The sequence below is a fragment of the Nicotiana tabacum genome, chromosome 12 (assembly GCF_000715075.1).
Source record: "Nicotiana tabacum cultivar K326 chromosome 12, ASM71507v2, whole genome shotgun sequence".
Classification (NCBI taxonomy): Eukaryota; Viridiplantae; Streptophyta; class Magnoliopsida; order Solanales; family Solanaceae; genus Nicotiana; species Nicotiana tabacum.
Genome location: NC_134091.1, coordinates 125,786,420 through 125,930,598, shown reverse-complemented (window position 1 = coordinate 125,930,598; position 144,179 = coordinate 125,786,420). Strand labels below are relative to the sequence as shown.

The following is a 144,179-nucleotide window of genomic DNA, read 5'->3' as shown; positions in this document are numbered from 1 at the left end:
TTATATTTTATGATTCCATACTCGTTTATATCATGAATCCGTGAATTTGTGGAAGAAAAATCAGATTTTTTTAAAATCTTCCAAAAATAAAAAATTTAGATTTGAAGGTCCATTTGATAGCGGAATTGGACAATTTTTGTATGGTTGAACTCGTATCGAAACAGGTGTTCGGATTTCGCGAGTTTTTTCGGAATTTGAGATGTGGGTCTCACTGTCGAATATTTAAATGAATTTCAGATTTTTATCCGAAAAATTTATAAATTCATATGGAATTAATTTCTATGATTAGTATTGAATATATCGAATTATTTGTGAATAGATTTAAAGCTTTCGAAGGAAAATTTAAAAGGAAAAGCCGTGGTTGAATAATTAATTGAAATTTACAAAGCGAGGTAAGTGTCGTGGTTAACCTTGACTTGAGGGAATAGAACCCTTAAATTATTTGTTATGTGAATTGCATGTGAACGATGTATAGGCGAGGTGACGAGTGTCTATACGTCGTCAAATTAATTGTTTGCCTGCTTACTTGAAAAATCATAAATTATTTTAAATCATAAATTAATTATTATAATAATTATTTCTCTCCTATTCTTTATCAAATATTAATTCTTGAATTCTTGTATTAATTGTTACATGCTATTTGAATTATGTGTTTTAATTGTTATTTGACATTTAGCATATTAAATATTAAACTGCCTATGTTCTCCCTGAGTTCTATAATAATTTGCTATTTGTCATTGTTTGTTTCATAATTAAATCAAAATTGTTGCATGCTTGTTGTCTTATAATTTTATATTAATGGTTACATTTATTGGGGAAATTTCTTCTATAAGAATTGATTGAAATTGATATATTAGAGGATCGGGTTGCACGCCGCAACAGATTTATTAAAAGTCAATATTGGAGGATCGGGTTGTACGCCACAACAGACTTATTAAAAAGTCCATATTGGAGGATCGGGTTGCACGCCGTAACAGACTTATTAAAAGTCAATATTGGGGGATCGTATTGCACGCCGCAACAGACTTATTTAAAAGTCTATATATATACTTGATTGAAATAAATATATGACAGACTTATTAAAAGTCAATATTGGAGGATCGGGTTGCACGCCGCAACAGACTTATTAAAAAGTCCATATTGGACGATCGAGTTGCACGCCGTAACAAACTTATTAAAAGTCAATATTGGGGGATCGGATTGCACGCCGCAACAGACTTATTTAAAAGTCTATATATATACTTGATTGAAATAAATATATGACAAACTTGATTAAAAGGAAAATATTGGGAGAGCGGGTTGTACGCTGAAACAGAATTGAATGTGAATATAATGTGTGAGCGGGTTGCACGCTGTAACAGAATTGGTTGAAATAATAATGAATTATGACTGCTGGGTTGGCTTCAATTATTATAAATGAGTTACCTGATTTATTTCTATTATTTGTTGTTGTTATTAATATTGCGTACATGTTAATGTAAGTGAACCGTCTTAGCCTCGTCACTACTTCGTCAAGGTTAGACTCAACACTTACCAGTACATGGGGTCGGTTGTACTGATACTACACTCTGCACTTCTTGTGCAGATTTTGGAGTTGGTCCCAGCGGCGTACAATAGACTTGCTCGGATTTCAGCTACCAGAGGAGACTTGAGGTATAACTGCATGGCGTCGGCAGTTCTGAAGTTTCCGTCTATTTTATTTTAGCTGTGTGTTTATTTCCAGACAGCTTTATTTTATTCAGACCTTTATTTTATTTATTCTAGAAGCTCGTGCACTTGTGACACCAATTATGAGATGGTATTTAGACACCGTTATTTTTATGGATTATTTCACTATGTTACAAACTTTGCTTCCTCTTTTGTTTCCTTGATTATTAATAATTTAAAAATAGTTTAAAAAATTATTAATATTATTCTAACATTGGCTTGCCTAGTAAGTGAAATGTTAGGCGCCATCACGGTCCGAAGGAGAGAATTTCGGGTCGTGACAATTTTCAACTCAAATACATAGATTATAAGATAAGGATATCTTAGAATATATATATATTTTTTTTACATTGTGTGTCGTTTTTAAAAAATCACTATTACTAACAAACTGATATGATATTCGTATTTGAATTTAAATGCAATTTGAGTAGTTTGCATTGAGGGTAAGCCAAGTATGGTGTCGAAACACTATAGACTACTTGGTAATTTTAAGACAATATATGCAATGTTATATAATAACAATCAACTAATTTAACATTTAATGATTCAAAGAACAAATTTTTTGTATATATAGGGTATTAAAAATTCAAAATTTGTGGCTAGATATATTGATAAACTTAAAATGGAGTCATACTGGAAAAATAAATTCCAACTAAAGAATCATTTAAATTTTTAGATAGCCGATTAAATTGAATTTTAAATTAAGGATAATATCTTCACCTGCATCATTATAAAGATACTGATTATTGAAATATATATAAATTTTTAGAAATTGGAATTTCAAAATAGAAATATTTTTTGAAAGATAATATCATACCAAATAAGAGTTCAAGTCGTAGTAAAAGAGTCACGTCATAATCAAAGTATCGTTTATATTGTGTCAGCCTTTGTGCTTTGCCATAAATAAGAGTTATTATTTCTCTTTGTGGCTATTTTTATGTTCCAATGACCCCAATGAGAATAGTACAAAAATAAAATTATCACTACGAGATTTGAGAAAATGTTAGTCTTTTTTCATGTAGTGTTTTTAATTAATATCTAACGATTATCTATAATTATTTAGAAGGTTTAAATTTTAAGTTTATTTACATATAATTCAAATAACTCAGATATTTTACATGATTAATGTCAAACATCAAAATGGAGTCATAGTGGAAAAAAACAAATTCACTGGCTAAAGAATTTTTTAAATTTTTAGATAGCCAACTAAAATGAGTTTTGAATTAATGATAATATTTTCACTTACATTATTATAAAAATAATAATTATTAAAAAATAAAATTTTAGAAACTGTAATTGTTTATAAAAATATATTTTTAAGAGATATCAACACACCAAATAAGAGTTCAAGTAGTAGTAAAAGAGGCAAGTCGTATCCAAAGAGTCATTCATAGTCTCAACATTTGATTGTTTTGCCATAAATATGAGTTATTATTTTGCTTCCTGACTGTTTTTAGGATTCAATGACACCTGCGAGAGTGATATCAAAAAGGAAAAATAGAAGAAATGGTTAATATTTTTCATGTAGTATTTTTTATTAATATCCAATGATTATCTATATTTACCGAGAAAGTTTAAATTTTAAGATTATTAACTTATAATCCAAATAACTTAAATATTTGACATGATTAGTGTTCGCGCATCCATACGGGTGCTAATACTAGTAATATAAATATGGAAAGTTTGAATTATCACCAAAAAACTAATCTCTCCCTCATGGACGAGATTTTATAGGTATGACCGTATGACTTACTTCATACGAAGAAATTTTCATAATTTGTACGTTAGTATATTCACATTCTCGAGGAGGAAATCAAATATAACCCCTCCACTTATCCGTGATAACATTTCTACTGCCAATTTGGTAATAGGAAAAAAATTAATGTTTAACAATTATGATGCTATTTCATATTGGATAATCTTGTAATTTTTTTTAATATTTAGGTTTTTAAAATATGATTATTAAACTTTTTTTATTTAAATTATGTAGAAAATACTAAAATTTAGGACTTTATAATCAATCAAATTTTACTTTATATAAATTTTTCTTTATTCCAACTACATAACATAATTATAACTAATTCATGTTACTTTTCCGAATATTTAGTGCCTTAAAATTAACTAAAGTTTATTTATAAAATTCTTCATTATTTATGTCACGACCCAAAATTCACTATAGGCCGTGATGACCCCATCGTCGCCGTTAGGCAAGCCAACGGTGAATCATCCAAATAATTATTCATTTTAGTACTTTTGAAATCATAAACTTGGTTAAATAAGGGATTTAATATAATTAAAATCGTGTACACATACAATATTAAAGCAAAACTATTAACGCCGACTAGCATATCCCAAAATCCGGTGTCACAAGTGCATGAACATCTACTAGGAATATAATAAAATATAACATCTGTCTGGAATACAAGTTAGACAGGAGAATGGAAATAACTCTGATGGAAACTCTGTATGCTGCGGATTGTAACAGGAAATGCAGCTCGCCGTAAAGTCCCCGCAACAGCCGCGCCTTTGCGCCCAAAAGACCATATATATATATATATATATATATATATATATATATATATATATATATATATATATATATATATATATATATATATATATATAAGTGCAGCAAGTGTAGCATGAGTACGTAAATCAATACGTACCCAGTAAGTATCTGGTCTAACCCCGGAGAAGTAGTGACAGGGGTTCGACATTGACACTTACTAGTAATTGTTAAAAAAACGGACATCTTTGCAGTTTGAGACGTGCTAAGGATTCATCTTAAGGATATTTATTTGGTATAGGCGTATTCCTCGAGATCCAAGAAACTGGAATTTAGACTGATTTTTAAATTTTCGTGTGCTATAGTGCACACCATATGCATGAATCCGAGCTATCGGATCCGAATTGCCTAAAGTTTTGCGAGGCCATCAAAAATCACCTAATGAACAATAGTCATGGTTTCAATATGACCGTACCTTTTTTTTGGCATTTTAGGGCCAAAAAATTAGAATTCAGGCCGATTTCTTAATTTTCGTGTGCTATAGTCCATGCCATCTGCATGAATCCGGACTACCTGATCGGAATCGCCTAAAATTTTGCGGGGCCATAAAAAATGACCTAATGAACAATAGTCATGGTTTCGGCATAAAGAGATAATAAATTGTGAATAGCAGAAGGAACATGCAAAATATTATCAAGATTGAACTTTTGATGGGAAACAAGAACAAAACTTTTACCAACATGAGATATAGGCAATTTGGAATCATTACCTAATGTCACTTCTTCGGGGCCTTGATACTCAGAGTGAATGCCTAGATTATCAAGTTTTGTTATGAGATAATGCGTGGTGCCACTATCCATTAACTAGGTTTGTGTAGGTGGATTGGGAGAACTCATAAGATTAGAAGTGGGTCGGCCAGACACCATGCTGATATTGTTAGCTCGTGGTGAAGGACATACACGTGCAATATGACCTTTTCCTTCATAATTATGGCAGATAAGTTCGGAGTAGTTAGAAGATTGTTGATTATCTTTAGTCGATTGATTGGATACCTGAAAGTTACGATTTTGGTTATTCTGTCTGAACCCCTGGATGGAGGAGCGTCCGCGACCACGCCCTCCTCGTCCTCTACCATGCCCTCGAGTGGTATAAATAGAACTCTGAGTGAACTGAGCGGTGGGTGCAATAACATTAATGGTCTCATCTCTTTTTAACTGTCTTTCTTCATTAAGGATAAGGCCATATAATGCATCAAACATAATATCTTCTTGACGTGATTCTAGTGACCTGGTGAAGGGACGATAGACAAGGCCTAGTCTAGCAAGAACAAATTCAACTAAATCATCATTGGAAATCGGATGTTGTAATGAAACTAATCTATCCGCGATTCCTTTGGCCTTTTGTACATAGGCCTCAATACTTGCATTGTCATGACGCAAGGTATGCAACTGCATCTTGAGTTCACGAATTAGTGCTTTGATCCTGAAGCATATGCAACAACAAGTTTATCCCACGTTGCACGAGCAATCTCTGTTCCAACTAATTGAGGCAGGATATTTTCAGAAACTGATGCAACAATCCAACTTAGCACAAGTTGGTCTTCTCGTACCCATACTTTGTAAGCTGGATTTAGAGTATTCTGATCAAGAAACCGTGTCGCAATTGGCTCGCTACCATCAATATAATGGTTGAGACCACAACCACACACCATTGGCATAAACTGTGTCTTCCACAACAGGAAGTTTGATGATGTGAGTTTTACCGGTAGTTGATGCGCAAGATTTGGTGATGGCATAAAAGGAGATGTGGGAAATTGAGCGTACGTGGTTGGTGTAGTAGAGGTCGACGAGGAGTTGATATCATCCCCCATATCAATAACGTCTTCGTTCTCTGTTACTGAAAAAACAATTGCCTTGGGTTGATTAAACCAGTTAAGGCTCCAATACCGCAAAGAGTTCTTTCATTCACTCCTTATCATGTGTGGTTACAACAAGAATATATATATATGGAGTTCCATGATGTATAAGACTCCTAAGTCTATAGACATACAGAGAGCAATATAATACAAGTTCGTATACTACAGGGAACCTAAATCCACAACAAATAGATAACTTTAACCAAGATTCTAGTTGGTCTAGGATTATCCTTTACACGGCATGGCCGTTCCTCGTTTTTAGTATTTTAGAGCCAAAAAACTAGAATTTGGGACGATTTTTAAATTTTTGTGTGCTATAGTCAACACCATCTGCATGAGTCCAGTCTACCGGATTCGAATTGCGTTCAAATTTTTGGGACCATAAAAATGACCTAACGAACAATTGTCATGACTTTGGCATGTCCGTTCTTCATTTTTGGGCTTTTAGGGCTAAAAAATAGAAATTCAGACTGATTTCTAAATTTTCGTGAGCTATTATAATCCACGCCATCTGCATGAATCCGGGCCACCAAATCTGAATCGCCTAAAAATATTAGGGGACATAAAAAATGACATAACAAATGGAAGTTATGGCTTCGGCATGACAGTTGTTCGATTTTTGACATATTAGGGCCAAAACACTGAAATTGAGATTTTCAAATTTTCGTGTGCGATAGTTCACGCCATCTGCATGAACGGGCTACCGGATCCGAATAGCCTTATATTTTGTAGGGCCATAAAAATGATCAAATGAAAAATAGTCATGACTTTGGCATGACCGTTCCTCGTTTATTTGGTATTGTAGGGCCAAAAAAGTAGAATTCAGGCTAATTTTTAAATTTTCGTGTGATATAATCCACGCCATCTTTATGAATGCAGTCTACTGGATTCAAATCCCCTCAAATTTTACGGGGCCATTAAAAATGACCTAATGAGCAAAAGTCGTGGTTCAACATGACCGTTCCTCTTTTTTAGTATTTTATGGCCAAAAAACTAAAATTCGGGCTTATTTTCAATTGTTCGTGTGATATAGTCCACGTCATCTGTATGAATCCAATTTACCATATCCAAATCGCCTAAAATTTTGCGGTACCATAAAAAATGACCTAATGAACAATAGTCATGGCTTCGGCATGACTGTTCCTCTTTTTTGGAATATTAGGGCCAAAAAATTGGAATTTAGATTTCCAAAATTTCGTGTGCTTTGTCCACGCCATCTGCATGAATCCGGACTACCAAATCCAAATTGCCTAATATTTTGCAGGGCCATAAAAAATGACCTAATGGACAATAGTCATGGCTTCGGCATAACCGTTCCTCATTTTTTGGTATTTTAGGACCAAAAAATAGAATTAGGGGCGATTTTCAAATTTTCGTGTGCTACTCCATGCCATATGTATGATTTTGGGCACCAGCCCGAATCTCCTAAAATTTTGCGGGCCCATAAAAAATGACCTAATGAACAGTAGTTATCGCTTTATCATGATTGTTCCTCGTTTTTCGGTGGTTTTGGAACACAACATAAGAATTCAGAACAATTACGAGATTTTCGTGTGGCATAGTCCACACCATCTGCATGAATTCGGGCACCAGCCCCGAATCTACGAAAATATTGCTAGCTCATAAAAATGAGCTAATGAATAAAAGTCATCGCTACGTCATGACCGTTCCTCATTATGGCATTTTAGGGCCATAAAATAGGAATTCAGGATGATTCCCAGATTTTCATGTGCGATACTCCATGCAATCTGCATGAATTCGGGCGACCGGTCTCGAATCTCCTAAAATTTTACAGGCCCATAAAAAATAACCTAATGAATAATACACATCTTTTCTCTATGACCGCTCCTCATTTTTGGCGTTTTAGGGCCATAAAACAGGAATTCAGGACAATTTCCAGATTTTCGTGCCCTATAGTCCACTCCATGACAATTTCTCATATTTTAGCATTTTAAGGCCATAAAACTGGAATTCTGGATGATTCCCAGATTTTTGTATGTTATACACCTCACCATTTGCATGAATTCGGGCACCAGCCCCGAATCTCTTAAAATTTTATGGGCCCGTGAAAAATGACCTAATGAACAATAGTCATCACTTCGCCATGATCGTTCCTCGTGTTTTGGCATTTTCGAGCCATAAAACAGAAATTTAGGACGATTCCTAGATTTTTGTGTGCTACATGCATAAATTAGGGCGATCAACCTTGAATCTACTAAAATTGTACGGGCCCATCAATAATGACCTAATGAACAAGAATTATCATTTTTCCATGACCGTTTTTCATTTTTAGATGTTTTAGGGCCATAAGACAGGAATTCAGGACTATTCCTAGATTTCTGTGCGCTATAGTCTACACCTTATGCATGAATTCAGGCGACCGGCCCCGAATCTACTAATATTTTGTGGGCTCATAAAAAATGGCCTAACGAACAATAGTCATAGCTTCTCCACGACCGTTACTTATTTTTTGGTGTTTTAGGGCCATAAAATAGGGATTAAGGAGATTCCTAATTTTTCTTGCGCTATAGTCCACGCCATCTGCATGAATTCGGGTGACCGGCCCCGAATCTCCTTAAAATTTTGCGAGCCCATACAAAATGACCTCATGAATAATAGTCATCGCTTCTTCATGACCGTTTCTCGTTTTTGGCATTTTAGAGCCATAAAATAGGAATTCAGGATGATTCCTAGATTTTCGTGTGCTATAATCCACGCCATCTGCATGAATCGACCCCGAATCTCCTAAAATTTTACAGTCCCATAAAAATGACCTAATGAATAGTATTCATCGCTTCGCCATTACCGTTTCTCATTTTTGGCATTTGAGGGCCATAAAATCAGAATTTAGGACTATTCCCAGATTTTCATGTACTGTCCATGCTGTGGATACCCAATTTTGCCCTCATATTTTTAAATAGTATATATATCTTTTTAACATGTCATTCTGCATCACTATTTAAGTTACAAGATTTATACAAGCATTTTGTTTTTAATTTTTTCACAATTCTTAGAGCCTAAAATTAATTTTCTTGCATTTAAATTACCTGAATGTTTACTAATTATTCCTTTAAATTATTCTTGTGATGATCTAATCATCTAAAATTATTATTTGCATCCATAATGCATGTTTCAAATATTTTTAATTTATTTTATATAATTATATTGGTATTCTTAGGCTATTTGCACAATCTTGCAATAATTGCCTATATTTTGTATTTTATTGCATTTGTCATTTTATTCAGGGTCAAAATGATATTTTTACATTTTTATAATCTTCTATCCTTGTTTAAAGTATTAATTTGCATAAATAGAATTCTTTATATATTTATTTAACTATTTTATTAAATTATTTCCTTTTTAATCTCTTATTTAAAAGCTGGCCCAATTTTTGAGTTATTTTTCAGACCAGACAGACCCAAATCCCTGACCCAATCCTCAAGCCCAACCCAAGAGACCTTGCCCTATCCAAAACCCGACCCATCTCGTTTTTAATCTCAACCGTTGATCAAAAGCGATCAACGGCCCACAACACCCCACTCCCTTTCCTTATATCCCCAAAACCTAACCCTAACCCCATTTCCTAAAGATAGCCGCCTCTATTCCCTCTGTCACTCATCTCCTCTTAACTAAACCCTAGCCGCCTCCCCTTAATCCCTCTCCTAATCCCACTGATAATGGGATTCGACTACTATTCTCTTGCTATAGTTGAAATCTTTTGGTACTGGTTGTCCGTTTGTGGTGTTACCTAGGTGCTTGCCTATACATGACAAGCAATACCTTCTAAAATCGAACATGATTCGAATCTTTGATTTTGAGCATTATTTCGTCTAGATACGTTCAATACCATATTATGTGAGTCCGATTTCATTTAGATCTCTGTTGATTTACACTTTCCCTAAAAAAACTAGGGTTTACCCGATTTTTCTCCTAAATTGATTTTGAAATGATTTTGCATGATTTCTTTCCTTATTTTTTGTTCGATTTACTCCGTTTCCTTGTGTAGTCGTTTAATTTTTACTGCTATATAAACCCCTCCCTATTCCCCTTCGAGACAGACTTTAATCGACATATTCTTCACTAAAATTAGGGCTTTTGCTATTCTCTTATTCTATATTCTGTTTTGGCCGGCTGAAAGCCAAGGCCACTAAGACCTTGTTACTCAACCTCCTCTTAGTGCGAGCATTGCCTGGAGTTCTTTCAAAGCTCTTGGGAACTTTGACGCATTGAGATTCTGGGTTCTTGTGGAATTTTGATTCTTTACTGTTATTCGTTTAACTGGTGAGTTACTGTACTTTTGTAATTTCAAATCTTATATATCTGGAATTCACATATGTTTTCACTTCTGAGGTTCATAGCTTAATGTGTTTTCTGGGTTATTCTTGTGTGCAATTCTGTTTGCTTTACTTCAATTTTAGGTCTCTTTAACTTTAACTTCATAATGTTGCTAGTCGAAACGTACCTAAGCCTGATTCAAGTAATTTAGATTCTCCTAAGTCAATATGTTCTGAACCACTATTGTGTGTGACCTTTGCCCTAGTTAGCATCTTTTTAGTGTTTAGTTCTTCTCAAAATGCCAATTCTGTTATTCGAACATGCTTCATCTGCATAATATGTACTCTCTTTAGTTTAACTAGTCGATTGTGTTCAAAACCTGAGTGTTTGCATTTGCTATATGGCACGAGTTTCTCTTCCTATTCTATTCTGAATTTCTGTAATGGTATCTTTGCCTATGTAGCATGTTTTAATCCTGTATCAAGATCTTTTTTTTAATCAACCATGACTAGTTCTTTGTTAATATGCCCTTTAGCATGTTTTTGGCTCCCTTGATTCACCAGTAATTGTCATAATCTGCTTCCCTATCATGTTTAAATTAACACGACTATTTTGTAACACTAGGACCTATACTTAGTATAATTTGGACCTTTTAGGTTTTCACTTATTTGGTATTATGAATCTGTGTATGATAATTTTTGCCAATCTTGCAAACTAGTTCTTTCCTTAACTCTGCTAATGTGTGACTGCCTATGCGCTAAGTGTTGAACTTATTTCTAAATCTTTACTAAGTTTGTTCTTAAATCCTGTGACCTGTTCGATTATCTGCTCTATATGCTCAACTTGAGTATGTCTGTGTCCCTCAATTCTTGTCTCTTAACCTTGGTTCACTCTTCTTCACTTGTCACCTGTGCTCTCTTAACTTCTTATTCTTAGTCGGCTGAAAGCCAAGGCTACCAAGGCTTTTACTACTGACCTCCATAGTGTGAGCACTGCTCGGGGTCCTTTTGAGGCCCTTATGAACTCTGACACACTAGGATTTGGGTCCCTAATCATTTCTCCTAATACTGGAACCTGAATTATCCCAGTTCCTTCTTCTTATTATCCTACGAACATGTAAGCTGGTTGGTTTAAGTAATTCAATACTTGGCAATATGATTGTGTGATTTGGCTTCGAGCTCTTCTATGGATTCTGTGTTGTGTTGATGAACATGGCTCTTTGTTGAAAGCCTGGGTATGCTGCTGAAGGCCCAGACAATGCTGGGTATTTCATTTGGGCCTGATGTGGGCCTATTTTCATTATTTGTATAACATTTTGTATCTTACTCATTATTGGGCCTGTAATAACTTTTGTATAAACGAATGGGATGTTAGTAAAAATAGGGAAGAAGTAGATTCTTAATGTTTGTGTAAAAGGGGGTAGACAACATGCCTATATGACTCATTGATTCACTTGCTATATGTGCCGTTCAATTTATATGTGCACTGTAGAAGCCATGTCATTAGGATAAACTCACACACACATACACACACACTGTCTGTTAGCAAACATGAATTCAAATGCTGCAATTATTCTTACTGCTATGTGTTACTAGAAAACCTGCCTATAGGAACAAATGTCAATGAACTTTCTTTCAATTCATTTCAGCATATTCACTAGAAATCATGCCTATAGGATTTTGATCACCTCATTTGCTATTATCTCGTACTGTTCGCTAGAAACCATGCCTATAGGATTTTAATCATCTCATTCATTACTGCATCGCACTGTTCACCTAGAAAACATGTCTATAGGGTTGAGTGTAATGATAAAATCAGCTCCAAGTGCTAAACATTAGAGATCATGTCTATAGGACAACACTGTTTTGTCTTAATAAGAGTCAATGTTGCACCTCTCACTATGGTTTATTATGCACTTCTGGGATCCTCCCAATGGTCCTTTCATTATTCCTTACTACATGAGTCACCTAGACACATCAGGCTTAATAACCGAAAATCTGCAATTTCATTAATCAACATGCAAATCGTATAATCATGTCTATGAGCAATGCTTGGCCTCTGAAATTGCTTGCAAGCCTTGATGCCTTGTCATATAGAAATCATGTCTATAGGGATTTAAGTTTCTTAATTCTGGATTGCTTAACATGAAGTTTGTCTTGCGTGCATTTGTTGCTTAAGTGTGGAGGCAAACTTGAGCCTTAACTGCCTATATGTGAAGTCCAATGTGTTTTTGTGTGTTGCCTGGTTTTGACATTTCTGAGCAGCCTAAGTGAGGTCTAGAAGCACCCAAATAGAGGTCCAATACCTCCTGGACCATAGGTATGGGACGGGTAGTGCACGCGTAGGGTACGACTTAGAATTGAATTAGAACGCTTTTAGGTAACAACTTTAACATAGTAATCTGGTAGCAGGAGATGATAGTCTGTGCCCGTTGAATATTATGAGTAACTCCATATTTCAAGGGAGTTACGAAGTATTATTTATGTTGCACGGGGTGATCAAAAACAACAATAACCCAGTGAGATCCCACAAGTGGGGTTTGGGGAGGGTAGTGTGTACGCAGACCTTACCCCTACTCCGGAGGAGTAGAGAGGCTATTTTCGGTAGACCCTCGGCACAAGAAGGAAAGAGACAGTATATCAGTAACAGCAACGGAATCCAGAAAGATAACACCAGCAACACAATAACCAGAAAATAGACAGCAAAGTAGTAACAGTAAGCAGTAGCAAAGGCACAATGATACAAACGCAAGGGAATAATATGTATACAAAGGGCCACTAAGCATACTACAGCCTAACTTACGACCCTAATGAAGTATTAATAACACAACTGGAGCCACTAGCAGCCTAAAACAAAACACTAACGTACTAGCCTCATATCTCCTAACCTACAACCCTAATGCTCGACCTCCATAACTTCCTGTCAAGGGCCATATCCTCGGAAATCTTTGTCCGCATCATGTCCTTCCTGATCACCTCTCCCCAATATTTCTTAGGTCGCCCTCTACCTTTTCTCATACCCGTCAAGGCCAGCCGTTCACACCTCCTTAATGGTGCATCCAGGCTTCTCCTCCTCACGTGCCCGAACCATCTAAGCCTAGCTGCCCGCATCTTGTCTTCCATGGGAGCCATGCCCACCTTCACCCGAATATCTTTATTCCTAATCTTATCTAGCTTAGTGTGTCCGCACATCCATTTCAGCATCCTCATCTCTGCAACTTTCATCTTTTGGGTATGAGAATTTTTGATTAGCCAACACTCTGCCCCATACATCATGGCCGGCCTAACCACCGCTCTATAAAACTTTCCTTTAAGTTCCGGAGGCACTTTGCTGTCACACAGGATACCAGACGCTAGCCTCCATTTCATCCACCCCACTCTTATACGGTGCGTAACATCCTCGTCAATATCCCCATCCCCCTGAATAATCGAACCTAGGTACTTGAAGCTCCCTTTCTTTGGGATAACTTGAGAGTCAAGCCTCACGTCCATGTCCGCTTCACCCGGCACACCACTGAACTTGAACTCCACGTATTCAGTCTTAGTCCTGCTCAGCTTGAATCCTTTAGAGTCAAGGGTCCGTCTCTAAACTTCCAACCTCTCGTTAACACCGCCTCGCATCTCATCAATCAGAACTATATCATCAGTGAATAACATACACCATGGCACCTCCCCTGGAATATGGTATGTCAGTACGTCCATCGTCAGAGCAAATAAGAACGGGCTGAGCGCAGATCCTTGGTGTAGCCCCATAACAACCGAGAAATGCTCTGAGTAGGCCCTCACTGTCCTAACCCGAGTCTTAGCTCCATCATACATATCCTTAATCACCATAATATAAGCCACCAGAACACGTTTCACCTCCAGGAATCTCCAAAGAACTTCCCTGGGTACCTTGTCATAAGCTTTTTCTAGGTCAATAAACACCATGTGCAAATCCTTCCTCCTATCCTTGTATAGTTCCACCAACCTCCGAATAAGATGGATCGCTTCTGTAGTGGAACGACCAGGCATGAACCCAAACTGGTTATCGAATATCGACACTAGCCTCCTCACCCTCACTTCCACTACCCCTCCCAAACTTTCATGGTATGACTTAGTAGCTTGATGCCCCTATAGTCGTTACAGTTCTGGATATCGCCTTTGTTCTTGTATAGCGGAAATATCGTACTCTACCTCCATTCCTCTGGCATCTCCTTCGTCTTGAAAATAACATTAAAAAGCCTAGTTAGCCACTCCAATGGGCTAGAAAAAACTTAGGACCCCCCCTTTTTCTTTATATGTGGTTATTAGATCTAAATAATTGTATCCCTATATTTGTACTAAGACTTATACTATCATGTTCTTTGACTTCTGAATTCCCTTTGTTTATTTGATCACCTAGTTTAAATGTAATCCACATAATCTTATGTTCGGCCGGGACCCATAGTTGTAGACCTCGAAGAGTGCCTAACACCTTCTCTTTGAGGTAATTTGAGCCCTTACCCGATCTTTGGTGGCGTTGACTAGTCAAACAGAGTTATTTGAAAATAGGTGCCCTAACGCACCTTAAAAATCGTTAGGTAGCGACTCTCCTCTTTTAATATCCATTTAAAAGAGTTGTCACAACGTCGAAACCCGCTTTCGCGAGAAAAAGGGGCACGACAGAATGTCGACTCTGCTGGGGAAACTTAGGCTCTTACCATAATGAAATTGGCTTATGTGGATTAGTTTTCTTTGTTATAAAACACACATTTCTTTTCCATCTTTATTTGTTAAATTTTTCTATTACATGCACATCCCTTTTCCATTCACCTTTACTTGTTTAAACCCGTTATAACATGCACATACCTTCCCTTCTCTACCTTTATTTGCTTAAATTTGTTATAACATGCACATCCCTTTCCTTATTCGCCCTTAGTTGCTCTAACTGCTCTTCATTTGTTTAAAGACTACTATATTGTTTGCTTTGTTACATTCTCACATATATTCCACGGACTAACTTCTTCCTTTGTCTTTCTTTTATGTTTTACCTTAATACTGTATTTACCGCTTTTTACATATTTATCATGAAAATACTTGGCAATGTGTTATTATCTCTGCATAAAGCATGTTCCACATAATACTCTACTCGTGCCAATTATCAACATATCGGCCCTTGATGAGTGTCCGCGCTCTTCCAAAATTACCCTTTTAAATCGAAAAGGCTTATTTGCGGTAGACTAGTCGATCAGCGGTGCAGTCGACGGTCCTGTGCCTTTCCCTCTCAAGTTTTCCACTTAAGAGTACCTGTCTAGGCCATTCTAGAAACCTTACTCCAATATCAAATATACATGCATCATGTTAAACCTAGTACGAGTTAGAACGTTCTCAACGTGATATCCTGGTAAGATAATCCTTGTCCAAAGTACGACGGGATTTCCACAATCCCAATGGACACCGTCACGTTATGCGCATTACTTGGAGAAAATATTCCAATATGTTGATCATTAGTGTGTAAATAGTCGAATCTGGAGGGGGAAGGGCTAACTCTATTTGTTTGCAGAAAATGAAGCACGAAGTCCCCAAGTTCGGCATGGTCCAAAACATTCCACCTCTGCTACTTGATTGGTGGAAAAATCTTGCGCCTGGCGACAAGAATCATGTGAGAAGGGTCCTTGGTAATTTGCCATCTTTGTTAGACATCCGACCGAATAGAGCATTGATTGAGGCCGCTACTATGTTTTAGGATGAGAAAAGGGCCGTCTTCCGCTTTGGTAACATAGAAATGACTCCTCTCTTAGAGGAAATAGGAGGTTTCGCTAAGCTGCCATGGGATAGTCCAGGGTTATTAGTGCCAGATAATCGCACCCCTCGCGGTTTTCTGAAAATGTTGGGTTTCAAGAAAAATGATGAGTTGCTTTGTTTGAAGAAGTCATACATCCCATTTGAATTCCTTTATGAGCGTTATGGGCACAGCAAGTCATATCGCATTCATCATGATGAACTTGCCATTACTTCCTTGGGTTGGACGGACCATCGGGTTTATGTGTTCATTGTCTACTTCTTGGGGTTATTGATATTTCCAATGAAAGGGGGAAGGATTCATACCTGTTTAGCCATGGTCGCCAGGACTTTGATGGAAGGCATCGAGGGATAGACTTATACCATCATCCCCATGATCCTAGCCGAGATGTACCACGCTCTAGATCGATGCAAGCAGGGGTTCGGGCACTTCGAGGGTTGTAATCTGTTACTGCAAGTTTGGTTATTAGAGCATTTTCAAAGAAGAGAATATCGCCAAGAGCTTCTGCATCGGCCATTGAATGACTACATAGCTTACCATCACCCAAAGAGAATGACATTTATCCCAGACAGGTTTGAACAACCTAGAAATGATATGAGCTGGGTGCGTTTCTTCAGCAGTCTGACGGACGAGCAGGTACATTGGATGTTTGAATGGTTTCCTAGCAGTGAGTTCATTATCAGGTCAAGAGAGACTACTTACCTAGTACTGATCGAGTTGAGGGGCATCTATCCTTATGCTCCTATAAGGGTAATGAGACAAGCGGGAAGAAAACAGGTTATACCTCGGATTTCCAACATGGTCCAGTACAAAGTAGATTTTAAAGGGGAGGTTATTCCATTCAAGTTCGAGGCATAACATATATGGAATCAGAAGGTCATTGTGGAAAAGGATACTATTGAGCCAGATAGGTATCATGCTGGCCATGTGTACTTCTACCCATCATGGTTAGTGGACGATATAGCAGGAGATGTCAAGCCGGGAATTAATCTGAAAAACAGGATCATAGATGACGCTGCTGAAGCACAAGTCAAGTATATGAGGTTACACAAAAGGGTCTTCGAGTCTGAAGCTAGGCATCTAGAACAACACAAAGTGGATATGGAAGCAATCAACGAATGGAGAAAAACCGTCACTAAATCAACAGAAAGATTAGAATATTTGGAGCAAGGGTTGATGGAGCTTGAGGGAAAGATGAGAAAGAGGCTTTCAGATTGTCAGAACATGGATGGCAATGAAGGGGGGTATCTAGCAAAGGCTTACCTATTGTTGGATATCCACGACCTGGGGAATCTGATTGATGGAGTCAAGAGAGCCAAGCATGGGGAAGGTCCTTCTGGGACCAAGTAGATTAGGAAATGATGTTCTTTACTGCTTTTTAGCTTAGTTTTAGATTTCGATTGTAATAAGGCAAATGCCATTAGTAACTTTCTTATTATTGTCGTTTTAGTAAGGATTTGATTCATTTTCGCATTAATGAAATGACACAATTATTGGCATCAATTTTCTCCAAGTCTATGTGTCGCTTAGGCCTACCTCGGGCACAACGAGGTCCCCCAAATTAGGACGCGAATCTATTACATGATTTTGCAAAGCATGTTCAATATTGCAAGCATTCTTTAAATATCCCTTACTGACTTGGTTACCTTTTATTTTTATTTCGTTTGATTATTCCCATTCCCCAAGGTCGGTTCGTGCATACTGGCATCATCCGCATATCATACTGGATCCAGAGGTCCTCCACCTCCTCCTCCACCAAGTGATCCTAAAGGAAAAATCAAAGGGAAAGGAAAAATGGACGATTTAAGCGGTATGAGAAAGGACAATGCAGAGAACATTGAAACTTCGGACGGTCGGAGTACTCCAGCACGGAATGAATTGGTCTTACGTCTGGAACAGAAAATACTGGAGTTACAAGGAGAACTTGAGAAGGTCCAAAACTTGGCAAACCTTTCCCTCACCCTAAATGCCCATGATATCAACCAACAAAACACAAACGCCCAAAACCCGACATTTCCCCAAAACACACAGAATCAAAATCTACCACCAAACCCTCCCGCACCACATCAATACACCACGCCGCCTCAGAACCAAAACCCTCCACCGGTACCTACTCCTCAACAACACCATCACCATCCAACTCAATACCCACAAACAACCACATACCACACCCCTCAGAATGCACCACAACCTACTCCTGATCCATGAAACTCAACCAATGACCACCATTACGCCCAAATTCCCGGAGTCCACCAAAACAACCCCATATATGTGAAAACTTTACCCCACACCCCCACAACAAACCCTATATATACTGGAATCCACCGAGAAAAACCTACTCATCAAGAACATGGCAGAAGAACTCAAAAATCTCACTGGAAGAGTTTAAAGTGTCGAAGGTGGCAAGGGCATTGAGGGTTTGAATTATGAGGACCTATGCATACAACCAGGTATAGAACTTCCAGAGGGTTACAAACCTCCCAAGTTCAAAATGTTCGACGGAACTGGTGATCCGAAAGTGCATCTAAGAACATACTGTGACAAGTTGGTAGGAGTTGGCAAAGATGAATGAATCCGTATGAAGCTGTTCACGAGGAGCCTCACTGGTGATGCTTTATCTTGGTACATCAGTCAGAACCCAAAGAAGTGGTTTAATTGGGTGAGCATGATGTCATATTTCATGGATCGATCCAAGTTCAACATAGAAAATGCACCAGACATTTTCTACATTCAAAAACTCAAGAAGAAACCAACAACAACCTTTCGCGAGTATGCTACTCGATGGAGGTCTGAAGCTGCGAAGGTAAGACCGGCACTTGAAGAAGAACAGATGAATAAGTTCTTCGTCAGAGCTCAAGACCCACAATACTATGAAAGGTTGATGGTTATTGAAAACCATAAGTTCTTTGACATCATCAAGCTGGGAGAGAGAATAGAAGAAGGGATCAAAAGCAGAATGGTAATGAATTTTGAAGTACTCCAAGCCACAAATAAAGCTTTGAAGTCGGGAGGTATCTCTAAGAAGAAAGAAGTGGGTGCAGTAATGGTAGCCCAAGGTCCGAAGTCTCCTTTCACATACCAAACACCTTCACCCGCATACCAGCCTTCACCCCCCAGATACCAACAACCTGCTGCCACCTACCACACTTATAAGACCCAACCCACATATTACCACTCACCACCACCAGCCCGCCAGAATTATCAAAAACCAAGGCCAAATTTTTGACCGCAGACCACCCAGACAATACACTCCGATTGCTGAACCCATAGACCAACTCTACGAGAGGCTGAAGGCTGCCGGTTATGTCACTCCCATTCTCACTGTTGCTATGGAAAACTCTTCTCAGTGGATTAACCCAAACAAGACATGTGTCTTTCACTCAGTCATGAAGGGTCACACCATTGAGGAATATCGCACTCTGAAGGACAAGATCCAGACATTAACTGACACTAAAGTCATATAGGCAAAAGAGACTACACCTAATGTTCATAACAATCCTCTCCCAGATCACAGAGCTGAGGGAGTAAATGTGATAGAGACCGATGAAGAACGAGATCCGGAAGGGTCAATTGGACTCATTCGGGAGGGGGATGATCCTAAAACATCTCCAATCACCCTCACACCCATTGTAGTGCAAACCCAGGCACCAATTGAAGTTGAAGTAGTCGCACCAATGCCATTTGAAGTTGAGGTAACCACACCCTTCACTGTGATGGTAGCACCTACTCCATCTTACCAGTCTAAAGCTATACCATAGGATTATGTTGCGGAGGAAAAAAGGAAAGAAAAAGCGAAAATGGAAGAAACAGGTGCAGCACAAGGCATGACTAGAACCGGTAGGGTTTATACACCCGAGTATTTGGGAGGAACAAGAAAATGAGCTGCGTCTAGGCCACTTGTCATCGAGACCGGCCCTGACGACCTTTGGAGGAAGGTGCAAGTAAGAGAATACTTTGTGGTTGACCATTTGAACAAAACTCCTGCTCAGATATCCATTTTATCATTGCTGCAAAATTCAGAGACACACATGAACGCCCTGATGAAGGTGTTGAGTGAAGCCTATGTACCCACCAACATCACCAGTGGGGAAATGGCCAACATGGTCAGGCAGGTGTTGGAAAGCCACAAAATTACTTTTCATGAAGACGAGCTGCCACCGGTAGGACTTAGTCATAATAGGGCACTACATATTACAGTGCAATTTGAGGACAAATTCATCGCCAAGGTCCTGATAGATGGGGGTTCAAGTCTCAACATATGTCCGCTGACTACTCTGAAGAGGCTGGGTAAAGGTCTGCATGAGATACGAGCAGTAAGTATGAATGTGAAGGCGTTTGATGGATCTCAGAGGGCCACAATTGGAGAACTCAACCTCAGCCTACAGATGGGCCCAACCTGATTTGATGTTGAGTTTCAAGTGCTGGATATATTTGCTACCTACAATCTACTATTTGGACGACCCTGGATATATGTCACTGGGGCCGTAGCTTCTACTCTACATCAGGTTGTGAAGTTTGAATGGAATCATCAAGAAGTGATCATCCATGGAGACAGGAGTAATCCCATCTTATTCCAATTAGACTGTTCCAGTCATCGAGAACAGAAGGAAGCTGGGTGGAGAAACATACCATCGCATTGAGCGCGTCAACGCAATTAAAAATGACAAATGGTGGAGCAACAAGATAGAAAGTATATTTCTATGGACAGAGTATGAGCCTGGCAAGGGTCTCGGCAAGAATTTCTAAGGGATCACCAAACCGGTACAGTTGAAGCGTCACGGTACAACTTTTGGGCTTGGGTATGAATACACTTGGCAAGAGTATCAGGATTGGTCGCAGCCATGGCGTGGTTCTTATTATCTGCTGGAACAACCGGTACCACATTTACACCAGACATTTCATCAAGCCGACATAATGTGGGGGTCTGAAGAAGATGAAGCTCTAGCTGGCATAAGGAAGCTATTTCTGGATGATGAAGACATGGACTACAGTATGATAGTTGAGGAGGAGCAGGAGGAAGATCTTACTATTCAGACCATGGAGAAAGGAACTGTTCTCAAGAACTGGACTGCTACATCATGCCGGGCCCGTCGAGTTCCTGGGTAGCCTGGCAATTAACATCAATTATTTTTAAAAGCAATTTTATGAGCATCTAAGACATTTTCAGTATTTTGTTCTGAACGTATTTTGTTTTGAAATAATTGCTCGAGTCATCGAGCCATACTTGTTTGGGATTTTCAAGATTTATTTAATGCATTGTTATTTTTAGTATTTATTATTATTCTTTACATTTTTCCTCTACATCATTATTATTACCTATCCCGACAAACCTATGACTATTACATGTAATGAGACAACGCAACATAAGGATAGTGATTCAGAGGATCTGGAAGAGGATGTAATATCTGAGGAAATTGTGAGAGAAGTGGAAAATTTTGAAAACAAGCCTAAGTCTAATTTGGACGAGACCGAGACGACTAACTTAGGGGATTCCGAAATAGTCAAGGAAACCCGTATAAGCATTCACCTACCATCGTCAGAGAAGGAAGAGTACATCCAGTTCCTAAAGGAGTATGAAGACATCTTTGCATGGTTTTATGATGATATGACTGGTCTGAGCACATCCATAGTGGCTCACAAGTTACCCACTGATCCCATATGTCCACCAGTGAAACAGAAGCTCAGAAAATTCAAGCCAGATATGAGTTTGAAGATAAAAGAGGAAGTCACTAAGCAAATCATAGCCAAAGTTCTCAGAGTAGTTGAATATCCGACTTGGTTATCCAACATTGTGCCGGTTCCGAAGAAGGATGTGAAGGTCAGAGTATGTGTCGATTATCGGGATCTAAACAGAGCAAGTCCCAAAGATGATTTTTCGTTGCCCAATATACACATACTAATCGACAACTGTGCCAAGCATGAACTCCAATCTTTTGTGGATTGCTTCGCGGGGTATCATCAGATCTGAATGGATGAAGAGGATGCCGAAAAGACAACCTTTATCATACCACGGGGGATGTACCGCTATAAAATGATGTCGTGTGGCCTAAAGAATGCTGGAGCCACTTACATGAGAGCCATGACAACCATTTTCCACGACATGATACACAGAGAAATAGAGGTGTACGTGGATGACGTCATCATCAAATCCAGGAGAAGCACAAATCATATAGCAGACTTGAGAAAATTCTTTAATCGGCTTCGAAAGTACAATATGAAACTGAATCCTGCAAAGTGTGCCTTCGGAGTCCCTGCCGGAAAATTGCTAGGATTCATCGTCAGCCACCGAGGGATTGAATTAGACCCGTCAAAGGTCAAAGCTATCCAGGACTTGCCACCTCCAAAGAACAAGAAAGATGTGATGAGTTTCTTAGGGCGTCTCAACTATATCAGCCATTTCATAGCACAATCAACTGTGATATGTGAACCAATTTTCAAAATGTTGAAGAAAGATGCCGCAACGAGCTAGACTGAAGAATGCCAGAAAGCCTTTGACAAAATCAAGGAGTATTTATCTAAACTACTTGTTCTGGTCCCACCGGAACCAGTGAGACCTTTGCTGCTTTATTTGTCCGTACTAGATGGGGCTTTTGGTTGTATTCTAGGACAACACGATGAGACGGGAAGAAAAGAGCAGGCCATATATTATGAAGCACGGTACTCTTTGCTGGAGCGTACCTGGTGCGCTTTGACATGGATAGCTCAAAAGTTGAGGCACTACTTCTATGCCTATACCACATATCTCATATCAAGAATGGACCCTTGAAATACATCTTCCAGAAACCCATGCCTACCGGAAAGTTGGTGAAATGGCAAATATTGCTGAGTGAGTTTGACATTATCTATGTAACTCAGAAGGAAGTCAAAGGGCAAGCATTGGCAGATCATTTGGCATAAAATCATGTAGACAGAGAATATGAACCATCGAAAACGTATTTGAGCGACGAGGAAGTATCATTTATGGGAGAAGACATCACTGAAGCATACGATGGTTGGAGGATGTTCTTCGATGGATCCACGAACTTCAAAGGAGTAGGTATTGGAGCTGTCTTAGTATCAAAAACTGGCCAACACTATCCGATATCCGCAAAACTCAGGTTTCCATGTACCAATAATATGGCAGAATATGAGGCTTGCATCTTGGGACTCAGGTTGGCCACTGACATGAACGTTCATGAGTTGCTGGTGATTGGAGATTCCGATCTATTGGTACATCAGTTTTCAGGAGAGTGGGCCACGAAGAACACTAAAATATTACCAAATATGTACTGTGTGAAAGAGCTGATCAAGAGGTTCACAAAGATAGAATTCAAACATGTTCCGAGGAATCAGAATGAGTTCGTCGATACATTGGCCACTCTATCTTCCATTATACAACACCCAGACAAGAATTTTATTGACCCTACCCCAATAGGAATTCATAAGCAACCAGCTTATTGTGCTCATGTTGAAGAAGAAAGTGATGGAAATCCATGGTTCCATGATATCAAAGAATACTTGGCAAAAGGAGAATATCCGGAGCACGCAACTCATACTCAGAAACGCACACTATGAAGGTTAGCCAACCACTTCTTTCAAAGCGGAGGGATTCTGTATAGAAGGACTCCTGACCTGGGGTTATTACGGTGTATCGATGCCAAGGAAGCATCCAGATTGCTCGAGGAAATACATGTCGGAACTTGCGGGCCGCACATGAACGGTTTTGTCTTAGCCAAGAAAATACTAAGAGCGGGGTATTTCTAGATAACCATGGAGATAGACTGCATCAAGTATGTCCAGAAGTGCCACCAATGCCAGATACATGCTGACATGATACGAGTGCCACCCAATGAACTCAATGCAACAAGTCCACTATGGCCTTTCTACGCTTGGGGTATGGATGTCATCGGTCTAATCGAACCCGCTGCTTCAAATGGGCATAGATTTATTCTAGTGGCTATAGATTATTTCACAAAATGGGTTGAAGTTGCATCTTACAAAGCTGTAACTAAGAAGGTCGTCGCAGACTTTGTTCGAGATCGCATTGTTTGTCGGTTCGGGGTTCCAGAGTCAATCATCACCGACAACGCCGCCAATCTTAACAGTAATTTAATGAAGGCTATGTGTGAAACTTTCAAGATCAAGCATAAGAATTCCACAGCATATATGTCACAAATGAATGGAGCTGTAGAAGCCGCCAAAAAGAACATCAAGAAGATATTGAGGAAAATGGTAGATAATTACAAACAATGGCATGAGAAGCTACCGTTTGCTTTGCTTGGATATCGTACCACAACTCGCACATCAACTGGGGTAACTCCTTATTTATTGGTTTACGGTACTGAAGCCGTTATTCCCGCCAAGTGGAAATTCCTTCTTTAAGAATCATACAAAAAGCTAAGCTCAGTGACGCAGAATGGGTACAAAGCCGCTATGAACAACTGGCCCTCATTGATGGAAAGAGAATGAATGCAGTATGTCACGGTCAACTCTATCAGAACAGAATAGCAAGAGCTTTCAATAAAAAGGTCAGACCAAGGCAAATCACACCGGGGAAATTAGTGCTAAAGCAAATTTTCCCGCATCAAGATGAAACTAAAGGGAAGTTTTCACCCAATTGGCAAGGTCCCTACATAGTTCATCGAGTACTAACCGGAGAAGCACTTATACTTGCAGAAATGGACGGAGAGATTTGTCCAAAACCTATCAACTCAGACGCAGTCAAGAGATACTATGTTTAGGATTGTTTACATTTCTTCATTTGATCTAACTGAACTACGCTTGACTTGATTCCCGTTTAAGAGGGGATACGTAGGCAGCCATGTGGGTTCGGTCACATCTTAATAAAATCTTCATTTTGCCATGATCAGAAAACTGGGGCAGAATTTTGAGGAGGACCCTCAAAATTCTAATGCAAGTTCAGCCGACATCGTCATACACGGAACAACCAAAGTATTGCATTTTAACTGGGGTAGAATTTTGAGGGGAACCCTCAAAATTCTAAAGCAAGGAGGCCACAATGTCTCTAAAATATGTCACAGTCACCGGTTCATCTAAATTATTTGAAATTGCATACTACTACATTTCAAATAACTATATTTATCAAATGCATGCATATTTTTCGAAAACTTTATTTCTATGACAGCCAGATGCTACCTAGGGTAACTCAAACAGGGCCTCAAGACAGGAGCAAAGGCAAAACAGAAGACAAAAGCACAAACCAACCTTTCCCCACAGAACTCACAATTTTTCTTTGGATGCAGGCACAATAAGACAACGATATCCGCAAACACATCAAGTCACTGCCTTCAAAACAACAAAATATCTAGCGCAAACATCTCCAGCTAGAAATACTTTACTTTCTCACTATCACTCATCATGAGGCTAAGCATTGCCTCCCTAATTGCATAAGGCTAAGCACTGCCTTACCCTGCATGAGACTAAGCATTGTCTCCCTGATTGCATGAGGCTAAGCATTGCCTCCCTAATTGCATAAGGCTAAGCACTGCCTTTCCTTATATGAGACTAAGCATTGTCTCCTCTTCATGCATGAGGCTAAGCATTGCCTCCCTCTTTGCATGAGGCTAAGCATTGCCTCCCTAATTGCATAAGGCTAAGCATTGCCTTTCCCTGTATGAGACTAAGCATTGTCTCCTGATTGCATGAGGCTAAGCATTGCCTCCCTAATTGCATAAGGCTAAAGCACTGCCTTTCCCTGCATGAGACTAAGCATTGTCTCCTCTTTGCATGAGGCTAAGAATTGCCTCCCTAATTGCATAAGGCTAAGCGTTGCCTTTCCCTGCATGAGACTAGGCATTGTCTCCTCTTCCTGCATGAGGCTAAGCACCGCCTCCCTTATTTGCATGAGACTAATCATTGTCTCTTCTTCCTGCATGAGGCTAAGCACTGCCTCCCTAATTCCATAAGGCTAAGCACTGTCTTTCCCTGCACAAGACTAATCATTGTCTTCCCTTTTGGCATAAGGCTAAGCACTGCCTTTTCCTTGCATAAGATTAAATACTATCTCCACTACGCCATCTAAGGCTTAGCACTATCCTCTATTCGCCTGGGGCTAAACACTGCCCTAATCTTACACAAGACTAAGCTTCGTCTTGCTTTATTTCCATATGACCAAGCATCATATCTTTGCATCTCATGTGTTGAAACATCGCCATTTTGTCCAAAGGTGTCATAGTCCGAAGGCATCATCCTCGTAGCCGAAAGACAGCATTCCATGGCCTGAGGATCTCTCAAAAGTGCACATCATTATTCAAAGGCATCATAGTCCAGAGGCACCATCCTCATAGCCCGAGGACATCATGTCATGGCATGCGAATCCCTTATAATACGATTCATGGTCCAGGACGTCATAGTCTAAGGACATCATCCTCACCGTCCAAAGACAACTTTCATGGTCCAAGGGGAATTTGCATCATGTTTAAATTTTTGCAATAATCCATATATACCTGCATGCATCATGTTTTAAGTTCTATAGATAATCCAGGGAGTAACCGTTCTTCAAACGGGAGCAATCTTCGCTCTGGTTTCCGTTCATAAAGTTCACATCCTGCACTCATTTCAACAAAACCAACCACCATCAATTACCCACCTTTTACTCTATAACCGTTCAGATACTGTTATTTTTGTGTTCTTGTGGCATTTTAATTCTTTACTGTTATTCGTTTAACTGGTGAGTTACTGTACTTTTGCCATTTCAATTCTTATATATCTAAAATTCACATATGTTTTCACTTCTGAGGTTCATAGCTTAATGTGTTTTCTGGGTTATTCTTGTGAGCAATTCTGTTTGCTTTACTTCAATTTTAGGTCTCTTTAACCTTTAACTTCATAATGTTGCTAGTCAAAACATGCCTAAGCCTTATTCAAGTAATTTAGATTCTCCTAAGTCAATATGTTCTGAACCACTACTGTGTGTGACCTTTGCCCTAGTTAGCATCTTTATAGTGTTTAGTTCTTCTCAAAAAGCCAATTTTGTTATTCGAACATGCTTCATCTGCATAATTTGTACTCTCTTTAGTTTAACTAGTTGATTGTGTTCAAAACCTGAGTGTTTGCATTTGCTATATGGCACGAGTTTCTCTTTCTATTCTATTCTGAATTTCTATAATGGTATCTTACCTATGTAGCATGTTTTAATCCTATATCAAGATCTTTTTTTTTATCAACCATGACTACTTCTCTGTTAATATGCCCTTTAGTATGTTTTTGGCTCCCTTGATTCACCAGTAATTGTCATAATCTGCTTCCCTATCATGTTTAAATTAACACGACTATTTTGTAACACTAGGAACTATACTTAGCATAATTTGGACCTTTTAGGTTTTCACTTATTTGGTATTATGAATCTGTGTATGATAATTTTTGCCAATCTTGCAAACTTGTTCTTTCCTTAACTCTGCTAATGTGTGACTGCCTATGCGCTAAGTGTTGAACTTGTTTCTAAATCTTTAGTAAGTTTGTTCTTAAATCCTGTGACCTGTTCGATTATCGACTCTATATGCTCAACTTGAATATGTCTGTGTCCCTCAATTCTTGTCTCTCAACCTTGATTCACTCTCCTTCATTTGTCACATGTGCTCTCTTAACTTGTTATTCTTAGTCGGCTGAAAGCCAAGGCTACCAAGGCTTTTACTACTGACCTCTTTAGTGTGAGCACTGCTCGGGGTCCTGTTGAGGCCCTTGTGAACTCTGACACACTAGGATTTGTGTCCCTAATCATTTCTCCTAATACTGGAACCTGAATTATCCCAGTTCCTTCTTCTTATTATCCCACGAACATGTAAGCTGGTTGGTTTAAGTAATTTAATACTTGGCAATATGATTGTGTGATTTGGCTTCGAGCTCTTCTATGGATTCTGCGTTGTGTTGATGAACATGGATCTTTGTTGAAAGCCTGGGTATGCTGCTGAAGGCCCAGACAGTGTTGGGTATTTCATTTGGGCCTGTTTTTGGCCTATTATCATTATTTGTATAACATTTTGTATCTTACTCATTATTGGGCCTGTAATAACTTTTGTATAAACGATTTGGGTGTTAGTAAAAATGGGAAGAGGTAGATTCTTAATGTTTGTGTAAAAGGGGGTAGACAACATGCCTATAGGATTCATTGATTCACTTGCTATATGTGTCGTTCAATTTATATGTGCACTGTAGAAACCATGTCATTAGGATACACACACACACACACACATACACACACACACTGTATGTTGGCAAACATTAATTCAAATGCCGCAATTATTCTTAATGCTAAGTGTTACTAGAAAACCTGCCTATAGGAACAAATGTCAATGAACTTTCTTTCAATTCATTTCAGCATATTCACTAAAAATCATGCATATAGGATTTTGATCACCTCATTTGTTATTATCTCATAATATTCATTAGAAACCAAGCCTATAGGATTTTAATCATCTCATTCATTACTGCATCACACTGTTCACCTAGAAAACGTGTCTATAGGGTTGAGTGTAATGATAAAATGAGCTCCAAGTGCTAAACATTAGAGATCCTGTCTATAGGACAACACTGTTTCGTCTTAATAAGAGTCAATGTTGCACCTCTCAATATGGTTTATTATGCACATCTGGGATCCTCCCAATGGTCCTTTCATTATTCCTTACTGCCCGAGTCACCTAGACATAGTAGGCTTAATAACCGGAAATCTGCAATTTCATTAATCAGCATGCAAATCGTATAATCCTGTCAATGAACAACGCTTGGCCTCTGAAATTGCTTGCAAGCCTTGATGCCTTGTCACATAGAAATAATATCTATAGGGACTTAGGTTTCTTATTTCTGGATTGCTTAACATGAAGTTTGTCTTACGTTCATTTGTTGCTTAAGTGTGGAGGCAAACTTGAGCCTTAACTGCCTATATGTGAAGTCCAATGTGTTTTTATGTCCTGGTTTTGACATTTCAGAGCAGCCTAAGTGAGGTCTAGAAGCACCCAAATAGAGGTCCAATACCTCCTGGACCATAGGTATGGGACGGGTAGTGCACGCGTAGGGTATGACTTAGAATTGAATTAGAACGCTTTTATGTAACAACTTTAACATAGTAATCAGGTAGCAGGAGATGATAGTCTGTGCCCACTGAATAATATGAGTAACTCCATATTCCAAGGGAGTTACGAAGTATTATTTATGTTGCACGGGGTGATCCTTTAGGCTAAAAAAACTTAGGACCCCCCACCCCCCCTTTTTCTTTATATGTGGTTATTAGATCTAAATAATTGTATCCCTATATTTGTACCAAGACTTGTATTATCATGTTCTTTGACTTCTGAATTCCCTGTATTTATTTGATCACCTAGTTTAAATTTAATCCACATAATCTTATGTTCGGCCGGGACCCATAGTTGTGGACCTCGAATAGTGCCTAACACATTCTCTTTGAGGTAATTTGAGACCTTACCCGATCTTTGGTGGCGTTGACTAGTCAAAAAGAGTTATTTGCAAATAGGTGCCCTAACGCACCTTAAAAAATTGTTAGGTGGCAAATCTTCTCTTTTAATACACATTTAAAAGAGTTGTCACAACGTCGAAACCCGCTTTCGCGAGAAAAAGGGGCGCGACACATGCCATCTACATGAATTCGGGCGACCGACCGTGAATCTGCTAAAATTTTGCCAGGCCATCAAAAATAACCTAATGAATAATAGCTATCAATTCACCATAATTGCTCCTCATGTTTAGGACCTAATGAACAATAGTCATCACTTCGCCATGACCGTTCCTCGTGTTTTGGCATTTTCGAGCCATAAAACAGAAATTTAGGACGATTCCTAGATTTTTGTGTGCTACATGCATAAATTAGGGCGATTCGCCTCGAATCTACTAAAATTGTACGGGCCCATCAACAATGACCTAATGAACAAGAATCATCATTTTGCCATGACTGTTTCTCGTTTTTAGGCGTTTTAGGGCCATAAGACAGGAATTCAGGACGATTCCTAGATTTCTATGCGCTATAGTCTACACCTTATGCTTGAATTCAGGCGACCGACCCCGAATCTACTAATATTTTGTGGGCTCATAAAAAATGGCCTAACAAACAATAGTTATAGCTTTGCCACGACCGTTACTCATTTTTGGTATTTTAGGGCCATAAAAGAGGAATTAAGGAGATTCCCAATTTTCTTGCGCTATAGTCCATGCCATCTACATGAATTCGGGTGGCCGACCCCGAATCTCTTTAAAATTTTGCGAGTTCATACAAAATGACCTCATGAATAATAGTCATCGCTTCTTCATGACCGTTTCTCGTTTTGACCTCATGAATAATAGTCATCGCTTCTTCATGACCGTTTCTCGTTTTTGGCATTTTAGAGCCATAAAACAGGAATTCAGGATGATTTCTAGATTTTCGTGTGCTATAATCCACGCCATCTGCATGAATCGACCCCGAATCTCCTAAAATTTTACAGTCCCATAAAAATGACCTAATGAATAGTAGTCATCGCTTCGCCATTACCGTTTCTCATTTTTGGCATTTGAGGGCCATAAAATCAGAATTTAGGACTATTCCCAGGTTTTCATGTACTGCCCATGTTGTTGATACCCAATTTTGCCCTCATATTTTTAAATAGTAAATATATCTTTTCAACATGTCATTCTGCATCACTATTTAAGTTACAATATTTATACAAGCATTTTTATTTAAATTTTTTCACAATTTTTAGAGCCTAAAATTAATTTTCTTGCATTTAAATTACATGAATGTTTACTAATTATTCCTTTAAATTATTCTTGTGATGATATAATCATCTAAAATTATTATTTGCATCCATAATGTATGTTTCAAATATTTTTACTTTATTTTATATAATTATATTGGTATTCTTAGGCTATTTGCACAATCTTGCAATAATAGCCTATATTTTGTATTTTATTGCATTTGTCATTTTATTCAGGGTCAAAATGATATTTTTACATTTTTTATAATCTTCTACCGTTGTTTAAAGTATTAATTTGCATAAATAGCATTCTTTATATATTTATTTAACTATTTTATTAAATTATTTCTTTTTTAATCTCTTATTTAAAAGCTGGCCCAATTTTTGAGTTATTTTTCGGACCACACAGACCCAAATCCCTGACCCAATCCTCAAGCCCAACCCAAGCGACCTTGACCTGTCCAAAACCCGACCCAGCTCGTTTTTAATCTCAACTGTTGATCAAAAGCGATCAACAGCCCACAACACCCCACTCCCTTTCCTTATATCCCCAAAACCTAACCCTAACCCCATTTCCTAAAGATAGCCGCCTCTATTCCCTCTGTCACTCATCTCCTCTTTACTAAACCCTAGCAGCTTCCCCTTAATCCCTCTCATAATCCCACTGATAATGGGATTCGACTACTATTCTCTTGCCATATTTGAAACCTTTTGGTACTGGTTGTCCGTTTGTGGTGTTACCTAGATGCTTGCCTAAACATGGCAAGCAATACCCTCTGAAATCGAACATGATTCGAATCTTTGATTTTGAGTATTATTTCATCTACATATGTTCAATACCATATTATGTGAGTCTGATTTCATTTAGATCTCTATTGATTTACACTTTCCCTAAAAAACTAGGGTTTACCTGATTTCTCTCCTAAATTGATTATGAAATGATTTTGCATGATTTCTTTCCTTATTTGTTGTTCGATTTACTTTGTTTCCTTGTGTGGTCGTTTAATTTTTACTGCTATATAAACCCCTCCCTATTCCCCTTTGAGACAGACTTTAATCGACATACTCTTCACTAAAATTAGGGCTTTTTCTATTCTCTTATTCTATATTCTGTTTTGGCCGGCTGAAAGCCAAGGCTACTAAGACCTTGTTACTCAACCTCCTCTTGGTGCGAGCATTGCCCGGAGTTCTTTCGAAGCTCTTGGGACCTATGACGCATTGAGATTTTGGGTTCTTGTGGAATTTTGATTCTTTACTGTTATTCGTTTAACTGGTGAGTTACTGTACTTTTGCAATTTCAATTCTTATATATCTGAAATTCACATATGTTTTTACTTCTGAGGTTCATAGCTTAATGTGTTTTCTGGGTTATTCTTGTGTGCAATTATGTTTGCTTTACTTCAATTTTAGGTCTCTTTAACCTTTAACTTCATAATGTTGCTAGTCGAAACGTGCCTAAGCCTGATTCAAGTAATTTAGATTCTCCTAAGTCAATATGTTCTAAACCACTACTGTGTGTGACCTTTGCCCTAGCTAGCATTTTTTTAGTGTTTAGTTCTTCTCAAAATGCCAATTATGTTATTCGAACATGCTTCATCTGCATAATTTGTACTCTCTTTAGTTTAACTAGTCGATTGTGTTTAAAACCTGAGTGTTTGCATTTGCTATATGGCACGAGTTTCTCTTCCTATTCTATTTTGAATTTCTGTAATGGTATCTTTACCTATGTAGCATGTTTTAATCCTATATCAAGATCTTTTTGATTTTATCAACCATGACTAGTTCTCTGTTAATATGCCAGTTAGCCTGTATTTGGCTCCTTTGATTCACCAGTAATTGTCATAATCTGCTTCCCTATCATGTTTAAATTAACATGACTATTTTGTAACACTAGGACCTATACTTAGCATAATTTGGACCTTTTAGGTTTTCACTTATTTGGTATTATGAATCTGTGTATGATAATTTTTGCCAATCTTGCAAACTTGTTCTTTTCTTAACTCTACTAATGTGTGACTGCCTATGCACTAAGTGTTGAACTTGTTTCTAAATCTTTACTAAGTTTGTTCTTAAATCCTGTGACCTGTTCGATTATCTGCTCTATATGCTCAACTTGAGTATGTCTGTGTCCCTCAATTCTTGTCTCTCAACCTTGGTTCACTCTCCTTCACTTGTCACCTGTGCTCTCTTAACTTCTTATTCTTAGCCGGCAGAAAGCCAAGGCTACCAAGGCTTTTGCTACTGACCTCCCTAGTGTGAGCACTGCTCGGGGTCTTTTTGAGGCCCTTGTGAACTCTGACACACTAGGATTTGGGTCCCTAATCATTTTTCCTAATACTGGAACCTGAATTATCCCAGTTCCTTCTTCTTATTGTCCCACGAACATGTAAGCTGGTTGGTTTAAGTAATTCAATGCTTGGCAATATGATTGTGTGATTTGGCTTCGAGCTCTTCTATGGATTCTGGGTTGTGTTGATGAACATGGCTCTTTGTTGAAAGTCTGGGTATGCTGCTGAAGGCCCAGACAGTGCTGGGTATTTCATTTGGGCCTGATGTGGGCCTATTGTCATTATTTGTATAACATTTTATATCTTACTCATTATTGGGCCTGTAATAACTTTTGTATAAACAATTGGGGTGTTAGTAAAAATGGGAAAGAGGTAGATTCTTAATGTTTGTGTAAAAGGGGGTAGACAACATGCCTATAGGACTCATTGATTCTCTTACTATATGTGTCGTTCAATTTATATGTGCACTGTAGAAACCATGTCATTAGGATAAACACACACACACACTGTCTGTTGGCAAACATGAATTCAAATGCTGCAATTATTCTTACTGCTACGTGTTACTAGAAAACCTGCCTATAGGAACAAATGTCAATGAACTTTCTTTCAATTCATTTCAGCATATTCACTAGAAATCATGCCTATAGGATTTTGATCACCTCATTTGCTATTATCTCGTACTGTTCACTAGAAACCATGCCTATAGGATTTTAATCATCTCATTCGTTACTGCATCGCACTGTTCACCTAGAAAACATGTCTATAGGGTTGAGTGTAATGATAAAATCAGCTCCAAGTGCTAATTATTAGAGATCCTGTCTATAGGACAACACTGTTTTATCTTAATAAGAGTCAATGTTGCACCCCTCAATATGGTTTATTATGCACTTATGGGATCCTCCCAATGGTCCTTTCATTATTCCTTACTACACGAGTCACCTAGACACATCAGGCTTAATAACCGAAAATCTGCAATTTCATTAATCAACATGCAAATCGTATAATCATGTCGATGAGCAACGCTTGGCCTCTGAAATTGCTTGCAAACCTTGATGCCTTGTCACATAGAAATCATGTCTATAGGGATTTAAGTTTCTTAATTATGGATTGCTTAACATGAAATTTGTCTTGCGTGCATTTGTTGCTTAAGTGTGGAGGCAAATTTGAGCCTTAACTGCCTATATGTGAAGTCCAATGTGTTTTTGTGTGTCGCCTGGTTTTGACATTTCTGAGCAGCCTAAGTGAGGTCTAGAAGCACCCAAATAGAGGTTCAATACCTCCTGGACCATAGGTATGGGACGGGTAGTGTACGCGTAGGGTACGACTTAGAATTGAATTAGAATGCTTTTAGGTAACAACTTTAACATAGTTTGTGCCCGCTGAATAATATGAGTAACTTCATATTCCAAGGGAGTTACGAAGTATTATTTATGTTGCACGGGGTGATCCTTAAGGCTAAAAAAACTTAGGACCCCCTCCCCCCTTTTTTTCTTCATATGTGGTTATTAGATCTAAATAATTGTATCCCTTTATTTGTACTAAAACTTGTACTATCATGTTCTTTGACTTCTGAATTCCCTTTGTTTATTTGATCACCTAGTTTAAATATAATCCACATAATCTTATGTTCGGCCGGGACCCATAGTTGTGGACCTTGAAAAGTGTCTAACACCTTCTCTTTGAGGTAATTTGAGCTCTTACCCGATCTTTGGTGGCGTTAACTAGTCAAACAGAGTTATTTGCAAATAGGTGCCCTAACACACCTTAAAAAATCGTTAGGTGGCGACTCTCCTCTTTTAATACCCATTTAAAAGAGCTATCACAACGTCGAAATGCGTTTTCGAGAGAAAAAGGGGCTGCCATCTATATAAATTCGGGCGACCGGCCGTGAATCTGCTAAAATTTTGCAGGCCCATAAAAAATAACCTAATGAACAATAGCCATCAATTCACCATAATTGTTCCTTATGTTTAGGCGTTTTAGGGCCATAAAATAGAAATTCAAAACAATTCTCAAATTTTCGTGTGCTATAGTCCATACCATCTGTATGAATTCGAGCGACCGGTTTTGATTCTCCTAAAATTTTGCGGGCCCATAAATACGACCTAATGAACAATAGTCATCTCTTCACCATGACCGCTCCACACTGTTTTGGCATTTTAGGGCTATAAAATACTAATTCGGGACGATTTCAAGATTTTCGTCTGCTATAATCCACGACATCTTCATAAATACGGGCGATCGACCCCGAACCTTCTAAAATTTTCTGGGCCCATAAAGAATGGCCTAATGAACAATAGTCATCGTTTCGCCATGACCGTTCCTCATCTTTTGACGTTTTTGGTCCATAAAACGGGAATTCAAGACGATTCTCAGATTTTTGTGTGCTATAGTCCACGCCACTGCATGAATTCAGACGACCAGTTTCGAATCTCTTAAAATTTTGCGGGCCCATTAAAACGACATAATTAACAATAGTTATCACTTCGACATGCTCGTTCCTTATTTTTTGGCATTTAGGACCATAAAACAGGATTTCAAGACGATTCTCAAATTTTTGTGTGCTATAGTACACGCCATCTGTATGAATTCGGATGATGGGTTTCGAAACGCCTAAATTTTTTTGAGCCCATCAGAAATGACATAATGAACTATAGTCATTTCTTCGCCATGATTGTTCCTCATTTTTGTCGTTTTAGGGCCTTGTGAGCAATACTCATTATGAATAACGTTATTCTAGTGTCATGAAACAAGAACTAATGATTATTTTTATTTTTCATGCGTTTATGTACATGATGATTTTCCTGAATTTGGTTGACGTACTCTGATTGGCCTAAAATTTGTGGATTCATCAGATACGGCCTTGTGAGTAATACTCATCATGACTAACTTTATTTTTGGCATTTCAGGGTCATTAAACATAAATTAATGATTACTTCCATTATTTAGTGTGTTTATATACATAATTATTTTCCTAAATTTGATTGAAGGACTCCGATTGGCCAAAATATTAGTGGATCCATTAGATATGTCCTTGTGAGCAAAACTCACCGTGATTTTTCAGAATTTGATAGACAGATTCCGATTGACCTAAAAATCCTTAGATCTATGGGATACGGTCTTATAAGCAATACTTACCATCACTAACAGTATTTTTTTGGTGTTTCGGGTCCTGAAACAGGAATTAATATTTATTCTATTTTTTCATGTGTTTATATACATCATGATTTTCCTGAATTTGATTAACGGACTCTGATTGGCCTAAAAATTGGTGGATCCATCAAATACTACCTTGTGAGCAATATTCATCACGACTAACATCATTTTTGCGCTTTAGGGACATGAAACATGAGTTGATAAATTATTTTTGTTTTTCGTGTGCTTATATACATGATGATTTTCCTGAATTTTGTTGACGGACTCAGATTGGCCTAAAATTTGATGGATTCATGTGGTACGGCCATGCAAGCAATACTCACCACTACTAATTTAATTGTTTAGCGTTTCAGAATCATAAAATAGGAATTAATAATTATTTCTATTTTCTGTGTGTTTATATACATGATGATTTTCCTAAATATAATTGACAGGCTCCAATTAGCCTAAAAATCTTTGGATCCATGGGATACGATGTTATGCGCAATACTCACCATGATTAACATTAATTTTTGACGTTTCGGAGTCATGAAATAGAAATTAATGATTAATTCCATTATTTCATATGTTTATATATATGTTAGTTTCCCTAAATTTGGTTGACGGACTCCGATTGACCAAAATATTTATGGATCCATCTGATACGGCCCGTGGAGCTATAGTCACCAGGACTAATATTACTTTTTGGCATTTCGTGGTCATAAGAAAACTATGCACGGCCACTTGGATTCTACCGCTCAAAAAGTTGACGGACTCTGATTGCCTGAAATTTGATGGGTCCATCGAAAACGACTTTGTGATCAATACTCGCCATGACTAATATTGTATTATGGCATTTCGGGGTCATGCAACATGAATTAGTGAATATGTCTATTCTTTCGTGTGTTTATATACATGATTTACCTGAATTTTGTTGACGGATTCCGATTGACCCAAAAAATTGGTGGATTCATCAGATACGGCCTTAGGTTAACAATCAAATGTTTGCTACGTGCAAGAAATCATTCCGGTTGACAAAAAACTTTCATGATTACCGCTATATTTATCATAATTCCATTATTTTCTTTAATTCATTCGCCATTTTTAAGACTCTTTTCCTTATCATAATATTTTTCCTATCAGCTTACATGAAAGAATAACAAGTCACAACCAAGATAAATATGGCTCTCTACTCAGTAAATTCATATTATACAAGCTTTGGAAGAGTGTCTCTGTATACATCAACCGCTGAGGGCACATTTGCTACTAGGAAAAAACAATACATTTACATGATGTTAGTCCCAATATGGAACCAGAAAGAATGGCAATTTACATTTCTCTTGCTAAATCAAGCACAGTATACATAAGCAGCCACTGTCCCTTTGGCAGGGCCGAAAAATCCGAATATCAAACTTGTCAGTCTTCTTGGCCTGCAGCAAAATGGTTAAGTTCGTTGAGAAATCTCCGAAAGACAATCGGCGAATCCAGGATTTAGAATCGGTGGATTCAGAATCAGTATCATCAATGCATCTTATAGTGTGTTTTTTTGCATATATATACATAGTTCGAGGAGAAAGTAGTGTGTTCAGTTCAACCCACAGAACTCGTCCTAGATACGAAAGATAACCGCAAGGTTAAAGGAGGAGAGCAACAAAGGTTACTTACATGAGCTTCATGATTTAAGAATCATCTAGCAGTCTTTTCAGCTTAGCTACCTGTTGGTGTTGGCCGCCTGTTTTAACCAGCGTCAGTATTTGAAAGGTCATAACTTCTTGCAGAAATAATCTTGCATATATTGCTAACATATTTTGTAACATACTAATACTAATAAATGACGAATTTAAGTTATATACACCGTCAATGTGAGGAATGTTTACACCATCCGGTCATCTTTACCTACCGTAGCAAGTAACTTATCTTATTTTCAAGATTACAGACTTCACATTTTAAGGAGGCTTACCTGTTGATATCATTTGAGTGACCCGATAGAGCAAAAATATTCCTTACACTGATGGTGTATATAACTTAAACCCGCAAATGACAGTTTCTGATAAAATTTGTCTGCACCAAACTTTGCTGTGTTTTACTTTCCTATCACTGTTGTATGGACAATTTGCATGTAGCCATCAACAGGATTAAGAAATTACCTTTTTAAGATACTTCTTGTGAAGTTTCATTGCACCAGTGCAAGCCTTTTTAGCATCCAGGTTTCCATTAACATCATTCAGTATCTGCAAATAGAAAACAAATGACTAAAGTATGAATCCATATAAGAGGCAAGCAATGAACCTTCCTAAAAATCAGTATAAATACAAGTATGTATTACTCCTTGAGTTGGAAATCAGAATAACATTTAAGTTTATGTATGTGAAAACCTTAACAACGTCGTCTAGTCCTCTTGCTTCTGTCAGCAACTTATCGCTCTTGTCTTTCAGGACACTGGCTACTAGAAAAACAGATATCGGTAGGGGAGCTTCTGAAGCTTTGCCACCATTTTTCATGTTTTCTCGCTCGTATTTCCCAATATGGCGCGATTTTGATTTAGATTTAGATTCTTCAGATTTTTCAGCAACTAATTCAGGATCTTCATACAAAAGAAACAAGTCCGGATCAAATTCCAGTGCCCACATCATCTGTTCAAAAAAGGTTAAGACAGAGCCAAAAAATTTAGGAACAATAAAAGCATCAGTATTAGATCATTGAATAAATAGCTCTGAACTAAGAAGAGGTTTTTCAGTAGAAAAAACTTACCTCCCAAAGATATAATGAATCACAAAAGGAAAACTCTCGGCGAAACAAAACCATGAGCATCCGAACAGCAAACAGATAATCACCTCCACCTAATTTATCTGTAGGCCAAGATCAGAAGGAAAATACTATATTACTTTTTACGCGAAGGGAAATGAGGAAGTTAAATTGTTTGCTTATTGCTCAATATTTAAATGAAGAGGAGCCTTGGAACATCGGCAAAGTTGTCTCCGTGTGACTTATAGGTCACGGGTTCGAGCCGTGGAACCAGTCACTAGTGCTTGCATTAGGATAGGCTGTCTACATGTACACCCCTTGGGGTGCGGCCCTTAACAGCCGGAACAGTAACAATGAAAATGGCCCCCAGACCCTGCGTGAAAGCGGGATGCCCTGTGTACCGGACTGCCCTTTATTGCTCAAAATTTTAATATGAAAGTAAAGAGATTTACCTAAGTGTTGGTGAAGTTTGGGATCAATAACTTGAGTTACTGAAGCTAGTTTATTTAGCTGTGATTCTACGCCAACGGAACTCTCGGTGTATCTGAAATTGCCTCTCTTTGAAATTTGGCACAATAGTTGGTATCAGTCATAAGAATTGCAAAAACATAAAACATACAGTAATGCAAATAACTGAAGATGCTACTCAAAATGTAACATAGTATTCAGGAAAATTCGGGTAACAATGAGCATAAAAGTAATACTCGGAAAATACATATTTGATAAGTACTTTATATCATTAGATATAATGTAAGAATGCCGTTTGATCAAAGATTATAAGTATGTACCAGTCTCCTCATTAAACGTTCAAAGCACCAGAACGCATCTGCTTCATCGTCAAGAAGAATAATCATGGGCGAGCAAAGATCACTCATCCCTGTTCAGCAATGACAAGATCTTTATAGTTTTAGAACAAACAAGAAGTAATAAAACATTTTTTTTCAAGAAGATTTTGCGATAACACACCTTGACAATAATTAACATCTTTGTCAAACCAAGCATACACAGAAAGGATATCCCAAAGCTTTGATAGATTCTCTTGTTTCTCATAAAACACGAGTGACCTGTCTGTGCGAGCCACATCGAGTCCTAGCACAAGTACGAATCCAAGAATGAAAGGTTACAAGACATAAACAAAGAAATTTTCATTGTGAAGAGAAAGGAAACCGATAAACTATGTTGCTCAGACTCTTAAAAATGTTGCGGGGTACGTGTCAGAGACTTCAAAAGCAATGCATTTTTGGAGGATCCAACATGGGTGCCACAACGTTTTTGGAGAGTCCGAGCAACATAGCCGATAAGTATTCTCATATTGATAAGATACATCTGTAGTGCATCCCTCAAATCCTGATTTACCTAACTGAAAACTGTGTGCAGAGAAAGATTTTTGCAGATTGACTATGAAAAGTAAAGTGAAATCTATATAAATAACCAACCTATTTGGTGTAATGAGAGTTTCCACTCTATTACTCTTTTGTCATGTTCCTTTACCATTTCAAAACCACTGGAATCACCTGTTATTGCATGGTCAAACGACGATTAAATCTCAACACCATACGCGTCCAACAACCCTATAGCCATATATAGAAGAAAAACAGAGAAAAAGAGAAATGAAAAGACGAGTTGAGAACTCTACATCTTCAGGATTACCATTTGCTTGACCAGCTGAAGTCGCTTCTTTCGCTGCATTTGCCTCTTGAAGTACTAAAGGATCTAAAATGGGATCACCATCTTCTGTTATTACAGGTGCAGTAATAAATCTACCGCTTCCAATCGTCGGAAACATTGTGTGGCATTCTTCTTTTAATACAGCATATTGTGTCCTAATGATTAAGCATTATAAGGATTTTAGACAACATATAAGCATTCTATACTTTTGTTGAAAAGAAAGTAAAGTACCTCCGTAGCTTTCGTATATCCTCTCGTTCTGCATACGTGCTCTTTGGATCGTAGCAACCAAGTAAGAATTCCCAAACTTCACCTCTAATTGATGGATGAATTCCCTAAAATGTCACAGATACATGTAAAATATTCGTCTACTATTTTACCATAATAATCGTCTCGCCTTGTATTAGTTTAGGAAAGACTAAAATAATGTAAGACTAATTCATTTTGTTCCACAAAGAATCACAATAATTGTGCATCATATGCCACATAAAGCTTCAGAAAATTTAAGCTTACCCCACGATGGATTCGACCAAGTGTTTTGCCTATATCAAGATAACCTTCAGGGGAAAATGCAGCACGCCATTTTCTTGCGCTTAGAGTTTTTCCGTTCTGAATAAGTAGAATGTTAGATAGTAAAACATGAGTAGAACATATGAAAGCAAGGGGAGCAGGGATATGCAGTAAGGCATAAAACTTATAGCCAGGAAAATATCATCAGAAATTCTGACCAATCTTATAAAATTAGATTCAGAGTTGTAGCGGAAAACAGACAAATTAGATCAAGTTTTTGAGAGCTAAACAACAGCAGAGATAGTCAAAAGTAAAACACCTCCTCTGTGTCTTCAAATGCTTGTCCAGCCTTCGGAGCCAAAAATTTCATTAAGGGATATCAAAGGAGTAAACACATGAAGAAACTAAGAGGATTCAACATATAGTGTATATACATAAAAATAAACTTTTGACCTAGGTACACAGTGTAATTTTCCAACGAAGGGGTGCCAATTGACACCCCTTAACCTAAGGTGGCCCCGCCACTACTCCGGACAATATATAATGAGGACATACATACCTACAACCAGAATAAGAGGCCGTTCTTACCTCTTTCGCCCTAATATTAACCTGGATTAAGGTTCACTCTTGCTTCGCCCGCCCAACCTCCACAATGGACTTCTGGATGAAAGAACTTCATTTTGTCCCAAATTTGCAAATATGGACATTCAAAAATCATCCTGAGCCGAGGGTCTACCGGAAACAGCCTCTCTGCTTATTTAAAGGCAGAGGTAAGGTCCGTATACATTCTAGCCTCCCCAGACCCCACTTGTGGGACTACACTGGGTATGTTATTGTTGGACATTCAAAAATCACAATCTGCAGTCTAATAAGAGTGGCCACTGCTGTTCTGACTGAAGAGAAATTTCGAACAAGTTCACACCATCTGTGCCACACGTATTACAAATAACTACTGATCATTTCTTATTAGCATGTCAAGGTTACTAATCAAGTTTCGCTCTTTAGCTCCTTAAACTATGAAAGTATACATCCAATTTGTAATTTCTTGATCCCACCTCCACCCCCCTCCCAACCCCAACACAAAACTTGTAATTGAACATTATTTTCATATCCGTAATAGTGCGAAAAGAAGGCCTGGCTCCAAGTTGTTCCCTCAGATCAAGTTCAACTACGTTTACTAACTGCTACTCTGAATATAAACATAAAGATTTTACAAGCTGAAACATGCACGTGCACATCTCAACAAAAATAAGAGAAAAAAAGGAAAAAGGGGAGGAAACAAATAACACTCCATTCCCTATTTCCTTATTAGTCCGCTTAAAAAAAAAAGTAACATTTCTGTATTTGGAAATAATTGACCTTAAACTTTTTATTTTACTATTTTTTCCTAAAAAAAAAAAAGTTTTATAACCACGCAAATGTTACGACACCACAAGTTTCAAAAATTTTATAGTCACATATATCTTATGTCATATTCCTTCTTTTTTTTCTTAAATTCCGTGCCGATTCAAACTATGTGACCTAAATTGGAACAGAAAGAATATAGCAATGGTGATAATAGGTGTGCAGAAAATACAAACCTTGATTCTAAACTTGGACTTGGGAACATCTGTACATTCAGGGCGAACCTGATAAAATGAATCAGCCGGAGCACCAGGATCCCTCCACATTTTCGAAATATCTAAAGTTGTCATCTTTTTATATAATATTTCCTCAAATTAATCCCAAAAATAAAACCAGCACCCACCAGCTGCAGCTCCTCAAAAAAAAAATTCTTTGCTGGTGGAGTCGAAACAACAAAAACAAAACAAACAAAATTTGAAGAGAGAAAAAAAAAAGAAGCAAGAAAATGGTATTTTTTTTTCCTTTTCTTGCTTTTGTTTTTGCTGTTTTTGCTGGCGGTGGCGTTGTGGTTGGGGGGGATTTTTAAAGGTTTTCTTCTTGTTTGTAAATTTCTGTTGTTTTTCTTCTTTTTTGTCACAATTTTTTTGTCTGTTTAATGGCCCCCAACACATCCACACACAAACATTGGCCGTTTAATGCGTAAATAACTTATATAATGTGTTCTCTGGTCTTACGTTTTTTGTCTTCGTTTTCTACGTACCAGTCTTACCTTGTGTTTTTTTCCTCTAGAAAAGTTTATAGCGAGAAAGACGCGGGATCGAAGGACTTGTTAGTTGTTACCCATTTCCCCTCCCTACGCGGGTATTGAATAGTGGTACTTTTGAATGGTCGTTCATTGGTCAATTTGACTTGGAACGAATTGGAAATTGTCCATTCGTGTTTAGGTCGACTTACACGTACTTCGAATTCAAACCTATTATTTTTATATATGTATATATAATTCGAACTGAAATTTTTCCCGTTATTAGAACTAAAAAGAATCTTAGGATGTATGTTGATAAATGATGAAAAGTGTATATTTTTGAGTATATTTACATATTATTTCTTGTGTGAGTTGCGGGAGATTACGTAATTTTTGAATGAAGTAAAATATGCTCATTACGTGTTTCTTGTGTGTAGGAGTAAGTTTGGATGATAAGTGACCAAAAGATGTCAATATGTTGCAAAAAAGAGAGGAAGAAATAGGAGCTCGTCCATTCTCGCGCATGGCACGAAAACAGACGCGAAAAGAAGACAATTGAGTGCACAAAACAGTGAAGTGAAGCGAAGGTACGGATCGCTTCGCGAAATGAAAAAAAATTCAAAGGCTGAATCCGCGCTTATGGACGCGCAACGCGCGAGCGTGGACGCGGATTTCAGCTTTCCTATCCGAGATTGGATTGCATTGGACGACCCTCCGATCCACCCTACCTAGGTCATATAAATACACTCTAAACATGATTTTATAGAACTTTAGAGTGGGTGACACTACTTTAGGGTTAGAGAAGACTTTAGAGAGGAAGAACACCCTAGGAGCAAGGCAGAAGATTCAGCAACGAGTTTTTCCTTTCGTCTTCCAATTTTTCATTATTGGTTATAAATTTTAGTATTGTAGTTTTACATACTATTATAAATAGCTAATTTGCTATCTAGGATTTTGATGGAACCTTTGGTAGGATAAATTTTTGTTATGTCTTTATATAATTGAGTCGTTGGATTTCTCTACTTGTTCAACTACGTGTTTATTGTTGTTGATTATATGGTCATCAATTGACTGTGCCTATTTATTATGTATTGCTTGAGAAAGGGTACATATATAGGTGGTTGTGAATAACATCACTCCTAATATATGTAAGAAATCAATACGACGGTTTTAAAGGTGGGTTTAGAAATAACAAAGCCTTGACGTGGTCATAGTGAGGGAGATATAGCGGAAAGAATTCCGACAATTGGTAAAATCATAACTTTATGCCTCCTTAATATTGTCTCCAACTCTTAGTATCTTTAGTTGTTAATTTATTACTTTAATTTGTTAGTTAATTAGTTAGACATAGGAATCTTACTCCCTCCGTTTCAATTTAGATGAGGTAGTTTGACTCGGCACGGAGTTTAAGAAAAAAAAAGACTTTTGAAATTTGTTGTCTTAAAAGCTTAAGGGGTAAAAGTTTTGTGGGGTCATGAAATTTGTGTGGTTATAAAAGTTTCTCATTAAGGGTAAAATGGATAAAATAAAGAGTTCAAAGTTGAATTATTTTCAAATTTAGAAATGTGTCATTTATTTTGGAACAGACTAAAAAGGAAAGTACCTCATCTAATTTGAAACGGGGGAGTAATGAGAGTAATATTTATAACTTAAGAATTGTTCGAACTTGTCTTGTTAGTGATAGTGAACAATTATAACTAAATCTTAGTTCTCTGTGGGATTTGACTTCGGACTCTTAGACCGAATTATATTTGCAGCGACCGCTTATCCTTTTTAGGACTAAAGTTAAGTGTGATCATCTGCATTAAGGTTTATTAATTTAATAGTAGAGCCAATGTTTGAAAAAGTACAAAAAAAATGTTTGTATGGACTATTGTTTAACATCGAATTCATTTTTCACTTTTTTTTATCGATCAAGATTTGGTCTCCCAAAAACAGTCTTTCTACTTCTTTGGGGTAGGGGTAAGGTCTCCGTATACTCTATCTTCCACAAACCTCATTTGATGGGATTTTACTGTGTTGTTGTTGTGTTGTCATCGATCAAGACTTCATGCTACTTATATGTTTTAAAAGCTTTATTTTTTAATAACAAAAACAAACCTAGTATAATCTCACATGGTGGGGTCAGAAAAGGGTAGTGTGTACGCAACCTTACCCCTACGATGTGGAGATAGAGAGGTTATTTTCAATAGACCCTCGGCTCAGAGAAGTATAAGCACTATATTAAAGAAGAGGAAAACAAGTGCAACAGTGAGAGGCGATTTAAAAGCAGCATAACTAACAACCAAATAATCAGGAGACTGCAATGAAAGAAATGACAGGTAGTCATAGAAATCTAATCCCAGCAGAATACTAACGTACGTGCTAATACTACCGGTATGATAGGGAGAACACGAAACTAACTGCCCTACTACCCTGATCTTCAACCTCCACACCTTCCTATTAAAGGTCATGTCCTCGATCAGCTGAAGCTACGACATGTCTTGCCTAATCACCTCACCCCAATTCTTCTTCGGCTACCTCTACCTCTCCTTAGGCCTTCCAATGTCAACCTCTTACACCTCCTGAGCGGAGCGTCTGTGCTCCGCCTCCTTACATATCCAAACCATCTAAGTCTCGCTTCCCGCATCTTGTTCTCAATTGGGGCCACAACCACCTTGTCTCGAATAACATCATTCCTAATTCTATCTAACCTTGTGTGCCTGCATATCCATCTCAACATCCTCATCTCTGCTACTTTCATCTTTTGGACATGGGAGCTCTTGACTAGCCATCATTCGGCCCTATACAATATAGTCGGCCTGACTACCGTTCTGTAGAACTTACCTTTGAGTTTTTCTAGGGCCTTCTTATCACACCAGACACCGGAAGCAAGTCTCCATTTCATCCATCACGCTCGAATACGATGTGTGACATCTTCATCGATCTCCCCATCCCCTGTATAATAGACCCAATGTACTTAAAACTTATTCTCCTAGGGATGACTTGTGAATCATGTCTCACCTCCCCTTCCACTTCGTGAGTCATCCTACTGAACTTACACTCCAAATATTCCAACTTAGTTCTACTCAACTTAAAACCTTTAGACTCCAGGGTTTGCTTCCACATCTCTAACCTCGCGTTAACGCTGCCTCGTGTCTTGTCAATCAATACAATGTCATCAGCAAAAACTTTATTTTTTATTTTTAATATTTGAAATATTCACATATGATACATTTATGGGTCATTTGACAAAGATAAGTCATGCACAAATAGTAATACTTTAGTTTTGCTCAAAGTAACAAAGAAAAAAGAAACTTCTATTTATTTTGTGTATTCTTTACTCCTCAACTAAGTAACAGTAACTAATGAGGTCTTCCACACTCATAGTGCCTAGGAATAGGCAGCATCGAATTCGCGTTTTTATTGAGGGGTGTCAAAATTTAAAGAATAGCAAAGTAGCATTTTTATTGAGTGGTGTCAAAATTTAAAGAAGTAAATATACAAAAAAGTCAAGGAGAGTTAACACATACTCCCTCTGTTCCAGTTTATGTGAACTTATTTCCTTTTTTGGTCCGTTCAAAAAAGAATGACCCCTTTCTAAATTTGAAAATAATTTTGCTTAAACTTACAATTCTACCCTTAATGATAAGCTTTTATAACCACACAAATACTCTGGCCCTTTTTTGACTTGTTTAGGACCACAAATTCCAAAAGTTTTTATTTCTTCTTAAACTCTGTGCCCAGTCAAGCAGGTTCACATAAATTGGAACGGAGGGAGTAGTATATATATATAAAAAAAATTGTTACCTATCTAAACAATATAATTTTCCGACGAAGGAGTGTCAATTGACACCTCTTGAAGCTATGTAGCTCCGGCACTGGGAATAGGATATTATAGCACTTGAAAATACTATTATGTTTTCCAGGATCTTTAAATTATCAATTTTCCTAGTTTTATTCTTCTTTCAGGTTACAGATGGCTAGCTGCAGGCAGGGGAAGTGGGGTTGATATAATTTGCAGAGGATGAAATTCAGATTATTGCTCAAGAATAGTTTAATTTAGTAAATTATAACTGATCTAACTACAACATGGCATCACACATAATAAATTCGATCTTTCATATTGTTAGCACTAAACTCATTTTAACTTTAAAATTATGGGTTCACATAAAATTTTAATGCAGTTTCGCATATATATGATGCTCATGTCAAAATATTGGTTTCAAACGAACCCGTTGTCTAAAAGCTAGATCTTCCACCGGGAATGCTCTTTCCACAGCTCACTACATTGGTTCTAATCAGGGGCGGATGCAACATAGAGTTACAATTGAACCCAATACTTTTGGCGCGGAGCATAAATTTATATGTAAAAAATACTAAAATTGTATTAAATAGTATATATAAAGTCATAACTTTAAAAATATAATGAGTTCAATGCTAAAAACTTTAAATATCAAACTATAAAATTAAAATTTTAGACTCACCTCTGATTCCAACCCGTGCACGACCACACTAATATATTAGAGCTGCATCAATCCCTCTTAATTACGGAGGTGGATTTAAAGCAAGTTCAATAGGTACAACTTAATTCATTACTTTCAATTCATAATATATACATGTATGGGGAAAACATTCAAAAGGTGGTATACATATGATAAAGATTATACTCCCTCTTATTTAATTTATGTAATTTAATTTGAATTGACACGGAATTAGGAAAAAATAAAAACTCTTGAAATTTATGGCTTAAAACATATCACTACAGATCTGTGAATATTAAACTTTTGAAAACATGTGGTCATAAAGAGTTAATATCGTAAAATCTCCTTAAACTATTATATTTTTGTCAGTTTCCTATTTAAACTATTCGGTATCCCCAAAACCCTTCTAAACTATATTGTCGCTCGTATTAAACCCACCTCGTCGTTGATCTGGCATAACATGTGTAGATACTCGCTTGTGAGCGCGTGGTAGCTGAAAAAAGCCTTGAAAATGGCTCATCTAAGAGAAAATAATGGCTAATTAGCCTAACCCTCTTTCAAATTTAATTTTTTTTTAATAAATATTCTCCTTATTTCAGTTATATCCATCTTTCTTCCTCATTTTTCACCGTTCTTCCTTATTTTTTCACCTTTCTTCTTTGTTTTTCACCTTTTTCTTCATTTTTTAACCTTTTTTCTTCAGTTCTCTACATGGGTTTCCTCTGTAATATTTTCTCACTCTCTTGTTTCTTCTGAAATTATTTATTCTATTTCTTATTTTAGTCTTCTTTCATGTCTTACACATATTGTTGAAAGAATACCAATTTAAATCTTCTTATTAAACTCAACACCTTGTAAAGAATAAAGTTGAATCTCTTGAACCATCTTTATGTAATCTGGAATTAGAGAATGTAATTGCTGGGCAATTGATTTTTTATTTGCAAAATTTTATTTTGTGTAATCTTTTTTATGTAATATAAGATGACTTTTAAGAAATACAACACTATATGCCTTTATTTATATTTTAATTGTGCTACAGAGGTAAATATAAATAAAGACTTATCAATTGGAGTCTAGCATAAAGCAAAATCACAACTAAATTTAAAATTAATACAGTGCATTAGATATTATTTTGGTCAAAACTCCTAAAATTAATCAATCATTCGAGAGTAACACAACATGAGTAAACTATATAAAATTTTTGTACAAACCATAAGTTAATATAGATAGCCAGACGTACCTTTAAAAGTCTAATATGATATTTTAATATATAGGAGAATATAGTTCATGGGGGTTTTGGGGACACCAGATAGTTTAAGTAGATAACTGATAAAAAAGTGATAGTTTAGACGGGTTTTAGGTTGAGTTAAATAGCCACGTGTAGTGCTACATGGCACGTATTTTAGGCAATTAGGAGCGTGTACTAGACGCACCTCTAAGAATACAAGTAGAGGGTTTTAATATGAAGGGCAATATAGTTCAGGGGGGTTTTGGGGACACCGAATAGTTTAAGTAGGAAGCTGACAAAAACTTGATAGTTTAGGGAGATTTTAGGATATTAACTCGGTCATAAATTTCTCAAAATATTTGCGTGATTGTAACAACTTTTAATTAAGAGCAAAATAAGAAGTTTAAAATTAATTATTTTTAATTTTTAACGAACTAAAATAAAGTATGTTATATAAACTGGAGCGAATGAAAAACAGATTTTAAATTCATTAACTCTAAATTATAAATTCGCTTTTAACCAGAAAGCTACAATGTTGAGGTTGGCTTCTCAATATGTCATCTATGATCTAATCAAATACCAAATACGACATGTAGCACTCTGTACGTTATTTATGGACTATTTATTATCTAGCCAATACCACACACAGCCTTTAGAAATGCGTCGTTTCATTGCCTTAAAAGTTAAATGCATCGTTTTATGGAGTATTTATTGTCTAGCCAATACCACTCTAAATTATACTCTCTTCGGTCCACTTTAATTAATTTTTTTATTTTTTTTGTACTTCATAATATTTGATTTTTTCAAATATTAAGAAGGAATTAACTTTTTTTTTTCAAAGTTGTCCTTGAATTAAAGAGTCTGGAAATGCTTGTTATATTTCCAATGAACAAATTAAGGTTAATATAGTCAATTCATTATTAAGTAATGCTAAAACTTGAATTCCTTAATATATGTGAAAATAGCCAAAAATCAATTAAAGTAAACTTGGGAGAGTAATTATTTTTACTTATGATATTTGAATAGATTATATATACATATTAAATGAACTTTTAATGAACTATAAGATTTGAGTTATAGTTATTGGGTTCTGCCAAAGTCGTAACTACAACGGCGTGGCTCCATCCCTGTCAATTGGAATCCAAAATTTTGTAGAAAGTACTTTGGATAGCTCATGATCAGTTAGTGCATTTTTTGCGTTATGCTCAAAAAACTGGAATACTATACGGGAAGTTTCATTTGACACACTAACGTACTTTTGATATATAGTGGCAGAATCAAGATTTAAATATATGAGTTCGAGTTCAGAATTATAACACAGGACATTTGATTTATTGAATTCATAATCTATAATTTATACTTATTTAATAAAAAAAATTAAATACATATACAAGTTCGATCTAACTTCTACTAAGTTCCGACTTCGGCTGAACCCATAAGAAGTATGCTAAATCCTAGTGATTAATGTTAATGTTGCAAAACAAAAGGAGGTCTATGGATCGAGCCTTGTGTATGAAGTCGTCTTTGTTAAGGAGCCTTTATCCTCTAATATGGAATTTTCCGGTGTCCAGATTTAGTCGGGCTCTAACATGGCTATATGGGTACCGGACATAAACCAAAAAAAAGGGGTAGCTTGGGAAATTTGAAAGTTACATATATGGACTGCTAATTAAATTCCACCTAAAAGAAGATGACTTCACTAAACAAATTATTTATTAGACAATTAGTGGATTAGGACTTCTGGAGTCAGCTGCTAATATATCCATAATTTCTGATTTTCTTTATACCTAAGCAAATCTTAGGAGAATGTCAACTCTACCCTTTAAAAATAAAGGTCAAATACTTTATTCTTTCATGTCAGCATTATATTTTCTAAGCTCTAAATAACTAATTAATTAATGATATCTCCAACAATAATGATGAGTTAAACATATATTTATCTATCACTGAGAATTTTGTTGCTTATGTGGAAAAGATGAATTATCAAACGGTCCCTTAAGTTATCAGATAAACCCTTAAACTCTTAAGAGTGATTAAGTAAATAATCAAGGGAAAAAAAGTATTCTAAAAATGAATAAAAAGAAAAGGAAAAAAAGAGATTTTGTTTTGGGAGGAAAAATTATTTTCTCTTCATATGACATACTCCTATTTATCACTTTAAACAAGCATTATTGGTATTTCCCAGTAGAGCGGAGCTACAGTTTTACTTTTTTATAAATAATTTATTCAGAACGTAGTAAATTATTGTTTTTTAAATTTTAAATCCATAAACTTAAAATTTTAGCTTCCCAAAATACATAACAAGATCAACAGATCATTGCAGCTGATGAGAATTGATATAGGAGATATATATGGTACATCAGTTTATGTCCATGTATATAATATAGAATTAATAGAAAAATATGTACATTTATATAGGCCCCAACGTGTTTAGGATTGAGGCATAGTTGTTATTGTTTATGCGCGGCGCAGTACAAAAACTAATCCATGTTATACTTTGTGAACATGGATACAGGTACTAAACATAATCCTTTTTTCTTCAGTTCTGTACAGTCATTTTCCTTTGTAGAAACATTCAATCCACTAGTCATCATCTGGCCAGTGGCATTTCCCTTTCCCTGTTGAAACCAAAATTCCAAAACAAATTTCTTGAGTACAAATGACAAGTAACTATATAGCTACAGTGTTATAAACACACCTTTAATTTGAATTACTTTTTATTTTACCGTAAATAGCATGCTTTTATAGTAAATAACATAACATATTTAAGACGAGAAGTTTTTATTAGAGTACTTTCGATATGTTAGAAGAGGAGCCTTGGCGTAACTGGTAAAGTTGATGTCATGCATGTGACCAGGAGGTCACGGGTTCAAGCCGTGAAAACAACCTCTTGCAGAAATACAGGGTAAGACTGCGTACAATACACCCTTGTGGTCCAGCCCCTTCTCGGACCTCGCGCATAGCGGTTAGTGCATCAAACTAACTTTTTTTTACTTTTGAATGTTAGCAGGAAAATTCTTTACGAAATTTTGAGACCCGCGCGATAATATACTGTCATATAAAATGAAACAAAAGGAATAATAATTAAACAACTTTGATTTTTCATTTCCTTTTTTTTTTTTACCTCAAAAATACTTGCAGTGCTCTTCCCTTTCTGACTAATGCACAACTGATCCATATAAGAAACCTGTAAAATAAAAGAAATAGAAGAAGAGAAAAATGAGAGAGATAAATAAGAATAAGAGAACATGAACCTTAAAATAAAGTGAATTAAAAGAAGAAAACCAGCTAGTCATATAAATAAAATTTGTTTTATAGAAGTTATTATAATATAGGGTTGTGGTGGAGCGGTAACTACTCCTCTAGAGGCGGAATCATAATTTAAAGTTTACGGGTTCAGGATTATAATACGTTTAAGTTTTTGGGTTCTAAATTAATAATTTATACATATTCAATAGATTTCTTAAGGAAAATATAGGATTTCCATTAAAGCTATTGGGTTTGGCCGAATCCGTAACCAGTGTTCTAGCTAGCTCTGCCCTTGACTCATTCGTCTTTAACCAGAGGTTTCGGATTCGAATCTTGATTAAGGAAGTTACCTTTGTCAGGGAGCACTTTACTCTCTAACGTTGCACTTCTCGACATGAATCTGAATTTAATTTGGCCTAGTGCGCGAATACAGAACATCGGGTAAGAAATCAAGAAAAAATATTTGTCGTATTCTTGGACTGACCTTGGGGCTATTGACAGGTGAACTAGCTGTATCTTCAAGATCATCATCTACTGCTGCTACTGCTCTTTTCATCTTTCTCTTTTTGGAACCAAAATTCGTATTATTTTCAGTAATGTCTATAGCACCATTTCTATTATTGGTAAGTTCATAAGGTGCTAAAGAAGCAGCATCAGAGGAAAGGGAATTATTTTCAAAACCAGAATATGAAGAAGTAATTTGTTCATTATTGTTGGACATGAAATCTTGTAAGTAGAATGTCCAACTACTCTCCTCTGGATTTTCATCTGAGTAATTTGCACTATAAGATAACCCCTTATTACATGCAGAATAATTATCCATTTGTAATGAAGAGGAAATGGATAAAAAAGAATTACGAAAAAGGGCCAAAAATACTCGTGAATTATCGTAAATATAGCACTTTTGCCCTCAGTTATCTTTAGTTTTTCTTGTTAGTCTCACAGAAATTCAGAATGATTGGTGAGAATTTATATAGAGGAATAAGAATACCAGAAATCAGTTGAATTGGGGGGGGGGGGGGGTAATTGGAATCTTTGAGTGTGGGCCAGAGGAGAGTTGAAAAAGAGAAGTTTAGACGATGCAACAGAAAAAATAGATGAGAGAGAGAGAAGTTAGAAGGATTTGACATTTTATGATTTTAGGATTAAATTAGTGGAACAAAGATTTGCAGAATCTAATTTTCTATGGTGTTATTTCCTTTCAATTTAATATATTGAAATGGTCATTAGGTCATCAAATGACTTAAGACTTTTTCATTGGTCATTTTCTCCCTTCTTTTTTGAGCTTTCTTTTTAGTTTTTACAAACTTCTTAGAAACTCATTATTACTACTAATAGAATGCCATGATTATGATTATGATTACCTTGAGCCGAGGGTCGAGGCGGATCCAGCTTATTAGTAGCTTTTGCGCATACCTTGTATATATATTAAAAAATTTACTAAATATCCATAAATATTTGATTGTGAACTCATTATTTATTGTATATTTACTTAAGATTGTTATAGGAATCCATAAACTTTAAATCCTGGATCCGCCTCTGGCCGAAGGTATATCGGAAACAACTTCTCTAACTGCACAAGGTAGGGGTAAGATCCGCGTACACTTTATCCTTTTCAAACTCCACTTATGAAACTACACTAAATATATTAATGTTGTTGTTGTTTTTTGAAGCCAAAAAGAAAAGAAATAAAGTCATTATTTAGATAGAATTAGGGAAGGGGGTAGGAAAAGTACAAGAAAAATAAAAGAGAGGATAAGGCATAAGAAAGAAGAAGAATATTGGATTTTAAAAGGTACTATTTTCTTGCTAATTATTCATCTATTTAATGACAAATGATTTACTAATAAAAGTTAGTGATTGTCAACACATGAGACCTTATAATTGGATGTGAATTATGTCTTGACTTCAGAAATTAGAGGCAAGGGTATAATAACGGTTTGACAAAACAATTTTCTAAAGTATTTAAGGATCTTATGCTAAGAGATTTGATAATCGATCATCATTAATTTAGTATCCTCCCTGACATATCAACAACATTTTTCATTCTAATAATTGTCATTTGTTTTCTAAGCGTGCCATTATCTATGCATTTTTCGTACACACTTCTTTTCTCAATTATTATAGCATCCGTCTCAATTTATATGACATTATTTGATTGGATATAAATTTTAAAGAAAAAAAAAGTAAAACATTTAAAATTTATAATCTAAAACAAATCATATATATTTATGCTCTCGGGCTCAATGTATTTTCCGCTACATATACTTTAGATAGGGATATTGAAAAGGATAAAAGTTGGAACAAAAAATTAGTAAGACAAAGATAGACAAGTACAAACACGAATAGAGAGACAATTACATCTTAGTGCTCGGTTTGAGTTAAATTCTACAAAGTGCATTTCAGAGACCAAAAAAAAACAAGAAACTAAGTGGGCGTTTGCGCATAAGAATTGTAAAATTCTAAAATAGGGGGAAAAAAAATTTCAAGTGAAAATGGTATTTGAAATTTAGAGTTGTGTTTGGACATGAATATAATTTTAGGTTGTTTTTGAAGTTTTGTGAGTGAAAGTTTTTTGAAAAAAAGCTTTTTGTAGTTTTTCAAATTTTCGAAAATTTTCAAAATGCATTTTCAGGTGAAAATTGAAAATTTTATGAACAAACGCTGATTTCAAAAAAAAGTAAAATTATTTTGGAAAAAAGAGAAAAATTTCTTATGTCCAGACGGGCTATAAATTCTTGCTGACTAATTACAATCAAGATGGTTTTTCATTACCACTCTGTCAACGACCATCACCACCATCAACAATTACCATAACCAATAATCACCACTAGTCGCTACCATTATTAGCTATTATAAACGTCATTACCATCACCAACCACCACCAATCGCTATCATACCAACCACCACCATCACAACTATATATTACCACTGTCAAACCACCACTACCATCATCGTCAGTCACTATCATCAACCACCGCTAACGACCACCACCCCACTATTGCCAACCATCACCAACACCACCATATCCACTTCACGAACTTTCTTCACCATCACAACCACCACTACCAAACATTACTGCCCGCATAATTAACAATCACCGCCATCAGCTATCACTGTCGCATAATACCACCTTATGACATAATAATTTGTGAATTTAATATTTAAATTATTTTATTTGAACTTTATGTTTATTAAATTTTTTAATAAAAATAAATTGAAAACATACAAATATTGAGAAAAGGAACAATTTTAATCTTTTAGTATCAGATCTAAATACAATATCTACTAATATTTACATGTGTATTCAAATTCAAATATCTTAATTTTAGAAAAACAAACGGCCCTAAATCAACTATTTCTTTGTTTCAAAGAAAAAAAGTTTATATCGAGATTAGGCTCGCAAATGAGACTATCTACCAACCATTAGAGCACATCTCTGACCTCTTCAAAAGTATATCTCTATGGTGAATGAGAATATAACTATGTCGAGCTAAAAATGAAGAAAGATAAATTCTACAACCAAAAGTCCCGGTGAAACACGCACCTTAAATTAAATGAGTTAGGGTTTTTAATACATTTAACCGCTCGCTCAAAAATATTTACAGCCCTTAATAATAAATATTTGTTTTTGGGTGACGTCTATTTAAGTTAATTTTCAATGAGTTATTACGGGGATCTTCCTATAACGTTTTAGTTACCAAAAAAAGGTTTTTTTTTACTTAAAGCCCGCGCTAGAAATTATTTATATTCGATAGTCGAAAAAATATATAAAATTTGTCTCTCTCTCTCTCTCTCTCTCTCTCTCTCTCTCTCTCTCTCTCTCTCTCTCTCTCTCTATATATATATATATATATATATATATATATATATATATATATATATATATATATATATATATATATATTTTGAGAGCGACTAGATAAGACGCGCCTCAGGAGAATAAGGATATTGGATTTCAAAAGGTGCTATTTTCTTGCTGATTATCATCTTTTTGCTGATAAATGAAATTAGTTATAGTTAGTGATTGTCAACTCATGGGACCTTATAATTGGATGGAATTATGTCTTGACGTCAGCAAGAGAGACAAGTGTATAATAACGGTTTGACATAACAATTTTTCTTGTAATATTTAAGGAGCTTATGACTATAGGGAATTTATAATCACCATTAGTTTAGTATTCTCGCTGACGTATCAACAAAAAGTTTCATTCTAATTATTGCCATTTTTGTTTTCTGACCGTGCCATTATCTCTTTTTTTTCCCGTGCATTATTCTTTTTTAAGTAGTACTCGCTCCATCTCAATTTATGTGACAGTGTTTGATTGGGCACGAATTTAAAAAAAAAAAAAAAAATTTAAAATTTATAATCTAAAATAAATTATAAAAAATTAAATAAAGAAAATAGAAAAATTACATGCATTTAGTTTTGTAATGAGAAAATAAAGACTGAACCCATTAGTTTAGTACTATTAAAGTAGTGAATTAGAATTAATACTTGGTAGTTGTGTTAGTTAGTGAGGGGTATTTTAGTCTTTTTACCCTTATCACACACGTGACTCGTGTGAGGGGATTTGTATAAAGCAGATGTTCTGCACTATACTAGTTCAGTTGCTCGATAACAGATTTCATCTTCTTCTTCATTTCTCTCTTTCCTTCAGCTATGATCTTCTTCTTAGTTGCATGCAATTGTGAATCTTCTAGATCTCTAGTAAGATTTTATCATGGTATCAGAGCGGGTGATTTGAGATTAGATCAAGAATTTCAAAATTCCAATTGACAGCCATTGTTGAAGCTTGAGTTGGTCTGTCATGGCGGAAACTGGAAGTCTGCAAATTGATCATAATCACCAAGTGTTTTTACAATAAACCGACACTCCTGTAATAGCATTGATTGATATCAAGCTTACAGGACCTGAAAACTACACATTGTGGAGCAGATCGATGAGAATGGCATTGTTGGTGAAAAATAAGTTAGGGTTCATCGACGGAACCTATTTAAAAAGCTCTTACATAGGTGAATTAGGGCATCAATGGGAACGATGTAATGTTGTGGTACTTTCATGGATTGGTCGCACGGTATCTGCTGAATTGTAACCTAGCATTATCTACGCATCAAATGCGAGGAAGATATGGAATGAATTTAAGGAACGTTTTAACAAATCAAATCTTACTAGGTTTTATCACTTGTGGACAACAATAGGAACCCTAAGGCAAGGCACAGACTCTATAACAACCTATTACACTAAAATGAAGGATTTGTGGGATGAAATGGATCTAATGGTGTCAGGAGCAGGGTGTGATTGTGAGGAAACTAGACCTTTTCTAGATCAGCTCAAAAACCTACGCTCATTACAATTCCTTGTTGGGTTAAATGAAAGTTACAGTTATGTGAGAAGTCAGATCCTTCTGCAAACACCTGTATTAACTGTGAATCAAGTATATGCACTGGCAGTTCAGGAAGAGAGTCAACTTACACTAAGTGTAGCTAATTTGTACAAGGAACCTTTAACTATGCTAGCTGGAAGGGGACAGGGTTTCAAGGCTACAAGGAAACCAAGTCTCATATGTGATTACTGTGGTTACAAAGGTCATTTAAAAGAGAACTACTATAAGATCATAGGCTATCCAGCAGATTTTAAAAGCAAAAAGAGGCCTCAGAACACCGGAGTGAAAGGATATGCTAATGTATCAGCAGGAGAAGGAGGAAGTTCTGACACTACTTCCCAGATGCAGGGGCATTTCTTCACAAAAGATCAATACAAACAATTGCTGAGCCTGATAAACAAGCAAGATCCTGATCCAGGTGAATGTCATACCTTAATGACAGGTATAAGTTCTTTTTTGTCCAAGGCATTTAACTATGATTGGATAATAGATATCGGTGCCACCTAGTGCTCTGATACCAACTTGTCACGACCCCAAATTCCCTTCGTAGGATGTCGTGATGGCACCTAGTCTCTAAGACTAGGTAAGCCTATCAATGCGGAATAATAATAAATATCTGAAATAATTAAACTACAATTCAAACAATTTCAACTCCCAAAACCCGGTAGAAATAAGTCACAAGCTTCTAAGAATTTATCCTCGATGTCTCTATATAACAGAGTCTAAAGAAAATAAGGAAGCAACATAACAAGAATAGAAGGGGACTCCGGAGTCTGCGGGCGTTGGCAGATATACCTCGAAGTCTCCTCGTACAACTAGTTTACTGATGCGTGGTCTGATAAGATGTACCTGGATCTGCACAAAAAAATATACAAAAGCATAGTATGAGTACACCACAGCGGTACCCAGTAAGTGTCAAGCCTAACCTCGGTAGAGTAGTGACGAGGTCAGGTCATGCCCTACTGGAGATATTATAAGATAAAATGACAATGGAAATGAATCAAGTAGTATGTCACATTTAATTACGTCAAATAATGGCAAATAAATACCTCGTGGAAATAAAACAGAATTCTTTTTAACTTTAAGAAAATCACACAATAATCAAAGGCAACTGCAGCCATAAATCAATATCAACATGGGCACTCCCGAGGTACCGCCTCGTAGTCCCAAATCATAAACATATTCTTAATATCTCATTTTCTTATCTCACCGCGGGAACCTTCACAATTTATTTGAAAGAAAATATTTTTTTCCGAAATAGCATCCTGCGTTTTAGCCATCCTTATCACACCGCATGACTTCTAGTAGTTCCCCCTACTAGCCACGCGTATCAAGCCACCCTTATCTCACCGCATGCGTTTCAATACCCAGAACTTATACCACCGCATGCGTATCAATATCACAATATATCACAATTTCCACCTCAAGTGCTCAAATAATTTAACTTGCCAAAATAATTCAACAACAATATTTTTTCATAATAAAGAGCTCACGGCTCATGCCAAAATAAATCATCAATAATATTTTGCCACAATAAAGAGCTCACGGCTCATGTCAAAATAATTCAACAATAATATTTTTTCACAATAAAGAGCTCACTACACCATCACAATGAGTACGAAAATATTACAAAAATATTCAGGAGTAAATAATTCAGGAAAATAATATTTCAAAATCTTTAATATGTTGCTTCAATATCAAGTTTAAAAATATCAAATACTTCATATTAATAATATTTAATTTAAAGAAAATCAACCTTCAAATAATGCACGGAATAAAAAAAACCAAGTTTCAACTAAACAGATAAAATAATTAGCAGGAAAAGGTCAAGCAAATTTAAAAATATAAACATTAAATCAATAATGAAGAATATAACAAAATAAAATAATTTAATTAATGCGCAACAATGATCTACACAATTTAAAACATAATCTTTCATATTTAGCCCGTGTACACACTCGTCACCTCGTGTACACGACTTTCCACACATTATAATTATCAATCCTAGGGGAATTTCTCTCACACAAGGTTAGACGAGTCACTTACCTCGACTTGCTCAAATTTAACCAAGTATTATGCTTTTTTCTCGATTTTTCGACTCCGATCGACTCATATTTAGCCATAATTAATTCGATACAGTCAACAAAAAATATAGTAATCAATTTCATAAGAAAATATTATATTTTTTAATAAAATCCGAAATTAGCTCAAAATTTGCCTGTGGGGCCCACATCTCGGAATCCGGCGAAACTTAGAAAATTCGACAACCCATTCAATTACGAGTCCACCCTTACCAATTTTATCAAATTCCGATAACAACTCGACCTCCAAATCTTAAATTTTTGTTTTTGGAAGATTTTGCAAAAATCTTGATTTTTCTTCCATAAATTCACGGATTCATGATGTAAATGAGTATGGAATCATGGAATATAAATAATATAGGATAAGGAACACTTACCCCAATGTTTTTTCGTGAAAATCGCCCAAAAATCACCCAAGAACAGTGCTCCAAAAATCCAAAACGAAATGAAGGAAATGCCTATTTTTAGTCCTTAAGTTTCTGCCCATCCGTCACTAAAAGTACATTTTTCGTCACTAAAAGTCTACCAGAAACTTCTCTACCAATCTTTTTTTAATTGATCATAACTTTATGCACGAATATCCAAATGATAAATGGTTTAACTTTCTGGAAACTAGAATCAAACGACTACAACTTTCATGTTTTGCAAATATTCTGATTCCTTATGAATTGCGAGATATAAGCTTCCAAAATCGGCTCCAAGCATCAGAATTTCTTGCAAAACTGCTCTACCAGCTTTCATTCAATCCATCATAACGTTTCGTACAAAAGTCCAAATAATGAATGGTTTAAATTTCGGGAAACTAGAATCAAACGACTACAACTTTCATATTTTGCAAATTTTCCGATTCCTTATTAAGCGCGCGATATAAGCTTCCGAAATCGGCTCCACGCATTAGAATTTCTGGCGAAACTGCTCTACCAGCCTTCATTCAATCTATCATAACCTTTTGTACAAATGTCCAAATAATGAATGGTTTAACTTTCGGGAAGCTAGAATCAAACTACTACAACTTTTATGTTTTGACAATTTTCCGATTCCTTATGAATTACGAGATATAAGCTTCCAAAGTTGGCTCCACGCACCAGAAACTTCTGCAAATTTGTGGCGAAATTTCTCCAAATTTCCAGCAACCCTCTTTGTCCGAAATCCATTCCGTTTACCTTTCGAAATCCACCCGAGACCCTCGGGACCTTAACCAATTATTCCAACATGTCCCAAAATACAATACGAACTTAGTCGAGGCTTCAAACCACATCAAACAACATCAAAACAACGAATCGCACTTCAAATCAAAATCTATGAACTTTGAACTTTCAAATTCTATATCTCTTGACGAAACACATCAAATCAATTCAGAATAACTTCAAATTTTGCACACAAGTCATAAATGATATAACAGACCTATTCCAATTACCAGAATCGGATTCCGACCTCGATATCAAAAAGTCAACCCCCCGGTCAAACTTCCCAAAAATTCAACTTTTGGCATTTCAAGTCTAATTCCACTACGGACTTCCAAATAAAATTCCGATCATGCTCCTAAGTCCAAAATCACCATACGGAGCTGTTGGAGTCATCAAAATTCTATTCCGGGGTCGTTTGCACATAATTTGACATCCGGTCACTATTTAAACTTAAACTTTTAATTTTTCATCAAAATGCCATATCTCGGGCTAGGGACCTCGAAATTTGATTCTGGGCATACGCCCAAGTCCTAAATCACGATACAGACCTACCGGAACTGTCAAAACACTAATCCGAGTCAGTTTGCTCAAAATATTGACCAAAGTCAACTCAGTTGAGTTTTAAAGCTCTGATTCACATTTTAATTCATTTTTTCCCTGAAAACTTTCCGGAAAATTTTACGGACTGCGTACACAAGTCGAGGAATGATAAATAGTGCTTTTTGAGGTCTTAGAATACAAAATTAATTATTAAATTTAAAGATGACATTTTGGGTCATCACATTCTCCACCTCTAAAACAAACGTTCGTCCTCGAACGGAGTTAGAAAAAGTACCTAAGCTGGTGAATAAGTGTGGATAACAGCTGCGCATATCATGCTCGGTCTCCCAAGTCGCCTCCTCGACCGGATGACCCCTCCACTGAACCTTCACGGAAGCAATGTTCTTTGACCTCAGCTTTCGAACATGCCTATCCAAAATAGCCATTGGTTCCTCAACATAAGATAGATCCTTTTCCAACTGAACCGAACTGAAGTCTAACACATGAGATGGGTCGTTGTGATACTTTCGGAGCATAGAAACATGGAATACTGGATGAACTATAGAGAGGCTAGGTGGTAGTGCAAGTCTGTAAGCCACCTCCCCAACTCTCTCAAGGATCTCAAAAGGCCCAATATACCTAGGGCTCAAATTGCCTTTCTTCCCGAACCTCATCACACCCTTCATAGGCAAAATCCGGAGCAATACCCGCTCACCAACCATGAATGCAACATCACGAATCTTCCGATTCGCATAACTCTTCTGTCTAGATTAGGTTGTACGAAGTCAATCCTGAATCAACTTAACCTTTTCCAAGGCATCCTGAACCAAGTCTGTACCCAATAGCCTAGCCTCGCCCGGTTCGAACCAACCCACTGGGGACCGGCACCACCTACCATACAAGGCCTCATACGGAGCCATCTGATGCTTGACTGGCAGCTGTTGTTGTAAGCAAACTACGCAAGTGGTAAGAACTGATCCCAAGCACCCCCAAAATCTATCACACACGCACGAAGCATATCCTCCAGTATCTGAATAGTGCGTTCGGACTGCCCGTCCATCTGAGGATAAAATGTTGTACTCAACTCTACCTGAGTACCCAACTCACGTTGTACTGCCCTCCAGAATTGTGATGTAAACTGCGTACCCCGGTCAGAGATGATAGATATCGGTACGCCGTGAAATCTGACAATCTTGCGAATATAGATTCGAGCCAACTGCTCGGAAGAATAGGTAGTCATCATAGGATTGCAATGAGCTGACTTGTTCAATCTATCCACAATCACCCAAGCTACATTGAACTTCCTTTGAGTCCGTGGGAGCCCAACAACGAAATCCATAGTGATCATCTCCTATTTCTATTCTGGAATCTCTAACTTCTAAAGTAATCCACTCGGTCGTTGATGCTCATATTTCACTTGTTGACAATTTAGGCACCGAGCTACATACTCCACTATGTCTTTCTTCATCTTTCTCCACCAATAATGTTGCCTCAAGTCCTGCTACATCTTCGCAGCACCCGGATGTATGGAGTACCGCGAACTGTGAGCCTCCTGGAGAATCAATTCACGAAAACCATCTATATTAGGCACACATAGCCTGCCCTACATCCGTAATACACCGTCATCTCCAATTGCGACTTCTTTGGCATCACCGTGCTGAACTATATCCTTAAGGACAAGCAAATGGGGGTCATCATAATGATGCTCCCTGATACGATCATAAAGAGAAGACTGAGAAATCACACAAGCCAAAACTCGACTCGGCTCGGAAATATCCAATCTGACAAACTGGTTGGCCAAGGCCTAAATATCCAAGGCCAAAGGCCTCTCTGCTACCGGTAAATATGCTAAGCTGCCCAAACTCTCCGCCTTACGACTCAAGGCATCAGCCATTACATTGGCCTTCCCAGGATGATAGAGAATGGTGATATCATAATCCTTAAGCAACTCCAACCATCTCCGCTGCCGCAAATTAAGATCCTTCTATTTAAACAGATGTTGTAGACTTCGGTGATCGGTGTAGACCTCACAATGGACACCATACAAATAATGCCGCCAAATTTTTCAAGGCACGAACAATAGCTGCTAACTCAAGGCCGTGGACAGAATTTTTTTTTTCATGTACCTTTAACTGTCTGGACGCGTAGGCAATCACCCTACCGTCTTGCATCAACATCGCGCCGAGACCAATACGCAACGCGTCACAATACACAGTATAAGACCTTGAACATGTAAGTAATACCAACGCTTGTGTCAGAGTCAAAGTGATCTTGAGCTTCTGAAAGCCCAACTCACACTCGTCTGACTCTGTAAATGGGGCACCCTCTTGAATCAATTTGGTCTTAATAGTTGTTCATAATCAATTACAGAATCCTTATTTAACCTCACGTTAACAAAAATCTCGTTGCAAAACTTCACAATACTGATAACTAGATGTGAGGCATGAAGACTTCATAATTATTTACCCGAATTAACGAGTCACATTTAACGTCACCTAGGCGGGCACCTACCTCGTAGGTTAAAAATTAATAATTACAACACAAATTTGACAACTATGCACAGAGAATTTCATATAAGAATTTTCAAATAAGCCCTAACATGCATGACTCCTTATTAGTACTATAGTACAAATTTAATTTCACAAGGGAGAACTTAAACACAAGAATTTTCCTCACAAGGATCTCGTCCTTATATAACTTCCACCGTAGCTCGTAGCCCGGTTTAAACATATCAATTTATATAAAAATGTGAGGATCTCGTCCTCAGTTCTGAATCACAAGTAATATGCACATCGTGCCAATTGAAAATTTCCATTTTCTCCTTTTAAATAATTTCGGTTACACCAAATCACAACACATAATGAACCTTACACCGATAGGGCATATAATTCACAATTTGTAATTAATTATTCGGAATTTACATCAAAATTTACCGAAATGAGTAACAGAAAGCCACATTTAGCCTCGTAGCTCTTATTAGTGACCAACACGAAATGATAGGCGTAGTTATCTCCATAAAATCTCCCAACATGGGTAAACACATAAGTAGATTATAGAATTATGAAGCTCATTCATAAGTGGAGCACAATAGGAGGACTCATTTCGATATTGAGAACCGAATCAAGTTAAGGAAATTATTCCTTTATATTAAATCGAGGTCATACCTGTAACGACACCATCTGATGTAGCGACCTCCGCCATACCGTAAAACAAATATATCAACGCCTGGGTCTCCACCTCTAGGACGCCTTCTACCTATCTGTCCACCACCCCTAACTGGTTGTGTGGGTGGTGTAGTAATTGCAATGGGGCACGTAGCCTGAGTGCTTTGATGAAATAATCTCTCCCAAGTTTTTGACAATTTTTCTCATGATGTGCCTAGTATCACCGTATTCATAACAACCCATTTGCGGGTTAGGCTACTCATATTGAGTCTGTGCCAGATAACTGGAATAACTATTGTAGGAACTCATGTCGGTGGTGCATTAAAAGAACTTACTGGATCACCCCGAGTAATTCAATGTGCGGATTGGGCTGGCTGACTGCCCGAGCCCCCTCCATAATGATTTATACTTGCAGAGTAGAATCCACCGAATCCCCCAGAACCGCGAGACGTCTTGGTCTCCTTAGTTTCCTTTTTTTCCTCACCCCAAACACATTCTAATATCTTGGCAATTTGTACAACTAGCAGAAATGAAGTATTAGCTTGTAGCTCCTGAGTCGTACAAAATTTTACGATCATAATTGAGTCCTTTAATGAGTCTGTGGACTCGCCCTCTAGCTATAGGAAGCAAAGTAGGAGTATGACGGGCTAACTTATTGAACTTGATGGCATATTCTGACACTATCAATGGTGACCTGACGCAACCGTTCAAACCCTATACGCCACACGTTACGGAGAGTCTGGAAAACAAACTCTTTCAAAAGCGTTTCTGAGAACTGAGCCAAGTGGGCGGTGTTGTATTGGCTAGTCTGTCCTCTTCATAGGCTTGCCACGAACACCGGTGGAGAATTATCTCTCCCAAGGCAAATTTCTTCTTTTGTTATGCTGACTCAACACTGTTGAGTTGACCCATTTCTTAACATACTCTTCGATTCTTCCTTGGGGTAACCCTTACCCCTATTTATACACAACGATCACAAAAGTAGAGCTCCATACAGACAAATCTTGGCACAAACCACATAGTCCAGAATCTCATTAATAACTGTACTTCCTCCAAAGCACCCCAAAATCCGTAACCGTGACATCCACGCCGAGTAGACCTTCTGTAAATTTAGAGTTGTTTTTATAACTCATTTGGTACTGAAGTATAGGATTATTAAGAAGGCGGACATGCCGCAAGTCTCAACTTTATCCTCTACAAAATCTCAGGCCTTAAACATGTGTAAATTTTAGGGAACCTTTCAGTACCACATATATACATTTCAGGCCAAAACTGATATAATACATGACCCCGCAATTCACCCATTGATAGTGGACGGCGTGAAGTCATAGGTCACAACGTCCGATGATCCACAATAATAACCTTCACAGCTCGTATAAATCAACTAGATGCCAATGTCCGTTGCACCCCGCACATGATTCACTAGGTGATCTCTCAATACGCCTGCATCTTCAGTCGGAACCACACGTTAAGGCAATGTTTGAGCATCTCTAGCTCCCTCGTAGTCCATCTGCGGCATCACGAACCATCGACGCACAACTGATACCGAGTGCGCAATGTCATACACGAGTGGATACAAAGGAATATGAGATATATATTTCAAGCTAAATCAATGTCGCGCGATAAGGAATCAAAGAAGTGAATATTTTCCTAACAGTTCCATAGCCTCCCGAAGATAAGTACAGACGTCTCCGTACCGATCCACAAGACTCTACTAAACCTGCTTGTGACTCATAACACCTATGAACCTAGAGCTCTGATACCAACTTGTCACGACCACAAATTCCCTCCGTAGGATGTCGTGATGGCACCTAGTCTCTAAGACTAGGTAAGCCTATCAATGCGGAATAATAATAAATATCTGAAATAATTAAACTACAATTCAAACAATTTCAACTCCCAAAACCCGGTAGAAATAAGTCACAAGCTTCTAAGAATTTATCATCGATGTCTCTATATAACAGAGTCTAAAGAAAATAAGGAAGCAACATAACAAGAATAGAAGGGGACTCCGGAGTCTGCGGGCATTGGAAGATATACCTCGAAGTCTCCTCGTACATCTAGTTTACTTATGCGTGGTCTGATAAGATGTACCTGGATCTGCACAAAAAGATGTGCAGAAGCGTAGTATGAGTACACCACAACGGTACCCAGTAAGTGCCAAGCCTAACCTCGGTAGAGTAGTGACGAGGTCAGGTCAGGCCCTACTGGAGAATAAATAATGGCATGGTAAAATGTTTAAATAATATTATAAGATAAAATGACAATAGAAATGAATCAAGTAGTATGTCACATTTAATTACATCAAATAATGGCAAATAAATACCTCGTGAAAACAAAACAGAATTCTTTTCAACTTTAAGAAAATCACACAATAATCAAAGGCAACTGCGGCCATAAATCAATATCAAGATGGGCACTCTCAAGGTACCGCCTCGTAGTCCCAAATCATAAACAAATTCACAATATCTCATTTCCTTATCTCACCGCGGGAGACTTCACAATTTATTTGAAAGAAAATATTTTTCCCGAAATAGCATCCCGCGTTTTAGCCATCCTTATCACACCGGTTGACTTCTAGTAGTTCCCCCTACTAGCCACGCGTATCAAGCCACCCTTATCTCACCGCATGCGTTTCAATACCCGGCTTATCGGTTTGGGGGCGGATTATTCAATTTTTTTAACGGATAATCCGTTAACCCGTTAAGAATATATATATATATATTAAAGATCAAAAACCCTTCCATTTCTTCCAGTACTCTATCTCTAAGTTCTAACGCCTAATTCCTAAATAATCAGAATCCTTACGTACTATGCATCAGAAGATCCCAGGCTTGGCTTAGCTTAGCTTATTCTCCCACCCTACAACAAGATTGTTTAAGTTGATATCTATGGTTCACCTCTGCTTTTATTTTTTAAAACTAATGCATGTTGTCTATGTTTAATAGAAGAACAACAGTGTTGTGCCACATCTTTTTTCACTCTACAACACATGACACTACATCATTCGTATGTAGGCGTTAAAGACATGTATGTCTGGACTCAATGTATAATTTTCTATTCTGAATTTGTATGTTAGGCGGTCAGCAAATAACTAATACACGCAATATAAATTGAATTAGGCCGATAAACCGCCAAATAACCGCCCGATAAGAGCTAAACCGATACCAATCCGCCCGATATCTTATCGGGTGGCTAGCGGATTAATACATTTAAAAACGGATAACCGTTAAGCCAAACCGTTAAGAGTAATTAACCGCCCAATCCGCCCGATAAACAGCCCTAGTATCAATATCAAAATAGGGCTGTATTTTGTCCCGGGCCCGGGCCTTAGTGGGCCTAACGGGCCGGGCCTCGCGGTCCCGGGCTTCGTGGTCCCGGGCTCTGGCGGTCCCGGGCCTGGCGGTCCCGGTCTTCGTGGGCCTAATGGGTGGAACCGGCCCGTGACGGGCCTAAGCCCACATGGTCCTGTGCTTAACGGGCCGGGCTCGTGGGCTTCGCGGGCCTAGCGGGGTTTTTTTTTTTTTTTAAAGACAATTTCTTGTAGTATCATGGCTATATTAATATGTAGTATATATGTATATCTAATTATTAAAGTGCTTGACGAAAAAGAAAATAACAAAACAATAGTAAAACACTAAATTGTCATGCATAAATATCACTTCTTGATATTATATTGTATCTTATGTATATATATTCTCTTATATATTTTCTTTTAGTATATATATTGTATCTTATGTATATATTGTAGCTTATAAATATATTTTCTTGTAGTATATATATTGTATATTATGTATATATTGTAGCATAATATATTTTCTTGTAGTATATTATATTGTATCTTATGTATATATATTCTCTTATATATTTTCTTGTAGTATATATATTGTATATTATGTATATATTGTAGCATAATATATTTTCTTGTAGTATATATATTGTATCTTATGTATATATATTCTCTTATATATTTTCTTGTAGTATATATATTGTATATTATGTATATATTGTAGCTTATAAATATATTTTCTTGTAGTATATATATTGTATATTATGTATATATTGTAGCATAATATATTTGCTTGTAGTATATTATATTGTATCTTATGTATATATATTCTCTTATATATTTGCTTGTAGTATATTATATTGTATCTTATGTATATATATTCTCTTATATATTTTCTTGTAGTATATATATTGTATCTTATGTATATATTGTAGCTTATAAATATATTTTCTTGTAGTATATATATTGTATATTATGTATATATTGTAGCATAATATATTTTCTTGTAGTATATTATATTGTATCTTATGTATATATATTCTCTTATATATTTTCTTGTAGTATATATATTGTATATTATGTATATATTGTAGCATAATATATTTTCTTGTAGTATATTATATTGTATCTTATGTATATATATTCTCTTATATATTTTCTTGTAGTATATATATTGTATCTTATGTATATATTGTATCTTATAAATATATTTTCTTGTAGTATATATATTGTATATTATGTATATATTGTAGCATATAAATAATTCTAAGTATAGACAAAGAAATATTGCGAAAAGAAGCTCATGGGTAGAAGCAATAAATTTTATTACCAAAAAATGACATATCTTTCTTAGTCATCCTTCCCCCAATGGAATGAGCACAACAAGGTACTAATACCACCATTAGAAGGAAAAAAACTAAGGAAGATGTGCCAAAATACAAGTTACATATTATTCTATGTATTATCTCTAACAAATCTCATAAATCCTTCAAGGTTCGGAGGAGGTTGCGTTGGTGGTGGTGGAAAAGAAGCTTGTTCATCACCACTTCCGGGCGAAGCCGAATCCTCCGTAAGTTCCGCTATCATTTCTTCATAAGCTTCATCTATCGCCGGTTGTGCTTCTGCAATTCCAAAGTTTCTTCTTTCCGAGCGGATCCAATCTCTAAACAATACTGATTTTTCCAAGCTATCCCTCATAGACGCTCTATGATCACCTATTTGCAGTCTTGCTTGACTGAAAGCGCTCTCTGATGCAACAGTTGAAGCTTGAATTGATAAAATATCCCGAGCCATCCTTGCAAGAACAGGAAAATGTTTTTCCCTTGCCTTCCACCATTCCAAAAGATCAAAAGAGCCGTCTGGATTCTCCTTTTCAAGTCCCTGAGACAAATAAACTTGAAGCTCATTTAGATGTGAAGTTTCATCATAATTTTCACCTTGAGACCCCCTGAACTCCGTCCAAGATTTAAGAGCTTTTAAGCCCGCAACTCTTTTAGAGGATTGTGAGCTAGACGAAGTAGGGGTTGGAATAGTTGGCCTAGCATGCTCTAAGGCAAGTTGATAAGCATTATAAACTGTTTGAGCGTTAATCTTAATTGAAGCTTTTGCATCTGCAAGTGTCGCAATTTCCTCATTTGAAAGATCTAAAGCCTTATAAATATTTGAATACCAAAAATGAGGACCTCCCAATTTCATTGTAGGATTTAGCATTGCAGCAAGACCATAAATAGGAGGGATAGGAAAAAAATATTTTTTAAACTTTTGTTTCATTTCATTTATAGCAAGTTCATAAATATCCCCACCCTCACTAAATTCAACAAACAAATCAGATAGTGCTGCAATATAAACTAAACAGTTTGAAATAGTAGGATAATATTGCCCAGAAAATGCATTTGTTGCAATTTGAAAATGTTCTAAAAAATCTAAAAGAATTTTAACATTAGTCCAATCTTGAGTGGTAAGCATTTCATCATCATCTTCACCACCTACCCGAGAATTAAACGTTGCATTAATTGGGTTTCTATATTCATATGCTACTACTAAACTTTCGTACATACAATTCCATCTAGTCGGGCAAGGTTTAGGAACCTTTCTTTCTCTAAGGCCATATTCATCACATTTTTTAAAATACTCTCTAAGTCTACTTCTACGGTTTGAATAAAAAAGCCAATTAAGAGCCATTCTAACCTTTTCAATTTCTATGTTTAATATTCGCATACCATCACCGACAATTAAATGATAAATATGACAAATACATCTAACATGGAAAATATTAGTAAATGCAGGATTTAGTGTTGTTGTAAGCATGCCTATAGCACTGGTGTTACTAGAAGCATTATCCATTGAAATTGCCATTATTTTATCGCTAAAGCAAAAATATCTACAAATATCTGCAACAGTGTTAGCTATAAATTTACCTGTGTGACGCGAATTAATTATTCTATATGCAATTATGCGTTTTTGCATTATCCATTCTTCATCTATCCAATGACTTGTAACAGTTAGGTAATCACAATCATTACCACTTCTACCAATATCAGTAGTAATAGAAATCCGATTAGGTATATGAGTAAATAAATAACGCAAATATTGTTCATATTCATGTTTGAATTTATAAATATCACTCTTAACTGTTGCGCGAGGCCAACCTTTATAAGTAGGATTAAACACTCTTCTAATATAATGAACCCAATTAGGATTAGAAGCAAAAGTATAAGGTAAGCACATAACAGTAATCATCTTTGCTAATTCTTCACGATCTCTATTTGGATCGTAATATAAAATACCTCCAGTGACAGTGTTAATTCCTGGTTGAACTAGATTTGAACCTGTACTAGGGTTAATCGCAGAATCTACACTTGTCCCCTCTAGATGCGCTTTCATTTGAAAAAATCTAGCCTTATCTCTAGGGTGTGTTTTTATGTGCCTAGTCAAACTACCTGTGCCGCTACGGTCTCCTACATATTTATGCGACATTAATTTCCCACAAGTTTTACACTTAGCCTTATTTTTTTCTCTTACTTGAGTAAAAAAATTCCAAACTAATGATGTTTCTAAGCGTTTAGCAGGTTCTCTATTAAAAGTAGGAGTTTCTACAGGTGGGTCGACCGGTGCATCACTTGGGTTATTAAGAGGACTAGTAGGTGTATCATCTAAATCCGGTGCTTGAGTTTCATCATCATCCTCATTTTCCTCATTATTTTCTAAGATGGTTTCATTAGGATAAAGAGCATTCATAATTTCATCATCTAATCTATCACCTGGTGCAACATTATGATAAAATTCACTATCGGTAAATTGAAAACAAGGGTGATCACTATCAAGAATTACGGAAGGAGGAGGACGTCTAGGTTGGCGACTACTTTCAACTTGCTTATCTTTTCTAGGTCGGGGAGCCGGGGGAAGGGTAGTTGGTTGGCCACTACTTTCACCGGTTTTATCTTTTCCTTTACCAAACATTTTTTTCAAAGTAAATGCCATATTAATTATAATTATGCAAACTAAACCACACAAAAATATATTATAAAAACGTAAGATTTGAAACGAGTTTACCGGATTGCCGAACAACTTCTTGAAAATTGAAAATCGTTGAACACTTGAAAACTTCAATTCAACAACTTCACAATTTTTCACGAAATTTCAACAATAAATTAAGTAATTGTAGTAGAGAGATTGAGAGAGATTGAGAGATATTGAGAGATATTGATGAATTGGTGAATAAAAATGAAAGAATGAGGGGGTATTTATAGTTGAGAAATGGGGAAAAGTGTAATTATATAAAGTTTGGGGTTAAAATAAAGTTTGGGGGCCAAATGGCCATTTTTTTAACTTAAAAAACGGTCATATTTTCAGCCCAAACGGCTAGATTTTAAATATGGCCGTTTGATTTTTTTTTTTTTTTTTTTTTTTTTTTTAAAATAGCCGTTGGGCCCGCCAGGCCCGCCAGGACCGGCCCAGGCCCGCCTGCCGGTCCCGGGCCAAACGGTCCCGGGCTCGTGGGCTCAACCATGGAGACCAGCCCGTGACGGGCTCAGAGGCCCACCAAGACCGGCCCACCCAGGACCGGCCCACCAGGCCCACCAGGCCCGTTAGGACCGCGGGCCCGGTCCGGTCCGGTTCAGGCCCGGCCCACCGAGCAACATTATATCAAAATATATCACAATTTGCATCTCAAGTGCTCAAATAATTTTACTTGCCAAAATAATTCAACAACAATATTATCCACAATAAAGAGCTCACGGCTCATGCCAAAATAAATCATCAATAATATTTTTCCACAATAAAGAGTTCACGGGTCATGTCAAAATAATTCAACAATAATATTTTTTCACAATAAAGAGCTCACGGCTCATGTCAAAATAATTCAACAATAATATTTTTCCACAATAAAAATCTCACTACTCCATCACAATGAGTACGAAAATCTTACAAAAATATTCAGGAGTAAATAATTCAGGAAAATAATATTTTAAAATCTTTAATACGTTGCTTCAATATCAAGTTTAAAAATGTCAAATATTTCATATTAATAATATTTAATTTAAAGAAAATCAACCTTCAAATAATGCACGGAATAAAAGAAACCAAGTTCTAACTAAACAGATAAAATAATTAGCAGGAAAAGGTCAAGCAAATTTAAAAATATAAACATTAAATCAATAATGAAGAATATAACAAAATGAAATAATTTAATTAAAGCGCAACAGTGATCTACACAATTTAAAACATAATCTTTCACATTTAGCCCATGTACACACTCGTCATCTCGTGTACACAACTTTCCACACACTACAATTATCAATCCTAGGGAAATTTCTCTCACACAAGGTTAGACAAGTCACTTACCTCGACTTGCTCAAATTTAACCAAGTATTATGCTTTTTCCTCGATTTTCCGACTCCGATCGACTCATATCTAGTCATAATTAATTCGATACAATCAACAAAAATTATAGTAATCAATTTCATAAGGAAATATTATATTTTTCAATAAAATCCGAAATTAGCTCAAAATTTGCCCGTGGGGCCCACATCTCGGAATCCGGCGAAACTTAGAAAATTTGACAACCCATTCAATTACGAGTCCACCCATATCAATTTTATCAAATTCCGATAACAACTCGACCTCCAAATCTTAAATTTTTATTTTTGGAAGATTTTGCAAAAATCTTGATTTTTCTTCCATAAATTCACGGATTCATGATGTAAATGAGTATGGAATCATGAAATATAAATAATATAGGATAAGGAACACTTACCTCAATGTTTTTCCGTGAAAATCGCCCAAAAATCACCCAAGAACCGTGCTCCAAAAATCCAAAACGAAATGAAGGAAATGACCATTTTTAGTCCTTAAGTTTCTGCCCATCCGTCACTAAAAGTCCATTTTCCGTCACTAAAAGTCCACCAAAAACTGCTCTACCAGCTTTCCTTCAATCGATCTTAACTTTATGTACAAATAACCAAATGATTAATGGTTTAACTTTTTGGAAGCTAGAATCAAACTACTACAACTTTCATGTTTTGATAATTTTCCGATTCCTTATGAATTACGAGATATAAGCTTCCAAAGTTGGCTCCACGCACCAGAAATTTCTAGCGAATTTTCTGCAAATTTCTAGCAACCCTCTTTATCCGAAATCCATTCCGTTTACCTTCCGAAATCCACCCGAGGCCCTCGGGACTTTAACCAATTATTCCAACATGTCCCAAAATACAATACGAACTTAGTCGAGGCTTCAAACCACATCAAACAATATCAAAATGACGAATCGCACCTCAAATCAAAATCTATGAACTTTGAACTTTCAAATTCTATATCTTGTGCCGAAACACATCAAATCAATTCGGAATGACTTTAAATTTAGTACACAAGTCATAAATGACATAACAGACCTATTCCAATTTCCAGAATCGAATTCCGGCCTCGATATCAAAAATTCAATCCCCCTCCCCCCCGTCAAACTTCCCAAAAATTCAACTTTTGGCATTTCAAGCCTAATTCCACTACGGACTTCCAAATAAAATTCTGATCATGCTCCTAAGTCCAAAATCACCATACGGAGCTGTTGGAATCATCAAAATTTTATTCTGGGGTCGTTTACACATAATTTGACATCCGGTCACTATTTGAACTTAAACTTTTAATGCCATATCTCGGGCTAGGGACCTCGGAATTTGATTCCGGGCATACGCCTAAGTCCCGAATCATGATACAGACCTACCGGAACTGTCAAAATATTGATCCGAGTCTGTTTGCTCAAAATGTTGACCAAAGTCAACTCAGTTGAGTTTTAAAGCTCTAATTCACATTTTAATTCATTTTTCACCTGAAAACTTTCCGGAAAATTTACGGACTACGCAAGTAAGTTGAGGAATGATAAATAATACTTTTTGAGGTCTTAGAATACAAAATTAATTTTTAAATTTTAAAAAAATGATATTTTGGGTCATCACAACTAGACAATGTAAGGGAGATTGAAAACCAGAATAATAATGTTGTGCAAGTTCCCACAGGAGGGAAATGTCATGTAGCACATACAGGGAATGTGCAGATATTAGAGGAATTGACGCTGAGAGATGTGCTACATGTTCCTGGCTTTAAGTTCAATCTGATGTCAGTGTCTAAACTGACTAAAGAGTTGTCATGTTGTGCTATATTTTCCCTCATTTCTCTGTGTTTCAGGGTCTTTACGGTGGGAAGGTTTTGGGGATTGGTAAAGAACACAATGGTTTGTATCTGTTGAAGAAGAAGCTCAATAAGAAATTCCCAGCTATAGTAGGAAATATCATGCAAGTGCAGGAAGATTCAACACTATGGCATATTGGACTAGGTCATCCTTCAACTGTTGCAATACAACATATTCCTCTATTGAAGAATAAGATAAATGCCAAGACACAACATAGTTGTGAAATATGTGCTTTGGCTAAGCAGAATAGACTTCCTTTCCAACTTAGTAGCAGTAAAACGGAACAGATATTTCAACTTGTGCATATAGATGTTTGAGGTTCTCACAGGATACCAACATATGACAGAAAAACTACTTTATAACACTGGTTGATGATTTTAGCAGGTATACTTGGATATGTTTGTTACAATCAAAGTGTGAAGTAATTGTTGTGTTGAAGGATTTCTTTACTATGGTGAAAAATGAATTTGGCTTGAATGTCAAAAAATTAAGATCAGACAATGGCACTGAATTCTTTAATTCAAAATGTAATGAGTTACTGAGTTCATTAGGAATAGTACACCAAAGTAGCTGCCCATACACACCCCAACAAAATGGTGTGGTGGAAAGAAAATACAGGCATATACTGGAAGTAGCTAGAGCATTAAAGTTTCAGAGCTCTTTGCCAAATAGATTCTGGGGTGACTGTGTTAAAACAACAGTTTACTTGATAAACAAATGGCCAACCTCTGTTCTAGCAAGGAAATCACCTTATGAGGTCCTTTATAAGAAGCCAGCAAGCATTGAGCATCTGAAAGTTTTTGGATGTTTATGTTTTGCAAGCACTCTACCTAGAAGAGACAAATTTGCCCCAAGAGCTAGGAGAGTTGTACTGATAGGATATTCAGAATCTCAAACGGGTTACAGATTATATGATTTGGAGAACAGAATATTTATAGTAAGCAGAGATGTTGTCTTCAGAGAACAAGTATTTCCTTTCAAAGGAATGGCTTCAGACTTAGATGACATATTCCCACAAGATCCTCCTGTACTAACACCTATTGATATATCCTCCAATCCCATTACTTCTCAACCTCATCTCATGATACCCCTACACAAGCTGAATATATATCTCCAAATATCACACATACAGAACCACAAGGGAATTTACATGAAGAATTAGCTGCAGACAATGTTGATCAATTACTACCACTGAATCAGGAAGAGGCAGATATCAACATGAATTCAGATCTTTTAGATGCATATGCAGTAGAGGAAACTGAAGGCATTTCACCAGAAGGAGATGCAGTGATTGATGTTAGAAAATCAGGAAGACTCTCTAGACCACCTATATGGTTGAAGGATTATGTGACACCAGGGAAGCTCACATGAAATAGCCTACATCCTATTTCACAAGGACTCTCATATGCTAACCTCAGTGCAGGATATCAGTCATATTTGAAGGCTTTCTCATCACACATTGAACCTAGTTCTTTTAAGGAAGCAGCCCAAGATAGCAGGTGGGTTGAGGCAATGCAGCAGGAAATAAGTGCACTAGAAGAAATTAACACATGGGAGCTGGTTGATCTACCACTAGGGAAGCAGGCCATTGGAGCAAAATGGGTTTATAAGATCAAACATAAAGCAAATGGAGAAGTGAAAAGATTCAAGGCCAGATTAGTGGCTAAAGGCTACAATCAAAAGGAGGGCCTAGACTACCATGACATTTTCTCCCCAGTGGAAAAAATGGTAATTGTTAGAACCATTATCAGTATTGCTGTAGCAAAAGGATGGAATTTACATCAAATGGATGTGAATAATGCCTTTCTACAAGGGGACTTGTATGAAGAGGTATACATGGGATTACCACAAGGCTTTCACAAACAGGGGGAGAAGAAAGTTTGCAGGTTACTAAAGTCACTCTATGGGTTGAAACTGTCATCAAGACAATAGAACATAAAGTTGACAGATACATTGGTTACACATGGTTATCTGCAAAGTAATTATGATCATTCTTTGTTCAGCAAAAGGCAAGGTTCAGATTTGGTCATCATACTTGTTTATGTAGATGACCTACTGATCACTGGAAGCAGTCCTAAACTAGTAGATGATGCTAAGAAAATATTACAAAGTCAGTTCAAAGTGAAGGATTTGGGTGAACTGGGATACTTCCTTGGCATTGAGGTCCTTAGATCTCAAAAGGGTATCTTACTGAACCAAAGAAAATATACACTTGATTTGATTTCAAGTGTTGGTCTGAGTGGTTGTAAACTTGTTTCAACACCTCTAGAGATGAATCAAAAGCTCACCACAATAGAACATGATGCTCATGTGGGAAACTAGGAGATCCAGATTTAAAGGACATTACAGCATATCAGAAGCTAATTGGGAAGCTCTTATATTTGACAATCACACGATCTGACATTAGTTTTGCAGTACAAACATTGAGCCAGTTCATGCAGAGTCCAAAACAATCTCACATGGATGCAACCTTGAGAGTAGTTAAGTATATCAAAGGAGCACCAGGCCTAGGAGTTCTCCTACATGCAAGGCCAATTGACAAATTGACTGTCTACTGTGATGCAGACTGGGCAGCCTGTCCTAATACTAGAAGATCTGTGACAGGCTATGTTGTCAAGTTAGGGAGCTCTCTAATCTCATGGAAATCTAAGAAGCAACAAACAGTTAGTAGGAGCTCAGCATAAGCAAAATATAGAAGTATGGCAGCTGTGACAGCAGAAGTTACTTGGTTATCAGGCCTTCTTGAAGCATTGGAGATATTAATTTCCAAACCTGTTCAATTGTTCTGTGACAACAAAGCAGCAATTCAAATTGCTGAGAATCCTATCTTCCATGAACGGACCAAGCACATAGAAATAGATTGTCACTTTATGAGACAGAAAATCAAATCTGGGATCCTCACACCACACTATGTCAATTCTCCATTACAACTTGCAGACTTGCTCACCAAAGGTATGTCAGCAACTTAACATCACTCCTTAGTCTCCAAGCTTGGAGTGTTGGATGTCTTCCAACCTCCAGCTTGAGGGGGAGTATTAAAGTAGTGAATTAGAATTAGCACTTGGTAGTTGTGTTAGTTAGCGAGGGGTATTTTAGTCTTTTTACCCTTATCACACACGTGACTCGTGTGAGGGGATTTGTATAAAGCAGATGTTCTGCACTATACTAGTTCAGATGCTCAATAACAGAATTCATCTTTTTCTTCATTTCTCTCTTTCCTTCAGCTATGATCTTCTTCTTAGTTGCATGCAATTGTGAATTCTTCTAGATCTTTAGTCAGATTTTATCAAGTACATGCTTCTCTTCGGACAGGGATGTTAAAAAGGAAAAATCTTAGAACCAAAAAAATTAGGTTAGGAAAAGATTGACAAATACAAACATGAATAAAGACGAGTAAATATTAGTGCTCTGTGTTTGAGTGATTAACTACAAAGTGCGTTTTAAAAAGGGGAGAAAATGCAAATTTCTGCTGACTTGCAACAAGTTGGGGTTAGTATTTTTCAATATTGTTAGGGAACGCTTTATCCCAATATAAAATTTTCATGTGTGAATTCGAATTCAATTCCAGACACCTATGAAAAACCAAAAAAAACAATACTTTCAATGGAATAGAAGTTAATAAGGAGTTCTTTTCCTATATTAGAAGAATATTTCCAATTTTCCTATAAGATTTTTTTTTTCTTCTTTATGACCTTTTAAAGTATTCTTGAAAAAAGAAACTTCATCTAAGGTCTTAAGGACAATAGATGGAGCCAGGGACGGATCTGGAGCTTCTGTCCCAGACAAACTCAGTAATTTTTGTTCAAGTTTTGTATCATTTCAAATAATTTATTATGTGCAAATTATACGAGTAAATTTCATGAGTGGTCATTCAACTTTGTGTTCATTACGTAAAAGTCATTTTTTTTCTTTTTGTTACGTAAAAATCATTCAACTTTGTGTTCATTACCCAAAAGTCACTTTTCTTTCTTTTGTTACACAAAAACTATTTTACCTTGCTCTATTTATCACAAAAGTCACCTTGACCATATTTTATAATACTTTTACTTGAAAAGTCTATTATGTCCTTGACATTATAAATTCTCTCATTTATGTAATACCTTCTATATTATATACGTGTAATATATTTTTACCTAGGTATTTTACTTATAATTAAAATAACTTTAAATTATTTTATTTATTATTTTTATAATATATCCATACATTTAATTTTTCCACGACACTCAATTTGTTTAATCATATTCAAACATGAACATGTTTTAAATATAAAAATAATAAAAAACTATTTATTTTTTAATATTTATTTAAAATAATAAAAACAGATTTGTTTAACAAATGATAGCTCTTTTATAGTCAATAAAAATTTTAAAAGAAGTTTCAAAGATATTTGTGTTTAATATTAAATTTTTTAAAGCTTTATCTGTTAATATTATTTATTTGAAAGTATTAATCTGATGTGTCATTTTGCTAAATGTGGGTATTTTATTTATTAAATTAATGGGTATGGCTTCGCTGATAAATCAATGAGCTTTGTTTTTTTAATTTTTATTAAACATATTTTATTAAGCATGATTAAGAACGTGGACTTGAGATTTGTTCACGGTAATGTTACTGACAAATTTAATAATGCTACTTATATATCTTGAAAATTAATATTAAGAAAAAAATTAAATGTACGAATATATTATAAAAATAATAAATAAAATAATATTAAGTTATTTTAATTATAAGTAAAATATCTGGGTAAAAATATATTATATGGCATATAATATAGAAGATATTACATAAATGGAAGGTTTATAATGTCAAGTGCATAATAGACTTTTCAGGTAAAATATTTGTAAAATCTGGTCAAAGTGATTATTATGATAACTGGAGCATACTAAAATAATTTTTGTGTAACAAAAGAAACAAAAGTGACTTTTGGGTAATAAACACAAAGTTGAATGGCCACCCATAAAATTTACTCAAATTATACTTTAAATTTAATAATTTAAAAGGACTAAAATTCTAAATCAAAAAATTTCAAATTCTGGCTCCCCTAATCTGAAGCTCAATAAAGACATCGCTTAATAAGACACTTATCCTTGAGTCCAAAACATTTTCAGTTTGTCTCTATCCCAAGAGTCCTATTATTGTAGGACAAACGTTGAATTTTGAAGGTCAAGTATCCATCCTTTCCCAACTTCATCACTTCCCCTTTTGCATTTTTCTGTGCAAACATTTTTCTTATTATGTTTTAACCCTTCCAATAATTGCCTCCCATATGTCTTTTGGTTATTTAAAGGAGTATACGTTATATATATAGTCATTATAAATAATTTTTATACTATCGAGTTACTTTTACTTACTTTAGTAGAGAACTCATTTTATTTTCAAGATTAGGAATCTTATATTTTAAGAAAATTTACCTATAAATAATATTTGAGTGACCTGATGGTGTAAGAAATTATTGTACTGACAATATATATAACTTAAATTCTAAACACTACTTTATACAGTTTAATTTTGGAATAATAAAGAACTATATATACTGGACCTCAAACGGACATCCCATTGGTTAAACGATTACAATCTGAACTACAATTTCAAAAAAAATTGAATATTTTCTCTACCATCTAGCTGGACATTAATTTCAAACTCTTCTATTAACTATGTGAAAACAAAATAAAATTGTATTACGTCATTGTCTTATTAGATAAAGAATTAATTATAATATGTTTGGCCAAACTTTTGGGAATTTTAAAAGTGCTATTTATAAAATTACAAAAATTACTACTCTACTTATTTTAAAGAATTCTAGTGCTTGGCCAAGTTTCTTGGAAAAAGTAAATGCTTTCATAAATTGAGTAGCAGAAGAAGTTGTTCTCTTATTGCGAAAAAAATAAATAGCAGCTTCTCCTTAACAACAAAACTAGATTTGTTTTTAATCTTTTCGGGACGAAAATTACATTTATCAAACTATCTACAAAGTAGGGACAAAACTCTCTCTCTCTCTCTCTCTCTCTCTCTCTCTCTCTCTCTCTCTCTCTCTCTCTCTCTCTCTCTCTCTCTCTCTCTCGATTTTATTTTCACTATTCAATTAAATGAAATTGAAAATTTTAATTAAAGTCTCTCATAATTATAAATATTTCAAATCATGTATCAATTTGAATGATATTGACTATAAAATAATGCATTGCATATAAATCCTTTTTCGTAATTAGACATTCAAATTATTTTTTTAATCTTTGCCTAACATAAATTATTAAACATTTATGAATTCTCAGCCAAAGAAGCTTTAAACTTTAAACCATTGTTCTATCCGAAAAATACAAAAGAAGTCTTGATAATGACCTTCTAATTTTTCATTCTTGTAGGATTGACAAATTGTTATCATGCCGTTGGTCGGAGGGCACTAAAATAGTCAACTTGTATTTTAATTATTCTCAGAATAAGCAAATGATTTTTTTTTCTTTTTTTTTCGGGGGTGGGGGGTTGGTGGGGGAGTCACATTCCTCAATCTTGCACCAAACCCTTTCATGATTCCCATATCTAGAGTTTACTCAAATATAAATATTAAAATCATCAAAAATTATGGTGGAGCGGTAAATATTCTTTCAACCTTAATCAGATATCTTGAGTTCGAGTTTTGTGTATGAAATCGTCTTTAATAAGGATGGCTTAACCCCCTAAAGTAAAACTTTTCAGCACGAATCCGGATTAGTCGAACACCTACGCAGGTACCGAACAGTGAACGAAAAATCAAAAATAAAATAAAATATGAACATTAAAAATATGAGACACGAGAGAAAGGGATGCATACCCGTTTCATGTTACGCCTAAAATGTGGGTGACTCCTATAAGTCCTATCCATTCTCGTGTTTAGACGACACTTCTTTTTCTAATTGAACTTTATCTAACAAATCAAATAAACAAAGTAAATAAAATCGTATGCTATATATTTTATCTATTTTCTATATTGTTGTAAAATCATGAAACTGTAAAATAAAATGTTGATCAACTTTTTTACACATCAATACATATATTTAGGGGTGTACAAATGAAACCGACAAACCGCACCAATACGATAATCCGAGTCAAACCGAGAAAAAAAAAATCCGACTATGGTTTGGTTTGATTTGGTTTGGTGTTGGAAAAACAAATCCGACCATATTTGGTTTGGTTTGATTTTAACTAAAAAAATTCAAACCGAAACCAAACAAACCCGATATTATATGTATAGAAGTTTTAAATATATTTAATACATAAAAATATTTATGGTAGTGTAGTTTATAAATATTTCTTAAGTTTTTTCATAGTTTTATCTTTTAACTTATTACTTCAAACTTGGGCTTATAATTTTTGGATGCTCCAATAAGTTTTGTAGTCCATAAATGTTAGTAACTCAAATAAATCCTAAACCAAAATCAAATCAATACTAATGCTAATGCTAATACAATCAATTCAATTGTACTATGCAAGAAAATAGTGTTGGATATCTATTTTTTAGTTTTTTCATAATTTAGATAAAATGTATAACTTATTTTTGTTTTAGTGGTTAGTCATGTAAATAATAGTACGTATTAGTCATAATTTTAAATTATATTTGTTTTCATTATGGCTCATTAATAATATTTATTTTATGCGATTTTATTATTTTTATTGTTGAATATTTTAGTACAATGTCATGACTGATCTCATATTTATGTTATTTTATTGAAAAATACCTTATATAGTTCTGTCTTACTACGATTAAAAAATTATTTGGAGCACAAAGTTTACGTTTTGTGCTATGAAGACTTTATGAAAAAAACCCAAAAAAAATCCGAAAACCAGAAAAAACCCGAGAAAAACCGAGATTAAAAACCCCGACTTTTATTGGTTTGGTTTGGTATTTAGATTTAATAACTCGATACAATTGGTTTGGTTTAGTAATTAGAAAATCCGAACCAACCCGACCCATGTACATCCCTACATATATTCTATGTTAAATAAAATACTAATTAAAATTCTTTTATTGAAATTATACATGAACTAACATATAGGATTTTGAAGTAAATTATAAATTTGGCATTTTAATTTTCCTAGAATTTCTGACCTTTTATGTTAACAAAAAAAATATTTAATTCCTCGTATGGTGACATTACATTCAAGTTTCCAAGTTCTTAACACGTTAGGAGTTGGTACATAAGTCTATTTCACTTCATACCTTTTTAGAATTGATATAATCATTCTTAGACTCAATTTTGATGGCAACAAATTCATAATAAAATATATGAAATACTACATACTAAAAAGTGAATTAGTTTTATGGGCTCCTATATAATTAACCACTTCAACTTTCCTAGAATATTAGAGCTTGCTAATTAATCAAAAAACTTTATTTCCTTGTGTGAATCTGAATTCTTCCAAGTTTCCAAGTTTGAATGAACATGACTCATTACGCAAGTTTTTAAAATCAAAGCTTTGTCTATTTCTTGTTTAATCATTTTCATACTAAATTAGATAACAATAAGTTTATTATAAATACTCCTACTATTGTTCTCTTTTATGTGTCCACTTTAGCAAATCAAGAGAAAATTAATTATTATTATTCTAATTTTACCCTTATCATTAAGTAATTACTTTCCAAACTAATATGTACTAATTAGAGTCAAATATAGAATTCCAAAGTATCACTAACCATAATAATTTAGTAAAATAAATACTTAATTAATATTTCTTAAGCGCAGTACAAAATGCAAACCGGACAAGTATAAGGGGGCGTAGTTTTAATAGCAAATTTATTGGTTAACCATTGCTCTTCACATAAATTCCTCTTTTTCAGAAATTTCTTTAAATAATTTGTATCGTCAAATTAATTAAAGAAAAAAAAGAAAGAAAAAAAAAACTCTTGAGAATGAAAGCAAAAACCTAACTAGCGAAGAAGTTGCAGAAGCTTTAATTATAGTGCAGAAAGCAGTATTTTGGAGAATATTCCAAAATTAAATAAATGGTTTTAATTAACTTCTGGTTTGAATATTCAAGTGAAATTTTTGAATAATACTACATTACTAATTCTAACACTTGATCTAAGGAGGTCCCAGGTAGCAAGCATATGATGCATGTGTTATCATTGTATATTTCGTAGAACTAATATAATAAATTAAAATGAATATATCCTCTAAAAGTTGAGTGGAAGATAAGGGCAGCCCCGGCCCGGCCCGATGCACAAAGTATGTTGCATTCATCCGGGTTCTCGGGAAGGATCGCATCCTAAGGAGTTTGATGTAGATAACCTACCATGTTGCAAGTATTAGTGATTGTTTCCACATCTCGAACCATCAAAAAAAAATAAAAAAAAAATAAAGCTTATCTACGAAAAAAGTGCAGAAGACTTAAGAAATTTAACAAGCTTGCCTGCTAAAAAAAGACCTCTTATTATATTATAATACTCCACTTCTCCTATATTATCTGCTATTTTTTCTAAACAATTTGGTCGATGTTTAAGTAATATTTAAAGATTGTAGAAGAAAAAATATATTTTAAAATATGTCGGTAACTCAAAGAAAATTGATTAAAATTTTATCTAGGCCGAAGTATGACATAGTTAAGTCTTGGGAAAAAAAAAGGAACGGTAATGTTTATTTTGGGATAAATATGGGTGAAATACAATTATGATGTTTAAGATATTTTTTACTCCTATTTAAGGGGAGACAGAATCAAATTCTTCCACTTTTTATGACTTCTCGTTAATGGAATTAGTCTTTTTCTTATTTCCTTAAACATTTCAATTTGAATTTTGAAGGCACATTATAAGTTTAGCAAACTTTTTATAGAAAAGAGAAGTCAAACTCTTTGTGTTAAGTAGTTAGGTTCTGAATTTGAATTTTAAGGACTCTAAATTCTAATAGCGATATTAAGTATTAATAAGTAGGTTCTGAATTTATTTTTTATACAAATTTAGTGAATATTTTAATATAAATATAGGATTTGGACAGATCCAGGATTTAAACTTTATATGCTCAACATTTAAGGTTCTTAGTATTAAACCCTTTTATTTTTAAACCTATGGATTTAGGCCTATCATTTATTGCAATTGTAGTGAATTTTTACACCTAAGTTTACGTTACGTGGCGAATGTATACTGGGTTTAGATGAACCCGACACTGCAAACCATTTATATAATGGAAAGTTTAATGAACAAAAGACCTAGAGAGAGAAGAATAGAGACACGGCAGCAGGTTTAGTATAATTCATTTCTTGATTAATTTTGTTTCACATAAACTACAATTAATTATGCATGGGAATGCATGATATAGTTCTCATTTAATTTATCTTCATAGTTATTCATTTTCAAGCGGTACTCTTTTCATTAGTTTTCTTTAAATGATAAGCGATTCTGCCTTTAATATCACAGCCTTCCCCTCATTTAAATTTGATTAGTATTTCTTTGACGATTTATTCCTTATATTGGTTATGGTTTTTGTAACATATAGGTTACGGGTTCGAGCCGTGAAATCAGCCACTGATGCTTGCATTAGAGGCTGCCTACATCACACCCCTTGGGGTGCGGCCCTTTCTCGAACCCTCCGTGAACGCGGAATGCTTTAGGCATCGGGCTGCCCATTTTTTAAATTATTTAAATGGAAACAATGGTATTGGGGTTTTAGAATTTGATGATCGGTCTTTCTTATAGCAGTATTTTTCAGTTTTTATAGTTTCTCTATATCTTTGATGAGAGTTTTGATTGTTATTAGGTTTTGCAAATTACAAGATGTCCCCTGAAGAGAAACCAGGGTTGGAGCACTATGGATATTTAGAGGTATTTTAAATTCACCAAATTAAATCACAAGTATGTTATTTTGACATGAATTTAATACCATGAGAATATACGCAAAATTGCAGGGAGGGATTAAATATCGCCCGATATTTTTTACACGAAATATATACATTATTAAATTTTAATAAAGTTGTTGCTATGAGACCAGACGGTCACGGGTTCGAGCTGTGGAAGCAGCCTCTTGTAGAATGCAGGGTAAGGTTGCGTACAATAGACCCCTGTAGTCCAGCCCTTCCCCGGACACCGTGCATAACGAGAATTTAGTGCATCGGGTTGCTCTTACTAAATTTTAATAAATGACTTATAGTTCACGGGTTCGAGCTGTGGAAGCAGCCACTAATGCTTGCATTAGGGTAGGTTGTCTATATCACACCTCCTGGGGTGCGACCCTTCCCCGGACCTTGTATGAATATAGGATGTTTTATGCACCTGGCTGCCCTTTTTTATTAAGTTCTGAACTTACAATTTCAAAAGTATGATCGGTTCAGTAGTAAGAACCCAATGGTTGAACTGTCAAATTTAAATTCTGAGTTCGCCTCTGATATACATACTGAATTTTGATGAGCAAATTTCTCTACTTAGAAATCTAAACTTTGATTCTCAGTCCATGTCAGTCTTGGAAAGGGACATGCCTCGAGCAAGTGATCTTCTTTTATCAGTTTCAATGTGTGCTGAAGTATACAAAGGCAAAATTGTTGATCTTGCTTTAGCAGCAAGTGAAGAGCTAAGACAAATGGCTCAAGAACAAGAACCATTATGGCTATTTGATACCAACAAGCAAACTGAGATTCTCAATGAAGCAGAATATAAGCGACGATTCGTCCATCTTGATCCTACATTAGAGGAAATAATCAAAGTCATTACAAGAGGAGGGCCTATTGACATACCAAATCTTAATGGAAATGTTGATGACACAAGTGAAAATGCACAAATGTCAATGTTAGAAATGGAAAATTCAGCAATGCCCTCTGAAATTGAAGCATCAAGAGCTATTGGGATTGTCCTTGTGGATCCAATCAACCTTGTGAATATGTTGATGGATGTTGTAAGTTATAGATACATAGAACTAGTATTATAATATGTTGCACGGACTCTCCAAAATGTAGCCAGGTGCGTGTCGGATCCTCCAAAAATAGTGCATTTTTGGAGGATCCGATGAGGGTCTGGCAGCATTTTGGAGAGTTAGCGCAACATAGTTGTTTTAACCTTACTATTCTAAGTTATGTCAATCAATTGAAAATATGATACTTAATTGTTATGAAAGCAGGACCAGTGGTCATGTGTGTTCTCCAACATTGTCTCAAAAGCAACAAATCTTGGACTTCTAATGACAGGAGAAGATGGAAATCCTAATAAAGCCTTGCAAGTGGTAAGCTAAAGCACTTAGTCTAATCTTGTTGAGCTACAAAGCCATTTTGAATTCTGCTACAATTTTCTAGCTATACATTTGGTAGGCATAGGTTTCATCATATAGGAGCCACATACAAATCTAGACATTTGAATTGGGGGAGGGGGAATGTGGCCAAATTTTTTTATGACGCTGGTGCTCGGGCCAGGTTGGTGCACCTCGACTATTCCTGGTACATGGTAGTTGGTAACTCTACCCACCGAGGATTAGGTAGATGTGAAGAAATTACTTAGTATTTTTTGTCTCTGGTGAGATTTGAACTCTAGTCTGCCAAGATTTTCATCCACTTCATTGACTACTAGTTCACACCATTGAGCGCAGAATGTGGTCAAACTTTTGAAGTCCGTGGTGTCGTCTTACTTTAAAATCTCATGTTCTTGTTATATCAGTGAACACTAGAGTTTCTGGTGTATGTAAGCAAATTAAGAGACTGGTTTTTTTCAGATGACAGCACAATTTCATCTTCCTTCTCCACTAGTTAGGCCCCGGGAGGTCTATTTCGCGAGGTATTCTCGACAACTAGATTTCAACACTTGGCTGGTAACTGATGTCTCCTTGGAGAGTATTTTTCCAAATCCATTAGTCCAATGTCAAAGAAGACCATCAGGATGTCTAATTCAAGGGCTTCAAACTGGACTATCATTGGTAAAGCAAAATACATCTTACTGATCCAAATCAGCTATTATTCTTAACAAGATTTCGGTTCCTAGTTAGTACATTAATTGTTAGGATCATCGTGTGTTAATTTTAGGTTACTTGGGTGGAGCATAATGTAGTATGCAATGGTTTGGTTCCCCAAATGTTCAGGCAGATACTTAAATCAGGTGTTGCATCCAGTGCAAAGCGCTGGATGCTGACCATGGAGAGACATTATGACAGAAATGCAACTGTGAAGAAACAGCATGATCAACCATTGGAACAACCCTTGCAAGACAATAGTAAGCTTGTTTGCTTTTTCTCAAAATTAAACTGTATGATCCTAGTCGTCGTCATTTTCATTCGGAAAAAGGATAAAAATACCTCTTTACTATTAAAAAAATATCTTAATTTGTTCTCCGTTATACTTTAGAGTCATTCAAACTTGTACATGTTAGCAAATCGTTTCGTATTTGCCCTTGATCCGAACAGATCTCCAAGGTTCAGAGGAAAATGTTAACCTCACTCGACCTTGGTGGATAGAGTTACCTGATACGTGTTGTTAGTAGAAGGTAGCATGTATGCTGTGGAATTAGTCGAAGTGCGCGCAAGCTGGCCCGACACCATGGTTATCAAAAAAATTGAAAACTTTTTTCCTGCAGTATATTGATGTATAGAATCCAATATGTCCACACTGGAGCTCCGTTAAAGCCAAGGGCAAATACAAGACGATTTGCTAACTGTGAGAAAGCACGGGAGAAAATATATTATTGATATTAGATGTTTAAATACAATACAAGAGGTCCCTATTTATAGTTATACACTACAAGGAGATATTACTCCTCTTCCAATATGGGACAAGACTACACTATACATATCTGTAAACTAACACTCCCCCTCAAGCCGGTGCATACACATCATATGTACCGAGCTTGTTATACATGTAGCTAATACGAGAACCAGTAAGAAACTTAGTGAAAATATCTGCTAGTTGATCATTCGACTTTACAAACTTTGTAACAATATCTCCTGAAAGTATTTTTTCTCTGACAAAGTGACAGTCAATCTCAATGTGTTTAGTCCTCTCATGGAACACCGGATTTGATGCAATATGAAGAGCAGCTTGGTTATCACACACTAGTTCCATCTTGCTAATTTCTCCGAACTTTAACTCCTTGAGCAACTGCTTGACCCAAACTAACTCACACGTCACCATAGCCATGGCTTGATATTCGGCTTCGGCGCTAGATCGAGCAACTACATTCTGTTTCTTGCTCTTCCACGAGGCCAAGTTAACTCCTACTAAAACACAATATCCAGACGTAGAACGTCTATCAAAAGGTAATCCTGCCCAATCAGCATTTGTGTACCCAACAATCTGCTCGTGGCCTCAATCCTCGAATAGTAATCCTTTGCCTGGAGCTGACTTTATATACCGAAGAATGCAAATAACTGCATCCCAGTGACTATCACAGGGAGAATCCATAAACTGACTTACAACACTCACCGGAAAATACATGTCAGGTCTAGTTACTGTGAGGTAATTCAATTTGCCAACCAACCTCATATATCTCATAGGGTCTCTAAGAGGATCCCCTGTCCAGGCAGAAGCTTAGCATTCAGATCCATAGGAGAGTCAATAGGTTTGCAACTCATCATTCCAGTCTCCTCAAGAATGTCTAAGGCATACTTCAGCTGTATAACAATACCTAAGCTAGACTGAGCAACCTCAATACCTAGAAAATACTTCAATCTGTCGAGATCCTTAGTCTGAACGTGCTGAAAGAGATGTTGCTTCAGATTAGTAATATCATCCTGATCATTGCCAGTAATAACAATATCATCAACATAAACCACTAGATAAATACACAGATTAGGAGCAGAATGCCGATAAAATACAGAGTGATCAGCCTCACTACGAGTCATGCCGAACTCCTGAATAATTGTGCTAAACTTACCAAACCAAGCTCGAGAGGACTGTTTCAAACCATATAGTGACCTGCGCAATCTGCACACACAACCATTAAACTCCCCCTGAGAAACAAAACCAGTTGGTTGCTCCATATAAACTTTTTTCTCAAGATCATCTTGGAGAAAAGCATTCTTAATGTCTAACTGATAAAGAGGCCAATGATGTACGACATCCATAGACAAAAAGAGACGAACAGATGCTACTTTAGTCACGGGAGAGAAAGTATCACTATAATCAAGCTCAAAAATCTAAGTATATCCTTTTGCAACAAGACGAGCCTTAAGCCGATCAACCTGGCCATCCGGGCCGACTTTGACTACATAAACCTAACGACAACCAACAGTAGACTTACCTGCAGGAAGAGTAACAAGCTCCCAAGTGCCACTCGCATGTAAAATAGACATCTCATCAATCATATCATGTCGCCATCCTAGATGAGATAGTGCCTCACCTGTAGACTTAAGGATAGAAACAATGGACAAAGAAGATATAAAAGCATAATAAGGTGACGACAGGCGATGATAACTTAAACCGACGTAGTGGAAATTACGATTAAGTGTGGATCGTACACCTTTGCGGAGTGCAATTGGTTGACTAAGAGGAGACAAGTCCGCAGTAGGTGCAGAATCTGATGCGGGGCGTGAATCACCTGGGCATGATGCTGGATGTGGACGACGATGATAAGTCAAGAGTGGTGGAGCTGCAGAAAGTTGAACTGGATTATGTGGAGGAACTAGAGCTATAGGTGGTGGAGTTACAACTGGAGTTGTAGGTGGTGGAACTGGAGCTATAGGTGGTGGAGCTATAACTGGAGTTGTAGGTGGTGGAGCTGGAGTGACTGAATCTCCAAAAGATGAAACTGATAGTACCTCAGAAATATCTAAGTGATGACCTGAACCTGTGAAATATGATTGGGTTTCAAAGAAGGTAACATCAGCGGACATAAGGTACCGCTGGAGGTCAGAAGAGTAGCATCTATACCCCTTTTATATTTTTGAGAAACCCAGAAATACGCACTTAAGAGCACGAGGAGCTAACTTATTTGTTCCTAGAGTAAGGTTATGGACAAAATAAGTACTTCCAAAGATACAGGGTGGAAGAGAGAACAAAGGTAAGTGGGAAAACATGACAGAGAATGGAACTTGGTTCTGGATAGCTGAAGATGGCATACAATAATAAGATAGCAAGATGTAAGAACTGCATCCCCCGAAAAATACAACGGAGTATGAGATTGTATGAGTAGGGTACGAGTAGTTTCAATAAGATGTCTATTCTTTCTTTCATCTACCCCATTTTGTTGAGATGTGTACGGACAAGATGTTTGATGAATAATCCCATAAGATTTTATAAACTGCTGAAATGGGGAAGACAAATACTCTCGGGCAATATCACTACGAAATGTGCGAATAGAAACTCCAAATTGATTTTGAATTTCAGCGTGGAAGGTCTAGAAAATAGAAAACAGCTCAGATCGATTTTTTATCAAAAATATCCAAGTGCACCTCGAATAATCATCAATGAAACTGACAAAGTAGCGGAATCCCAAGGTGAAACTGACCGACTAGGACCCCAAACATCTGAATGGACTAAAATAAAAGGTGACTCTGCTCGATTATCAAGACGCCGAGGGAAATGTGAGCGAGTATGCTTACCGAGCAGATATGACTCACACTCTAGAGCTGATAAGTGAGATAAACCAGATACCATTTTATGAAGTTTTTACAAACTGGGATGTCCCAACCGTTTATGTAATAAATCTGGTGAATCAGTAATACAGGACAAGTTGTAGAAGGAAGACAAGATGTGAGTCCATGTGATTTAGCAAGGATAAGGTAATAAAGTGCATTTGATTCACACCCGGTATCAATGATCCGTCCCGTACTGCATTCCTGTATAAAAACATGGTCATCAAGAAATAAAACGGCACATTTAAGTGATTTGGCTAAGCGACTAACAGCTATGAGATTAAAAGGACTATTGGGAACATAAAGGACTGAATCTAAAGGTAAGGAAGGAAGTGGGCTTGCTTGACCTATTGCAGTTACCATGGTTTGAGACCTATTCGCCATTGTGACATTTGGAAGAGATTGAGAATACGAAATAGTAGTGAAAAAAGATTTGTTACCAAAAATATGAGCTGATGCACCTGAATCAATGACCCAAGACTCAGAGGATGAAGTATGGGAGAAACAAGTCACGCTATTACCTGTTTGAACAACAGAAGCTATCTCAGAAGATGTCTGCTTACATGCTTTGTACTGAAGGGACTCAATATAATCTGCTAAAGAAACCATTCGACTATTCAAAGCATCGGTTCCCATATCGCTACGAGATGTCTGCTTACATGCTTTGTACTGAAGGAACTCAATATAATCTGCTAAAAAAACCATCCGACTATTCAAAGCATTGATTCTCATGTCGCTATAATTTGTAGTAGTAGGGTTAACTTGAAATAGTGAAAATAAGTAACTCCTGTGAGAAAACTGAAGAAATAGCTTGAAAAACACTGTTTACAACAGGAAAACAGAACACTGTTCACGCTGGAAATACTGTAGCTCGCCGGAATCTACTGTAGCTGACGGAAAAACTCAAAGTGGTCGGAATGAAACAAAACCAGTGAGGGTAGGATCGGAATTACCAGGCGATCCTACTATTCAACTGGAACTTTTTCAAAATCTGGCCGGAACAGTGTTCACGCGCCGGTGCGTGGGTCAGATCTCGCCGGAAAAATTTTCTTTTCCCGGCACGTGAGGGCGTGTAGATGTGTGTTTTCCGGTGGGGTTGACTAGGGTTTGGTCGCCGGAGCTTGAGGAGTCTTGTGGTGGTGTTGGTTTTTGTACAACACCAACAGAAAGTGATTTGCTTACGGACAACCTTTTAAGTCGCCGGAAAATAGCACGGTGAAGAGGTCTTTCTTCCCGGAAGTCGCTGGAATGATACACAGTGACGGGTTTCTCACTAATGCTCTGATACCATGTGAGAAAGTACGGGAGAAAATATATTATTGATATTAGATATTTAAATACAATACAAGAGGTCTTTATTTATAGCTATACATTATAAGGAGATATTACTGCTCTTCCAATGTGGGACAAGACTATACTATACATACTGTAAACTAATACTAACGACCAAGGGTATGAATGACCCTGAAGTATAACAAGTACCTTGGATCAATTATTCAGGGAGATGGGGAGATAGACGGGGATGTCACGCACCGTATCGGGGTGGGGTGGGGTGGATGAAATGGAGGTTAGCGTCCGGAGTCTTGTGTGACAAGAATGTACTACCGAAACTTAAAGGTAAGTTCTACAGAGCGGTGGTTAGACCGGCCATGTGGTATGGGGCTGAGTTTTGGCCACTCAAGATTTCACATATCCAGAAGATGAAAGTAGCAGAAATGAGGATGTTTAGATGGATGTGCGGGCACACTAGGATGGATAAGATTAGGAATGAGGATATTCGGGTGAGGGTGGGCGTCGCTCTCGTGGATGACAAGATGCGGGAGGCGAGGCTTAGGTGGTTCGGGTACGTGCGGAGGAGGAGCCAAGATGCTCCGGTTAGGAGGTGTGAGCGTTTGGCTCTGGCAGTTACGAGAAGAGGTAGAGGGCAGCATAAGAAGTACTGGGGCGAGGTGATCAGGCAGGACATGGCACAACTTTAGATTTCCAAGGACATGGCCCTTGATAGTAAGGTACGGAGGTCGAGCATTAGGATTGTAGGTTAGGGGGTAGTCGAGCATTTCTCTTCGCTGCGTCGGCTAGTCTGATAGTGTTTCGTCTAGGACTGCTAGCGTTTTTGTTGTGTTTCACTTCTTCTTTTTTTTCATATTTTGGCCTTTCTATTTATTTGTTGTATTTTACGATGCTGATACTATTTTTCTGGCTTCTGTTGGGGTTACGAATCTATTGTCTCTGAGCTGAGGGTCTCCCGGAAACAGTCTCTCTATTCCTTCGGGGTAGGGGTAAGATTTGCGTACATTCTACCCTCCCCGGACCCCATTAGTGGGATTCTACTGGGTTGTTGATGTTGTTGTATATAGTGAATAGGTAAAGTTGACCTTTCCCTTGTCATTCTTCGATGTCTAAAACTCTAAAGGAATACATATAGTCTATTATGTAAAGAGAAAACTAGCTTTAGTACTGATCATCGGCTATTCTTGTGTTTATCTTTATATTCTAGACATAGAAGAAGGAAGGAAGAATTTAATGAAGTTGGCAGAACGGATGGTGAGAAGTTATAATGCTATTTTTAGCTCATGCAATGAAAACCAGTGGATGCCCTTAAGGATACAAGGTGGTGGGAATAACTTCGCGAAAACAAGCTTGAATTTAGATGCTCGAGGAACCCCTCGTGGTGTTGCAGTAACGATTTCAACGTCTGTGTGGCTACCGATCCCACAGAAAGACGTTTTTGAGTTCCTTCGAGCAGGCGAAAATCGCTGCAAGGTAATCTGCTACATAGAACTCTTCAACATTTAGCCATGCTAGTACATTAGTAGTGTACAACAACAACAACATACCCAGTAATATCCCACACCCTGAGGTCTGGGGAGGGTAGTGTGTACGCAGACCTTACCCCTACCTTGTGAGGATAGAGAGGTTGTTTCCAATTAGTACATTAGTAGTGTGTTTTTGTTATATTCTTAGAGCAGATTCACTTTTCTTTTTCTCTTTGCACCAGTTTTAGGTTCAATGATACAAATATATAGAGGGGAATGTTGGGGAGGGTGAGTTTAGGATTCAACTGTCGAGACGCCTTTGGGAGTAAAGCCTTCTTAGTTGATAGAGTTTATTCCATTTAATTAAAACTCCACTTATTACATCCATCTTCAGTGCTGCAATCTGTATTCTGAACTGATGCCATTTTTCATTGCTACCACATATTGTTGTAGTGGGATTTACTCTCCATTGGGTGTATGACTCGCGATGAACTACATATTTCTTCAGCACGAGACCCTGCAAACTCTGTTTCACTAGTCATGGTAGAGGTATGTCAATTTAATAACTTGTACTCCGTAAGTAGTACGTTTTGATTTTAATTTCTTATTTTATTTTACAAAGGTGGTGTCGAGCCAGCTTTCATGTCCATTGGGTACCTACTACCTCCCATAAACACATGAGGGTAATTATGCCTACCAAGACTTAGGTAGAAGGGAAAACTCACCTAATATTTTTTGATTTAGAATTCTACAAGGAATGAAGTTGAGACATATGTTGCGCGGACTCCCTTGTCGAATCCTCCAAAAATGCACTATTTTTGGAGGATCCGAAATGCTCCCGAGGACATTTTTGGAGAGACCGGACAGCAAGGTTGATACATAACATAATTAAGCAATTAAAAGTGTACTATCTAACAGCTTAAGCTTCTAGATGAGATGGTCGCACGCTTCAACATGGTATTAGAGCAGACAGAGGTTCTGTGTCCAAATCTCACCGTCACCAGAGGCGTATGTAGTGTTATAGTACCGGGTTCATCTGAACCCAGTACTTTTGACGTAGAGCAAAAAATTAGTGTAAAAATTCACTAAAATTGCAACACATAATGGGTCTCAACCCATAACTTTATAAATATAATTGGTTCGGTACTAAAAACCTTAAATATTTAACTCACTGTGTTTAAATCCTGGATCCGCCTCTGACTGTCACCCAAAAAGCAAAAACATATTTCCAAGTGTAATAAGCCAACACGTGACAGACCGTGTTGAGAATTCTCTCTGACGGTCACACATTTCAACAGTTTCTAACAGTTTTCTTGATTAATAGCCTCCCAATGGAAGAGAAGACAAATCAGAAATGTTTTACCTCCAAGAAAGCTTCACAGATACAACAGTAATGTACATAATTTATGCACCAGTTGATGCCTCAGCTGTGCAGCATATTATGGAAGGTAAATACTCAGATGATGTAGTAATGTTGGCTTCAGGATTTGCTATCCTCCCTTTCTCTCCTGAAAAAACAAACTTTCCAGAGGATATTCTTACTGGTGGAAGTGTTCTAACCATAGCATTTCAGTTGATGGATGAAGAACTATCAACGCCGGAGTATCTTCCCCCACACTCGGTGTTAACAGCAAACAAACTCATATCTGAAACAGTTTCCCTAATCAAGGATTCATTGTTGTTCAACTCTGTATGTTGAAACATTTATTTTGTTCCTTAATATTCTTCTTTACTGAGATGAGAAGATGTTTGGCATCTAGAGAAACTATGCCAAGACTGTCATTTCCCTTGCTTTTTTTTCCTCCTATTAAATAGAGAATAGAGAACATTAAGATTCATGTTTAGTGATCGAAATTGTAATTTTTTTCAAATGTTTTTCAAGTATGACAATCCCCTGCAAAATAAATTACCAATATAAGCTGCATTATATTTGGAAAAAGCTGATTACTCTGTTTTCTGGTTTTTTGAGTGATATTTGGTGGATTTGATCATTCCAAGGCCAGGCTACAGTTTAACTCCTCTAGATATATATGATATTTAAAAGACGAATAACTTTGTATAGGAATGAAATAAACTTGATGTCTATGGATAATATCAAAACGAATTTGGGTCGAAGAAATATATACGCAAAGGCTAGTTTTCAGACTGGTAATTCAAAAATAGACAGCATTTGCAAAGTCATTGAAAAATAATCACTATTTTACTGCAATACGGACCGATCCAGCATAATATACTGGAGATTGGTGCACCCTTCCAGCATATTATGCTGGAACTCCAACACGCAGAAAGTTCCAGCATAATATACTGGAGATTGGAGCACCTATGTATGAACTTCCAGCATATTATGCTGGACCGGTATATTATACTGGAACTCTAGCATATTATACTGGAGTTCCAATATATTATACTGGAACTCCAGCATAATATACTGGAGTTCCAGTATAATTAGTATAATATGATAGAGTTCCAGTATATTAGTTTTCGTTCAGATTTATCTTTACATGAAAAGTGGCAAAATTTCGATTACTTTTGAAACTGTGGCTATTTTTCAATTACCACTTGTAAATCTAGCTATTTTTTAATTTATCCCAATATACACGGACTGGTTCGTTTCATTCGTTCATTGGACCAAAAGCTTCTTACGCTGATAATAATTTCTCAGCACCCAGAATGTAAAAAAGGCAGAAAACCAAATCATACACAAGAGAATAGATTAATGTACATTTGATCTAATGCGCCAGCATAAAGCAAAACCACCCCTCTTATCAAAAAATGTTAGCCCGGTGAACTAAGCTCCCGCTATGCACAGAGTCCAGGGAAGGGTCGGGGCACATTGCCTGATGTAGAAAACTGGAACAAATGGATTTCTTTACATATTTGCTCTAACACTTTGTTCTTTATCTTCTGTTAGCATTACTCACCCAGATTGTGTAGTGAATGACGAGCAATTCCAGACGATACACTATCTTCCAGGAAGAATATCAGTAAATGAGTAATCATGGGGAGGACCTGCGTATCATGTTTTCCACCTAATTAATAACAATTCAAGCTGTCTTCGTTGAAAAATAAAATTCGGATAACATTTACATTCAGCTTACCTTCTTGTTCACCTAAAATGTAAAATGGAACATGGGAAATCATTTTAGTTCCCCCTTCACTCCAATTCACAGTGCCAGGTTTCTGCATCCCTTTACTTGGAGATTCACATGGTCCCAAGATAGACAAACATATAGCAGGTTCATTCATCAGACCCAAATAATCACGTGCACGCCTCCAGACTCTTGCATCTGAGATCCGAGAACGTGCAACCTGTCAATCAGATTGACAAATTAAGCATAATAACCCAAAATCTGAGACATTTACCATCATATCAACTGCTGCCACGAAATACTTTCTCTAAAAGGTGATCGCTGTAAACTGCCACAATAAAAGCTAGATACACTAACCTTTGCCAAGGATACACGGGCCCTGGGCAAAAGCTCACGGTGATATGTGGCAAGCTTGGCAATGGCTGTCACAACGAAACACAATAATCTTGATTGTGATGATTTTCTGAATTTTGCAGTATCAGACCCAAGAGCTGATTCACGCAGACCCAGACGGCTTATCAGCAAAAGAAAAACATAAAACTCAGTAAAGAGTGGCATCTCAAAATGAATCTCTGATGTTGTGCAAAGCAGTCAATAACAGTCTACCTTGAAGAAAGGTTTTCATACAAAAGTAATTCCAAGCTCTCAAAGAGTTCGCGAGCGGCATCTTTGTGGGCTTCACCACCACCTCCATGCTCCCCAATTACCCAGCATAATTGTAATGCCAATTCAGTCTGAGAACAGTTAACCTTCAGTCAGTTCTTTCAGGTTAAATGAGATAGAGATATATGCCTTATTGTGACTTTGGAAAGAAGGTCCAGTCACCTTTGTCGGACTATCATAAGCTTCTCCAAGTCTGTCCACTATAGGCTTCTGCACAAACATAGGGGTGGCTAAAAGTACACCAAATCAAGGAAAACAGGGAAGGTAAAGAGGAAAGAGAGGGGATTGCGGGTCTTATGATTCATTGAGAAAAACTCAAATATAAAAAAGTTATGAGATGAGATATGGGCAAAATAAAATACACGAAGGTGCGCAAGTCATGCAGAAATGCACTTCATTACCATTCTAACCAATTACGACTTTGAATTACTATACAAGATCAAAGTGACGACTTGCTAGGTATAATTAAGACCAATACCTTCAGAAGTGCAATGAAACTAGGAGATCGATTAAAGGCTGCAAGCATGAGCTCTAAGATCCTCTTTTGAACCTACAAATATGAGTTGGAATGTATCACCAACTAAAATTCCAAGTACACTCAAACAGTTAAAAGCACTACTATGATACTGTGCAAAGGTGGCATCCACTCAAAGGGTCCCAGCATTAGGAGAGGGATCCTCCTGTAAAAGATGAACCATAACTATTCTATTAAAAAATGCTCCTTCTTTCCTAAATTTTTTTTGTATCCGCCAAATTCTCGTCCTTCTAAAACTCTACAAAAGTTCGTTGCACGGATATCATTCAGTTTTGAGTATAAACTTCAATGCCTTGAAACAATTCTTAGATTCAAAAGAAAGCAAACTTCATTTTTCAACATTCATGAAAATGCATGAAGAAAAAGAAGCAGGCAATCTGCTCCACTGGAAAGGAGCCATTCATATCTCTGCTCTACAGAAAGGGACCACTAATCCAAGTACTTTTTTTAGAAGACTAATCCAAGTACCTTTAAAACCACAAAGCTATAAAAAAAATGATAATGATAATTTATGGAACTACAATAGGAGATTTCTCCATAGAATATTGCATAATCAACATGATGCTACAATTTGAGAAGGCAACCTTCAATTTATCTACACGAACTTAGATACCTCGTACAAGAATAGCTTGTCTGGAAATAAATTGGAATATCTTGCCATAAGTAGGGGAACCAGAGCACATATTAGAGCTGCAACAGAAACATTATGAATCAAACTCTTCATAGAGCTGCTTCCTTGTTTATCAAGAGAAAAAGCCCTCCTGCATAAAATGGATGAACTTACAATCACTGACTTCATGGATCGCTGTAGCAATATACATATCAAGCAGCCGAGGCGTCATTCTCAGTGCTTGTTTCAGTCTATCAGACATAGGCGAGCTAACTGCTGCTTGTAGAGCCGCAGCCACTGCAGGAGAAGCCCAGTGGCGTTCCTAATGATTAAGAGAACCGTGAAAGAGATAAATTAGAAAAACTTGGTAAGAAAACAAACTATAGGATGATCTAGTAGAATATATCATCAAAGAGAGCATCAGAATGAGCATGAATTAATATTTTGGAAGTGAAACATAGTTATTTGCACTTTTTGAAGCAAAATAAATGCTAGCGGTTTTACTTGGACGTCTAATCTCTCTGTTTACAGCATGCAACCCTGCAGCAATTTAGAGTTTCTAAGACATAGAAAAGATCATACAGCTAGACCATCGTTCTCATCCTTGAGAAGCTCAAGAAAGAACGGATCAGCTACTGCCATAGTGGTGCTATCCTCAGATTCAGAGTCGACCCCTCCATCTCCTATGGTTGATCCAGTATACGCTTCATCCATGAGTGCTAGCAACATCTGTTACCAAGAGGAATCTCCTCAATCATATCCACAATACTGAAATTTCAGTAATCTATCATTCAGAATAGTAAATAATAACCTCAGGAGCTGTACTCTTCTGTATCGAAGCTATGCTACTGCCCACCAGTGATCCTGAACTTTTCTCCACCTTTTCCAGTGCCACAACCAATACTGCCAAAGATGAAGAGAAGGTCTTATACTCTCATAGAAAGAGGAACAACTAGAATAAACCAATAATGGATCTTTGCCGCTACTTGATAGAACAACAGCTTAAAGTACAAAAGCACAAACCTTTTTCTGTTTTTAGCTTTTGTTCAAAAATCACTTTGCAAGCATCAAGCATAAGTTGTTATTGAACAATTCAAAGTGTAAAATCAGAACCCATTGCCAATGAACCAAGGTTGACGCCTTTTAGGGATAGAGGGAGGGGACCACTTATTAAGGTAAGTAAAAGTGTATAATGGTCATTGTTGTTCAGTTCATAGAATTCATGTATAACCCCTGATCTTATTGTTTTACTTTTTTCTCATTTGGGGTGAGGATGAGCAAAAAAGCCATAAAGTAACACTCACTAGGCAAGTCTATGATTGATGGAAAAAGTGGAAGAAATGACCCCTGGGAAATCAAACCAGGAAATACTCTAAGAAATGCTTTTTCCAATCTGCATGGATGATCAAAAGTATTTGTAAGTGTCGTTCCATAAATAACAATAGGAGAATTAGGTCTACCATACTTTATAAGTACCACATAAAGCAAATTTTGTTAGCCATTGGACTAAACAAAAAAATAAAATAAAATAAAACAATGCTTAGGAGAAACTAGCTGAGAAAAGGAGCTATACATTATCCTCTCCACTTTTAGCCCAGCATAGCTACACCAAATAGTCCAAATATATGAGACATAAAATGTTGCAAAGTGTCCATTCATGACATGGATTTGCATGCTGGCAAAGTGTAAAGTCCCACAGATTTTAAACCTTAATCTCAATTAAATACGGACTGAAATACGTGATTAAAGTTCAATATACGGGTTAATGAGGTCATATGACAAAGTGAGATGATAGAGGCATAAATGTAAGTGTTTGGGATGCATTGGCAAAGCATTGGACTGGTAGAAGGTCAAAAGATAGCAAAAATTGAAGTTAGGAAATCAAGTAGGGTACTCTTATATATTAAACATTTTTCTTCATATTGCGCCTTTTTCCGGTGAAGCCCACACTTTTAAGTGTGCTTTGTGCTTTAAGCCCCAACAGCGCTTTATCCCTTTCTTGCGCTTTTCGCTTTTCATTTCATTCTATTATCATATAGGCTCCATAGACCTACTATGGGTTTTTGGATATGTCATGGGTACTAATTATGTCATTCATGGATGAAACATTCTTTCTTCATAAGTTGAGGCCGATGAGCTAATATTAATCTATGTGCATAATGGTATTACATTTGGCATGTTGCATCATTAATCATAAATGGAACATATGGGATAGATGGTTGACTCGATGGGAGGTAAAGGCATAGGGTGCTAGTTACGCGCTTAGCCAATTTGGGGGCACATGAGAGTACAAACTTTCAAGCAAAACTCTTGCAATCATGGAGCATCCATGATGACAAATAAAAAATGGCAGAATTCGGTTAACTGTATAATTCTACAAATAAGAGAAAGTACAGACACCAAATTTTAGGTTGCATATGGGAGTAATACTCAAGTCCAACATGACAATAGTCAGATGCCTGGACATGTAATTGAGACTTCCTATACTATTATATTTTTCTCAAAATTTAGAAAATTCTTTCTAAATTCAGGAACTCGTATCATTCTTTTGGATACTAGGCACTACTTCTGAACTACCTCTTCTTTCTTTTGGGCACAAACGCGAACTTCAAAAAAAGAAAATTTGACACTTTTTAGAATATACAAATATTTCAATCCCTTTTATAAAACCAAGTTACATATCAGAAAAGAAGAGAAGACTTCTGCACTAGATTTAGACATTAAGTCGTATTAATAACGTTTTCGAGAGCACTTTTAAGTATATGAGATACTTCCTATACTTTGTTCAGTTTTTCATGACCTGCATATGTTGTTTGTGACGTCAGGACCTACGAATTCGATGGAGCTCTCCTTCATATGTTGTGCTCACAGTTCTTAATGTTCTTTGATAGATTAAATTCATAAATTATCCCGTGTCTTATTCTTCTTGCGCCCCCCTTATTTCCAAAGTTTTTCTGTCTTCTTTTCTGCATCCAACACAAAAATAATGGTCTTGATCGTGTTAGTATCTGATCCTCCTCCATAATAGGCCAAGGGGCAAGCGACCCAGTGCTCAAAATTTAAGAAACTCAGGAAGTTTAGAAGTCTTTGGTTTTGTGGCTGCAACACCAACTCTTGAAGGATGATACTACAATTTAGGAGGCGAAATGGAACTTTTCACTTTTCAGTGCCTTAATGAGCATTGCCATCACAATTATAAATAAAGTGCCCTCTACATGCATTTGAAAGAACAAGCAACAAATTCTACTCTCTGATAATAATAAATGCTACACTCCGCGTAAAACCATGCAGCAACCAATCTGATCCATATTATTTAAATGACATCTTGGTTTCATGTATTGCAATAAAGGAAATTTATTTCAGCAGAATTTTCGAAAAAAAGAAACAAATAAAAAGAAGCTGAAAAAATAAGGATATTGGACCAAATTAGTTTCTCAACATTTCAAAAACAAGGTTTGAGTAGCCAATTATAGAATACAAGAACAAAGAACAAGAAAAAAAAAGGAGTAACATAATCAATCCATTCATAGGCATAATTCTACAAAATTTCCATTTTTTATCTAATAAAATGAGATAACAACCAGACTTACTTCTCCCCATTCCATGCAATTAGCTTCAGCAATAACGGGAAAAACTGCAATGTCATGAGAGATCAGATTTCTAAGAGCATATAAACACCCAAATAAATTAATGGCTAGTGTATTCCATTCTTACAGAAGAGTGTGTATATGCATACAAGGTTCACATTATGCTTGATTTCAAATGATTATAGAGATCAATCAACAATGTCTCAGTCCCAAATTAGTTTGGAGCCAGCTATATGTATCCTTTGTATCTGTGGCGCTCTACTTAGGTCATAATTATTCAAATGACCATAGAGAGGTAAATCCAAAATCCGTTCACCTATAGTACTATGCCAAATGCATTGTAACTGTCACACTGCCATAAGAAGATTATATAAGGAAAGGATGTCCAACATCACTACTGTGGTTCAAATTTAAAGCCCTTCTATTCGAGGAGAATGTTATGATGCTATTTTTTTTTCTTCTTTCTTTTTTGGTTTCCTGGAAAGGGAAGAATCAAAAACATTTCATAGGTACCAAAACGTTTTATGGAAACATCTTTTTGTAAGTAGATTATATGGGAAGATCTTGTCTACAATTGGAAATAATTTGGACTACACTAGCACGACCAAGAGAATAATCAATGCTAGGTTAACTCAAGATGAAGCAGAAGGCTAGTGCATATTAGACAGATAGGGGTGTACAGTAAAGGCCAGCATGATATGCAGGACTCCTATGAATTTGCATGTTTAGCAAAATTATAGCATATATCATATCTAATAGACTATTCAATAGTGTTAGCTGATTCAACCTGTTATCAGGCTACATCAATATGACCATACATCCAGGATCAATCAATGTGTAAAAGCTACAGATGTTCTCTACTAATATGTATAACTGTTACATCTGTTACTAATTAGAGAATTTTAAAAGGAGAAGGCGAGAGAATATTCACTTCACCTGCACTGTGTCAAGAAAAAAGAAATTATAGTACAACATGAAGGTATCAAATTCACACTCTTTAAAAGATGCTATTCTACTCTGTTACAATTGATGACTTGAGCATTACACTCCCACAAATTAGAATTAATTTCAGCAACTAAAGCTGAATATGTACCTGGGGAAGTAAAGTAGGGAACGAACTTGAAATTTTTTTCTTGTTTGCATTCAGAAAGCCAAGGGTTGCTTCTGCAACAATAGGGTCTGCAAACTCACTGCAGTAAGCATTAGGGATTGCTTAACAAATCCAAGTAGAGTGATTTATTACTTATGTCTTGTAAAATAGAAATATATCATTCTAGTAAATCAAGAAATGTAAAAATGGAAGCTACACTACTTGAAGCTGATAGCATGAGGTGAACAAATTACAAGGGGAATTTCTAATAGCATACTAATCAACTGAACCACATTCAATTAGGAAGGTGATGAACAACGAATGTATACTATTTGCCGTGCTTTCGCGGTCAGATCGTCTTACATCATATTACCACAATTATGAAAGGCTAGGCGCAAGTGAAAATCTTCAAACTTCTAACAAAGGAAAGGAATGATTCCTTACCGGCTCAAGCATGACTTAAAAAGAGTCCGTAAACTAGGATCAGCGTCATGCAGGACCACATCTCCGAAGTCAAGAAAAAACTGGAGTATAGCCTATATAACGAAAAAAGACATCTTTAGCATTAGCATATACCTTGTCCCAGAAAAAAAAACACAATAATAGAAATAAATGCTTACTTTTGAAAAATACAGCCATAAAGTGGCCCGAATTTAATCATCGATCAGAATGCCAGGTAAAATTTCTATTATGAAATTAGAATACCATGGATATTAAAGCAATCAGCATGAAACACTTCACATCAAAAAAGGTTCACAACAGCAGTTCAAAACTTCACTTTCACATATTAATGCACCATTTTTGTCCAACCAAAGGGTATATGTCCAAGTGCGCAAACATAAGTATAATGGGAATACAAGTACATATGAGTGCTTGTCAAGTGTAGGTAGACATATTCGTCTTATTTTCTTATTGGTCCATTCCAAAAATATTGTGTAAAATTCTATATTTTGATAAAATTAATTTTAAACTTCCTATTTTATCCTTAAGAGAAGCTTCTCATGCCACACACAATGTTATGGGAAGTTCAAACTACAAGTATCAAAAGTCTTCTAGCCAGCCAGAAGTGTTAAAAGTCCTCATTTTTTCTTAAATTTCGTATCTACTTAAACTATACCGAACAAATTTGAACTGAGGGAGTATCTGAAAAGACTGCCCATTTTCCTCCGAGGTTGCTCGTGACACAGTTATCCGATTAGATAATATTAGAATAGTCCTTTTTAATCTCCCTCGTTGTCCTGCTATTATAAGCTACACCGAAATTAAACTAAATTATTTGATTCAAAACTAGCAGTAAAAATGGAGAAATTTTACCTTCTTCCTACAGAGACAAGTATCTGATAATCGATATATTTAAAAAAAAAAAACTGAAATTTCTAACAATTTCAAGTATTAATGTGCAAAGTGCAGTTAGAAATTCACTTCAAATAGACGCAGCATAAAAGTGAAAGCAGGGGGGAAAGAGTACCAATAGAAGAAGGCCATTGGAGGTTTGAGACTGCGAAATCGAAGCAACACATCGCTGAAATATCCTATTTAAATGAGGATAAACCCTAGCGATCAAATCTTCGGATTTCTCACTTATGCATAAATCGCAAAGACTTTTGACCTGAAAATGACAACACAATCAATAAAATCAACTACTACACCTCAATTACAAATGAGTTAATTTTGTATCAATTGAACAATGCGTGCAACTCTGTGTATGTGTGTGTGTGTGTGGAAAAAGCGAAAAAAACTGACGGAATTGAGGAGAGAAGGATCGGAGGCGGGGTCGTTAGCGAAATTGGAGTCCCTGGCACTGTGGGATAAGGATCTTAAATGGAAATCAAACTCCTTGTATTTGTCTCCACCGGCCATTTTTTTTGAAGTTGCATCAATGGCTGAATTGCTGCTACTGCTACTGTTATTATGTTGCAGATTTACGGCTTTGTCGTCCACCTCTTCTTGTTCGTTCTTCTTCTACCTGGTTTTTTCTTCTTTTTTTAAAAAAAAAATGTTTTTATTATTGATAATTAGGAAATTGTCAACAATAAACAAAATGAAAAACATAGAAGAACAAGATGAAAACAAATTAAAATAATTTATATGAAAGTGATATCTTGTAAAAACCGATATTAAAGTAATTAAATGGCAGGTTGACTTATAATAGCCTCGACCTTTTTTTTTAATCATCACGTATTCCATTCTTACTCGTATAACTAATCTGGATTTATTGCAAGTTAGGTAAACGTTGCCTATTAAGAAATTTTTTATTTTAAAATTCGAAATTAGGACCTCTAGTTCTTCATTTTGAGGACTCAACCCCGAAACTTTTAGGACCCGTTTAGTCATAGATTTTGCCAAAATAAATTTGGATTTTATTTGGCAAACACATGTTTGGTCATAGATTTTGCTTACATTTTGGCAAAATCCTAAATCCCAAATCCCAAAACCAGCCAAAATATCACTATTACATTTTTTAAAAATTGCCTCAATCTTTTGTATTTTATAAAAGAGTCCACCATTTATTATTTTATAACAATGTTGCTTCGTCTTCTCGGTTACCTGATAGTGTATCGTGTAGTTCATTATAAAAATGATAATTTTGTATCAAATTTATTTATGTTCAAAATTGTAGTTTGCGATAATATAATGAATGTTATTGATAACGGTATTGTTGGGTATTTGTGATAATTTTTAGAACTTGTGGGTATAAGTCATATTTTATGTTTCCCAAAAATAAATTTGGGAAATATGTTTTGAAAACTGATGTCCAAACACATTTTCATCTTCAAACCAAACTTCACCAAAATCAGATTTTTCAGAACAAATTTGGAAATTTATGGTCCAACGGTAGCTTAATTTAGTGTGAATGATCTCACGGCTCCCGATTTGAATTTTTGTATTTGTGTCTAGACAACTCACATTTCATTTCTTCTTTTAGTTTATGCTACATCAGCCCCATAGAATTTGGTAGATATGAGGAAGCTAGAACTTCTATATACTTTTTAGTTTATGCTACATCAGCCCCATAGAATTTGGTAGATATGAGGAAGCTAGAACCTCTATATACAACAACAATAACAAATCGGTGTATTTCTATAAATGGGGTGTGAGGAGGGTAGTGCGTACGCAGACCTTAACCCTACCTTATAAAGTTTCCGATAGACCTCGGCTCAAGGAACAGTGGAGACAAAGCAACAAGTAGCAAACAATAGTAACAACAATATATTAAGTTAACGGGTGCGAAAGCTAGACCTTCTATATGAGATAGCTAATCCGACTATTTTAGTACAAAATAATTTCCGGGACTAATTGATACTCATAAGTTCATAACCAAATGTAGGATAAGATAATCGCACATTTTATCCCGAAATTGTTATCCCTTGTCTCCCCAATCACCACCAACCAAACGACACTTAGTGTGTTTCTAATGAGATAAAACAAGCAGCACACCAGCAACTCAAACAAAAACTTTTCAAGAAAAATCTTTATTCATCAGAAGGGCATTTGGCCATACAATAAACCTGTTTAACTCAGTTTTTATTCATCAGAAGGGCATTTGGCCATACAATAAACTTGTGTTTAACTCAGTTTCCTAAAGTACAGCGAGTACAACAAACTTGTTTCACTCAATTTCCTAAAGTACAATAAATCCATAAGGATTCAATTAAACCTTCAAATAATTAATAGCTGTGTGAACATCCTTATCTCCTCTGCCACTGCAGTTGAGCACCACCTTAGTTCCATTGGGTAGAGTTGGACACAACTTCTCCAAGTAAGCCAGTGCATGAGATGTTTCCAGGGCAGGAATAATGCCCTCTAACCGAGATAATCTCTTGAAGGCTGCAAAGAGCATTCGGACAGCAGGAAAAATCAGTGAAACTTAAATGGTACCAGCAGAAGCAATTACAAAAGTTAAAACCAAGCGCAAGCCATTTGTATTCTTTTTGTCTTAGTCCTCAGCTAAACACTAAAAGAGAGTGAGTTCAATGGAACCCAAGCAGAAATCAAGCTCGGAATTAAGAACAAGTAGAAAGTCAACAGTCACCTTCTAAAGCCTCCTCATCTGTAATGCTGTAATACTCTGCTCGTCCTAAATCTTTCAAAAAACTGTGCTCTGGCCCAACTCCAGGGTAATCCAATCTAGTATGCCACAAGGAGGAGAAGAAAAGAAAAGCAAACATGAACCAGTGAGTCGCTGTAAAGATCTACAGGGAAATGACCTGTTCCAACTTTGATTCTAACAAAAATAAACAAATTCATGAACCCAGAAGAAAAAAAGTTATTACCCGGCACTGATAGAATGGGGCTCAACTATCTGCCCATCTTCATCTTGCAGCAGATAGCTCATAGCTCCGTGCAGTACTCCGACCTCTCCCTTAGTCAAAGTTGCAGCATGTTTTCCACTATCTATACCAAATCCGGCAGCCTCTACCCCAATCAACCTAACATCTTTATCATCAACAAACTCATGAAACAGTCCCATAGCATTTGAGCCTCCACCAACACATGCAACAAGCACGTCTGGTTTCCCGCCCCATTTTTCCAATGCTTGCTTCCTTGTTTCTTTACCAATCACCGCATGGAACTCTCTTACCATCATGGGGTACGGATGTGGTCCTGCAACAGATCCAAGTATGTAATGAGTTGTTTCAACATTTGTAACCCAATCCCTTATAGCCTCTGAAGTGGCATCCTTGAGCGTAGCAGTCCCGGAGTGGACTCCTCTAACCTGCATGAAAATTATGGAAAATGAAATCAAGAATAGCTCTTTATGATCAATTAATAAAAAACTGGTTCAAACACTTTGAGAATGCAGTCATTCTTATATCGAATATAGAAGCTATAGTTTGCAATTTGACATGTAGCGAAGAGGAAGAAAAGGAAGCCAAAGGTAACCAGCAACCAAAATACTACTTTTTCATTTTTATTATGTTTCAGATATACTGTGTGGGTACATGCTTTAGATGAGTCCAGTTGTTAGCCCACTTGGGGTGGTCCTTTTTATCAGTAAGTTATATTTTATAAATAGAAGCAGCCAAGCACTAAGCTAATGTTGGACATTACAAAACGAGAGGCCCCTCTATACAATACAAAAGAAGATGCCAGCAAGCCTAAACATCTGTATTTTAGAATCTGAATTGATCTAGTTCTGTCTTCAAAACACCTTAAGTTCCCCTCTTTCCTTTGTATCAAACAGACACATGTTGAGATTGTCCTCCAGCTCTTTTAAGAGATATGTGAAGGTTGCAATTTCCCCACCCAATCCAAATGTTGTCTGATTGACTTTGGCATTATCAAATGCTGTTCAAAAATGCTGCAGAACAGGTACCACACAGCTGTGTTGCCGTAATACAATGCAGGAACAAATGGTTGGTGGTCTCCTCTTCCCTGTTGCACAAAAGCACCTGTTGTACATGGTTATCCCTCTTCTCTGTAAATTATTCTGGGCGAGGCAAGCTTCATGGGCAGCTCCCCACATAAAGCATGCAACTTTATATGGGGCTCTTGATTTCCGTATCATCTTTCAAGGCCACTGGAGGAGTGGGGGCAGCAGTTTGTTCCATTGTTTAGCAACTTGTAACATAACCTGACTGAGAATAAACCCTTTTTTTGCCCCTTCCAGATGAGTGAGTCAGCTTCCTCCAAGATGGTCTTTTAGAAGGTGAAATAAAAAAGACAGTGATGGCTTTCACAGGTGTTGCAACAACACAATTTCCAGGTAAACTTCTTCCTTGCATTTGCGTGTGCATTCATTTCGCTCGTTCATAGATTTTAAAAGTAACTCCCTCTCCCTATCTATATACATATACTCTCATGATATGTTCCACATCATCAGAATTGTATCAGATACTAATTCCTCCCATTTACCGATATTCGGAGCTCAAACTTTTGGTCACTGAAACTATGGACTGCACTTACCACGTCACAACTCCAATTAAGCATCAGATGCAAGAGAAAACTTACTCCTTCCTACCAAAATTAAAATTCTAGTTTGATTTTACACGGTGAGAAGATGCCGGGCCCTTCCATTTCTTATGAAAGAACATTAAAAAAAGTTGTTTTAGAAAAAGGAAAGAACACCCCTTCTAGCCTTTTCTCCCCTTTGTTTCGAGTGTTTGGCAAATGTTTTTATGAGAAAATGAACATTCATTGACGAACATTAAAGAAGAAAGGTTGACATTCAATTTGGTTGTGTGTGGGGGGTGAGGGGTGTATATATGTAGTAAACATGCATTTAAGTGGGCATAGAGAAGTTACCACACAATTTAAACGACAAATTAATGAAAGGAACACAGGTGAATTTCACTGAACAGAAAAGTCAGTAAGTAAATTATTTGCAACTTTCCAATAATCTCGTAGATAAGCTAAGAACACATCACATAACTCATAATCGTCGGAAACAAACCTCAGCTCCAAGCAGCCGCATTCTGAAGACATTTAGTGCTTGTCTCTCCATATCTTGAGCACCCATGTAGATAATACATTCCAAACCAAAGCGAGCACAAACAGTAGCAGTAGCAACACCATGCTGACCGGCGCCTGTCTCAGCAATGATGCGTTTCTTGCCCAAGCGCTTGGCAAGCAAAGCTTGGGCAACAGCATTATTGATTTTGTGGGCACCAGTGTGGTTAAGATCTTCCCTTTTCAGGTAGATCAATGGTCCTTCGCCGTCTGGACGTTTGTAGTGCTCAGTAAGTCTCTCTGCAAAATAAAGAGGGCTCTCTCTGCCTACATAATCTCTCAATATTCCATCTAGCTCTTTCTGCAGACAGCATAAATTAATTAAAAGATTAGACGCTTTACGTAGGACATCATAAGCCTTCACAACAAATAGGATGGGGGGGAAAAGAGGTGTTAACAAAAAGAAAAAGTCATAGCTAAAATTGCTTTTTCAGAAGAAAGACTTGAACTGTGCTGAAAGTCTAACAAAGGTTTCACTCCTGTAATTTGATAAATACTGTATGAAAAGCCTTTCTTGCCACAGCAAAATAACTTCTATTATACTAAGCCGAGCGTCTTCTAGAAACAGCCTCTCTGCAAGGTAGGGATAAGGGTAGGTACACACTATCCTACCCATTGTTGTCAGGGCTACAGAACTTTTCAAGAAAAGGAATTGCATTTGCTAGTTGAATATCGGCCTTACTTGGGTCCAATATATTCAAGAGGTAGAAAGACATAAACTTTACATTACCAACTTACTTCGCTAATCAAGGTTGATGACTCGATTGAACTAGTAGTTTAAGAGGGATATACAGCACGAATTGCGCCACTTATCAATCCCGATACCGAGGGTAAGCCTTGGCCTTGGCGTTCGCACAATTGAAAGCATCCTCTTTGCAAAAAATACATGGGAGATGCTGCTTGTGGTATATGCCTACTCTTCCCTATCCCAAGTTAGTCAAGTAGCCAGGGGCTAAGCATGTGTGACCAAGGGTGGTCAACTGAACACCCTTGGCTGAAAGATTATATTGTATACAGGGTAAAATATTACTTGTTATTGATTAAAATATAGACTATGAACACCCTTGCATAGCCCACTCTTATTGAACTGCAAGTAGAAAAATGTAGAAGATCGAACGATAAAGCACTAATTCCTGAAAATTGTTGTCAGCTATATCGCATTTTCAATTTGTTTAGCATATCCTACGGCACAATGCAGGGTCAAAATATAATAAAAATTACAAAAGCGACCAAACGATATGAAATCAAATCACCAATCAATATTCAATCAGTTCAATACAAAATAATTGTAATTTAAGGAAAACGAATTCAAACCACCAATTTGAAAATTTTATGCAACTGGAATTATATATACAAAATATAAAAAATCAGCGAGAACCTGAAAAGCTTCGTCGGTAGCGAGCGATTTGAAGGCGGTCTCAAGCTCGTCAAGAGCGTGCATTAGGGTTTCAGGTACGTATTTCCCGCCAAATTTACCAAACCGGCCAAACGAATCGGGACGCAGGAGAACCGCTGGTTCAGCAGCCTCTTGAGCCGCCATTGATTCCTGTTTGGTAAGGACACAGGAAATTGAGGAAGGGCAAGATGTAGTTTTGTCGAATTTGAAGGGTATTTGGAATTTAGGGAAGTAAGAGGCGGAGGAGGCGGCGGAGGACGAGAGGCGGCAGCAATGTTTGGAGGATAGAGGTGAAGCTGTTTGAGCAGTGGAGGAGGAGAAGGCCATGTTTGAATGATAAGAATTAGTAATAAAAAGTTGGAATTCTACTTTTTGTCTTTTGAGAGTAACAAGAGGGGACGAATAGTTTAAATAGGGAATATTGTGAAACGTGGCTCGTTTTGCCTTTCACAAAATCCTATTTCTGACCGAACAACAAACACATTCATTATGTATGATACGAGCGCCTCTCGTATAGTCTCAGCCAGTCGGTCCGCCACTTAGATTTAATTAATATTAAGATGCCTCAGATTTAATTATCTATATCTATATTTATCTATATTATTATATATTAGTATTAGCATATAAATACTACGCAAAGTTAAAAATGTGTCCATCGTGAATGAATTATTGTTTACCCTTAAAATCGGATAATAATTAAATTTGTAAGTGTTTTAAGGATATGTGATTTCATTTGGCACAAACTAAGAAATATAAGAATTGAAATTAGAAATTAACTGTAAAATAAAGCAAACCAATGTAACGCGCAACTTTGGCTCTCGAGCTAGGTCGCCCTCGAACCAACTGAGTATATTATTGAGAAGCAAGAACTGAACAACTGAATAAGAGAGCTTAAGAGAGAAAATGTAATATCTTGCTTTGTTATGCGTCAATCCCCATTTATATAGTAGAGGAGTTCTACATATGGTACAATTCTAAATACATAAAGAAATCTTCTGATTGGCTAATCAACCGGTCTTGACTTGATATATGCCGAGATCTCCACCACAATCCTCGCCCGGTCACGGATTCCTCGGCTTTCTGTTATTCGACTTAGTAGGCTTCCTTTGATCTCGCTAGATCCCTATCCTTCTCGGTCTCGACCTTAGCTGGTCTCGATCGATCCCTGAATCACGAGCTAGGCAATATTTATTCACGCAACAATCCAATATAACTTGAGATTGAACCTCGGTCTGCCACCCCAGTCTCGATTAACTATACAAAATCGGATAAGCACGATTTTGACCTTTACAGATAATCCCCTCGGTTTTTGGAGAGTAATGACAAGAAACGATTTGAGCCTTCGATCATGACGTAATCGTCGTGACATAAGCAGTAGGAATGACAGAAACATCTCCTCGGTACAGTTTCCCAGGTATTTAATGCGCGTCAGTCGACGGTCGGCCACTACCAGTTTTGAACCATCATTGTGAAAACGATAAATAGCGCCCTTCTTCATTATTTCAAATTTTACTTTCAAATCTTCTTCATTCCAATCTCCATAGTTCTTTGCTTTCTTCAAAGCTTCCTATCTTCAAATTTTTGAGTTTCTTTGCTTGTTCTTCCTAAAACACCAAATACTTCAATCTTCATTCTTCTTTGCCCACAAAAACTAAATGGCCAAGACATCTAAAATTGTTCCACAGAAAGAGGCTGCTTCCTCATCTCGGCCGGCCGGCGAGAAACCAGTGGTGGAGCCACGCCCTGAAAAACTTATTCTTGGGGGGGTGTCGTAGATTCCGACTTTAGGGTCGAGAAAACCTCATCGGTTCCTGGTATCAAGATATATATGCTCGATACCCAAAATCCTCCTCGACCAGGTGAAGAAAGATTGCAACTGGGGAAACAAAGAGGTTGTTATACCGGCACAAGAAGAAGCGATCACCACCTGGAAGGGTTCCTAAGTGTTTATACTTATCCTTTCACGTTGGGTCCCCTCGATCTGATCATCCTAGACTTCTGCAAAAAATACCAGGTGAACTTCAGGCAAATTCACCCCTATTTCTGGAGGATCATGACACTACTCCGTATCTTCGTGAGCAAAATCGACGAGCTTGCTTTCACCCTTGACCACCTCATCAGATTATATAGCCCTCGACTCTATCGAGATGGGCTCATAAAGCTTCAACGTCGGGCCATTAAGGCTGTCATCTCGAGTATAGATGAAGACAAAGATCGGGGTTGGATGGGCCAGTTCGTTCGGGTGAAGACCACGGACCTAATCCCGGCTGAGAGCATGTCATTTCCTGAGAAGTGGAATATGAAGCGTAAGTATGATTCCGTCTTTAATTTCTGTTCGTTGTTTTTACTTCTTCATCCTTTCTTATTAGTGTTTTTCTCGATGCAGTTGTTGCTTAGATGCCGGGTGTGATTCCCCACCTCAAGAACTAGGTTAGAAGCCTGGTTTTGATGTCAACATACATCGAGCGTGCATGGCATGATTGTCAAAGGGCCGGTGGGAGGCTCGTACTCATTGTAAGCCCTCTTCCTGACTTACCGATTTGCCTATCGTTCAAGCATCTTCTCAAACATGAGTTTACTTACTTTCTCTTTTTGAAGGTCTCGGAAAGGATGCGACTATGAGACCCCTGCCTGGTGATGAAGAAGTTTCACCACCTATTTCGAAACCAGCAAAGGAGAATAAGAGGAAAAGGGCCTCGAACTCCGAGGGTCAAAAACACAAGAAGAGAACAACTTGTAAACCCAAGGGGAACACAAATCCACTGACTATAGAGTCAGTCCAAAGACTAAGGGAAGAAGAAGAAAAAAAAAAGAAGAAGATGATTCCGGGTTGGTGGCCCGTGTGCGAGCTAGCACCGAGATTCGGAGATCTTCATAACTAGTGGGAGTTGATACTGCTCCGTCTAGGATTGATGAGGTCGAGGAGGATACTTCGGCCCAAGTTCCCGAGCCGAGAGAAATCGAAGATATTTTATCTCGGGGCGAAGAGACCATTGAAAAGGCGGTGGATGCCGGTGCAGAAACCGGCTTGAGGCTCCCCAAGACGGAGGCGGCGCCCCAAAAGACCCACTTGGGGTAATAGAAATCGTGGATTCCCCCTCATTTCCTTCATTTTCTGAGTTGATGATACGCGACGCTCAGTCCGTGGAGACGTGTCACGGGGAGGGATCCCACGGAGAGAAAGATCCTTTCCGTGGTTATTTTATTGGGGTAGAAGATGTCACTGATCTGAATGACTTGGAGGCTCCGAAGAAGACTCGGACGAGGCTTCCTCGAGTTTTAAACTGACCAATCGGTTTCCAGCCTCTAGTGCTAATCTCGGGCATAAGCGAACAATCATTATCACGGTCCCGGAGGATGCCCGGGTTCTTGCTGCCCCCGTAGGGGTGGCTAGCTACCTCCGATTTTTTATCACAGAATAAGACCGAGCCCAGATGGATGAGGTGAGAGTGCCTTGTCTTTTCAACAAAGCCCAACAGGCCCTAAACCGGGTAAGTTCATATTTTCTTTGTCAATTTTCATACTTGTACTTTTCTCCCCTTGTATAATTCTTTCTTTCTATTTTTGTAGGCTTCTGTGCTTCATCACGAGACTTTCTTCCGATCCCGAGGGGAGCTGAGCCGGTACGAAGCCGAAAACCGAGGACTTACTGATGAGAGAGATGCCTTCAAGTTTCTCAGTGAGCAGAGAGAAGGGGAAGTAAAAGGACTTCGGGTTGAGCTAGAAGCATATCAGAAAGAACAAGTTGATATGGCCGAGCAGGTAAAAAGAATCTTTGAAGTTAATGATAGTGACTCGGGCGTGGTGGCTAACTGTTCGGTCCCACAGGTCCAGGGAAAGCTCGATGTGATCGTGCGTCTTCGTGAGGAAGTGGACGCAGTGAAAGCGGAGGCTGAGGCGTGGAAGAATAACATGGACTGCCTTGCCTCAGAAAAGAAAGTTACCCGAGCTCAACTGGCCTCGGCTGAGACCCAACTCCAAAGCTTGAAAGAGAAAGCCTTGGTGCAAGCCAATAAAATTGATGAGTTCCAGTCTCGGTTGGATTCAACAACTTTCGATCGAGAGAGGCTGGCCACAGAACTTGCAGCGGCCAAATCGAAGGTCGAAACGCCCATGGCTAATGCTGATGCAATGGTGTCCGTCTACCGGTCCGACGCTGAAGTTGCTCAGGTTCGTGCAAAGGAGGTTGCCGAAGCTGCCCAGGCTCGAGCAAACTAGGTTGCCGAGCACACTAAATGCCAGTCTCGAAGGGAGATGTCACGACCCAAACTGATAGGCCACGACGGGCACCCGGTACCTTACTCAACAGAGTACCAACGTAACGTATCTTTCGTATCATACTATCATAGGTAAATGAGCCGGAGAGGCTGTCGTGAGATAAGTAGAATAAAACATGAGGAAATACTCAATATAGGGTGACCCAACTTGATATACTGACTTATACATATGACGTACTGGCCTATAAGGCCGGCATGATCCTTAATATACTCAAAACATAGGCCGACAAGGCCATGCCAGTATCCGTATACATGACATTTGTCTACAAGCCTCTAAGGGTACATAATTTCATAAAAGTCGGGACATAGCCCCGCCATACTAATCAATACATGTCTAAATCATACTGGCCAAATAGGCAACTCCGGAGCAAGTGGAGTGCACCAACATCTTCCGCTGAGCTTATAGTCTACTAGGAGGACTCTCAACCTGTCTATCGGGATCTGCGGGCATGAAACGCAACGTCCCTAGGCAAAAGGGACGTCAGTACAAATAAAGTACCGAGTATGTAAGGAATGAACATCAGTAAATAAAAGTCATGAGAAAAACATAGAGTAAAGGACTCGACATGTAAGCCTGAATAGCTCTGTGAATTATTTAATATTTACAATGCCATGCATATGCGTATAAATGTCATACCATGCATAGGTATATGCGTTCATAACATCATCAAGCCTCTGAGGGCATCCCATCATATCATCTCGGTCACTGTGGGCAAATCATCAACGTATACCAGCTGATCAGGTGGTGGTGCGTATATAACGTCGTAACCTTTTTTCATATCCCATATACATATAATATACGCGTATATAATGCCATTTGGTCATGGGTCAATGTACATGTATAAATGAATGAAATGCATAAGAAGTACGTTCGTAAGGTCTTCCGGTATGTCATAAAATCAATATGAATTCGATTAATATCATAAAAATAAACATTATCAACTTACGTATTTTCTGAGACCCAAGAACAGATGATAGAATAATAGGATACATGGGGAATCAAGAACATAGGCACTTCTAGTACTTCTATGAATAGAGTCATTTATGAAAGTTGTGCATTTTCTCATTTAGTTTGTATCGTATGGATCATGCCAAAAGGAAAGAAGGGATAGCCTTAACATACCTTAACTTCGTTGAGTCCTTAATACCTTCCAAGAAATTCTTCAAACAACTCAACCCAATCTACCACATCATAAGGAGATTCAAAATCAGTGCTTAATAAAGACTAAGTCTGCAACTTAAACTAGTAGCTCGTTTACGTAAATTTGGGCAGCATCTCCCCTGTAACTAGGCCCTCCTCCAATACCATATACCAACAAACCCAAGAAAACAACAATAACAACATGTAAGTATCATTTTCCAACCTTATCTCCGTCACAATATATCACAAAACAGCCCACACACCCTAATCACTTCATATATAAAACGACAACCAAAGTAGTGTCAAACAACTAAAAACAAAATGTAACGAAGAACGACCAGCCCACCATTTCGTCATTATGTGGTGTTTCTACACACCATTTGTCCTCCAAAAGTCCATTAAACAGTAAAAAAAATATACAGCCCAAAGGCAACACGAAACAGCCAACAAAACAGTCCATTACAAGTTAAATAACTCGAACTCACGGCTTCCGATCACCGTCCCGTGAGTTCTAACTATTAGGAAATGAATTTATCAAAATTCCTTGATATTTAAACACTTAAATACAGAAAGTTCACGTTTTCTTAACTATGAAGTACTTTCCAAAACTCAAACTACAAAGAAAAAGAGAGGTGATATAGTGATACTTACGTCGTAGGGATCGTTTTAACGTTATTGCTTCTTGATTTCATGCCCGGGATTATAATCTTGTTTGAAGCTCTTGCAGAGAGATTAAGAGTAAAGTTAGGGGTGTTATTTGGGTGAGCTCTCTGGAAAGATGGAGAACGAGACGAGATGGGATGTAAAAATCTCATTTATTTAAAAGTCAAAAAGGTGCTACTTGGCACCCTATGATTGGCCCTTCTTCCAACGCTTATAACTTTTTATCCGGGTATCGTATGAATGAACGGTTAAGAGAGTTGGAAACTACATTCCAAGACCTTCAATTTGGTATATAATATGTCCCAAAAAGACCTCATATAGTATACGAAATTTATTTCTCTAAAAGCTCTTTTACAAGGAAAATCCTTAGTCGATTTTTTCGCAACTTTAATCCGATTTTTCCCAAACTTCATATTTTCTATCCAAATATCACATATAGCCATATTATGACTTTAAAATTATTTAAATCATGATTAACAAGTTTCATATTCATTACGTCACCTTGGGACGAACATGGTGTAACAATCTCCCCCCGTTAGAAACACTCGTCCTCGAATGTTAAACTCAGAGATATTTATAGAAATTTTGGCAGAGTCTCCTCTGTAAAAAAGCATGGAGAAGAGAGGAAAAAAGAAATTCCAGCAAGAACAATATAATTACAAATAATTTCCAACATCCTCCTTCATTTCACGATACCAATCTTGGAAAATATTATTGTGATGACCCAAAAATGTCATCTTTAATTTAAACATTCATTTCTGTATTTTATGAAGATGTTGGGAGCTTACCTGCTATGAGTTATGTATTACCTGAATAGTTGATGTTAATGTCGTTCATTTTCTAGAAATATATTGCTTATGAGGCCACTGTTAGTATTGTTTTCATGTTATGTTACGTTGATTGGATTATGTATGTGTTGTTAGGATTGGTTTCTAGGATTCGCTGGCAGGTGGATAGGCCCAGTTACAAAGGAAACTCTGGCAAAATTTTTGGAAATTTTGGGAGTTAGTAAAATTCGGGAAATTGAAATGTGCGAAAGAAGAGATAAGTTATGTTATGTGTTTGGGGACAGGCTCTACTTCTCATTCGAGGATTATTAACATGATGAAAATCTATTGGATATGATAATAAGTGTACGAGTCATATTATAAGTGATATGGGGTCTAAGGAAAGTCCTAAGTCTAAGCCAAGTTGGAAAATTTCATAATATACTAAAGTTCCAAATGAGTATGCATAAGACCAAACTTTGGATGAGTATATCTATATATATATATATATATATAAGAGTTATGTGATGGAAACCTATGAAAAGAAAGATCTTCAAGTCTAGTTTTGAACGCTTCAAACCGTTTGTCATTTGGATATGTATACAGAAAGTTATGGCCATTTTACTAGACCTGTGTCATATGCGCGGCCGCGCAAATTTGAGACTTTTTGCCTCAGGTGCGCGGCCGGATGCACGGTCACTTGCCCAGGTGCGCGGCCGCGCACGTAGGAGCTCATTTAATACCCCCAAGGCCGGGTAGGGAGCGGGGTTAAGTCATTTTTGAGCTAAAAACTGATATTTTAGAGAGAAGTGAGAGTGTTCTAGAGAGAGGAAGAAGCTCAAGTGTCTTGTTCATCAAATCTTGCTCTAGCCTTGAAATCCAACAATAAATCTCTCAAGTTCTTCATCTAAGAGGTAAGGTTTCATATCCTAGTTTTTCAATTTCGGATTTGGGGAGAAGATGGTTGATTAGGAGTATGATTCTTGGGTGTAAGAGTATTATTTATATATGCTTATACCAATAAGTTTTCTAGGAAGATTTTTGAATTTAAATGGGTAAAGATTGGGTTGAAAATGGTAGAAATCTTCAAAGATTTTAATTTAAAATTTGAAGGTCCATTTGACATCGGAATTTGATAATTTTTATATGGTTGGACTCATCTCGGAATGGGTGTTCGGATTTCGTAAGTTTTTTCGAGATTCGAGATGTGGGCCCCACTGATATTTTTGGGATGAATTTTGAATTTTAATCCGTAAAATTAGTAAATTCATATGGAATTAATTCCTACGATTTGTATTGAGTATATTGAATTATTTATGACTATATTTGAGGATTTCGGACATGAATTCGCGAGGCATGGGTTTATTGGATTCTTGAATTTGGTTGCAAAGCGAGGTAAGTGTCGTGGTTAACCTTGACTTGAGGGAATAGAACCCTTAAATTATTTGTTATGTGAAGTGCATGTGAGCATTGTATAGGCGAGGTGACGAGTGTCTATACGTCGTCAAATTAATTTTTTGCATAATTATTTGAAAATTCTAAATTTATTTTAATACACGAATTAATTGTTATAATAATTGTTTCTCTCTTATTCTTTGTCAAATATTAATTCTCTAATTTCTGTAATAATTGCTACATGCTTATTTGAATTATGTGCATTAATTGCTACTTGACATTTAGTATATTAAATATTAAAATACCTATTTTCTCCCTGATTTCCATAATAAATTATTATTTTTTATTGTTTGTTTCATAATTAAATCATAATTATTCTATGCTTGTTGTCTTAAAATTTTATATTAATTGTTGCATTTATTGGGGAAATTTCTTCTATGAGAATTGATAAATGAATATATTGGAGGATCGGGTTGCACGCCGCAACAGACTTATTAAAAAGTTCATATTGGGGGATCGGGTTGCACGACGCAACAGACTTATTAAAAAGTCCATATTGGAAGATCGGGTTGCATGCCACAACAGACTTATTAAAAAGTCCATATTGGGGGATCGGGTTGCACGCCGCAACAGACTTATTTAAAAGTCTATATATATACTTGATTAAATAAATATATTGGAGAGTTAAAACTAGAATATTATGGAAACGGGTTGCACGTTGCAGTGGAAATTGATTGAAATAATAATTGATTATGACTAATGAGTTGGTCTCAACTATTAAAAATGAGTTACCTGATTTATTTCTATTATTGTTATTTTTTTTTACTAATATTGCGTACAGGTTAATGTAAGTGACCCGCCTTAGCCTCGTCACTACTTCGTCAAGGTTAGGCTCAGCACTTACCAGTACATGGGGTCGGTTGTACTAATACTACATTCTGCACTTCTTGTGCAGATTTCGGAGTTGGTCCCAGCGGCGTACCATAGACTTGCTCGGATTTTAGCTACTCAGAGGAGACTTGAGGTATAACTGCACAGCGTCCGCAGTTCTGAAGTCCCCGTCTATCTTATTTTAGTTGTGTAATTGCTTTCAGACAGCTTTATTTTATTCAGACCCTTATTTGTATTATTCTAAAAGCTCGTGCACTTGTGATACCAATTTTGGGGTGGTATTTAGACACCGTTATTTTTATGGATAATTCATTACAATTCAGACCTTACTTTCTATTTTGTTTCTTTGTTCTTAATAAATTTAAAAATTATTTAAAAATGGCTAATATTATTCTAACGTTGGCTTGCCTAGCAAGTGAAATATTAGGCGACATCACGGTCCGAAGGTGGAAATTTTAGGTCGTGATAGTTGGTATCAGAGCACTGGGTTACATAAGTCTCACGAGTCACAAGCAAGCTTAGTATAGTCTGAAGGATCGGTACGGAGACGTCTGTACTTATCTCTTAGAGGCTATGAAGTTTAGGAACAATATCACTTCTTTCTTATTCTGTCGTGCGATTTTATTCTATCATCGATGATTGAACCATTCTACTCTTATTCTCTCACAAATGGTGAGAACACGTAATACATCTACCAATAGACAGGGACCAGAGCTCCCGGTGGCAACTATGGCCAGGGGTAGAGGTCGAGGTCGTGCTAGAGGCCGAGGCAGAGGTAGAGCTCAGTTTAGAGCTCGAGCAGCTGCACCTGTTGTAGAATCTCAGGTGGATCTTCACGAGGAGGTTCCGATCAGACTGTACCAGTTGGACTGTCACGACCCTAAATTCCCTACGTAGGATGTCGTGATGGCACTTAGTCTCTAAAACTAGGTAAGCCTATCAATGCGAAATAAAAATAGAAATCTGAAACTTTACATAATTATAACTCCCAAAACCTGGTAGAAATAAGTCATAAGCTTTTAAGGATTTATCCTCAATGTCTCTATATAACAGAGTCTAAGAAAATAAGGAAGCAACATAATAATAATAGAAGGGGACTCCGGAGTTTGCAGACGCTGGCAGATATACCTCGAAGTCTTCGTGCACAAGTACTCACTGATGTCTGGGCTGGTAAGAAGTATCTGGATCTGCACAAAAAGATATGCAGAAGCGTAGCATGAGTACACCACAACGGTACCCAGTAAGTGCCAAGCCTAACCTCGGTAGAGTAGTGACGATGTCAGGTCAGGACCTACTGAAAAATAATAATAAATGACATGGTAAAATGTTTCACAATATAATAAAATAAAATAAAAATGAAAATGAATCAAATAGTAGGTCGCCATTTAATTACACAAATAATAAAAAATAATACCTCGTGAAACATAACAGAATTTCTTTTCAACTTTAAGAAAAATCACAACAAAATCAAAGCCAATTACGGCCATAAATCAATATCAACAAGGGCACTCCCTAGGTACCGCCTCGTAGTTCCAAGTCATAATAAATTCACAATATCTCATTTTTCTTATCTCACCGCGGGAGCCTTCATAATTTATTTTAAAGAAATCATTTTTTTCGAAATAGCATCCCGCATTTTAGCCATCCTTATCACACCACATGACTTCTAGTAGTTCCCCTACTAGCCACGCGTATCAAGCCACCCTTATCTCATCGAATGCATTTCAATACCCAGACCTTATACCACCGCATGCGTATCAATATCACAATATATCACAATATGCACCTCAAGTGCTCAAATAATTTAACTTGCCAAAATAATTCAACAACAATGTTTGTCCACAATAAAGAGCTCACGGCTCATGCCAAAACAAATCATCAACAATATTTTTCCACAATAAAGAGCTCACGGCTCCATCACAATGAGTATGAAAATCTTACAAAAATATTCAGGAATAAATAATTCAGCAAAATAATATTTCAAAATCTTTAAATTTTGATTCAATACCAAATTTAAAAATGTCAAATACTTCATAGCAATAATATTTAATTTAAAGAAAATTAACCTTCAAATAATGCACAAAATAAAATAAACCAAGTTCCAACTAAACAGGTAAAACAATTAGCAGGAAAAAGGTCAAGCAAATTTAAAGTATATAAATCAAATCAATGATGGAGAATATAACAAGATTTATTAATTTAATTAATATGCAACAGTGATCTACATGATTTAAAAACATAAGCCTTCACATTTAGCCCATGTACACATTCGTCATCTCGTGTACACGACTTTCATCACATTACAATTAATACCAATCCTAGGGGAAATTTTCCTCACACAAGGTTAGACAAGTCACTTACCTCGACTTGCTCCAATTTAACCAAGTAGTACGCCTTTTCCTCGATTTTCCGATTCCGGTCGACTCGTATCTGGTCATCAATAATTTGATACAGTCAACAAAAAATATAGAATCAATTCCATAAGAAAATACTATATTTTTCAATAAATTCCAAAATTAACTCAAAAATGGCCAGTGGGTCCCATGTCTCGGAATCTGGCAAAAGTTACGAAATATGAACGCCCATTCAACCACGAGTCTAACCATACCAAAATGACTAAATTCCAATAACAATTCGACCCTCAAATCCTCAAATCTATCGAAGAGGGTTTTCAAAATTTTCCAACTTAAATCACCAATTAATTGATAAAAACAGTGATGGATTTGGGTAATCTAACCAAAATTGAGTTAAGAACACTTACCCCGATGTTTTCTCTGAAAATCTCCCAAAACTCGTCTCAATCCGAGCTCCAAATCGTTAAAAATGAAAAATGGGACGAAGTCCCATTTTCAGAACTTAAACTCTCTGCCCAGGCTTTTACTTCACGATCGCGAAGCACAAATTTCCACTGTCCGAATTAACTCTACGCGATCGCGGATATCCCCACGCGATCGCAAAGCACAGAGTTCCCAGATCTACGAAATCACAGTCCTCTTCACGTGATCGCATAGAGCAAACGCGTGACCTCCACTTTTGCTACGTTACTCTACGTGAACGCGACCTTCTTCACGCGTTCGCGAGTCATAAAATATCAAAGCTACGCGATCGCATCCCGCTTCACGAGATCGCGAAGCACAAAACTCAGCAACCCTCAATTGACCTCACGCGATCGCAAAAAATAAAATCAACACTGCCTCAACTAAGACTACGCGATCGCGTCCCAATCTTCGCGATCGCGAATGAGGTTTAAAATACTAGAAATCAGCAGCTACCAGCAGTGCCAAAATGAAGGAAAATACTCTGAATACCATCTAAAACACGCCCGAGCCCCTCGGGACCTCAACCAAATATACCAACAAGTCCTCAAACATCATACGAACTTAGTCGAGTCTTCAAATTACATCCAACAACACTAAAAACACGAATCACATGTAGATTCTAGCCTAATGAACTTAGAAACTTTCAATTTCTACAAACGACGCCGGAACCTGTCAAATCAAGCTCGATTGACCTCAAATTTTGCACGCAAATCATAAATGACCTAACAGAGCTATGAAAATTTTCAGAACTAGATTCCGACCCCGATATCAAAAAGTCAACTCCCCGGTCAAACATCCGAGCTTAAATTCATATTTTAGCCATTTCAGGTCTAATTTAACTACGGAGTTCCAAATAAAATTTCGAACACGCTCCTAAGTCCAAAATCACCATACGGAGCTGTTAGAATCATCAAAATTCCATTCAGGGGTCGTTTTCTCAAAATGTTGACCGAAGTCAAACTTAGCATTTTAAGGCCAACTTAAGGAACCAAGTGTTCTGATTTCAACCCGAACCCTTCCAAATCCCAAACCAACCATATCCGCAAGTCATAAATTTATAAAAGCACATACAAGGAGTTTTATTTAGGGTAACGAGGTTCTAAAAGTCAAAATGACCGATTGGGTCATTACATTCTTCACCTCTTAAACAAACGTTCATCCTCGAACATGTTTAGAATTATACGTGGAGTGGTGAAAAGATGAGGATAACAGCTGCGCATATCGTGCTCGGTCTCCCAAATCTCCTCCTCGACTAGATGAGCCCTCCACTGAACCTTCACGGAAGCAATGTTCTTTGACCTCAGCTTTTGAACCTGCCTGTCCAAAATAGCCATTGGTTCCTCAATATAAGATAGATCCTTGTCTAACTGAACTGAACTGAAGTCTAACACATGAGACTGATCGCCATGATACTTCCGGAGCAAAGAAATGTGGAATACCGGATGAACTGCAGAGAGACTAGGTGGTAGTGCAAGTCTGTAAGCCACCTCTCCAACTCTTTCAAGAATCTCAAAAGGCCCAATATACCTAGGGCTCAACTTGCCCTTCTTCCCGAACCTCATCACACCCTTCATAGGCGAAACCCGGAGCAGGACCCGCTCACCAAACATGAATGCGACATCACGAACCTTCCGATCCGCATAACTCTTCTGTCTAGATTGGGTTGTACGAAGTCGATCTTGAATCAACTTAACTTTTTCCAGGGCATCTTGAATCAAGTCTGTACCTAATATCCTAGCCTCGCCCAGTTCAAACCAACCCACTGGAGACTGGCATCGCCTACCATACAAGGCCTCATACGGAGCCATCTGAATGCTTGACTGATAACTGTTGTTGTAAGCAAACTCCGCAAGTGGTAAGAACTGATCCCAAGCACCCCAAAATATATCGCACACGCACGAAGCATATCCTCTAGTATCTGAATAGTGCGTTCGGACTGCCCGTCCGTCTGAGGTTGAAATGATGTACTCAACTCCATACGAGTACCCAACTCTCGCTGTACTGCCCTCCTAAACCGTGAGGTAAACTGTGTACCCTGGTCAGAGATGATAGATATCGGTACGCCATAAAGTCTGACAATCTCGCGGATATAGACTTGAGCCAACTGCTTGAAAGAATAGGTAGTCATCACAGGAATGAAATGAGCTGACTTGGTCAACCTATCCACAATCACCCAAACTGCATCGAACTTCCTCTGAGTCTGTGGGAGCCCAACAACGAAATCCATAGTGATTCGCTCCCATTTCCATTCTAGAATCTCTAACTTCTGAAGCAATCCACTCGGTCGCCGATGCTCATATTTCACCTGTTGACAATTTAAACACTGAGCTACATACTCCACTATGTCTTTCTTCATTCGCCTCCACCAATAGTGTTGTCTCAGGTCCTGATACATCTTTGCAGCACCCGAATGAATGGAGTACCATGAACTGTGAGCCTCCTGGAGAATCAACTCTCTCAAACCATCTACATTAGGCACACATAGCCTGCCCTACATCCGTAAGACATTGCCATCTCCAATAGTGACTTCCTTGGCATCATCGTGCTGAACTATGTCCTTAAGGACAAGCAGATGAGGGTCAATGTACTGACGCTCTTCGATACGATCATAAAGAGAAGATTGAGAAATCACACAAGACAAAACTCGGCTCGGCTCAAAAACATCCAACCTGACAAACTGGTTGGTCAAGGCCTGAACATCCAAGGCTAAAGGCCTCTCTGCTACCAGTAAATATGCTAAGCTGCCCAAACTCTCCGCCTTACGACTTAAGGCATCAACCACTATATTGGCCTTCTCGGGATGATAGAGAATAGTGATATCATAATCCTTAAGTAACTCCAACTATCTCCGCTGCCACAAATTAAGATCCTTCTATTTAAATAGATGTTGTGGACTCCGGTGATCGGTGTAGACCTCACAATGGACACCGTATACATAATGTCGCCAAATCTTCAAGGCATGAACAATAGCTGCTAACTCAAGGTCGTGGATCGGATAATTCTTTTCATGTACCTTTAACTGTCTAGACGTGTAGGAAATCACCCTACCGTCTTGCATCAACACTACGCCGAGACCAATACGCGGCGCGTCACAATACACGGTATAAGACCACGAACCTGTAGGTAATACCAATACTGGGGTTGTAGTCAAGGTTGTCTTGAGATTTTGGAAGCTCTCCTCACATTCCTCGGTCCACCTGAACGGAGCACCCTTCTGGGTTAGTTTGGTCATAGATGCAGCAATAGAAGAGAAACCCTCTATAAATCGGCGATAATACCCTGCCAAACCAAGGAAACTCCGGATTTTCTTAGCTGAGGACGGTCTAGACCAACTATGCACTACTTTAATTTTCTTCGGATCTACCTTGATTCCCTCGCACGAAACTATATGGCCCAAAAATCCCAGTAAATCGAGCCAGAATTCACACTTTGAAAATTTTGCATATAACTTATTTTCTCTCAAAGTCTGAAGCATATTCCTCAGGTGTTGTTCATGATCTTCCCGACTCCGAGAATACACCAGAATATCTTCAATAAACACAATAACAAAAGAATCCAGATAGGGTTAAAATACACTGTTCATTAAGTGCATAAATGCTGATGGGGCATTGGTCAGCCCAAAAGACATCACAAGGAACTTGTAATGACCGTACCGAGTCCTGAAAGCAGTATTTGGGATATCCGTCTCCTGAATCTTCAATTGATGATAGCCTGAACGTAAGTCAATTTTAGAGAATACTCTGGCACCCTGAAGCTGATCAAATAGGTCGTCAATACGTGGCAATGGATATTTGTTCTTCACTGTAACCTTGTTCAGCTGGCGGTAATCAATACACATCCGCATAGAACCATCCTTCTTCTTTACAAATAAGATAGGAGCACCCCCAAGGCAATACACTAGGCCGAATGAAACCCTTATCAAGCAACTCCTGTAACTGTTCTTTTAATTTTTTCAACTCTGTTGGGGCCATACGGTATGGTGGAATAGAAATGGGTTGAGTGCCCGGTAACAAATCAATGCCAAAGTCAATATCCATGTTGGGTAGCATACCCGGAAGATCTGCTGGAAATACATCAGGAAAATCCCTTACTACAGGAACTGACTCCACGATAGGAGTATCAATACTAACATCTCTCACATAGGCCAGATACGCATCACACCCCTTCTCAACCATCCGTTGAGCTTTAAGAAATGAAACAACCCTGCTAGGAACATGATCTGAGGTACCTCTCCACTCTAGCCGCGGTAGACCTGGCATAGCCAACGTCACCGTCTTAGCGTAACAATCAAGAATAGCGTGATAGGGCGACAACCAGTCCATGCCCAAAATAATATCGAAATCCACCATACTGAGCAATAATAAATCAGCTCTGGTCTCAAAATCACTGATAACAATTAAACACGACTAATACACGCGGTCCACAATAATAGATTCACCCACGGGGGTAGATACATAAACAGAAGAACTCAAGGAATCACGTGATATGCCTAAATACGAGGTAAAATAAGATGACACATAAGAATAAGTGGAGCCTGGATCAAATAAGACTGATGCATCTCTATGACAGACCGAAATAATACCTGTGATAACAGAATCGGATACAACGACATTTGTCCTAGCAGGAAGGGCATAATATCTGGCATGGCCGCCCCCTCTAGGGCAACCTCTACCTGTCCGACCTCCACCTCTAGCTGGCTGTGCAGGTGGAGTGGCAACTGGTGCACTAATCATGGCCTGAGAAGCCTGAGGGCCCTGTGGATTAGGTGTGGCCTAAAATATCTGTGGAGGTGCACCCCTCCTAAATCTAGGGCAATCACTCATAATATGACGAGTGTCACCACACTCAAAAAAATCCCTCGGAGGTCGTGGCTGCTGGGACTGGCTCGGGCCTGATCAACTAGACTGCCCGCTGAAAGCACCCCGTACAGGAGGTACAATGGACACTAGCGGTACATAATATGGAACCTGAGGTTTCGGAGTAGCCGGAATACCACTGGAAGCTGGAAGTGCTGGATGAATAGGACGGCTCACATAACCTCTATCATGACGGGTTGCAACTAGGGCACGAGAATTATTATATGTGCCAGAATCTCGGGGTCTCTTAGCTTCCCTCTCTTCCCTCTCCTGAGTTCGCATACCTTCCAATATCCTAGCAATTGACACCACCTGTTGGTATGTGATGTCCATATCTAGCTCTCAGTCCATACTGTATCTAATACTAGGGTGGAGACCCTCAATAAATCTGCGAACCCGCTCTCGAACAGTTGCAACTAAGGCTGGTGCATGCCTAGCCAAATCACTGAATTGGACCGCATATTCTGACACGGTCATAGAATCCTAGCGCAGCTGCTCAAACTCTACGCATCATGCATCTCTAAGACTCTGAGGAACATACTCCCTTAAGAACATATCTAAAAATTGAGCCCAAGTGAGTGAAGATGCCTCAGCGGGACTATCTAACTCATATGCCCGCTACCACTGGTAAGCTACTCCTCTAAATTGGAATACCGTGAAAGAAACCTCACTGGAATCCACAATACCCATGGTATGAAGGATACGATGACATTCCTCTAGAAAACCTTGAGCATCCTCTAAAGCTAAACCGCTAAAAGTGGGAGGGTGGTACTTTTTGTACCTCTCGAGCCTGAGCTGCTCCCCCTCTGAAACGGTTGTCCTAATATCAGGTCGAACTGGGAAAACTGGCTGCACTGGTATAACTTCTAGGGCATGGTCAACTTGGGCCCGTGGCTCTGGAGTACGGGCGGCGGGAATCTGTGCTCCTCCCCCGGCCTGAGATGTGGTAGGAGCAAGTGGAATTAACCCTGCCTGAGCTAGAGTTCCAAACATGCTCAAAAACTGGGCAAGAGTCTCCTCAAGTGCAGCAGTAGTAACAGGCGTCTCAGGTGCCTGCTCTCCAACTGGAACTACTGGTGGATCTGGTGCATCAGCTCGTGCAGGTGCTTTGGCTGCACCACATGGTCTTCCTCGGCCTCTGGCTCGGCCTCTGCCCCGACCCCGGCCTCTTGCGGCTCCAACAGGGGGCGCGAGTGTCTAATCATCGGATCCAGTTGTGCATGTCCTCACCATCTGTGAGATAATAGAAAGATAATGGTTTAGAACTTTAAATTCAACAATTGCGCACGATAAGGAATCAAAGAAGTGAATATTTTCCTAACAGTTCCATAGCCTCCTCAAGATAAGTACAAACGTCTCCGTACCGATCCGCAAGACTCTACTAACCTGCTTGTGACTCATAACACCTATGAACTTAGTGCTCTGATACCAACTTGTCACGGCCCCAAATTCCCTCCGTAGTATGTCGTGATGGAACCTAGTCTTTAAGACTAGGTAAGCCTATCAATGCGGAATAAAAATAGAAATCTAAAACTTTACATAATTACAACTCCAAAAATTTGGTAGAAATAAGTCACAAGCTTCTAAGGAGTTATCCTCAATGTCTTTATAAAATAGAGTCTAAAAAAATAAGGAAGCAACATAACAATAATAGAAGGGGACTCCGGAGTCTGCGGACGCTGGTGGATATACCTCGAAGTCTCCGTGCACAGGTACTCACTGATGTCTGGGCTGGTAAGAAGTACCTGAATCTGATGTGCTGAAGCGTAGCACGAGTACACCATAGCGGTACCCAGTAAGTACCAAGCCTAACCTCAGTAGAGTAGTGACGAGGTCAGGTCATGCCCTACTGGAAAATAATAATAAATGGCATGGTAAAATATTTCACAATATAATAAAATAAAATGACAATGGAAATGAATCAAGTAGTACGTCACCATTTAATTACACAAATAATGGCAAATAATACATCGTGAAACAAAAGAAAATTTCTTTTCAACTTTAAGAAAAATCACAACAAAATCAAAGGCAACTACGACCATAAATCAATATCAACAAGGGCACTCCCTAGGTACCTCCTCGTAGTCCCAAGTCATAATAAATTCACAATATCTCATTTTCCTTATCTCACCGCGGGAGCCTTCACAATTTATTTTAAAGAAATCATTTTTACCGAAATAGCATCCCGCGTTTTAGCCATCCTTATCACACCGCATGACATCTAGTAGTTCCCCTACTAGCCACACGTATCAAGCCACCCTTATCTCATCGCATGCATTTCAATACCCAGACCTTATACCACCGCATGCGTATTAATATCATAATATATCACAATATGCACCTCAAGTCCTTAAATAATTTAACTTGCGAAAATAATTCAACAACAATTTTTTTTCACAATAAAGAGCTCACGGCTCATGCCAAAATAAATCATCAATAATATTTTTTCACAGTAAAGAGCTCACGGCTCCATCACAATGAGTATGAAAATATTACAAAAATATTCAGGAATAAATAATTCAGCAAAATAATATTTCAAAATCTTTAATACGTTGCTTCAATACCAAATTTAAAAATATCGAATACTTCATATCAATAATATTTAATATAAAGAAAATCAACCTTCAAATAATGAACAAAATAAAAGAAACCAAGTTCCAACTAAACAGGTAAAACAATTAGCAGGAAAACGGTCAAGCAAATTTAAAGTATATAAATCAAATCAATGATGGGGAATATAAAAAGATTTATTAATTTAATTAATATGCAACAATGATCTACATGATTTAAAAACATAATCCTTTACATTTAGCCCGTGTACACACTCGTCACCTTGTGTACACTACTTTCATCACATTACAATTAATATCAATCCTAGGGGAATTTCCCCCACACAAGGTTAGACAAGTCACTTACATCGACTTGCTCCAATTTAACCAAGTCGTACGCCTTTTCCTCGATTTTCCGATTCCGATCGACTCGTATGTAGCTATAAATAATTTGCTATAGTCAACAAAAATTATAGAATCAATTCCATAAGAAAATACTACATTTTTTAATAAAATTCGAAATTAATTCAAAAATGGCCCATGGGGCCCACGTCTCGGAATCCGGCGAAAGTTACGAAATATGAATGCCCATTCAACCACGAGTCTAACCATGCCAAAATGACTAAATTCCAATAACAATTCGACCCTCAAATCCTCAAATATATCCAAGAGGGTTTTCAAAATTTTCTAACTTAAATCACCAATTAATTGATAAAAACAGTGATGGATTTGGGTAATCTAACCAAAATTGAGTTAAGAACACTTACCCCGATATTTTTTCTGAAAATCTCCCAAAACTCACCTCAATCCGAGCTCCAAATCGTTAAAAATGGAAAATGGGACGAAGTCCCATTTTCAGAACTTAAACTCTCTGCCCAGGCTTTTACTCTTCGCAATCGCGAACATCCACACGCAATCGCGAAGCACAAATTTCCACTGTTCAAATTAACTCTACGCGATCGTGGATATCCCCACGCGATTGCAAAGCACAGAGTTCCCAGCTCTACGCGATCGCATAGAGCAAACGCGTGACCTCCACTTCTGCTACGTTACTCTATGCGAACGCGACCTTCTTCATGCGTTCGCGAGTCACAAAATATCAAAGTTACGCGATCACATCCCGCTTCACGTGATCGCGAAGCACAAAAATCAATAGCCCTCAATTAACCTTACGCGATCACAAACAACGCCACGCGATCGCGATGCACAACTTGCGAAACCTACGCGATCGCGGTTGACCTCACGCGATCGCGAAGAACAAAATCAACATTGCCTCAACTAAGCCTATGCGATCGCGTCCCAATCTTCGCGATCACGAAAGAGGTTTAAAATACCAGAAATCAACAGCTACCAACAGTGCCAAAATGAAGTAAAATACTCTGAATACCATCTGAAACATGCCCGAGACCATCGGGACCTCAACCAAATATATCAATAAGTCCTAAAACATCATACAAACTTAGTAGAGTCTTCAAATCACTTCCAACAACACTAAAAATATGAATCACATGTAGATTCAAGCCTCATGAACTTAGAAACTTTTAATTTCTACAAACGACGCCGGAACCTATCAAATCAAGCTTGATTGACCTCAAATTTTGCATGCAAGTCATAAATGACCTAACGGAGCTATAAAAATTTTCAGAACTGGATTCAGACCCCGATATCAAAAAGTTAACTCCCCAGTCAAACTTCCAAGCTTAAATTCCTATTTTAGCCATTGCAGGCCTAATTTAACTATAGACTTCCAAATAAAATTCTGAACACGCTCCTAAGTCCAAAATCACCATACGGAGCTGTTGGAATCATCAAAATTATATTCCGGGGTCATTTTCTCAAAATGTTGACCGAAGTCAAATTAAGCATTTTAAGGCCAACTTAAGGAACAAAGTGTTCTGATTTCAACCCGAACCCTTCCAAATCCCGAACCAACCATCTCTGCAAGTCATAAATTTATAAAAGTACATACAAAGAGTTTTATTTAGGGTAACGGGGTTCTAAAAGTCAAAATGACTGATTGGGTCATTACATGGACCAGTCCATGTTCCGGAAGGGTTCATAGCTACTTTAGTGCTTTAGGACGCTCTAGTCCGTCTGGTGAGTCTTATGGAGGGCGTGACCCAGAATGGTATATTTCCAGTAGCACCAGCCATCTCACAGGCTTGGGGAGTAGCACAAACTCCCACTACTCCCGCTCTGGAGTAGATGGCTTGCCAGAATCAGGCTCCAGCAGCCCCGCCAGTTGGGGTAGTTCAGCCAGTTGTTGCGGCACAGATCGGTGATAGGCCTGCCATGTCTTTTGAGGCCTTATTGAGACTGGATAAGTTTACCAAGCTCTTTCCAGTTCACTTCAGTGGTACACCTTATGAGGACCCACAAGATTATCTTGAACGCTGCCATGAGGTGCTGCGGAACATGGATATAATTGAGACCAATGGGGTTGATTTTGCTGTATTTCAGATGACGGGTTCCGCTAAGAGGTGGTGGAGAGATTATACATTGGCCAGACCAGTTGGATCGCCTGCACTTACCTGGGAGTAGTTCTCTCAGCTATTTCTGGAGAAGTTCCTTCCTATCACACTGAGAGAGGATTACCGCAAGCAATTTGAGCGTCTACAGTAGGGCAGTATGACTGTTACTCAGTATGAGTCTCGTTTTGTGGATTTGGCACGTCATGCTCTCCTTTTACTACCTACTGAGGGATAGAGAGTGAGGAGGTTTATTGAGGGACTCACTCACCCTATCAGGCTTCAGATGGCCATGGAGACCAAAAGTGAGATTTATTTTCAGGAGAGAGGACAGAGGTCAGATAAGAAGCCTCGTCAGTTCAGTGGTTTTAGTGGTGCCTCGTCTGGAGGCAGGGGTAATTTTGGTAGGGGTGATCCTCCTAGACCGTTTCATTCAGCACTTCATGCATCTCTCGGTACTTCAGGAAGTCATTGTCTTATTATGCCTTACTATGGACAACCAATATTTAGTGCACATTCAGCTCCTATAAGTGCACCACCACTCCAGAGTTACTATAGCGGTTATCCGGCCCATTCGGGTCAACATCAGTTTTAGCAGCCACAACATCAGGATGGGTGTTATGAGTGTGGGAACATTGGTCACATCAGGAGGTATTGCCCTAGGTTGGCGAGTAACAGATCTCGGCAGGATTCTCGTGCCATCATACCGGCACCGGTTGCTGCACCGCCTGCTCAGCCAGCTAGAGGTAGGGGTCAGGTAGCTAGAAGTGAAGGACAGGCCATTAGAGGTGGAGGTCAGGCCATTAGAGGTGGAGGTCAGACCGTTAGAGTTGAAGGCCATCCAGTTAGAGGTTGTCCCAGAGACACAGTTCAGAGTGGTGGGGCCCAGCCCCGATTTTATGCTTTTCCAGCTAGGCCTGAGGCCGAGTCATCTGATGTTGTGATCACAGGTATTATTCTAATTTGCCATAGATATGCTTCAGTTCTATTTGATCCAGGATCTACTTATTCCTATGTGTCCTCCTATTTTGCTTCATATTTGGTTGTGCCCTTTGATTCTCTGAGTGCTTCTGTGTGTGTATCTACACTGGTGGGAGACTCCGTTATAATAGGTCATGTCTATCATTCGTGTGTGGTTACTATTGGTAGTCTTGAGACTAGTGTGGATCTTCTACTTCTTGATATGGTAGATTCTGATGTCATATTGGGTATGGACTGGTTGTCACCTTATCATGCTATATTGGATTGTTATTCCAAGACAGTGACCCTAGCCATGCCGGGGTTACCTCGGTTAGAGTGGAAAGGAACTCCTGGTCATTCTGCCAGCAGAGTTATTTCTTATATGAAAGCTCGACGTATGGTAGAGAAAAGGTGTCTAGCCTATTTGACTTATATTCGCGATCCCAGTGCGGATATTCCTTCTATGGACTCAGTACCAGTTGATCATGAATTTCCAGAAGTATTTCTTGCAGATTTGCCGGGGATGCCACCCGACAGGGATATTGACTTTTGTATTGATTTGGCTCCGGGCACTCAGCCCATTTCTATTCCAACCTACCGTATAGCCCCGCCGGAGTTGAAAGAATTGAAGGAGCAATTATAAGACCTGCTTGATCAGGGATTCATTAGACCCAGTGTCTCACCCTGGGCTGCACCAGTACTATTTGTAAAGAAGAAAGATGGATCTATGCGGATGTGTATAGATTATCAGTAGTTGAACAAAGCTAGTATTAAGAACAAATATCCGCTGCCACGAATTGATGACCTGTTTGATCAGCTTCAGGGTGCCAAGGTATTTTTGAAGATCGATTTGAGATCTAGTTACCATCAGTTGAAGATTAGGGCATCTGATGTCCCTAAAACAACTTTTCAGACTCGGTATGGGCATTACGAATTCCTAGTGATGTCATTTGGGTTGACAAATGCCCCAACAACATTTATGGATTTGATGAATCGGGTGTTCAAGCCCTATTTGAATTCTTTTGTGGTTGTATTCATTGATGATATCTTGATTTACTACAGCAGTTGAGAGGAGCATGAGCAGCATCTTCGGAGTGTGCTTCATACTTTGAAGAATAATCAGTTATATGCCAAATTTTCAAAATGTGAGTTTTGGTTAGACTCAGTTGCCTTTTGGGGGGCATGTTGTATCGGCAGAAGGCATAAAGGTGGATCCTAAAAAGATTAAGGTTGTTTAGAATTGGCCTAGACCTACTTCAGTTACGGAGATTCGGAGTTTCCTGGGTTTAGTAGGTTATTATCGTCGATCCATGGAAGGGTTTTCATCTATAGCAAGCCCATTGACCAGACTGACCCAAAAGGGTGTCCCATTCAGATGGTCAGACGAGTGTGAATTGAGCTTTCAGAAGCTCAAGACTGCTTTGACTACGACGCCAGTGTTGGTGTTATCCACAGGATCAGGATCTTATACGGTATATTGTGACGCATCTCACATTGGGCATGGTGCAGTATTAATGCAAGATAGCAGGGTGATTGCATATGCGTCGCGGCAGTTGAAAGTTCACGAGAAGAATTATCCTGTTCATGACGTAGAATTGGCAGCCATTATTCACGCGCTGAAGATTTGGAGGCATTACCTCTACGGTGGCTCGTGTGAGGTATTTACTGATCATCGTAGCCTTCAGTATTTGTTCAAACAAAAAGATCTTAATTTGAGGCAGAGAAGATGGTTGGAGTTATTGAAAGACTATGATATCACCATTTTGTATCACCCCGGAAAGGCCAATGTGGTGGTCGATACTTTGAGTAGAAAGGCTATGAGTATGGGCAGTCTTGCATGTATCCCGGTTGGTGAGAGACCATTAGCTGCAGATGTTCAGATTTTGGCTAATCAGCTCGTGAGGTTAGATGTTTCAGAACCTAGTCGGGTTCTAGCTTGCACAGTCACTCGATCTTCTTTATATGAGCACATCAAATAGAGGCAGCATAATGATCCTCATTTATTTATCCTTAAGGACACGGTGCGGCACGGTGATGCCAAACACGTTGTTGTGGGGGAAGATGGAGTTATGCGAATGCAGGGTCGTATTTGTGTGCTTAATGTTGACGGGCTTCGTGAATTAATTCTTGAAGAGGCACACAATTCCAGGTATTCAATTCATCCAGGTATCGCCAAAATGTATCAAGATTTGCGGCAACATTATTGGTGGAGGAGAATGAAAAAGGATATAGTTGCATATGTAGCTCGGTATCTGAATTGTCAGCAAGTTAAGTACGAGCATCAGAGACCTAGTGGTTTGCTTTAGAAGTTACAAATTCCTGAGTGGAAATGGGAGCCTATCACTATGGATTTTATTGTTGGACTCCCACGGACTCAGAGAAAATTTGACGCAGTTTGGGTCATTGTGGACAGGTTGACCAAGTCAGCACATTTCATTCCAGTGGCAGTTACCTATTCTTCAGAAAGGTTAGCTAAAATTTACATTCATGAGATTGTCCACCTTCACGGTGTGCCCGTGTCTATTATTTCAGATCGAGGTACGCAGTTTACCTCACACTTTTGGAGGGTTGTACAGCGTGAGTTAGGCATGCGGGTTGAGTTGAGTACAATATTTCAACCACACACAGATGGACAGTCAGAGCGCACCATTCAAATTCTGGAAGGTATGCTTCGCGCTTGTGTTATAGACTTTGGAGGTTCTTGGGATCAGTTCTTGCCACTTGCGGAGTTTGCTTATAATAATAGCTACCAGTCAAGCATTCAGATGGCTCCATATGAGGCATTATACGTAAGGCAATGTCGTTCGCTAGTTGGCTGGTTTGAACCGGGAGAGGCTCTATTGTTGGGTACCAATTTGGTACAGGATGCCTTGGATGAGGTCAAGGTTATTCAAGATTGACTTCACACAATTCAGTCTAGGCAAAAGAGTTATGCTGACCGTAAAGTTCATGATATTGCATTCATGGTTGGAGAAAGAATATTGCTTCGGGTTTCACCTATGAAAGGTGTAATGAGGTTCGGAAAGAAGGGCAAGTTGAGCCCTAGGTATATTGTACCCTTTGAAATTCTTGAAAGGTTGGGTGAAGTAGCTTACATGCTTGCATTACCACCTAGTTTATCAGCGGTTCATCTGGTGTTCCATGTGTCTATGCTCCAGAAATATCATGGTGATCCGTCCCATGTGTTAGATTTGAGCTCAGTCCAATTGGACAAGGATTTGACTTATGAGAAGGAACCGGTAGCTATTCTAGCCCGACAGGTCCGACAGTTGAGGTCTAAGAGTTATCCTTCAGTTCGAGTGCAAATGGAGAGGTCAGCCGGTAGAGGCATCTACCTGGGAGTCCGAGTCGGACATGCGGAGTAAATATCCACACTTATTCACCAGCTCAGGTACTTTTTCTAACTTCGTTCGAGGACGAACGTTTATTTTAGAGGTGGAGAATGTGATGACCCAAAAATGTCATCTTTAATTTAAACATTCATTTCTGTGTTTTATGAAGATGTTGGGAGCTTACCTGCTATGAGTTATGTATCACTTGAATAGTTGATGTTAATGTCGTTCATTTTCTAGAAATATATTGCTTATGAGGCCACTGCTAGTATTATTTTCATGTTATGTTACGTTGATTGGATTATGTATGTGTTGTTAGAATTGGTTTCTAGGATTTTCTGGCAGGTGGATAGGCCCAGTTACAAAGGAAACTCTGGCAAAATTTTGGGAGTTAGTAAAATTCGAGAAATTAAAATGTGCGAAAGAAGAGATAAGTTATGTTATGTGTTTGGGGACAGACACTACTTCTCATTCGAGGACTATTAACATGATGGACATCTATTGGATATGATAATAAGTGTATGAGTCATATTATAAGTGATATGGGGTCTAAGGAAAGTCCTAAGTCTAAGCCAAGTTGGAAAATTTCATAATAGACTAAAGTTTCAAATGAGTACGCACAAGACCAAATTTTGGACGAGCATATATACATATATATATAACGAGTATGTGATGGACAGCCTATCAAAAGAAAGATATTCGAGTCTAGTTTCTAATGCTTCAAACCGTTCTTCGTTTGGATATGTATACAGAACGTTATGGCCATTTTACTAGACCTGTGTCATATGCGCGCCCAAATGTGCGGCCACACATATTTGAGACTTTCTGCCTCAGGTGCGCGACCGCGCACGTAGGAGCTCATTTAATACCCCTCAAGGCCGGGTAGGGAGCGGGGTTAAGTCATTTTTGAGCTAAAAACTGATATTTTAGAGAGAAGTGAGAGTGTTCTAGAGAGAGGAAGAAGCTCAAGTGTCTTGTTCATCAAATCTTGCTCTAGCCTTGAAATCCAACAATAAATCTCTCAAGTTCTTCATCTAAGAGGTAAGGTTTCATATCCTAGTTTTTCAATTTCGGATTTGGGGAGAAGATGGTTGATTAGGAGTATGATTCTTGGGTGTAAGAGTATTATTTATATATGCTTATACCAATAAGTTTTCTAGGAAGATTTTTGAATTTAAATGGGTAAAGATTGGGTTGAAAATGGTAGAAATCTTCAAAGATTTTAATTTAAAATTTGAAGGTCCATTTGACATCGGAATTTGATAATTTTTATATGGTTGGACTCATCTCGGAATGGGTGTTCGGATTTCGTAAGTTTTTTCGAGATTCAAGATGTGGGCCCCATTGATAATTCTTTAGATGAATTTCGGATTTTAATCCGTAAAATTAGTAAATTCATAGGGAATTAATTTCTACGATTTGTATTGGGTATATTGAATTGTTTATGACTAGATTTGAGGATTTCGGACACGAATTCGCGAGGCATGGGTTTATTGAATTCTTGAATTTGGTTGCAAAGCGAGGTAAGTGTCGTGGTTAACCTTGACTTGAGGGAATAAAACCCTTAAATTATTTGTTATGTAAAATACATGTGAGCGACGTATAGGCGAAGTGACAAGTGTCTATACGTCGTCAAATTAATTTTTTGCATAATTATTTGAAAATCCTAAATTTGTTTTAATACACGATTTAATTGTTATAATAATTATTTCTCTCCTATTCTTTATCAAATATTAATTCTTGAATTCCTGTAATAATTGCTACATGCTTATTTTGTGCATTAATTGCTACTTGACATTTAGCATATTAAACATTAAACTGCCTATTTTCTCCCTGATTTCCATAATAAATTGCTATTTTTCATTATTTGTTTCATAATTAAATCATAATTATTCTATGCTTGTTGTCTTAAAGTTTTATATTAATTGTTGCATTTATTGGGGCAATTTCTTCTATGAGAATTGGTAAATGAATATATTGGAGGATCGGGTTGCACGCTGCATCAGACTTATTAAAAAGTCCATATTAGGGGATCGGGTTGCACGCCGCAACAGACTTATTAAAAAGTCCATATTGGGGGATCGGGTTGCACGCCACAACAGACTTATTAAAAAGTCCATATTGGGGGATCGGGTTACACGCCGCAACAGATTTATTAAAAAGTCCATATTGGGGGATCTGGTTGTACGCTGCAACAGACTTATTAAAAAGTCCATATTGGGGATCGGGTTGCACGCCGTAACAGACTTCTCTCTCTCTCTATATATATATATATATATATATATATATATATATATATATATATATATATATATATATATATATATATATATACATACATACATACATACAATATATTGGAGAGTTGAAAATGAATATATTGTGGAAACGGGTTGCACGTTGCAACGGAAATTGATTGAAATAATAATTGATTATGACTGCTGAGTTGGCCTCAACTATTAAAAATGAGTTACCTGATTTATTTCTATTATTGTTGTTTTTTTACTAATATTGCGTACAGGTTAATGTAAGTGACCTGCCTTAGCCTCGTCACTACTTCGTCGAGGTTAGACTCAGCACTTACCAGTACATGGGGTCGGTTGTGCTGATACTACACTCTGCACTTCTTTTGCAGATTTCAGAGTTGGTTCCAACGGCGTACCATAGACTTGCTCGGATTTCAGCTACTCAGAGGAGACTTGAGGTATAATTGCACAGCGTCCGCAGTTCTGAAGTCCTCGTCTATCTTATTTTAGCTGTGTAATTATTTTCAGACAACTTTATTTTATTCAGACCCTTATTTGTATTATTCTAGAAGCTCGTGCACTTGTGACACCAATTCTGGGATGGTATTTAGACACCGTTAGTTTTATGGATTATTCACTACAATTCAGACCTTACTTCCGCTTTTGTTTCTTTGTTCTTAATAAATTTAAAAATTGTTTTAAAATGTCTAATATTATTCTAACGTTGGCTTGCCTAGCAAGTGAAATATTAGACGACATCATGGTCCGAATGTGGGAATTTTGGGTCGTGACACATATACGTACCTAAGGATGTGATGTCTCAGTCTGATCCTCCTCCGGAAGAGGAAACAAGTGAGGATACCTAGACTTCATGTCTTTTTCAGCTTCCTAAGTCATCTCCTCCACATTATTGTTCCTCCAAAGTACTTTAACTGAAGCTACGTCCTTAGTTCTCAATCTCCGAACTTGTCTATATAGTATAGCAATGGGAGCTTCCTCATATGATAGTTGCTCTGTGACCTGAACAATCGTCAACTGGAACGACTCTAGAAGGATCTCCAATACACTTGCGGACCATAGACACGTGAAAAACTAGATGTACTGACTCCAAGTTGGAAGGAAAGTCTAACTCATATGCTACTTGGCCTACTCGGCGTATGATCTTATAAGGTCCAATGTATCGAGGGCTAAGCTTTCATTTCTTACCGAATCTCATAGTGCCTTTCATCGGTGATACCTTTAGGAATACCTAGTCATATACCTGAAACTCCAAGTCTCATCGTCGATTATCTACATAGGACTTCTGATGACTCTGAGCTGCTAATAGCCTTTCCCGTATAAGCTTAATTTTCTCAACTACCTGTTGTACCAACTATGGTCCTACTAACATAATTTCCCCAACCTCGAACCATCCAATAGGTGACCTATACTTCCGTCCATAAAGACCTTCGTATGGAGCCAACTGAATGTTGGAATGATAACTATTATTATATGCGAACTTAATAAGTGGAAGATGATCATCCCAGCTACCCCTGAAGTCCATCATATAAGCCCGTAGCATATCTTCTAGTGTCTGAATAGTACGTTCAGCCTGACCGTCTGTCTGGGAATGAAATGATGTACTAAGACTCACCTGAGTCCCCAATTCTTTTTGGAAGGACCTTCAGAAATTAGTTGTAAACTGAGCACCTCTATATGAGATAATAGATATAGGGACACCATGAAGTCGTACTATCTCATTAATGTAAATCCGTGCATGATCCTCTACTGAATATGTAGTCCTGACAGGCAAAAAATGGGCTGATTTTGTAAGTCTATCAATAATAACCCATATAGAATCGAACTTACACTGGGTACGAGGTAAGCCTATGATGAAATCCATGTTAATCACTTCCCGTTTCCAAGTCAGAATCTCTATAGCCTGCAATAATCAACCGGGTTTCTGATGCTCAATCTTAACATGCTGACAATTAGGGCACTGAGCAATAAACTCTGCGATATCCTTCTTCATTCTGTCCCACCAGTATATTCCCCTGATATCTCGATACATCTTCGTCACTCCTAGATGAATAGAATAACGAGAATAGTGAGCTTCTCCCATAACCTGCTGGCGCAACCCTGCTACATTAGGAACACATAATCGACCTCGATATCTGAGGACTCCATCTCATGTAATATCCAATGGTGTCTTCTCCTTTTGAGGGGTTGTATCTCTATAGTGAGCTAGCACAGGATCTTCATACTAGCGTTCCTTCACTTCAGTTACTAGAGAGGATGTTGCCGTGTCCTGAATAGTAACTCCGGTACCACCTGAATCTAATAATCGAACTCCAAGATTAGCTAGCTGATGAATCTCACAAGCTATCTCACTCTTCTCTGGCTATAAATATGATAAACTACCCATAGATCTACAGCTGAGGGCGTCGGCTACTACATTCGCCTTTACTGAATGGTATAAAATATCAACATCATAGTCTTTTAGTAGCTCCAACCATCGCCTCTGACGTAAATTCAATTCCTTTTGCTTGAATATATACTGAAGGCTCTTATGGTCCATATAGATATTAACATGAATGCCATACAAATAGTGCCTCCACATCTTTAGTGCATGAATCACCGCGGCTAACTCTAAATCATGGGTCGGGTAATTCTTCTCGTGGTTTCTTAATTATCTAGAAGTATAAGCGATAACCTTACCATGCTTCATCGATACACAACCCAATCCAACGCCCGAAGCGTCACAATAGATAGCATAACCATCGGTCCCTTCTGGAAGTGTCAGAACTGGTGCTGAAGTCAATCTGTCCTTCAATGCCTGGAAACTCTGCTCACAAGCATCAGTCCACTGAAACATGGTTGCCTTCTGAGTCAACTTTGTCAATGGTGCTGAAAGGGAAGAAAACCCCTCTACAAACCTCCTGTAATAACCTGCCAAACCTAGGAAGCTACGAACCTCTATCGGTGTCGTGGGTCTAGACCAAGTCTTCACTGCCTCAATCTTCTGTGTATCGACCAAGATACCCTCACCCAAAATAATATGACTAAGTAAGGCTACAAAATTTAACCAGAATTCACATTTAGAGAAATTTGCATACAAATACCTTTCTTGTAGATCTCTGAGCACAATACGCAAATGATCTACATGCTCAACCTCTGAACGAGAATAAACCAAAATATCATCTATAAATACAATCATGAATAGATCTAGAAAGGTCCTGAACACACGGTTCATCAAGTCCATGAATACCGCTAGGGCATTGGTCAAGCCGAACGACATAACACGAAACTCAAAGCACCTGTATCTGGTCCTCAATGTTGTCTTCAGAATATCTTTCTCTCTAACCCTTACCTGATGGTACCCCGACCTCAAGTCTATCTTCGAGAAACACCTGGTACCCTGCAACTGATCAAATAAATCATCAATCCTCGGGAGCGGGTACTTATTCTTGATCGTCGCCTTATTCAACTGTCTGTAATCAATACACATCCACAAGGAACCATCTTTCTTTCTCACAAATAACACAGGTGCTCCCCACAGTGATGTACTGGGTCTGATAAAGCCTTTTTCAAGCAAATTCCTGTGTTGTTCTTTCAACTCTCTCAGCTCTGCAGGTGTCATTCTATAAGGAGGAATAGATATCGGCTGAGTATCTAGTAATGTGTCAATAGAAAACTCAATCTCCCGCTCCAGCGGAAGGCTTGGAAGCTCATCGGGAAAAATATCGGGAAACTCATTAACCACCGGGATAGATTGTAGGGTCGGTGACTTTGCTTTCACATCCTGTACCCAAAAATAAGTGATAAATATAGCCCTTTTCGATCATCTTCCTTGCCTTGAGATAGGAAATAAACCTACCTCTCGGCGATGCATTATTACATTTCCACTCTAGAATTGGCTCCCTTGGAAACTGGAGCCGAACCATCTTTGATCTATAATCAACATTAGCATAACAAGAAGCCAACCAATCCATACCCATTATAACATCAAATTCCACCATATCTAACTCAATCAGGTCTGCAACTGTAGAAAGACTATGGACTACTACTATATGGTCTTTATATACCCGTCTAGCTATCAATG

At 37.5% G+C, this 144,179-nt stretch overlaps 6 protein-coding genes across 10 annotated transcripts; 2 read left to right on the top strand and 4 right to left on the bottom strand.

Moving 5' to 3' along the window:
* Window positions 1-37,429: 37,429 nt before the first annotated feature.
* Window positions 37,430-43,084, bottom strand: LOC107792990 (rab GTPase-activating protein 22). Of its 3 annotated transcripts, none has more exons than XM_016615258.2 (13): window positions 42,771-43,084; window positions 41,194-41,289; window positions 40,912-41,015; window positions 40,663-40,835; window positions 40,449-40,526; window positions 39,979-40,101; window positions 39,801-39,889; window positions 39,465-39,570; window positions 39,019-39,116; window positions 38,643-38,900; window positions 38,415-38,498; window positions 37,933-37,999; window positions 37,430-37,697 (listed from the first exon to the last, which is right to left on the bottom strand). In XM_016615258.2, the coding sequence occupies exons 1-12, from the start codon at window positions 42,882-42,884 to the stop codon at window positions 37,979-37,981; spliced, it is 1,344 nt and encodes a 447-aa protein (XP_016470744.1). In that variant the 5' UTR covers window positions 42,885-43,084; the 3' UTR covers window positions 37,430-37,697; window positions 37,933-37,978. The 3 variants fall into 3 exon arrangements, with proteins under 3 accessions (XP_016470744.1, XP_075083157.1, XP_075083156.1); XM_075227056.1 differs by lacking the exon at window positions 42,771-43,084 and adding an exon at window positions 41,779-41,797; XM_075227055.1 differs by lacking the exons at window positions 37,430-37,697; window positions 37,933-37,999 and adding an exon at window positions 38,154-38,328.
* Window positions 43,085-51,295: 8,211 nt separating this feature from the next.
* Window positions 51,296-53,135, bottom strand: LOC107792989 (vascular-related unknown protein 4-like). The gene is made up of 3 exons (XM_016615257.2): window positions 52,701-53,135; window positions 52,092-52,154; window positions 51,296-51,585 (listed from the first exon to the last, which is right to left on the bottom strand). Exons 1-3 carry the CDS (start codon window positions 53,037-53,039, stop codon window positions 51,448-51,450), a joined length of 540 nt encoding a protein of 179 aa, XP_016470743.1. The 5' UTR covers window positions 53,040-53,135; the 3' UTR covers window positions 51,296-51,447.
* Window positions 53,136-57,465: 4,330 nt separating this feature from the next.
* On the top strand, window positions 57,466-75,370 carry LOC142167375 (uncharacterized). The gene is made up of 3 exons (XM_075227539.1): window positions 57,466-58,045; window positions 74,881-74,954; window positions 75,050-75,370. Exons 1-3 carry the CDS (start codon window positions 57,466-57,468, stop codon window positions 75,368-75,370), a joined length of 975 nt encoding a protein of 324 aa, XP_075083640.1.
* A 9,754-nt stretch (window positions 75,371-85,124) lies between these two features.
* Window positions 85,125-96,013, top strand: LOC107821055 (homeobox-leucine zipper protein PROTODERMAL FACTOR 2-like). Of its 2 annotated transcripts, none has more exons than XM_016647446.2 (9): window positions 85,125-85,258; window positions 85,775-85,839; window positions 86,462-86,902; window positions 87,125-87,226; window positions 87,710-87,910; window positions 88,017-88,203; window positions 94,056-94,321; window positions 94,768-94,863; window positions 95,639-96,013. In XM_016647446.2, the coding sequence occupies exons 2-9, from the start codon at window positions 85,792-85,794 to the stop codon at window positions 96,011-96,013; spliced, it is 1,716 nt and encodes a 571-aa protein (XP_016502932.1). In that variant the 5' UTR covers window positions 85,125-85,258; window positions 85,775-85,791. The 2 variants fall into 2 exon arrangements, with proteins under 2 accessions (XP_016502932.1, XP_075083153.1); XM_075227052.1 differs by having other exon boundaries at window positions 87,122-87,226.
* On the bottom strand, window positions 95,406-105,971 carry LOC107821056 (uncharacterized). Of its 2 annotated transcripts, XM_075227054.1 has the most exons (17): window positions 105,632-105,971; window positions 105,357-105,497; window positions 104,333-104,424; window positions 103,892-103,988; window positions 102,802-102,845; window positions 100,516-100,604; window positions 100,023-100,114; window positions 99,794-99,940; window positions 99,386-99,533; window positions 99,215-99,291; window positions 98,545-98,616; window positions 98,229-98,276; window positions 98,010-98,137; window positions 97,761-97,917; window positions 97,413-97,623; window positions 97,236-97,323; window positions 95,406-96,118 (listed from the first exon to the last, which is right to left on the bottom strand). In XM_075227054.1, exons 1-16 carry the CDS (start codon window positions 105,746-105,748, stop codon window positions 97,277-97,279), a joined length of 1,707 nt encoding a protein of 568 aa, XP_075083155.1. In that variant the 5' UTR covers window positions 105,749-105,971; the 3' UTR covers window positions 95,406-96,118; window positions 97,236-97,276. The 2 variants fall into 2 exon arrangements, with proteins under 2 accessions (XP_075083155.1, XP_075083154.1); XM_075227053.1 differs by lacking the exon at window positions 95,406-96,118 and having other exon boundaries at window positions 96,838-97,323; window positions 105,632-105,969.
* Window positions 105,972-107,333: 1,362 nt separating this feature from the next.
* Window positions 107,334-112,146, bottom strand: LOC107808897 (tryptophan synthase beta chain 1). Its single transcript, XM_016633459.2, has 5 exons — window positions 111,717-112,146; window positions 110,283-110,639; window positions 108,163-108,605; window positions 107,922-108,016; window positions 107,334-107,716 (listed from the first exon to the last, which is right to left on the bottom strand). Exons 1-5 carry the CDS (start codon window positions 112,059-112,061, stop codon window positions 107,541-107,543), a joined length of 1,416 nt encoding a protein of 471 aa, XP_016488945.1. The 5' UTR covers window positions 112,062-112,146; the 3' UTR covers window positions 107,334-107,540.
* Window positions 112,147-144,179: the final 32,033 nt, after the last annotated feature.

Coding starts and splice junctions, on each gene's coding strand:
- LOC107792990 (XM_075227055.1), bottom strand. CDS start 42,884: ATGACAACTTTAGATATTTCGAAAATGTGGAGGGATCCTGGTGCTCCG. Junction 40,836..40,911: donor GATATACGAAAGCTACGGAG/GTACTTTACTTT, acceptor CTTAATCATTAG/GACACAATATGCTGTATTAA. Junction 39,890..39,978: donor AGATGTTAATTATTGTCAAG/GTGTGTTATCGC, acceptor ATTGCTGAACAG/GGATGAGTGATCTTTGCTCG.
- LOC107821055 (XM_075227052.1), top strand. CDS start 85,792: ATGTCCCCTGAAGAGAAACCAGGGTTGGAGCACTATGGATATTTAGAG. Junction 85,840..86,461: donor AGCACTATGGATATTTAGAG/GTATTTTAAATT, acceptor TTTGATTCTCAG/TCCATGTCAGTCTTGGAAAG. Junction 87,911..88,016: donor TTCAAACTGGACTATCATTG/GTAAAGCAAAAT, acceptor TGTTAATTTTAG/GTTACTTGGGTGGAGCATAA.
- LOC142167375 (XM_075227539.1), top strand. CDS start 57,466: ATGAAGGATTTGTGGGATGAAATGGATCTAATGGTGTCAGGAGCAGGG. Junction 58,046..74,880: donor ATGTCATACCTTAATGACAG/GTATAAGTTCTT, acceptor AAGTTCCCACAG/GAGGGAAATGTCATGTAGCA. Junction 74,955..75,049: donor CGCTGAGAGATGTGCTACAT/GTTCCTGGCTTT, acceptor TCTGTGTTTCAG/GGTCTTTACGGTGGGAAGGT.
- LOC107808897 (XM_016633459.2), bottom strand. CDS start 112,061: ATGGCCTTCTCCTCCTCCACTGCTCAAACAGCTTCACCTCTATCCTCC. Junction 110,640..111,716: donor CTACCGACGAAGCTTTTCAG/GTTCTCGCTGAT, acceptor TGCTGTCTGCAG/AAAGAGCTAGATGGAATATT. Junction 108,017..108,162: donor CCCCATTCTATCAGTGCCGG/GTAATAACTTTT, acceptor GTGGCATACTAG/ATTGGATTACCCTGGAGTTG.
- LOC107792989 (XM_016615257.2), bottom strand. CDS start 53,039: ATGGATAATTATTCTGCATGTAATAAGGGGTTATCTTATAGTGCAAAT. Junction 52,155..52,700: donor CACCTGTCAATAGCCCCAAG/GTCAGTCCAAGA, acceptor TTTATTTTACAG/GTTTCTTATATGGATCAGTT. Junction 51,586..52,091: donor GCACTGCAAGTATTTTTGAG/GTAAAAAAAAAA, acceptor TGGTTTCAACAG/GGAAAGGGAAATGCCACTGG.
- LOC107821056 (XM_075227054.1), bottom strand. CDS start 105,748: ATGGCCGGTGGAGACAAATACAAGGAGTTTGATTTCCATTTAAGATCC. Junction 99,941..100,022: donor AGAAGAGTACAGCTCCTGAG/GTTATTATTTAC, acceptor TCTTGGTAACAG/ATGTTGCTAGCACTCATGGA. Junction 99,292..99,385: donor GATCCATGAAGTCAGTGATT/GTAAGTTCATCC, acceptor TTTCTGTTGCAG/CTCTAATATGTGCTCTGGTT.